General features: G+C 42.2%; 1 protein-coding gene and 1 pseudogene across 1 annotated transcript; both read right to left on the bottom strand.

Moving 5' to 3' along the window:
• Nucleotides 1-4,126: 4,126 nt before the first annotated feature.
• Nucleotides 4,127-4,244, bottom strand: LOC126177537 (5S ribosomal RNA; annotated as a pseudogene).
• Nucleotides 4,245-48,743: 44,499 nt separating this feature from the next.
• Nucleotides 48,744-122,204, bottom strand: LOC126175492 (phosphoserine aminotransferase-like). The gene is given in 3 exon segments (XM_049922314.1): nt 48,744-49,425; nt 49,428-49,973; nt 122,117-122,204. Coding segments are annotated over 3 exon segments (1,014 nt in total). The 3' UTR covers nt 48,744-49,045.
• Nucleotides 122,205-144,179: the final 21,975 nt, after the last annotated feature.

The following is a 144,179-nucleotide window of genomic DNA, read 5'->3' as shown; positions in this document are numbered from 1 at the left end:
CGTACGAGCGTAGCCCTGCATATTTTTTCTTAGGTCTTCTTTCTCAGCCTACCTTAGCGAGCAGACGCACATTAAGTCCAATCGACGTTTTCTGGTGTTATTCTTGGAATTAAATATGAATCAGACGTAAGGCGTCTTTTGCTGTTATTCTTATTATAATTTCTTTCAGTGTGGATATTTACATGTTTTCGTACAAAGTAACTCTGTTCCAGATCGTTTTTGGCTGAAATACCAGAGCCTGGAGATCATTGTGAAGAGTGGCTGAAAGCCATTAGTTAGTGCTCCTACCAAATCGCGCTCGTGAGATTAGATACCGATCATTTTAGTGTGTCTTGCGCTTATTACGTGGAAGAAATTATTGTGAAAGATTCGGTCATTCGTCTGTGATCAGTGATTCCGTAGGGCTTCGATCACGGCAGATAGATGGTGACTGACAGAAGTTGGCTCAGGTATTTGTTACTGACACATCTACAACCTTTACTGAGCATACTACGAAGTCATACCACACACTGTAGCGGTGCGTTAATAAGATCACATTCCCACCATAAATGATCCGCTGCTCTCCGTCATTCTGGTAATAGTTGCATGATTGTTGAAGAATTTATTTTTTCTTAGCTATTATTCATTTTAACTGATCGCCACATTTACGAACTTTGCGTTCAATCCAAGCTATAATTAATTTCCGTAGAGGGCAAAGCGTCAGTGGAATTTGTCCCACTTGTTAAATTTTAGGGAGATGTTCTTATTGTCTTAATTCTTAATGTCTTAACAGCGTCATTAACTCATCCACGTTCTTTTGTAAGTGGTCAGCCAGTCACATTTTCTTCTGCCTTTATTTTAGTTCCTCTATCGTTTTACTGCTGTTTTAATCCGTGGTATGGCAGCTTTCATCCTTACTATGTCGTCTTGAGGAGTGTGAGAGAGTGTGTTTGTGTTTGTCAGCGTGAGTGAGGTGGTAGTGGGTGCATGTGTGGCGTTTTATATGTTTCTTCCTCAATATGTGACAACAATTTTAGTAATTTTATCCACATTCGTTTCTTTTAATGTGTGAAACAACGCTGGTAACCTCGCCGTTGAGCGTCCGTAAGCTCCAAACATCCAGAGAGCAACGTGTCAAGCGGTCGCGATTGGTTTACTTATGAAAAGTTGGCCGATACGAACCGAAGGTATGGGTTCACTGAATGCAATGGAAGAGTGACGCAACGAGGCTGTGTTGAACTGCGCTAAAAGTGTACATGTTTCGTCTTAGGTTTGTTGAATTACTTTGTGTTGTGTGTTGTATATCGTACGTTTTGGTTATTGCATGTTACAGGCTTGTTCACTGTTCTGGAAGTTGTGGAGAAGGCAAAACAAAGACTGCGCTTTGTTGGTAGAACACTTAGATGATGCGACAAACCCACTAAAGAGACAGCTTACATTACACTTGTTCGTCCTCTGATGGCCTATTGCTGCGCAGTATGGGATCCTTACCAGGTAGATTGACGAAGGACATCGAAAAGTTTCAAAGAAGGGCAGCTCGTTTCGTGTTATCGTGCAACAGGGGTGAGAGTGTCACTGATACGATACGCGAGTTGGGGTGCCAGTCACTGAAACAAAGGCGGTTTTCTTTGCGGCGAGATCTAATTACGAAATTTCAATCACCAACTTTCTCTTCCGAATGGGAAAATATTTTGTTGACACCCACCTACCTAGGGAGAAATGATCTACATAATAAAATAAGAGAAATCAGAGCTCGAACGGAAAGATTTAGGTGTTCCTTTTTCCTACGCGCCATTCGAGAGTGGAATGGTAGAGAAGTACAGGGTGATTCAAAAAGAATACCACAACTTTAAAAAGGTGTATTTAATGAAAGAAACATAATATAACCTTCTGTTATACATCATGACAAATAGTATTTAAAAAGGTTATTTTTCACTCAAAAACAAGTTCAGAGATGTTCAATATGGCCCCCTCCAGACACTCGAGCAATATCAACCCGATACTCCAACTCGTTCCACACTCTCTGTAGCGTATCAGGCGTAACAGTTTGGATAGCTGCTGTTATTTCTCGTTTCAAATCATCAATGGTGGCTGGGAGAGGTGGCCGAAACACCATATCCTTAACATACCCCCATAAGAAAAAATCGCAGGGGGTAAGATCAGGGCTTCTTGGAGGCCAGTTATGAAGTGCTCTGTCACGGGCTGCCTGGCGGCCGATCCATCGCCTCGGGTAGTTGACGTTCAGGTTTCATAACTAACCTTTTTCGTAGGACTCTCCATACAGTTGATTGTGGAATTTGCAGCTCTCTGCTAGCTCTGCGAGTCGATTTTCCTGGGCTGCGAACAAATGCTTGCTGGATGCGTGCTACATTTTCATCACTCGTTCTCGGCCGTCCAGAACTTTTCCCTTTGCACAAACACCCATTCTCTGTAAACTGTTTATACCAACGTTTAATACACCACCTATCAGGAGGTTTAACACCATACTTCGTTCGAAATGCACGCTGAACAACTGTCGTCGATCCACTTCTGCCGTACTCAATAACACAAAAAGCTTTCTGTTGAGCGGTCGCCATCTTAGCATCAACTGACGCTGACGCCTAGTCAACAGCGCCTCAAGCGAACAAATGTACAACTAAATGAAACTTTATAGCTCCCTTAATTCGACGACAGATAGTGCTTAGCTCTGCCTTTTGTCGTTGCAGAGTTTTAAATTCCTAAAGTTGTGGTATTCTTTTTGAATCACCCTGTAGTATGAAAATGGTTCGATGAATCCTCTGCCAGGCACTTAAGTGTAAATTGCAGAGTAACCATGTAGATGTAGATTTTCACAGAAAAAAGGGTGATTTCGGTAACAAACCAAATAAATCATAAGTACATTGTTAAAGATTCGCCGTAGACCGTGGGTGTCGTATACCACAGTAGTCAGAAGGGATCCTTAAAGAACCTCTTAAAGTTTGTCGATGGAGTTCTGGTTCAGCCTGTACATGTGTTAGCGTTAAGCGAAGTGCTCGGAGGCCGCCTGTCTGTATAGTACAGTCATGAGTTATAATAGGCGGACAAAATAGAGTACCTTGACAGTGTGTATTGTGCAAATATTGCGGTTGCTGGTGACAGTTGATGTGCGCGGCTGCTGGGAGCAGTGCGAGTACTTACAAAACCTCCTTTGTCACCTGCATCTCTCATGAATGTCGCTCTCCGGCAATGGGTTGTGCTCATGACGCGGAGAATTTATATCACTATCCATCACTGTTTTGTGTAGTGTACATCGGACGAATCCCCCTGCCCCCCCCCCCCCCTCTCTCTCTCTCTCTCTCTCTCTCTCACACACACACACACACACACACACACACACACACGAACACAGACGTGTTCACGTGTTTCTCAGCCTCTAAGCGCACCAGCACTTTCGGCTGCCGGAAGGCCCACAGTTTCCCCGTCGCCCCGGCAGAACTTTTTAATTAAATATAAAGGCGGAGACGCAACAGGGAGGGCACCAGAACTAGAAAAACCCGGCCAGAAGACTTCCTTGTCTGCTTCTCAGCAGTCTAAGCTTAGCTCTCGGCTAAGGCAAGAGTAGATCCTCTAGCAGAATCGTTACGTCGGAAGCGCGGGAAACTAAGGGAACTGTTTTGTGAGGTGCCCACTAGTGACGCAGATCCATTAATCCTCGATTACGTGGCGCCACTGGAAATTCACTTTGCTGCAGAAACGTTGGGTCCGTGGCCAGTATCCGAGGGCCGGAGATTGATCCGGCTCGGTCCTAGCATCTATCATCGCTTTCACCTCTGGCAACGACACGTAATACACGTTCAACTATAGGCCACCGAGTTACTGGCCGCAGAAGTGATTCTGAACGATAGATGAAGACAAGGGCGTACCGCCTCCAAGAAGATTATGCCTAATAAATTACTTTTGTGTTCGAACTTAACTGAACTAAACTCCTCCCGAATAGGCATGAAGGCCCAGCGGTACCGACCGGCCGCCATGCCACCCTCGGCCCACAGGCGTCACTTGATGCGGTTATGGAGGGGCATGTGGTCAGCACACCGCTCTTCCGGCCTATGTCAGTTTCCGAGACCGGAGCCGCTACTTCTCAATCAAGTAGCTCCTCAGTTTGCCTCACAAGGGCTGAGTGCACCCCGCTTGCCAACAGCGCTCGGCAGACCTGGTGGTCACCCATCCAAGTGCTAGCCCAGCCCGACAGCGCTTAACTTCGGTGATCTGACGGGAACCGGTATTACTACTGCGGCAAGGCCGTTGCCTTTGTTCGAATCTACCTCCGAAGTCAGTTGAGACGGAGCCAACTATCAGATAGAACAGAGAGGGAAAAGGAAATCATTTGTATTTATTTTACAGGAAACATCTCGGCATTCGACTTTATTGGTTAAGGGAGCCCACAGAAGAACTATATCAGGCCAATGGGATGTGAAACCTGAACCCCATCGCATTTCAAATGCGAGTCCATCGTTCTAACTATTACGTCGCCTAGATCCGTTATACAAATTTCTGCCTTCGTTGGCTGCATGGACGACGTACGGCCGAGTAGTTGTTCTACAAGAAAACTGCCAAAGGCGATAAATACCTAGGCTTGCGTAAATTAAGAAAGTGTAAAAAAATAGAAGAACCACCAAAAGTTGTTTCAAGAACGTGATGAAATGTAGGTGAAGCATAGATCAGAAGATATGGAATAAATGAAATGCAATGTCTGAACAGTTTCATTTTGGTGTAGAACAAGAAAAATCAATACACATTGTTATGAAATGAAGCAGAAACACAGAAAACGCACCCACGTGTGGTGGTGTCAATTTTGTAATCCATCAGACCGGCTGACAAATGTCAGTGAACGTCACGTAAACAGAATTGTACGCCATAAAACAGTTTTTAAATCTAGGCTGTTAGTCTTTCCATAAGTGTCACTTCCTTCCCTTCTTATTGATAAATAATACCGCATCTTCAGAGAATTTCTTCTGTCCTCATGGCAGCGTCAGTCTTTCTGTCTTAAAATTGGTTCAAATGGCTCTGAGCACTATGGGACTTAACTTCTGAGGTCATTGGTCCCCTAGAATTTAGAACTACTTAAACCTAACTAACCTAAGGACATCACACACATCTATGCCCGAGGCAGGATTCGAACCTGCGACCGTAGCGCTCGCGCAGTTCCACACTGTAGCGCCTAGAACCGCTCGGCCACCCCGGCCGGCTTTCTGTCTTATTGCAGGTGTTTCTGCGTATACGTGCAGTATGAGTATACTTCGACAGGCGAGACGTTTACACTCACGAAACAGTTCCTAGGCTTTTAGCTTGATTCACTGAATTATGATGTCTGTAGCAAGCCTTTACAGTTTTCGAGACAAATCCACAATTTAGGATTATCGGTGGAAACAGACCTGTCACAAAGGACACATTTTTTGAACAGAAAAAGTATGGAAAAGGTAGAAAACTTCGCTTAGTCCAGCCGAAATGGAACGACTAGATGGCAGCAGACCAATAACTGACGTACTTGCGCCAGAAACAAAGACAATCGTTCAAATTCCGAACGAACTAGTAAGTAGAGTGTGCTGTGTTATTAACTAGACAGAAGAGCTCTAGGGATTCGTTGGAATTAGCGACATAGACCATAGCGCTTTACCTGGGTAATGCCCTCCGTGGCTCTGTTGTCAACCTGCCTTGGTAACTGCACACATCTACTGCTGTTCCATCTTTATGATGGGGGAGACGATATTTTTAGCTCCACGGTTGCCCTATGATCGTGGCACCAACGCGAAGACACGGAGATTATGTCTCATTCCACGACCGCATTGGCCTAAAAAAAAAAAATTGAATGTGGGTGGCTTTTCCTTATCGCCACCGCCATACAGGGATATTTTTATCGAAAGTGATGTTATGGTAATCGCATAAAGGTTCTGACATCACTGTTTGATAGTATCAGAACTTCGTGCATAATTGATTTTGTTCAAATGGTTCAAATGGCTCTGAGCACTATGGGACTTAACATCTCAGGTCATCAGTCCCCTATAACTTAGAGCTACTTAAACCTAACTAACATAAGGACAACACACACATCCATACCCGTGGCAGGATTCGAACCTGCGACCGTAGCGGTCACGCGGTTCCAGACTGAAGCTTCTAGAACCGCTCGGCCACAGCGGCCTGCAATTGATTTTGTATGAGAGATTGCATATTACGTTTATGTCCTTGACTTAGATACCTCATTAATCGACCGTGATCTGTAATTTCATTAGCTGTCAGACTCTGCAATCTGAACCTAATTGTATGAATTTATGCAAGGATCTTTCTTTGTGTGGGCTGGGTGTAATGGTTATCGTGAATTTGACAATATCAGCGTGAATCGCCCTGGGAAGGTCTATTATCTGCAAATGCTACATGGATAGAATATCGTCTGTATTAGCAAACAAAGTTATGAAAGAGTACACTAGAGCGACATAGAATCGGACTGTTCTCGGAAAGGTTTACAGTATCAAAATAAGTGATCTGACAGAGAAGTTTATTCCATTAAAACTATCGCTTTTGATACAGCTAAATGGAATCGGTTCAGAAGGCTGTAGATAGTTAAACATCCCCTTAGAAAAATTTATGAATTACTGTGCTGGTAAACCTCTTACGTTATCTGATTTTCAAACAGCTGAGCAAAACTGAACGTACTCAGACATTTCTCTCTTTACTTATTCTGATCAACAGTAAACTGAGACAATATTTTTAGCGCAACGCAATCTGACTTTTCAATAATCCCTACAAAAGAATGGCCCTGACTAACAATAACCTATACCTTTCACAAATCACTTACCTCACAAAAATCTTTGTTACTCGAACTACTGCAACACAGTGAGCGCCAATACTGCCAGCTAAATAAAGTATTCTAACTACTGAAGGCACTAACTACTGATAGGAATAGTTAGTAAATGGACGATTTATAACAGAGAACAAACAATGTATTTACCTTAATAATGTTCAAAAGTCATCATATATATATATATATATATATATATATATATATATATATATATATATATATATATACTCCTGGAAATTGAAATAAGGACACCGTGAATTCATTGTCCCAGGAAGGGGAAACTTTATTGACACATTCCTGGGGCCAGATACATCACATCACATGATCACACTAACAGAACCACAGGCACATAGACACAGGCAACAGAGCATGCACAATGTCGGCACTAGTACAGTGTATATCCACCTTTCGCAGCAATGCAGGCTGCTATTCTCCCATGGAGACGATCGTAGAGATGCTGGATGTAGTCCTGTGGAACGGCTTGCCATGCCATTTCCACCTGGCGCCTCAGTTGGACCAGCGTTCGTGCTGGACGTGCAGACTGCGTGAGACGACGCTTCATCCAGTCCCAAACATGCTCAATGGGAGACAGATCCGGAGATCTTGCTGGCCAGGGTAGTTGACTTACACCTTCTAGAGCACGTTGGGTGGCACGGGATACATGCGGACGTGCATTGTCCTGTTGGAACAGCAAGTTCCCTTGCCGGTCTAGGAATGGTAGAACGATGGGTTCGATGACGGTTTGGATGTACCGTGCACTATTCAGTGTCCCCTCGACGATCACCAGTGGTGTACGGCCAGTGTAGGAGATCGCTCCCCACACCATGATGCCGGGTGTTGGCCCTGTGTGCCTCGGTCGTATGCAGTCCTGATTGTGGCGCTCACCTGCACGGCGCCAAACACGCATACGACCATCATTGGCACCAAGGCAGAAGCGACTCTCATCGCTGAAGACGACACGTCTCCATTCGTCCCTCCATTCACGCCTGTCGCGACACCACTGGAGGCGGGCTGCACGATGTTGGGGCGTGAGCGGAAGACGGCCTAACGGTGTGCGGGACCGTAGCCCAGCTTCATGGAGACGGTTGCGAATGGTCCTCGCCGATACCCCAGGAGCAACAGTGTCCCTAATTTGCTGGGAAGTGGCGGTGCGGTCCCCTACGGCACTGCGTAGGATCCTACGGTCTTGGCGTGCATCCGTGCGTCGCTGCGGTCCGGTCCCAGGTCGACGGGCACGTGCACCTTCCGCCGACCACTGGCGACAACATCGATGCACTGTGGAGACCTCACGCCCCACGTGTTGCGCAATTCGGCGGTACGTCCACTCGGCCTCCCGCATGCCCACTATACGCCCTCGCTCAAAGTCCGTCAACTGCACATACGGTTCACGTTCTTCGCTGTCGCGGCATGCTACCAGTGTTAAAAACTGCGATGGAGCTCCGTATGCCACGGCAAACTGGCTGACACTGACGGCGGCGGTGCACAAATGCTGCGCAGCTAGCGCCATTCGACGGCCAACACCGCGGTTCCTGGTGTGTCCGCTGTGCCGTGCGTGTGATCATTGCTTGTACAGCCCTCTCGCAGTGTCCGGAGCAAGTATGGTGGGTCTGACACACCGGTGTCAATGTGTTCTTTTTTCCATTTCCAGGAGTGTATATATCAGTTCATGATATCCAGTATTACAAATTTACTCTTTCTGATGGACACACGTCCAGATCGTCCGCTCTCAAAATTCTGCCATCTCTCTCCCGACATCCACCACTGCTGGCGGCTCACCTCCAACTGCACAACGGTACTCGCTGTTCACATTCAACTGATCAACACTACAATGGCGAATATTGCAACAATGCCAACCAGCCACAAACTGCACACAGCACAGTCAGTAATTTTCATACAGAGTGCTACGTGTCGTTACCAACATAAAAACCTAAACAGCCTACTTACAATAACTGAGCTCAGGTTGATGATATTTTTCTTGTCTTACAGAAAGACTTCGACCCAGTTCCGCTTACCGACTACCCAAACAGACATGGGATTGCATTGAAGACATCCTACCAAACTCCATATGGCTTTCTAAATGGAGAGGAAACGTCAGAAGTGAAGGCGGCGTTTGTCGAACATTAAAATAGTGCGACAGGGGAGCTACCGTTCACAATATATGTATATGAGTTGGGGAAGGCTTTTTGTCGGCGAAGCTCCTGTGTAAGGGGTCAATCCTAGTGTGCGATTCCAACTCTCGGCTTTGAGCCACGATTCCATTTCTGACGTCCTGAGCGTACAGCGTGAAGGATGTCACGTGCTGTTACTAAATGTTATCTTTTGTTGTCTTAGTAACTAGAGTAAACTATGCTTTTTTCTGTATACGTCGCGAAAAGGGTGTAGTTACCCAGAAACCAAAGAGCGTAGCTTAAATTGCCTGAGTAAAGCGAGTAGTGATCGTATTTGTAATCTTGGCTTTCACAAATATTTGGCTTTTTTTGTGTCGAATGTGACACGATTTCCGCGTGTAGTGTTAGGGAGGAACCTAAGAGCACAACTTACGTGACTGCGAGTGATACGAACAGCAATATTTATAATCATGGTTGTTACAGATATATTTGGATGTTTTTCCGAATATTGCACGATTTTTTCTAGATTGTTTGGTGTCGTTCTGTCTGCTTGAGCTTTAGAGCTGTATAGATCAATTATAGTCAATTACAAGCTCATTTATTTTTCATGATTTTCTCTCAGGTGCGATTCCCTACAAGACATAATTTTTTTGTAACGCTCTGTGAACTTGAGCTATGTAGCTCAGCGCTTATTAGGCGTCTAGTGCAACTACTTTGACGATTTAATATTTTTCGTTGTCACTTCCTGCAATTAACCTGCATAGCTCAATTATAGTTGTCGATTCCTCGTTTAGTCATTTTTCATGTTTTTTCTTTAGGTGTGTAGTAAGATTTCCTTTAGGTTTTATTTACTTATTTTTTTTCTTTTTTGGCTCCGCTCTGCGTATTTAAGCTGCTGTTGTGGTCTTCAGTCCGAAGACTGGTTTGCTGGAGCTGTCCATGATACTTTTTTTTTTGGTCAACAGTCTACTGACTGGTTTGATGCGGCCCGCCACGAATTTCTTTCCTGTGCTAATCTCTTCATCTCAGAGTAGCACTTGCAACCTACGTCCTCAATTATTTGCTTGACATATTCCAATCTCTGTCTTCCTCTACAGTTTTTGCCCTCTACAGCTCCCTCTAGTACCATGGAAATCATTCCCTCATGTCTTAGCAGATGTCCTATCATCCTGTCCCTTCTCCTTATCAGTGTTTTCCACATATTCCTTTCCTCTCCGATTCTGCGTAGAACCTCTTCATTCCTTAGCTTATCAGTCTACCTAATTTTCAACATTCGTCCATAGCAAAACATCTCAAATGCTTCGATTCTTTTCTGTTCCGGTTTTCCCACAGTCCATGTTTCACTACCATACAAGGCTGTACTCCAGACGTACATCCTCAGAAATTTCTTCCTCAAATTAAGGCCGGTATTTGATATTAGTAGACTTCTATTGGCCAGAAATGCCTTTTTTGCCATAGCGGTCTGCTTTTGATGTCCTCCTTGCTCCGTCCGTCATTGGTTATTTTACTGCCTAGGTAGCAGAATTCCTTAACTTCATTCACTTCGTGACCATCAATCCCGATGTTAAGTTTCTCGCTGTTCTCATTTCTACTACTTCTCATTACCTTCGTATTTCTCCGATTTACTCTCAAACCATACTGTGTACTCATTAGACTGTTCATTCCATTCAGCAGATCATTTAATTCTTCTTCACTTTCACTCAGGATAGCAATGTCATCAGCGAATCGTATCATTGATATCCTTTCACCTTGTATTTTAATTCCACTCCTGAACCTTTCTTTTATTTCCATCATTGCTTCCTCGATGTACAGATTGAAGAGTAGGGGCGAAAGGCTACAGCCTTGTCTTACACCCTTCGTAATACGAGCATTTCGTTCTTGATGGTCCACTCTTATTATTCCCTCTTGGTTGTTGTACATATTGTATATGACCCGTCTCTCCCTATAGCTTACCCCTACTTTTCAGAATCTCGAACAGCTTGCACCATTTTATATTGTCGAACGCTTTTTCCAGGTCGACAAATCCTATGAAAGTGTCTTGATTTTTCTTTAGCCTTGCTTCCATTATTAGCCGTAACGTCAGAATTGCCTGTCTCGTCCTTTTACTTTTCCTAAAGCCAAACTGATCGTCACCTAGCGCATTCTAAACTTTCTTTTCCATCCTTCTGTATATTATTCTTGTAAGCAGTTTCGATGCATGAGCTGTTAAGCTGATTGTGCGATAATTCTCGCACTTGTCAGCTCTTGCCGTCTTCGGAATTGTGTGAATGATGCTTTTCCGAAAGTCAGATGGTATATCGCCAGACTCATATATTCTACACACCAACGTGAATAGACGTTTTGTTGCCACTTCCCCCAATGATTTTAGAAATTCTGATGGAATGTTATCTATCCCTTCTGCCTTATTTGACCTTAAGTCCTCCAAAGCTCTTTTAAATTCCGATTCTAATACTGGATCCCCTATCTCTTCTAAATCGACTCCCGTTTCTTCTTCTATCACATCAGACAAATCTTCACCCTCATAGAGGCTTTCAATGTATTCTTTCCACCTATCTGCTCTCTCCTCTGCATTTAACAGTGGAATTCCCGTTGCACTCTCAATGTTACCACCGTTGCTTTTAATGTCACCAAAGGTTGTTTTGACTTTCCTGTATGCTGAGTCTGTCCTTCCGACACTCATATCTTTTTCGATGTCTTCACATTTTTCCTGCAGCCATTTCGTCTTAGCTTCCCTGCACTTCCAATTTATTTCATTCCTCAGCGACTTGTATTTCTGTATTCCTGATTTTCCCGGAACGTGTTTGTACTTCCTCCTTTCATAAATCAACTGAAGTATTTCTTCTGTTACCCATGGTTTCTTCGCAGCTACCTTCTTTGTACCTATGTTTTCCTTCCCAATTTCTGTGATGGCCCTTTTCAGAGATGTCCATTCCTCTTCAACTGTACTGCCTACTGCGCTATTCCTTATCGCTGTATCTATAGCGTTAGAGAACTTCGAGCGTTTCTCATCATTCCTCAGTACTTTAGTGTTCCACTTCATTGCGTATTGATTCTTCCTGACTAATGTCTTGAACTTCAGCCTACTCTTCATCACTACTATATTGTGATCTGAGTCTATATCTGCTCCTGGGTACGCCTTACAATCCAGTATCTGATTGCGGAATATCTGTCTGACCATGACGTAATGTAATTGAAATCTTCCCGTATCTCCCGATCTTTTCCAAGTATACCTCCTCCTCTTGTGATTCTTGAACAGGGTATTCGCTATTACTAGCTGAAACTTGTTACAGAACTCAATTAGTCTTTCTCCTCTTTCATTCCTTGTCCCAAGCCCATCTTCTCCTGTAACCTTTTCTTCTATTCCTTCCCCTACAACTGCATTCCAGTCGCCCATGACTATTAGATTTTCGTCCCCCTTTACATACTGCATTACCCTTTCAATATCGTCATACACTTTCTCTATCTGTTCATCTTCAGCTTGCGGCGTCGGCATGTATACCTGAACTATCGTTGTCGGTGTTGGTCTGCTGTCGATTCTGATTAGAACAACCCAGTCACTGAACTGTTCACAGTAACACACCCTCTGCCCTACCTTCCTATTGATAACGAATCCTACACCTGTTATACCATTTTCTGCTGCTGTTGATATTACCCGATACTCACCTGACCAGAAATCCTTGTCTTCCTTCTACTTCACTTCACTGACCCCTACTATATCTAGATTGAGCCTTTGCATTTCCCTTTTCAGATTTTCTAGTTTCCCTACCACGTTCAAGCTTCTGACATTTCACGCCCCGACTCGTAGAACGTTATTCTTTCGTTGATTATTCAATCTTTTTCTCATGGTAACCTCCCCCTTGGCAGTCCCCTCCCGGAGATCCGAATGGGGGACTATTCCGGAATATTTTTCCAATGAAGAGATCATCAAGACACTTCTTCAATTACAGGCCACATGTCCTGTGGATACACCTTACGTGTCTTTAATGCAGTGGTTTCCATTGGCTTCTGCATCCTCATGTCGTTGATCATTGCTGATTATTCCGCCTTTAGGGGCAATTTCCCACCCCTAGGACAAGAGAGTGCCCTGAACCTCTATCCGCTCCTCCGCCCTCTTTGACAAGGCCGTTGGCAGAATGAGGCTGACTTCTTATGCCGGAAGTGTTCGGTCGCCAATGCCGATTATTTATCAAAATTTAGGCAGTGGCGGGGATCGAACCCGGGACCGGGTTCACATACTGTGAAAGTCTCTTCATTTCCCAATAACTATTGCAACCTACATCCTCCTGTGTCTGCTTACTGATTTCATCTCTTCGTCTATCTCTATGACTTTACCCCGCACATTCTCCTTCCACACTGAATTGGTGCTCTCATGATGTCTCATCTCTTCTTCTAGTCAGGTTGTACCACAAATTTCATTTCTCCCCAATTCTATTCAGTGCCGCCTAATTAGTTATGTGATCCACTCGTCAAATCTTCAACGTTCTTGTGTAGCACCACATTTCAAAAGCATCCATTGTCTTCGTGCCTAAATCGTTTGTCGTTCACATTCCGCTACCATACATGGCTACAGTCCATACAAATACTTTAGGAAAGTATTTCCTAACTTTAAGTGTATATTCGATGTTAATAAATTTCTCTTCTTCGGAAACACTTTTCTGGCCATTGCCATTTTACATCCTTCCTGCTTGGTCCATTATCAGTTATTATCCTGCCTAAATAGCAAAACTTATCAACAACTTTAAAAGTCTCCTTTCAAATTCTCATTCGCTCAGAATCACCTGACTCAGTTCGACTGCATTCTGTTTATCCGTAAATTGTTACAGAATTCAAATGTTTGCGGATAAACAACGCCTGTTGCAAATATTTGCAGCTGACTCTAAACAAAAATAAATGTGATTTAATAGACGAAAAGAGTCTACATCTAAAACGTTTTCACTTTTTTTGACACAATCACAACTATCTTACTTTAGATTGTCTGGAACCGTCATCTATAACGATAATTGTGATTGTGTCGGAAAATAAAAAGAAAAATTTTAATTTCGTTAGCGGACATCATTGTCTCCAAACCATATAAAAATGTTGTACGTTGTGGTCCTGTATCGCTTGGTTATGCGATCGACGATTAGTCGCTGGAATCGCACACAGACGACTAATTTTTTTTTTTTTTGTTCGGTATGGAACTCTTAACAAGATGGAATAACGGAAAATATAGAAAAGACTCAAAGAATACCTGCACGATTCGTCACTTATTTGCGTAGTTAGTGTGAATATGTAGCAGAGATGCTTATCGAACTACAGTGGGAGACATCAAAAGAAAGAGCGGAGGGCATTACAAGGTTCCAAGTATAGTGGACTGACAAGACAGCCAGTCCACAGTGACGGGTAACCGAAATGCACGCGTTTACACACGCCGGCTGGCGTTAGGTCTGAAACAGAATACGTAATGAATGGTATAAAGAAAAGTACGTAGCAGCTGGAATACTTTAATCCATCATTTGTATACAGCATTCTTGATGATACAAGTGAGACTCTCTCCAGAAATGTTTAATGGCGCCTTGTTAGGTCGTAGCCATGGACTTAGCTGAAGGCTATTCTAACTGTCTCTCGGCAAATGAGAGAAAGGCTTCGTCAGTGTAGTCGCTAGCAAAGTCGTCGTACAACTGGGGCGAGTGCTAGTACGTCTCTCTAGACCTGCCGTGTGGTGGCGCTCGGTCTGCGATCACTGACAGTGGCGACACGCGGGTCGGACATGTACTAATGGACCGCGGCCGATTTAAAGCTACCACCTAGCAAGTGTGGTGTCTGGCGGTGACACCACACCAAGAGTCTACGGTACAAAACGGGCCATCAAACACGTTACTTCCTCCAACACATATCTCGCATCATGAGCACGTGCCAAAGTTCAAATTGTTTCTTCCTGGCTACCTTCCGTGAACGGAAGGGGGAGGCCAGTCCCCGACCTCCACGTTGTGCGATGAGGCATGTACGCCCAGCACGCACCTTCCTTCAACCTCTAAAGTAGCCCGCCAACAACCAACCAGCTTCAAAGTTTCCGAGATGATCGTTCCTAGGCGCCGGGTCATAACAATCTGCCCTTCGTCAAAGTCGTTTACGTCAGCGCATTTCTCAAGCTATGTCAGGGTGGGTGCTCGTCAACAGTGGCAAGTGCCAAACTCATGGCTTCCAACAGTACTAATACAGGGTGTTTCGAAAACGACCGGTATATTTGAAACGGCAATAAAAACTAAACGAGCAGCGGTAGAAATACATCGTTTGTTGCAATATGCTTGGGACAACAGTACATTTTCAGGCGGACAAACTTTCGAAATTACAGTAGTTACAATTTTCAACAACAGATGGCGCTGCAAGTGATGTGAAAGATATAGAAGACAACGCAGTCTCTGGGTGCGCCATTCTGTACGTCGTCTTTCTGCTGTAAGCGTGTGCTGTTCACAACGTGCAAGTGTGCTGTAGACAATATGGTTTATTCCTTAGAACAGAGGATTTTTCTGGTGTTGGAATTCCACCGCCTAGAACACAGTGTTGTTGCAACAAGACGAAGTTTTCAACGGAGCTTTAATGTAACCAAAGGACCGAAAAGCGATACAATAAAGGATCTGTTTGAAAAATTTTAATGGACTGGGAACGTGACAGATGAACGTGCCGGATAGGTAGGGCGACCGCGTACGGCAACCACAGAGGGCAACGTGCAGCTAGTGCAGCAGGTGATCCGACAGCGGCCTCGGGTTTCCGTTCGTCGTGTTGCAGCTGCGGTCCAAATGACGCCAACGTCCACGTATCGTCTCATGCGCCAGAGTTTACACCTCTATCCATACAAAATTCAAACGCGGCAACCCCTCAGCGCCGCTACCATTGCTGCACGAGAGACATTCGCTAACGATATAGTGCACAGGATTGATGACGGCGATATGCATGTGGGCAGCATTTGGTTTACTGACGAAGCTTATTTTTACCTGGACGGCTTCGTCAATAAACAGAACTGGCGCATATGGGGAACCGAAAAGCCCCATGTTGCAGTCCCATCGTCCCTGCATCCTCAAAAAGTACTGGTCTGGGCCGCCATTTCTTCCAAAGGAATCATTGGCCCATTTTTCAGATCCGAAACGATTACTGCATCACGCTATGTGGACATTCTTCGTGAATTTGTGGCGGTACAAACTGCCTTAGACGACACGGCGAACACCTCGTGGTTTATGCAAGATGGTGTCCGGCCACATCGCACGGCCGACGTATTTAATTTCCTGAATGAATATTTCGATGATCGTGTGATTGCTTTGGGCTATCCGAAACATACAGGAGGCGGCGTGGATTGGCCTCCCTATCCGCCAGACATGAACCCCTGTGACTTCTTTCTGTGGGGACACTTGAAAGACCAGGTGTACCGCCAGAATTCTGAAACAATTGAAAAGCTGAAGCAGTACATCTCATCTGCATGTGAAGCCATTCCGCCAGACACGTTGTCAAAGGTTTCGGGTAATTTCATTCAGAGACTACGCCATATTATTGCAACGCATGGTGGATATGTGGAAAATATCGTACTATAGAGTTTCCCAGACCGCAGCGCCATCTGTTGTTGAAAATTGTAACTACTGTAATTTCGAAAGTTTGTCTGCCTGAAAATGTACTGTTGTCCCAAGCATATTGCAACAAACGGTGTATTTCTATCGCTTTTCGTTTAGTTTTTATTGCCGTTTCAAATATACCGGTCATTTTTGAAACACCCTGTATGTGCAGTGTTGGTGCCAGGAAAATGCTTTCCAGGGACGATTTGTGCAAATCTGAGGATGATATGAATAACGACGACTCAGATAAAGATCCTGAATACGGTCTTAACTTTCAAAACCTTTTGGTAATAAGGTAAATGTGAATAATTATTTAAACAAGTGATTAATGATAAGATGTTTCCGTGACCAACTTCGTGAATTTGCGTGACAATGTGATGGCAGAAATGTCAAGGGCTATCCGTAACATTATTTGCGTGCTGCAGTAAGGCGACAATAAAATTAATTTTATGTTGTGCTGAATCATAGATTAATTTATGAGTTTGCTATGCTTTATTATTACAGAAATTGCAAACGTAAACCTAAGTGTCATAAGTGAAACAATTTTAGCCTTTCATGTATATATTTTGTGAACTATTATGTAATACTTCGTTATTCCTCCGCGGAGGACGTAAACAGTGTTAAGTCAGTGCTGTCCCATATTAAGCGCACCAAGTTAGAAGGTAAACAATGTTAAGTACACCACTGACGTATTTTCAGAAAATTTATGATATTAAAAATGTATTTACTGTAAAAACACATGAAAACAATGGCTTATCTGAACTAAAAAAATCGTAGATGTTTTTGAAATACCTTGTTTATGAGACTTTATTAAAACTTTACAGCGCAATTTCTCAAAATAACAAGTTTGTTCCTTCCCACTGTTTACGGCTGACATCTTAATATGTCTCACCACCTGGAAAAGAACTGTGCTACTAGGACACCTTCAATGCTCCCAGGAGAGAATGAAGGTCATGCATAAGCATAACGCTCAAACTTCAGGAGGCTGGCTCTGAGCACTATGGGACTCAACTGCTGTGGTCATCAGTCCCCTAGACCTTAGAACTAGTTAAACCTAACTAACCTAAGGAGATCACACACACCCATGCCCGAGGCAGGATTCGAACCTGCGACCGTGGCAGCCGTTGCGGCTCTGGACCGGAGCTCCTAGAACCGCACGGCCACCGCGGCCGGCAAACTTCAGGAGGAATTTTCACCAAATGTAATGCGTATATGACTTTATGACGTTTTTCACACATTTGCCTACCACCTAGGAAAAACATATGTGTGAGTAAAACACCCATTGCACCTCTAGGAGTGGAAATCTAGTGGGAATGATTTTACATGTAAAGTATTTAATGTTGTTCTTACAATACAGACAGATTTCACTCTTATTCGTATCTCACTATGTACATTCAGATAAAAATATTTTCAGTACCCTGTATTAGCTCAGATAATGTGACTCAGCCATTAGCATTGCACCCCGTGGTACACCAAAAACAAAGATGTATACGAACGTTTACAAAGCGCTTGAATAGCTTATCTGACCTGCTGAAGGGTTCTAAGAATCTGCATATCTGAATATACACGAAACAAAAGAGGTTCTAAATATAACTGGCGATCAATGTGTATCCATCTCATACACTCGCTTATTCAAATGAGCAGTCAGCGATTCCCTTGTGTCAAGAAATTTCGTTGTTTTTATGTTTTACGCTTAATAGCTAGGGTCTGGTCGGGCTAGTACACAGAGCATCGTACTAGCTCCGCAGTTACGAAAGCTCCCCGCTGAATGTTTGTGTGCTGTGTAGTGTAGTGTCTTCTAGGTTTGGTAACCCTGCTGCACTTCCTGCTTCTAGCTAGTTGTTTGCATTAGAAAGTGCTTGGCATGGCCTGCAAAATACCCCATTTCATCGCTGTATGTTTGTTGTCGTAGCTATCGCCACTTAGGCGGTAATGCGTATGGTAACAACTAATATGTAACGCTTTCTGGTGCTGAAAGGCTCCTAACCTTTAACGACCTCTTTGGCAGCAGATGGAAATAAGCAATAAAATTCTTATAAATTTACCACACATCTCCAGATCAGCAGCAGTTGTCATGAGCAAACACAATGATGTTGTTGTTGTTGTTGTGGTCTTCAGTCCTGAGACTGGTTTGATGCAGCTCTCCATGCTAATCTATCCTGTGCAAGCTTCTTCATCTCCCAGTACCTACCGCAACCTACATCCTTCTGAATCTGCTTAGTGTATTCATCTCTTGGTCTCCCCCTACGATTTTTACCCTCCACGCTGCCCTCCAATACTAAATTGGTGATCCCTTGATGAATCAGAACATGTCCTACCAACCGATCCCTTCTTCTGGTCAAGTTGTGCCACAAACTTCTCTTCTCCCGAATCCTATTCAATACCACATCATTAGTTATGTGATCTACCCATCTAATCTTCAGCATTCTTCTGTAACACCACATTTCGAAAGCTTCTATTCTCTTCTTGTCCAAACTATTTACCGTCCATGTTTCACTTCCATACATGGCTACACTCCATACAAATACTTTCAGAAACGACTTCCTGACACTTAAATCTATACTAGATGTTAACAAATTTCTCTTCTTCAGAAACGCTATCCTTTCCATTGCCAGTCTACATTTTATATCCTCTCTACTTCGACCATCATCAGTTATTTTGCTCCCCAAATAGCAAAACTCCTTTACTACTTTAAGTGTCTCATTTCCTAATCTTATACCCTCAACATCATCCGACTTAATTTGACTACATTCCATTATCTTCGTTTTGCTTTTGTTGATGTTCATCTTATATCCTCCCTTCAAGACACCATCCATTCCGTTCAACTGCTCTTCCAAGTCCTTTGCTGTCTCTGACAGAATTGCGATGTCATCGGCAAACCTCAAAGTTTTTATTTCTTCTCCATGGATTTTAATACCCACTCCGAATTTTTCTTTTGTTTCCTTTACTGCTTGCTCAATATACAGATTGAATAACATCGGGGAGAGGCTGCAACCCTGTCTTACTCCATTCCCAACCACTGCTTCCCTTTCATGTCCCTCGACTCTTATAACTGCCATCTGGTTTCTGTACAAATTGTAAATAGCCTTTCGCTCCCTGTATTTTTCCCCTGCCACCTTTAGAATTTGAAAAAGAGTATTCCAGTCAACATTGTCAAAAGCTTTCTCTAAGTCTACAAATGCTAGAAACGTAGGTTTGCCTTTCCTTAATCTTTCTTCTAAGATAAGTCGTAAGATCAGTATTGCCTCACGTGTTCCAGTGTTTCTACGGAATCCAAACTGATCTTCCCCGAGGTCGGTTTCTACTAGTTTTTCCATTCGTCTGTAAAGAATTTGTGTTAGTATTTTGCAGCTGTGGCTTATTAAACTGATTGTTCGGTAATTTTCACATCTGTCAACACATGCTTTCTTTGGGATTGGAATTATTATATTCTTCTTGAAGTCTGAGGGTACTTCGCATGTCTCATACGTCTTGCTCACCAGACGGTAGACTTTTGTCAGGACTGCCTCTCCCAAGGCCGTCAGTAGTTCCAGTGGAATGTTGTCTACTTCGGGGGCCTTGTTTCGACTCAGGTCTTTCAGTGCTCTGTCAAACTCTTCACGCAGTATCGTATCTCCCATTTCATCTTCATCTACATCCTCTTCCATTTCCATAATATTGTCCTCAAGTACATCGCCCTTGTATAGACCCTCTATATACTCCTTCCACCTTTCTGCTTTCCCTTCTTTGCTTAGAACTGGGTTTCCATCTGAGCTCTTGATGTTCATACAAGTGTTTCTCTTATCTCCAAAGGTCTCTTTAATTTTCCTGTAGGCAGTATCTATCTTACCCCTAGTGAGATAAGCCTCTACATCCTTACATTTGTCCTCTAGCCATCCCTGCTTAGCCATATTGCACTTCCTGTCGATCTCATTTTTGAGACGTTTGTATTCCTTTTTGCCTGCTTCATTTACTGCATTTTTACATTTTCTCCTTTCATCAATTAAATTCAATATATCTTCTGTTACCCAAGGATTTCTACTAGCCCTCGTCTTTTTACCTACTTGATCCTCTGCTGCCTTCACTACTTCATCCCTCAAAGCTACCCATTCTTCTTCTACTGTATTTCTTTCCCCGATTCCTGCCAATTGTTCCCTTATCCTCTCTCTGAAACTCTGTACAACCTCTGGTTCTTTCAGTTTATCCAGGTCCCATCTTCTCAAATTCCCACCTTTTTGCAGTTTCTTCAGTTTTAATCTACAGGTCATAACCAATAGATTGTGGTCAGAGTCCACATCTGCCCCTGGAAATGTCTTACAATTTAAAACGTGGTTCCTAAATCTCTGTCTTACCATTATATAATCTATCTGATATCTTTTAGTATCTCCAGGGTTCTTCCATGTATACAACCTTCTATCATGATTATTAAACCAAGTGTTAGCTATGATTAAGTTGTGCTCTGTGCAAAATTCTACCAGGCAGCTTGCTCTTTCATTTCTTAGCCCCAATCCATATTCACCTACTACGTTTCCTTCTCTCCCTTTTCCTACACTCGAATTCCAGTCACCCATGACTATTAAATTTTCGTCTCCCTTCACTATCTGAATAATTTCTTTTATTTCAACAATCATTTCTTCAATTTCTTCATCATCTGCAGAGCTAGTTGGCATATAAACTTGTACTACTGTAGTAGGTGTGGGCTTCGTATCTATTTTGGCCACAATAATGCGTTCACTATGCTGTTTGTAGTAGCTTACCCGCATTCCTATTTTTTTCTTCATTATTAAACCTACTCCTGCATTACCCCTATTTGACTTTGTGTTTATAACCCTGTAGTCACCTGACCAGAAGTCTTGTTCCTCCTGCCACCGAACTTCACTAATTCCCACTATATCTAACTTTAACCTATCCATTTCCCTTTTTAAATTTTCTAACCTACCTGCCCGATTAAGGGATCTGACATTCCACGCTCCGATCCGTAGAACGCCAGTTTTCTTTCTGCTGATAACGACATCCTCTTGAGTAGTCCCCGCCCGGAGATCCGAATGGGGGACTATTTTACCTCCGGAATATTTTACCCAAGAGGACGCCATCATCATTTAACCATACAGTAAAGCTGCATGCCCTCGGGAAAAATTACGGCTGTAGTTTCCCCTTGCTTTCAGCCGTTCGCAGTACCAGCACAGCAAGGCCGTTTTGGTTAGTGTTACAAGGCCAGATCAGTCAATCATCCAGACTGTTTCCCCTGCAACTACTGAAAAGGCTGCTGCCCCTCTTCAGGAACCACACGTTTGTCTGGCCTCTCAACAGATACCCCTCCATTGTGGTTGTACCTACGGTACGGCAATCTGTATCACTGAGGCACGCAAGCCTCCCCACCAACGGCAAGGTCCATGGTTCATGGGGGGGAACACAATGATGTCAACAAATATGTGTAAACTTATCTTTAACAGCTATAGAGTTTTAAATTGGTTTCATCAGTTTTTGAATTGATGTTTATAATTCCGTCAAATATATCGTTCATACCTCGAAATTAATCGTATTTTTAAGCTCTTTAATTTCCGCATTGAAAGTTTTGTAAACACTGGATTAAATTTTGTTTCTAAATTTAGCGTGTTATTATTCAAATTTGTTTCAGTTCTGATGCCCTTTATATTCTTACCCTTTCCATGGCCGTTTCCTAACGAAAAACGAAGAAGTTTCGTTGTAGAACATTGAATACAATGCATAAATCCTTCATCAGCCATTGAATCGGCATATATAAGTTATGTCTACCGTTTTTCTTTATCCGCAGACAAGTACGAGGACAAACATTCTTTTCTTTTAACGTATGTACCTAATTATGAGAACGTAGGGCTGCACACTAATATGCCACTCAGTATTCTGTCTTCTGTGGATGGTCAGTTTCTTACTGTTCACTGCAAGATGTTGGTGAGGAACTCGTGTATTGAAAAGTATCACAAAGAAAAGAAAAATGGTGAATCCTATGACACTGCCGGCCACTACTAACTTAACAATACACCGATGATGTTACTCCTGTGAAATGATACTTATTGGACTGTGATCGTGCTTAAAGGAAAGCTTAAGACTGTTTCTGTTTCTCTAAAGATTTCTGTAGCAAGGAAGCAGTAGCAGAAAAGATGGGAATCGAAACCAAGGTTCTACTACAGCAAAATAAACGGTAATTACGTAGCAAGAAAATGTTGACAGCCTAATTGGGCAAAGCTATAGCAAGAACTAGCATGGTTCAATAAAGAAAGTTAACTATGGGAATGGCTTTACTTGATACTGAAATTCTGTTCTGCTGATAACAAGGCAGTTGCTCAGTTTAGCAAGTAATGTGCTGTGTTTTGACATGAACTACACAGGAGGAATATTAATATGTTTAGGCAGCAAAAGGCTTACAACAACATTTACTATCTATACGTTACATTATGAAGCTAATAATCATTATGGATAAATGATTACTAACGGCGGAGGACTACTAACTTGGCTCATGGACTCTTTTGTCAGTTTAATTGATGGAAACTACTAGTGTTGAAATAGTCATCATGTACTTGTATCTTTTGTGCTGATTATTATTTATGTTCTGAAGGAACATTCGCTTCCTTATATTATTTAACTCAGATGGGACATGTGATGCCTGAGAATAGTTGTAGCTATTTGCTTACCGTGTAAGAATGAAAGTTGAACTTCTTGAATGTTGTTAATGTAACATGAAATTTAATTCTGGCTCAGCTATTAGCATGGGTACCCAGTAATTACTCTATTATTATATTCCAATCTAGGCTGAATACTTTAGCCACAACAAAATATTAGAAACACTCAACTATAGAACACATGAAATAATGAACACTGTTATCTCAATAAGAAGAATCTTTAGACTGGATACTTTAAGTTTTCTCTTAGTAATTCTGCTTTGATTGAACTTTAATTATCATTTTAAGAAAATTATGAGGTGTATTTAAAAAGTTGTGTTCACTAAATAACTATGTACTTTACAACTCCACAAATTTTATTAACCTTTGTCATTGAAGATAATTACTTTTCAGTTTAGTAAAATAGGATACTCCAAAATGCCATAGCATTTGGGATAGGCATGTGCCCAGGTAAAGACAAGGAATAAGGGTACTCAACACAAAGTTTACTGAACACAAACTTTTTACTGAAAAAGAAATGACGTAACTGGCCCATGAAATTATACAGTACTCAAGTGATAATTTGAGATAAAGGTTGTAGCAGTGTCTATCTCATGTACTGTTCAAAAGAAGCCAGCAAAAGTGTCAATGGATCTTCCTGTATAACAAGCTTTGAAAATTCTCTTCTTAGTGTCGAATTTTCGTAACCGAATTACTTCCGCATCTGAGGCTGTATTATAAAATCTAGTCGTTCTTGTCACTTCTTTCAGTTCACAAGATGCGCACACTTTGTCTGCTGTCCATCGACTGCTTCATGTCACAAAGAATCTTTGCAGCTCGACTGTCAGATCCATTAATTTAATCCCGCCAAGCCAGTTTCGTTGCACCCTCAATGTTTTACATGATCACATACCTACATGCCCTACATGTAAACCAGTACTACAAATAAAATTTTTACTTTTCCATTCATTTACAGCACATTACTTTTGAAATTACATCCATAGACTAACTATAATTAAATAAAGTATCATAAATAATGTATAACATTATATGGATGTTACATTAAAGAGCCAGTCCTGACAAAACTCTACCATCTAGTGAGCAAGATGTATGAGACAGTCGAAGTACCCTCAATTTTAAGAAGAATATAATAATTCCAATCCCAAAGAAAGCAGGTGTTGACAGATGTGAAAATTACCGAACTATCAGTTTAATAAGTCACAGCTGCAAAATACTAACGAGAATTCTTTATAGACAAATGGAAAAACTGGTAGAAGCCGGCTTCGGGGAAGATCAGTTTGGATTCCGTAGAAATATTGGAACACGTGAGGCAATACTGACCTTACGACTTACCTTAGAAGAAAGATTAAGGAAAGGTAAACCTACATTTCTAGCATTTGTAGGCTTAGAGAAAGCTTTTGACAATGTTGACTAGAATACTCTTTTTCAAATTCTAAAGGTGGCAGGGGAAAAATACAGGGAGCGAAAGGCTATTTACAATTTGAAGAAAAATCAGATGGCAGTTATAAGAGTCGAGGGGCATGAAAGGGAAGCAGTGGTTGGGAAGGGAGTGAGACAGGGTTGTAGCCTCTCCCTAATGTTATTCAATCTGTATACTGAGCAAGCAGTAAAGGAAACAAAAGAAAAATTCGGAGTAGGTATTAAAATCCATGGAGAAGAAATAAAAACTTTGAGGTTCGCCGATGACATTGTAATTCTGTCAGAGACAGCAAAGGACTTGGAACAGCAGTTGAACGGAATGGACAGTGTCTTGAAAGGAGAATATAAGATGAACATCAACAAAAGCAAAACGAGGATAATGAAATGTAGTCGAATTAAGTCGGGTGATGCTGAGGGAATTAGATTAGGAAATGAGACACTTAAAGTAGTAAAGGAGTTTTGCTACTTGGGGAGCAAAATAACTGATGATGGTCGAAGTAGAGAAGATATAAAATGTAGACTGGCAATGGCAAGGAAAGCATTTCTGAAGAAGAGAAATTTGTTAACATCGAGTATAGATTTAAGTGCCAGGAAGTCGTTTTGAAAGTATTTTTATGGATTGTAGTCATGTATGGAAGTTAAACATGGACAATAAATAGTTTGGACAGGAAGAGAATAGAAGCTTTCGAAATGTGGTGCTACAGAAGAATGCTGAAGATTGGATGGGTAGATCACATTACTAATGAGGAGGTATTGAATAGAATTTGGGAGAAGAGGAGTTTGTGGCACAACTTGACAAGAAGAAGGGACCGGTTGGTAGGACATGTTCTGAGGCATCAAGGGATCACAAATTTAGCATTGAAGGGCAGCGTGGAGGGTAAAACTCGTAGAGGGAGACCAAGAGATGAATACACTAAGCAGATTCAGAAGGACGTAGGTTGCAGTAGCTACTGGGAGATGAAGAAGCTTGCACAGGATAGATTAGCATGGAGAGCTGCATCAAACCAGTCTCAGGACTGAAGACCACAACAACAACAACAACAACAACAACAATTAAAGAGCATGGTTATACAGAAGTCACATTAGTGAAAACAGACAAAGAAGTTAGATAATGCTATTATAGGTAATATCGATAACAATGTTTCAACCCGTTTACTGGGTATTATTTAAACAATGATATTAGCTGGATACACGACTTTTGTTAAAAATCACAGATTAGCATGTAACAGAATCTGAATGAGTATTTGGTACAAAGCGTAGCTTTCTGTGCGAAGTAACTGAATTTCATTCTACAGGATTAGAAAATATTTCTGGTAGGAGAACAACGTATCTGGAGCATTTTGTCCGCAGCTCGTGGTCATGTGGTAGCGTTCTCGCTTCCCGCGCCCTGGTTCCCGGGTTCGATTCCCGGCGGGGTCAGGGATTTTCTCTGCCTCGTGATGACTGGGTGTTGTGTGATGTCCTTAGGTTAGTTAGGTTTAAGCAGTTCTAAGTTCTAGGGGACTGATTACCATAGATGTTAAGTTCCATAGTGCTCAGAGCCATTTGAACCAATTGAATCTGGAGCATTTTATGGGATAAGAAAGCAATCGATTGTACATATCAAGAATACAATCGAAAGGAAAAAAGAATATAATCATTTATGCCTATACCAAGAGATATTAGAGCATCAAAGAACTATAAAGAAGAAAATTCTTTATGTGAATCTGTTGAATATTAGATGATCGTTTTAGATGAACCCATATTATCATGCCTGAAAAATCCCAAATTATGAATATCATACATATAACATTGGATGAATGTTCTCTATTTTACATTATGTGAAGACTATACCTAATGTTGAATATGCCCAAGGTTTTTCCTTAATTCACTCTTCAAAATCATGTAAAATTTTCGGCGGCAAACCTGATTGTGCAGACTGAAATTCCAGTTGGACAAAACAAGTTTACTGTTTCATAAGCTATGAATGACCTACCACACATCGTAAACAGTTACTGATAATACAGCTTTAACAAATTAATGTTGACAATGTATCAAACTGAAGTCGTGGAGGAATCGATGACATGAGGAAACAAATTTTTGTGCGAATATTGAGCTCATCAGAGATTACACATTTTGATATTCTTGATTGTAATATAAAACAATTACAGCTAGATGTAACCAGTTTCAGATAACCTGCAATAATCTTCATGTAGCGCTTATGTTATGATCAGTACCTAAGTACAGCATTAATTGCAGCATAGTTAGTCAGACTAACTTGTCAATGTTAAAAGTCTGGTCAAAGCATGATTGTTGAAATGTAAAACCAGTCTCCTGGTTAGTACAATTCAGAATAAATAATACCGATCGCTCTGTGTTGTTGTTCCTTACAAACTGTTCAAAGAAAAAAAAATGAATTTTAGTTTTGAATAGTATGACTGCAGATAATTCACGTCAGTTGATCATTTTATAAAGTGTCTACTGAACTGAGAATTCTTCTGACATTGTTTTTACAGACGCCATAAAACAAAAGGAAATTTTACGAACTTAGACTTAAAATGACATATTCAAGCGCGTGTAGAAGGGTTTAGTCAATGTAGAATAGCTAGATGTTGAGAGAGAAATATGAGAAATCACGAGAGTATAGCATGTAATTAACGAATCACTGAATAAAAAGCCTTTGTGAGTGAAATTTTAACTGTGAAGGAAAATGTATTTATCAGGTTACAGTGTTGTATATTTTTATATGATTCTGATTGATAGACATGTGCCATAGATATCTGTGTACACCGTGTATCGCAAAATATTTTTAAAATATGACAGTTTATGACAGCCTCATGCAACAGTGAAACGAATGTCCCTGCGATGTCAACGAGATTAGGCGTGTAGTGGCATAGTTAACGACTTGCACTCAATTGACATTAGCGAGGGCAATAAAACATGAGTTGAATGCGGGCCATCAAGAGTGTCAGCCACGGAGTGATGTATGTGTTGCCATTACATTTATGATCATATTGCTTACGCCAGTTTTTAACTTTCACGATTTGATTGTTCACGAAAGAGTATGGCTCTTTTATTACTGTTTTAGCTTTGTCAAGAGATAGTATACAATTTTTTGTAAATTCTGTGACCAAGGTGCACCATTCTAATATAACTGGAAAATCTTTTTAAAAGTTGTGCTACCTTATTCACACACATAATTTTTAGATGTGAACAATTTATTGATTATAAGAGAAAAACTGTAAAATGACCGTCAATAAAAGTAAAAGAAGGACAGTGAAACGTAGTCGAATTGCATGAGGCGATGACGATGGAATTACATTGGGAAATAAGACACTGGAAGTACTAGACGCGTTTTTGTACTTGGCCTCCACATTGCCTAATATAGCCGAAGCAGATAAAATGTAGACTGGAAACAGCAAGAAATTCATTTCTGAGAACGAGGAATTCGTTAACCTCTAATATGAATTTAAATATTAGGATTTAGTTTCTGAAAATATTTGCCAGGGCTGTGTGTCATTACAAACAGTAGATTTATTGAGACGGCAGAAGAAGGTAAGGAGAGTGTAAGTGTACTGAGTGCTTCTAGGTCTGTGTTACTCCATTTCACTACTCTGAAAGAGTAGGTCAATATTGGTATAGCATAAGTATTTATAGCTTTTGTTTTGTTTCTTGGTGTCAATTCTGTTTTCAGTATTTTTGTTAGACTTTGTCTATATTTTTCTTTTAGTTCTTCTTTAATATTTGTATTATCTATTCCTATTTTTTGACTGTATCCTAGATATTTATAGGCATCTGTTTTTTCCATAGCTTCTATGCAGTCGCTGTGGTTATCCAATATGTAATCTTCTTGTTTAGTGTGTTTTCCCTTGACTATGCTATTTTTCTTACTTTTGTCTGTTCCAAAAGCCATATTTATATCATTGCTGAATACTTCTGTTATCTTTAGTAATTGGTTGAGTTGTTGATTTGTTGCTGCCAGTAGTTTTAGATCATCCATGTATAACAAATGTGTGATTTTGTGTTGGTATGTTCCAGTAATATTGTATCCATAATTTGTATTATTTAGCAAGTTGGATAGTGGTTTCAGAGCAAGGCAGAACCAGAAAGGGCTTAATGAGTCTTCTTGGTATATTCCACACTTAATCTGTATTGGCTGTGATGTGATATTATTTGCATTTGTTTGTATATTAAGTGTGGTTTTCCAATTTTTCATTATTATGTTTAGGAACTGTATCAATTTAGGATCTACTTTGTATATTTCCAATATTTGTAGTAACCATGAGTGGGGTACACTATCAAAAGCTTTTTGGTAATCAATGTATGCGTAGTGTAACGACCTTTGTTTAGTTTTAGCTTGATATGTCAATTCTGCATCTATTATCAGTTGCTCTTTACATCCTCGTGCTCCTTTGCAACAGCCTTTTTGTTCTTCATTTATAATTTTGTTCTGTGTTATATGTGTTATTAATTTCTGTGTAATGACTGAAGTTAATATTTTGTATATTGTTGGTAAGCATGTTATGGGGCGATATTTAGCTGGGTTTGCTGTGTCTGCTTGATCTTTAGGTTTCAGATAGGTTATTCCATGTGTAGGTGTATCAGGGAATGTGTATGGGTGTGCAATGTAACTGTTAAATAATTTACTTAGATGTGAATGTGTTGAGGTGAACTTCTTTAGCCAGAAATTTGGTATTTTATCTTTTCCAGGGGCTTTCCAATTGTAAGTAGAATTAATTGCTTGGGTGACTTCATGTTGCAAAATTATCACTTCAGGCATCAGCGGTATCATCTTGTATGTGTCTGTTTCTGCTTGTATCCACCGTGCATGCCTGTTATGTTGTACCGGTTTTGACCATATGTTGCTTCAGAAGTGTTCCATGTCTGTTATGCTTGGTGGATTGTCTATTTTAATGTGTGTGTTGTCTATTGTCTGGTAAAATTTCTTTTGGTTTGTGTTGAATGTTTGGTTTTGTTTCCTTCTATTTTCACTTTTTTTGTATCTTCTAAGTCGTTTGTCCAATGCTTGTAATTTCTGCTTCTTTTCATCTAATTGCTCTATCGCTTCTTGTTGTGAGATTTTACCTAACCTTTTTCGTTTTTTTTCTGACATTTCATTTCTTATAAATTGTGTTAGCTGTCCGATGTCTTTTCTCAGTTTTTCTATTCTGATCTGTAGCCTGTGTTGCCATGCTGGTTTTGTGGGTTTCTTCTGTGTGTTGGTTGGTTCTGATCTCTGCCTAGTGTGTATATTTAGTGTAGTGAGTGCTCCTATATAAACCAGTAGTTGTAACTCTTCCATAGTTGTGTTTTCATTTACTTTGTTGTGTATGATTGTGTTGATAGTTTTTATTGTTGTTTCGACTTGTGGGTTATTTGGCGGTCTATGCAAGAATGGTCTAATGTCTGTATTTGTGTCTTTGTATTCTATATATGTCAGCTGAAATTTCTCTTCTATATCTAACATGTGTGTCACTTCATGTTCTATTTGTGTTTGTTCTGGTGGCTGTCTTAAGATTTCGTTTTCCTCTGATTGTTTAATTGATGCGTGTTTGTCTTTGTTTGTTTGTTCTGGGATGTTTGAGTCCATTACTGTATTTCCTTCTTCTTCTGATTGCACGTTATTTTGTTCCAGTATTTGTTGTACTTGTTGTTTGATGTTTTCTAATTCTGACTGGGGTATCCTGTTATTTTTGATTATTACACGGATCTGATCAGCCAGTCGTTGTTCTGTTAAAAATTTTAATTCTGGGTATCTGGTAATAAATGTTGTGTATACTTGTGATCTGTATCCAGTTGTGTTGGTTCCTAGGTTTGTTGCTTGGTAATAACAGAACATGAGGTGTCGATTAACTTCATCTGACCATCTCATCCTCTGTCTTTGTTTTCCTTCTAGGGTGGTTGCAGGAAGCATATCCTGCAAAACACCTCTATTTGGATTTAAATCATTTTCCAGTTGGCTAGTAGTGTCGTTACCATTGTGGGCGGGCATAGGGTTCAAGCGTCGTCCCCGACCATGACGGCGCTTGTCCGAGGCTTCTTTAGTTCTGTCCTGAACGAACTAATCACACTAAAAGGGGGGTTAGCCCTATTAGTGGTTTGTTCTTTTCGTCGCCTTTTACGACTGGCAGAACATACCAGAGGCCTATTCTTTTCCCGGGCCTCCACGGGATTTTTGTTTATTATTACTATTATTATTATTATTATTATTATTATTAATAATAATTATTATTATTACAGGATTAATCAATACAAAGATTAATTAATAAGAACATCTTGCTGTATTCCTGTTATCCTCCGCCAAGCCTCTTTATCCAGCGCATCTTCCTTGTCGATACTGCGATGTACCATTACTCCATTTATGTGGTCTATCCAAGAACGTCGTGGTCTTCCGCGCTTACGTCTGCCGGGTGGTTTCCATTCATAAACCTACTATGCCCACCAATGATCTGGCATTCTCATCATATGTCCGTACCATTTTCGTAATTTTCTTTAACTTCTATATATCACTGTATCATTTGCCTTCATTCTAGCTCTTACTTCATCATTAGTTTTCTCTTCGATTTTTGATATTCTGGCCCTCCTACGCAAATAATCCATCTACACAGCTATTAGTCTTCTTTTGAGATCCGCATTTAAGATCCATAATTCTGATCCATGGCATAGCACTGAGTCAACCATTATTGCCAAACGACCCAGCCCAATAAATGTGAATAGCGCTTGCTGTGAAAATGACTTGGATCCAGACTGATATCACTAATTTCAGTGTGCATTAGTTTTGTCATTTTAACAATATTTTACAAAATATATACGTCAAGCTGTGTTTAGCTTTGTTACTAATGTTACTGTAATACATTTTTATATTTAAGGTCGTTAATTCAGAAGTCAAAATTCTTCGCCAGTTCTGTAGCATTTGTGCGAGATATTGCAAAAATGATAACCCCCGTTACGTGGACTATGGCTAAAAGAAATCCTGAGTGCGATCAACATTCACGAACTGCTCCTGCTTATGTTACTGTCGACTGTACTTCTATAAATAATCAACGATTACTTGCGTAGTAGGTGATTAAGAGGCTTGCTAGTATCGATCTTATATTTCTCGTTCCAGTACACTTTCTGATTATAAACGTAAATACAGTGTTACGCAGATTCGCATGTGAATGACGCCTAACTAGTATAAAGATTCAGATATTGTTTGAAACTTGCTCAGGAAAATAGCGGGTAGGTCGGGGAAGAATGCCAGTGTGCACTCGGTGTGCTTGCCGGGGGGTCTCGTCCGTAATGTGGAGGAGGCCCTTCCGGCAGCTATTGAACGCACTGGGTGTGACCGGCTGCAGATAGTAGCACATGTCGGAACGAATGACGCCTGCCGTTTGGGTTCTGAGGCCATCCTTGGTTCCTTCCGGCGGCTGGCTGATTTGGTGAAGACAACCAGCACCGCACGCGGAGTGCAAGCTGAGCTTAATATCTGCAGCATAGTGCCCGGAGTCGATCGCGGTCCTCTGGTTTGGAGCCGTGTGGAGGGTCTAAACCAGAGGCTCAGACGACTCTGCGACTATAATGGTTGCAAATTCATCGACCTCCGTTATTGGGTGGAGAACTGTAGGGCCCCCCTAGACAGGTCAGGCGTGCACTACACACCGGAAGCAGCTACTAGGGTAGCAGAGTACGTGTGGCGTGCCCACGGGGGTTTTTTAGGTTAGAGGGACCCCCCCTTGGGCGAAACGATAAAATACCTGACGGCTTACCAGAGAGGACATTATCATCGTTGATAAAGAACGTCCGTCCTCAGAGATCAAAAACAGGAAAAGTTAACGTAATATTGGTAAACTGCAGGAGTATCCAGGGCAAGGTTCCCGAATTAGTATCTCTTATTGAAGGAAATAGTGCGCATATAGTATTAGGAACGGAAAGTTGGTTAAAACCGGAAGTGAACAGTAACGAAATCCTAGACACAGAATGGAATATATACCGCAAGGATAGGATAAACGCCAATGGTGGAGGAGTGTTTATAGCAGTAAAGAATTCAATAATATCCAGTGAAGTTATTAGCGAATGCGAATGTGAAATAATCTGGGTTAAGCTAAGTATCAAAGGTGGGTCAGATATGATAGTCGGATGCTTCTATAGACCACCTGCATCAGCAACCGTAGTAGTTGAGCGCCTCAGAGAGAACCTGCAGAACGTCGTGAAGAAGTTTCGTGATCATACTATTGTAATAGGGGGAGACTTCAATCTACCAGGTATAGAATGGGATAGTCACACAATCAGAACTGGAGCCAGGGACAGAGACTCTTGTGACATTATCCTGACTGCCTTGTCCGAGAATTACTTCGAGCAGATAGTTATAGAACCAACTCGTGAAGCTAACGTTTTAGACCTCATAGCAACAAATAGACCGGAACTTTTCGACTCCGTGAATGTAGAAGAGGGTATCAGTGATCATAAGTCAGTGGTTGCATCAATGACTACAAGTGTAATAAGAAATGGCAAGAAAGGAAGGAAAATATATTTGCTTAACAAGAGTGATAGGGCACAAATCGCAGAATATCTGAGTGACCACCATCAAACGTTCATTTCTGAGGAAGAGGATGTGGAACAAAAGTGGAAAAAATTCAGAAACTTCGTCCAGTACGCCTTAGATAAGTTCGTTCCGACTAAGGTCCAAAGCGAGGGGAAAGATCCACCGTGGTATAACAATCATGTACGAAAGGTACTACGGAAACAAAGAAAGCTTCATCATAGGTTTAAGAGTAGTCGAATCATAGCTGATAAGGAAAAGCTGAACGAAGCGAAAAAGAGCGTAAAGAGAGCAATGAGAGAAGCATTCAACGAATTCGAACATAAAACATTGGCAAACAATCTAAACAAGAACCCTAAAAAGTTTTGGTCATATGTAAAATCGGTAAGCGGATCTAAATCCCCTATTCAGTCACTCGTTGACCACGATGGCACCGAAACAGAGGACGACCGAAGAAAGGCAGAAATACTGAATTCAGTGTTCCGAAACTGTTTCACTGCGGAAAATCGTAACACGGTCCCTGACTTCAGCCGTCGCACGGACGCCAAAATGGAAAATATTGAAATAAACGATATCGGAATTGAAAAACAACTGCTATCACTTAGTAGCGGAAAAGCATCCGGACCAGACGAGATACCCTTAAGATTCTACAGTGATTATGCTAAAGAACTTGCCCCCTTTCTATCAGCAATTTATCGTAGATCGCTGGAAGAACGTAAAGTACCTAGCGACTGGAAGAAAGCGCAGGTCGTTCCCATTTTCAAGAAGGGTCATAAATCAGATGCGAATAATTATAGGCCTATTTCGCTTACGTCAATCTGTTGTAGAATAATGGAACATGTTTTGTGTTCTCGTATTATGACGTTCTTAGATAATACAAATCTCCTTCATCATAACCAACATGGATTCCGCAAACAGAGATCATGTGAAACTCAGCTCGCCCTATTTGCCCAAGAAATTCACAGTGCCGTAGACATTGGCGAGCAGATTGATGCCGTATTCCTGGACTTCAGGAAGGCATTTGATACGGTTCCGCACTTACGTTTAGTGAAAAAAAATACGAGCTTACGGAATATCGGACCAGGTTTGTGATTGGATTCAGGATTTCCTAGAAGAAAGAACACAACATGTCATTCTTAACGGTTCAAAATCTGCAGATGTAGAGGTAATTTCGGGAGTACCGCAAGGAAGCGTGATAGGACCTTTATTGTTTACAATATACATAAATGACTTAGTTGACAACATCGGTAGCTCCGTGAGGCTATTTGCAGATGACACGGTTGTCTACAAGAAAATAGCAACATCAGAAGACTCGTACGTACTCCAGGAAGACCTGCAGAGGATTAATGCATGGTGCGACAGCTGGCAGCTTTCCCTAAACGTAGATAAATGTAATATAATGCGCATACATAGGGGCAGAAATCCATTCCAGTACGATTATGCCATAGGTGGTAAATGATTGGAAGCGGTAACGACCGTAAAATACTTAGGAGTTACTATCCGGAGCGATCTGAAGTGGAATGATCACATAAAACAAATAGTGAGAAAAGCAGGCGCCAGGTTGAGATTCATAGGAAGAATTCTAAGAAAATGTGACTCATCGACGAAAGAAGTAGCTTACAAAACGCTTGTTCGTCCGATTCTTGGGTATTGCTCATCAGTATGGGACCCTTACCAGGTTGGATTAATAGAAGAGATAGACATGATCCAGCGAAAAGCAGCGCGATTCGTCATGGGGACATTTAGTCAGCGCGAGAGCGTTACGGAGATGCTGAACAAGCTCCAGTGGCGGACACTTCAAGAAAGGCGTTACGCAATACGGAGAGGTTTATTATCGAAATTACGAGAGAGCACATTCCGGGAAGAGATGGGCAACATATTACTACCGCCCACATATATCTCGCGTAATGATCACAACGAAAAGATCCGAGAAATTAGAGCAAATACGGAGACTTACAAGCAGTCGTTCTTCCCACGCACAATTCGTGAATGGAACAGGGAAGGGGGGATCAGATAGTGGTACAATAAGTACCCTCCGCCACACACCGTAAGGTGGCTCGCGGAGTATAGATGTAGATGTAGATGTAGATGTAACTCGAGTAAATAGCGAATTTCTTCCAATGCAGAGTGCAGTACGACAAAACAATACTTTTCCTTTACATTTACTGTCACAACTATAACATACCTACCTGTTTTTATTAAAATAAAATCATGCCAAGAACTTCAGGTCCAACCTAATTATTCGCAGTACTTTAGATACCTAAGTGTATTCTTTTGAGGTCTGTACTACGCGGAGTACAGACCAGTACCAGTTTCACAGTAACTCACTCATTGTCCTACCTTCTTGTTCATAACAAATCCTCCTCCCGTTATACCACTTTCTGCTGCTGTTGTTAGTACCATATGCTCGCCTGAGCAGAAATCTTTACTGCAACTATGCTGGTTAATTATTTTCAAGTTACCTCTTTTAATCATACAGAGTTTAACGGATTATACCCACATAGATAGACATAATACAAGTAAATTTCATCTATGAACTATTATCCTCAAAAATAACTAACGGAAATATTTTAACGTCTTTGCCTTCTCTTTCCAATGCGTAATTCAAAATTATGTTTTTTTTTTCTATTCTTTCCTTCACCGGGGCTCAAGATTAACAAGTAGCAGATTCTATTTTCTTCAAAATAAACAGTCTGGATCTCTGTTTGAAATTTTACCAGTCAAAGTCTTATTTGAGTTTTATATTCTTGTAACAGCTTATAGTCGTCAGTGGACGAGTGCCAGCAAACTTGACCCCAAGCAACAACGATAGTGATTGATAATAAAAAAGAAACAAAAAACCAACACTCCACCCTCAGTTTATGCTCTGATATTAAGAAATCACAGTAAAATTTTGCCTCTTCAATTGTGGGCAAACGGATCCCACTGAAGTTTCCTGAATTAATGGTGACTCATCAGAACAATTCTGCAAGTAATGACAATTCTGCGCAAAACTCGCCTTAATGGTTTCTACAGAGTGTAAATATTAAATAATCCCAGGAAAGTTTTTGTGTACTTTCGGGCAACACACGCTGCATGACCAAAGTGCAGTTCCGTTTTAAAATTGTTAATGCCTGCTAAAAAAGTATCTTGCCATTAAGTCAGTACCTAGCTCAATGAAAATCATCTAACCACTCTATTACTTACAGAGTACCAAATCCCAAGACAAATACTGCAACCATTCAGTTACATTAGAGAGCGCCAAACTCTAACACGAATACTGCATCCACTCAATTACGTTAGAGGGTATCCAACAGGAACACTATCCAGAAGATACGAAACAAACCAGATCACTGGCCGATCACAACGTATCTTCACACCAAAACTTGTTGTGTACGATTTCATACACAACGGTAAGGAGAGTTGAGGTACACAGTGGTGTGACAACTGTAGTCGTAGGAAAGTTGGACAGGAGCAGAAATGGTTACCGAACAAATTACCCCAGCAAACGCAAGATTTACTGAACTTGTATTTCTCCAGGCGTAAGATGACTCATTGCTTCAGTAATATGGTTGTTCTTATCAGTATAGACACCAATCCAACAACGACAAAAATAGTTCAGGTATACATGCCGACGTCGCTAGCAGAAGATGAAAAGATAGAGAATGTATGTCAGGATATTGTAAGGGTAATGGTAATTCAGTCCATAGATGGAGACGGAAAGTAATAGATATCGGGAACTGGTAATCGGTTGTAGGTGACGGAGCAGAAAGGGTTACGGGAGAATATGGGCTGTGTAGTAGGAATAAGAGAGGAAAAAGACTGAGTTCTGCAATAAATGTCAGCTAGTAATAGGGAATGCTCTGTTCAGGACTCACAACAGTAGGAGATGTACTTGGAAAAGTCCAGGAAATACACGAAGATACCAGTTACATTACATTTAGGGCAGAAATTACGAATATTATTTTTGTCTTCTGAGCATTCAACTTCCCGTGTCCGGGAAACAACGTGTAAAGTATCTTCTTGTGCAACTCTAGTAGCCATACCACTGCGTAAAAATAGATCTTTCGCTGAATACTCAGCTTTCCGTGTCCTGGAAAGAACAAATAAAGTCTCTTCGAAATATCTGCACCTATAATAGCGTTATCATTGCATAAAACTAGATCTTCCGCTGTGTAAGCGAGCTCCATTCTTTGGCACATGTGAAAACGTACAATTGTCTGCGTTCCTCCGCAGCCGCACAGGTGATCTTGAGAGAAACCGCACTTAACCAAATTCACTCTACACTTTGCGACTCCTATTCTTAATCTATTCAGTGCTCTTCCCGTACTATACGGGGGTTGCCAGTGGTTACAGTGTAGCCTCCCAGCTATCTATTCCGTAGAGATTGTGCACAAGAAACCAGAGAAATAACAGCTCGCACAGATGAGCACAGGCATTCGTTTTTCTCATGCTTCAACCATGAACGGGACGAGAGAAAATCCTAATATAGGGAACGTCAGAGAGATCCGTCTACCAAATACTTTACAATGATTCGCCAAGTATAGATTTACTGCAGAATGGGGCATTCAGGTAGAACACACGTGCCTTTGAGCGCTGCCACGGTAGGACACATAAGCTAGCTACAGGAAAATCATGAAATCTGCTGCTGAGAATACTTCCGGATTGTATGGCCATGGTCCATGGAACTCTTCAATCCCTGACGTTTCGTCCAAGACTGCGTTGTACATCTTCGGAGGTGCTCCTGGTTGTGCTAAGGTTGCAGTCGGCAAGACTCAGCACAGCCAGGAGCACCCCCGAAGATGTACAACGTAGTCTTGGACGAAACGCCAGGGATTGAAGAGGTCCATGGACCACGGCCATACAACACGGAAGAATTCTCAGCAGCTGAAACGTCCGGTCGTGAAAGCCTTTATTGTATCATCATGAAATCTATCTCTGCAGTTCCAACAAAAGAACCAGTTTCGCCATTAACAGCTAATAGTTGTGTCTGTGAGAAGCACCACTTGAATTTATATACATTAACCAGGGCATTGTCCAAATATTAAGCAATGTAGATTATGGAAGATAAAATTCTCTGACAAGATCGCTAACAGCATTGATTACCGAGAGCGCTTATCGAGAAAAGTTTACTATTAGCGATCTAGGCAAAGAAGTTTATCTTTTCTAGTGTGTTAAGACAGATCTCCCCTTACGGCTCAAAATGACTAAATTAAGTTAAGCAGTGTTTCTCAATCTTACACCAAATATTTCAATATTTCACTATTGTTTTACATGGTAACACTAGAACTGAAGTGCAATGATTTCCATTCGTGGCGAACTAAAAAAATATACAGTGGACTACTATGAAGTCTTTAATAACACAGAGAGCGGATATTGTTGTTTGCGTAAGTGAAGGGCTATATGCATACTGACTTTATGCAACTCTGGTACTGTACACGTTAATCACGCCACTGTCCCGCGGTAGATATCGAAAGTCTGCTGTTCCGTTATCGATGCATTGCAGAGCTTTAATATCGTTGCATTTTTATAACATATATCAGGAATGTTAATCGGGCGGGTCCTGCTGTTAAAGGAGATCAAAATGAAAAACTACGCAGATGAGTGTCACGAAACAACACTCAGTTATAGCAAAGATAATTTTACAGAAGTCCATAAGTGATGAGAACACGTCATTATAAACATCAAAGAGGATTTTTTGGCCATGGAATATTCAAATTTAAGGAGCCTGCTGCACAGCAAAAATGAGCTATATCGTTCAACCAGCATCGATTGTCAGGAAATCCTTGTCGCTGTTATTTGAAATTGTCCTCAGTGTTCTTTTAAAATTTATTTATGATCAAGCGGCCCTACAAAGGCTGTTGACACTATGGTTGGTGAGTAATAATGAATTTTAAGAGTTTGATATGCCTTAACTCACACGACAGCCACTCAGCATGGGACTGATTACTGAAAAAGCGAACATCAATTTAGATTCACTCTTTTCAATGAATTAGTTAACGTCATACATATTGGAGCATGATAACTGCAGATAAGACATGAAAGAGAAAAGCCATAGGGAAGGGATTCATAAAGATGAGGAAGGTATCAGAAAAACAAAAATACAAATCAGAAGAAGCGATGGAGGATCCTAAACCTGTTGGAACTGCAGAGATAGATTTCATGATGATACAATGAAGGCTTTCACGACCGGATGTTTCAGCTGCTGAGAATTCTTCCGTGTTGTATGGCCGTGGTCCATGGAACTCTTCAATCCCTGACGTTTCGTCCAAGACTTCGTTGTACATCTTCGGAGGTGCTCCTGGCTGTGCTGAGTCTTGCCGACTGCAACCTTAGCACAACCAGGAGCACCTCCGAAGATGTCTAACGTATTCTTGGACGAAACGTCAGGGATTGAAGAGTTCCATGGACCATGGCCATACAACACGGAAGAATTCTCAGCAGCAGATTTCATGACATTGAGGGAAACTGGAGCTAAGTATAAGGACAGGAGAGCGATATGGAACATATACAAAGAAGAGGTGGCAATAGTGAGTTGTGGGGAACATCAACAACAAGCAAAAATTAAACAGGGTGTGAGACAGGGATGTGCACTCTCCCCTGTCCTCTTTAATATGTGCAATGGACGAGGTCAGAGAAAAGTTAGAACAAGCTAATGGAATCAGGATCCAGGGAGAAATAGTTGATATGCTGCGTTTTGCGGATGACATTGCTGTCCTAGCGGAAAATGAGGAAGAATTACAAGTAGTGTTGGAGGAAATGGAAAACACTCTTGCTACACGGTACAACATGAAAATTAATAAGTCAAAAACAAAAATCTTAGTTGCAAGCAAACAAAATAATCAAACAATTACGAATATAAGGTTGAGACTTTGTCTACTTGGGAAGCAGAATAACATCAGATGGTCGTAGTAGAAAAGATGTAATAAGTAGAATAAATCAGGCAAAGATTGCATTCTATAAAAGGAAAGGACTCCTCACATCAAATATGATAAGTCTGTCGTTAAGGAAGCGGTTAATAAAGACCTTTGTTGGGAGTGTGCTTCTCTACGGCAGCGAAACCTGGACACTTGGAGAGGACGAAAGAAGAAGGATTGAAGGATTCGAAATGTGGTGTGTGCGAAGGATGTTAAAAATTCCATGAACGGCCAGGATGACAAATGAAGAAGTCCTGCAGAGAGCGGAGGAAGTTCCAGTTCTTTGGAAGACGGTCAAGAAGAGGAGAGAATTATGGATGGGACACATTCTGAGACATGAAAGTCTTCTCCACACTATAACGGAAGGCCTTGTGGAGGGCAAAAGGGCAAGAGGCAGACCTAGAAGAAAGTACATAAGCCAGATAATGCAGGACCTAGGATGCGGAAGTTTCACGGAATTGAAGAGGCTGGCCGACAATCGCACTGAATGGAGAGCTGCTGCAAATCAATCTTAGGATTGCCAACTTAAGAAGAAGAAACCTCCTTCCACATATCGTATGTAAAATGGTCCCGAAAGTTGTCCATTAAGTGAAATCTTTTTAAACATACTTTCCTGTTAAAAGTTTTTCTATATTATTCACAACATATAGATGTACTAAAACACACAAGATAATTCCTAGGTTTTTGTAGCCCATCACCGTTAAAAGAAAATAATTAATGATACATAGTGCTGCGCTGTAGATGTACGGAATTCATATGTTAGATATAACTGACAATGTGTGATATGTACATCAGCTGGTTCCACTAACATATTCGCAATGGAGAGGGCAGAGTTGGCCACTGGTGCGTGTTTTAGCCTTCTTATAAACTGAACTTTATTCGAAGCTGAACTTTTTGGCATTGATCGAAAGTTGTTGAAATCGTCTCCCCTGAGTGATGGACTCATTTTTCGACCAAAGTAACTGAAACTAATGAGTTAAATGGACTTTTGCGAGTTCTGTAATAGGATCTGTGAACTGAGTTCTGAGAGTGGAAGCGAGGTGTACAATCTGATTCGTACTAACGTCCAAAAAATCCCGAGGCGACGTAGATAACGCTGAGACAAGCAATTTAATATGTGACACAAAGGGGCGCAAATGTCAGGAAATACCCCCAAAGTGGATGAGCAATGTTGAACATGACATCTGACGTCACCAAATCTCGTACCTCGCCACATGTGCAGCCGTTGGACTTTTCGATCCTGTCCTCGCTAGTAGGGGACGGTGGTACAAATCGATACACTAGGGCATTCTGTTTTCGTTCTCGCATTACCCGATTTGATTCTTTGGTGCTCGCGGTGGTGGTAATACAAGACTTCGGCGAATCGGCTTCCATTTAACGAGCTTGCAGACAAGTATCTCTGCTATGGTGCTGCTAATTCACATGCGCTCGTAGCAAGACGTACACTTGTAACAACAAAAATGCTGTACTATTGTACATATAAATAATTTTTTTCTTCTGATATTTCGATAAATTAGTGTAATCGATGTTCTGATTTAATTTCCTTTTTGTTTCATGTCATTGTGTTAAAAAACTGTAAACAAATTTCAATGTGAATATTAATGTTTATGGCAAATGTCAAGCAATTTTGTAATAGGATTGAAAGGTAACAAATGTTGAAACTGTTGTAACATGTTTAAAATTGTAACTGTGCGTCTGGTCCATACGTAGGCAATGTATTAGGATATGTAGAATGCAAAACCTCGGGTGAATATCCTGTCTGTAAGGGAGCGGTAAAAGGTGGATGGCAGGCGAGCGCGGGAAAATACACACGGGCGCTGCACGGCATAACGGGCTCAGCAGTAGTAGTTGGAGTTTGGCATTGGTCTGAGCATCACGTTCTGGATCGAGGAGGCTCCCCTGGAAGACGTGGTTTCATTGAGCCTCGGATATGCCGTTCTAACGCCTATACAGCATGGCAAAATTCCATAGGCACTAAATGGAAAAGTATTGCGACGCTAAGAAGAAGTAAAGTGCCGATACATCAAGAGCCATTGCTATGATTGTATGTGTGGTCTGTGCCTTGCCATCTCGCCGCCTACCAACCGCCGCATCGATACAAGCAGGTTGAAACTTTTAGTACTGTATTCGTGTGGACCAGTGTTACTTTTGTTCCATACTGTTCAATAACAACTTAAATTTTACCAGAACTGTCCTATCATTTAATTATCGTCACAACTAATCTAGACAGGGTCCTTTCCAAATGTTGTGCAATCCGAGTGTCCCGAAGTGAAGAGTTAAAGTTTGTGTTAATAATAATTACCTGCAGACCTAGCTAGGTTAGAATGATGTTTAAAGAACTGTCTTGTTAATGAACTAGTTAATGAATAACGGAGGTCTGACAAAGTTGGAAGATAATTTTGATATTGATTTAGTAATGAAGTTTAATTATTTCAAGACAGATATAATGGTATTTAAATGAGTAGGAAATAAGATAAAAAGAGTAGTAACTCATATATTGGAAATCTTGAGCACATAATAATTTCAGTAATCAATTTTTTTAATATAGTGATCATAACAATTTCAGGATCCCCCCCCCCCCTTTTTTATTCATTTGAATTCTGAAGTGTTCTGAACTGATTTGACCAGCAAAGTTAAAGTCAATATAAAAGCCAAAATTTATCAGTGTTTTACCTTTATCAAAATTGACATTGTGTATGTGATTCGAAAGTGCTATTTCTAGGGTAACCTATGCCCGATTTTAATCAGATCGATAGACAGAACGAAGTTTTGTAGTAAACATTATAGTGTAGTGTTATGTATTTATGGTTTATCCATATCAGTACAGAAAGTGAAATTATCAGTTCAGTAGATTTTCTGGTTCTAAAATTTACCATATTATGCAGTTTTACTACGTGTTGTTTTGTATGAACGTACATCAACTTGTACAGGGAAGAAACTGAGTTAATGCCTAATTAGGCTGGTGACCGTATTATCAACAAATTGGTAGCATCTTCTGTGTCGTTTCTTGTCCATCCTGACGTGTAGTTGCATTTCGGACTTGCTTGACGTATCATTGTTATTACAGAGTGGGTGTATGATTTGCCTCCATTCAGGAACACGCGGTCAATTTCTATACAAAATTCCTTTCTCATAAGGTGAAGCCCGTCAACTTACCATAGTACAGGCTTTAATGAGTATCGTGTGCCCCACGCGCAGTGTTACACACTGACGGAAAAAAACGCAACACCAAGAAATAACTAATGTAGAGTAATGAAATTTTGAGGATACATTTGTCTAGGTTACATGTTTTATCAACATTTCCAGATCACAGGTTAATGAAGGACGAGATAAGCAATTGAAAATGTGAAATGCAGGTACATCAATAACCGGCGTAAGCGCCAGACTGTTGAATGCAAGTATGAAAACGTGCATTCATTGTGTTGTACAGGTGCCGGATGCCAGTTTATGGGTTGGAGTTAAATGCCTATTGCAATTGGTTGGTTAATGCTGTCTGTGGATGACGTTGGAGCTGTCGTCCAATGGTTTCCCACATGTGTTCTATTGGAGACATATCTGGCGATCGAGCAGGCCACGTCAACATGTCGAACTCTGTAGGCGTGTGGGGGTACAACAGCGGTACGTGGGAGAGCGTTATCGTATTGGAAAACACCTTTACCTTTCGCTGGCAAAGGTCCCGAATTCGAGTCTCATTCCGGCACACAGCTTTAATCTTCCAGAAAGTTTCATATCAGCGCACACTCCGCTACAGAGTGAAAATCTCATTCTGGATATAGATATAAATTCTGATTTATGGGATTCGCTGGAGGTAAAGGTTGATATCTGGGCAAACCACATTTCTTACAACAGGGACATTCAGTGTCATTTACACGTCTCTTTTACGAAGTTTGAGAAATACATCTGTTCGTCATGTCAAGGAATACGGATCTTCATAAAACAATCTTCGACAGAGCAAAGACATGAGGTAAATGACAGAAGCTACTACGTATTCACGAAGATATATTTCCAAAATTGAATGTAATTGGAACTTATACCCAGAATCTAAGAGAATACTGATACAATATTCATGTGTAAGAAAGAGTAGTTCAAGCTACAAATGGCGACGTTGCAAGCAGGGGATGAAGAGATACAGAAAGTAAACGAGAATACTGAACGGGTAATTCAGTATGTAAAGGGACCAGGAAATAGTCACGGGGGATTAGAATGCGGTTGTAGGGGAGAGAGTAGAAGAAAGGGTTATGGGAGAATATGGGCTTGTTGGTAGGAACAAGAGCAGGAAAAGAGTAATTCAGTTCTGCAATAAATATCGGTTAGTAACATAACAACGAATATTCTGTTCAAGAATCACAAGCGGAGGAGGTATGTTTGAGAGATAGATAGATAGATAGATAGAGAGAGAGAGAGAGAGAGAGAGAGAGAAGGGAGACACGGGAACATTTCAGTTAAATGGGGTTGTAAGGCGCACCCAAGAGCAGATATAGATTCGAATCACAATTTAGTAATGATGAAGAGTGAGCTGAAGCTTAAGAGACTAGAAAGGAAGAAACAATATGCAAAGAAGTGGTATATGGAAATACTAAAGAATGAAAAAAACACGCTTGAATTTCTGTGAGGCTATAGATGCTGCGATACCGAATGGCTCAGTAGCTTGTTCAGTTGAAGAGTAATGAACATCTGTAAAAGGGGCGATCACAGAAGATGGAAGGAAAACCGTAGGTACAAGGAAAGCGATTGTGAAGGATCCATGGTTACGAGATAAAATAAGGAACTACAAAAATTTTCAGGGACATTCAGGAATACAAGAATACAAGTCACTTAGGAACGAAATAAATAAGAAATGCGGAGAAGCTAAGGCAAAATGGCTGCATGAAAAATGTGAAGTAGTTGAAAAAGTAACGATCCTCGGAAGGGTGGACTCAGCATAAAGAAATGTCAAAACAACCTTCGGTAAAATTAAAAGCAAGTGTGGCAACATTAAGAGTGCAACGGGAATTCCACTGTTAAATGTAGAGGACATAATAGATAGGTGGAAAGAGTACATTGAAGGCCTCTATGTGTGGGAAAATTTGTCTTGTGTAATAAAGAAGAAACAGAAGATGGGAGATCCAGTATTAGAATCAGAATTCAATAGAGCTTTAGAGGACTTAAGATAAAATAAGGCAGAATTCTAGAATCATTGGGAAAATTGACAACAAAGTTACTACACACGTTGGTGTGTAGAGTGTATGAGACTGATGATACATCATCTGACTTCCGCTAAAACATCATCCACACAATTCGGAAGACAGCAAGTGCAGAGAATCGCGAGAATTATTGCAAGCAACCAGCTTAACACCTCATGTATCCAAGCTGCTGACAAGAATAAAAAGCAAAACAAAGGAAAAGAAAATTGATAATGAGTTAGATAACAATCAGTTTGTCTTTAGGAAAGGTAAAGACACCAGACTGGTAGTTTTGTCATTGCGGATGATAATGACGGCAAGACTGAAAAAAAAATCAAGATATATTCACAGGATTTTTTCTAATCGGATAAAGCTTTCGATAATGTAAAATGGCGCAATATGTTCGAAATTATGAGAAAAATATGGATACGTTGTAGGGAAAGATGGGTAATATACGATGTGTACAAGAACCAAGGGGAAACACTAAGACTGGAGGACCAAGAATGAAGTCCCCAGATTAAAGTACTGTTGGGCAGGAATGTAGCCTTCCACCCCTACTGTTCAGTCTGTGCATCGCAGAAGCAAAGAGAGAAATAAAAGAAATTTTCGAGACTGGGATTAATATTCAGGGTGAAAGGATAGTAACCGGAAATGGACACGACCAAAAGATGCTGGCCGACCGACCGAGGGCGTTAACGGCGAGTCGCCGAAAACCACAGAAACGAACATCGTCTTTCTGCTGTAAGCGTGTGCTGTTCACAACGTGCAAGTGTGCTGTGGACAACATGGTTTATTCCTTAGAACAGAGGATTTTTCTGGTGTTGGAATTCCACCGCCTAGACCACAGTGTTGTTGCAACAAGACGAAGTTTTCAACGGAGTTTTAATGTAACCAAAGGACCGAAAAGCGATACAATAAAGGATCTGTTTGAAAAATTTCAACGGACTGGGAACGTGACGGATGAACGTGCTGGAAAGGTAGGGCGACCGCGTACGGCAACCACAGAGGGGAACGCGCAGCTAGTGCAGCAGGTGATCCGACAGCGGCCTCGGGTTTCCGTTCGCCGTGTTGCAGCTGCGGTCCAAATGACGCCAACGTCCACGTATCGTCTCGTGCGCCAGAGCTTACACCTCTATCCGTACAAAATTCAAACGCAGCAACCCCTCAGCGCCGCTACCATTGCTGCACGAGAGACATTCGCTAACGATATAGTGCACAGGATTGATGACGGCGATATGCATGTGGGCAGCATTTGGTTTACTGACGAAGCTTATTTTTACCTGGACGGCTTCGTCAGTAAACAGAACTGGCGCATATGGGGAACTGAAAAGCCCCACGTTGCAGTCCCATCGTCCCTGCATCCTCAAAAAGTACTGGTCTGGGCCGCCATTTCTTCCAAAGGAATCATTGGCCCATTTTTCAGATCCGAAACGATTACTGCATCACGCTATCTGGACATTCTTCGTGAATTTGTGGCGGTACAAACTGCCTTAGACGACACTGCGAACACTTCGTGGTTTATGCAAGATGGTGCCCGGCCACATCGCACGGCCGACGTCTTTAATTTCCTGAATGAATATTTCGATGATCGTGTGACTGCTTTGGGCTATCCGAAACATACAGGAGGCGGCGTGGATTGGCCTCCCTATTCGCCAGACATGAACCCCTGTGACTTCTTTCTGGTGATTATGTTTGGTTTGTGGGGCGCTCAACTGCGTGGTTATCAGCGCCCGTGCAATTTCCCAACCTTTGCTCAGCCCAATTTCGCCACTTTCCTGGATGATGATGAAATGAGGAGGACAACACAAACACCCAGTCATTTGAGGCAGGCGAAAATCCATGACCCCGCCGGGAATCGAACCCGGGACCCCGTGCTCGGGAAGCGAGAACGCTACCGCGAGACCACGAGCGGCGGACTGTGACTTCTTTCTGTGGGGACACTTGAAAGACCAGGTGTACCGCCAGAATCCAGAAACAATTGAACAACTGAAGCAGTACATCTCATCTGCATGTGAAGCCATTCCGCCAGACACGTTGTCAAAGGTTTCGGGTAATTTCATTCAGAGACTACGCCATATTATTGCTACGCATGGTGGATATGTGGAAAATATCGTACTATAGAGTTTCCCAGACCGCAGCGCCATCTGTTGTTGACAATTGTAACTACTGTAATTTCGAAAGTTTGTCTGCCTGAAAGTGTACTGTTGTCCCAAGCATATTGCAACAAACGGTGTATTTCTATCGCTGCTTGTTTAGTCTTTATTACCGTTTCAAATATACCGGTCATTTTTGAAACACCCAGTAAATGGAAAGGTGAACCGTCATAATGTGGGATATGGGGTACGGAACAACGACATTAAGTTGCATTGCATGAGAGCGACTCTGCAAAATTTAATGTGTTTTGCGCAGTTTCACGGGAAAAAAGTGTATGGTCCATTTTTCTTTGCCGAGATCACTGTTACAGGAAGAACATATCTCCATATGCTTGAGAACTTTCTTTTGCCACCGTTGGAGACTGATTCGAATGACTCCATTTACCAACAGGATCGGTCACAGCCACGCTTGCAGCTGTAAATGCGGGAATTTTTAAATCAAAGGATTACTGAACGGTGAATCGATCGCGCTGGACTAAATGATTCAGCCTTGCATTACTGGCCTCCAAGGTCACCAGATCTTACTGCTTGTGATTATTTCTTGTGAGGGTTTATGAAAGGAAATTTGTGGTAAGGACTATGCGACCAAACTCCTGAGGTCATCGGTCCCTAAACTTACGCGCTACTTAGTCTAACTTGAACTAACTTACGCTAAGGACAACAGACACACACTCATGCCCGAGGGAGGACTCGAACCCCCGACGGGGGAAGCCGAACCGTGACAAAATGTGCTTCCATTACCAACTACAGTGAATGAACTGAGACATCGCATAACAGCAGCTGTGGAAGCTGTAACTCAAGGCATGTTCGCTGCAGTGTGTGAACAATTTGGATACCCATTGACATTGCCGTGCATCTCAAGGGGGCATATTGAACACCTATGAAAAGGTATGAAAAGAATCTTTTTGAGCTTCTCGCTTATTGAAAACCAAAATTCGTAGTATATGTATGTTAGTTTAAGAAATATTGATGTGCCGAATCGGCTGCTTCTTTTTGATACAACCTGTATTTAAAGGTGGTTAAAATACATAAAAGATGACAATAAGAGATGATTTTGTAAAAAAAAAATAGGTAGCAGTTATTGACAATTTTCACGCAAAAACAGGCGAAAATATATGAGGATTTTGTGTCTAGGGCCTCTGCCTGAATAAGTGTTTTACGCTCCGTGGATGACAGAGTCTTGCCACCGACCTACATCAGACACTTGTTTAGGGTAGCCAGCTTATAGAGCTAAACTCGGCAGTTGAAATATATATATCATGTTAAAAAAACAATGTCTTGTGACTAGGGCCTCCCGTCGGACAGACCGTTCGCCGGGTGCAATTCTTTCGATTTGACGCCACTTCGGCGACTTGCGCGTCGTTGGATATGAAATGATGATGATTACGACAACACAACACCCAATCCACGAGCTGAGAAAATCTCCGACCCAGCCAGGAATCGAACCCGGGACCTTAAGATTGACAGTCTGTCACGCTGACCACTTTTTTTTTTTAAGTGTAACATGTTCGCTTTATTGTCTTGCAGACTATGCAAATAAAAATACAAAAGTTTGATGCACTTGTCTTGTACAAAGTCAAAGGAATGAGCTGAAATTACCAGTTACTCGGTTCAAGGATAAGAGAGAGCGGGAAGTAATGGATCGTCACAAACACGTTTACTTCGTAAATGAGTCTTGTAGCTGCCCTTGTTACATCTGGATGCAACTTTCACCATCTCAAATATAAATATCGCAGCATGAAATCGGAAGGTATTGTGCACATATAGTATCAGTCAGCTGTCTTGAGTAGCTTTCACTTTTTTGCATGCTCCTTCTGGAAGTCAGTCATGTACTTTATTAAGGCTTCTACTTCATCCATGGTGATCGCGTTATACAGTGATGCCCGGATGCCACCCATAGACCTGTGGCCCTTCAGTTGTTGCATGCCTCTCTCCTCAGCACCTTCCAGGAATTTCTTCTCCAAAGCTGCATCTCCACCAGCTATTCTGAATGGCACATTCATGCGGCTTCTGCAGTGTTCAGCAACAGGCAGACTGTAGAAGCCAGCAGAGCTGTTGACGACCTCGTAGACGCGGCGACTCTTCTGCTGGGCTTGCTGACCCATTGCTGCTGCCCCTCCTTGCTTCTTAATCCATTGTAGGTAGAGTCCCATAATGTAAATTGGATACATTGCGGAATTTTGTGCACTGAATTGTCCTGTGCATTGATTTTGACGTCCAGGATTGTTGGCACTATTGGCTGTGCCTTTCCTATGAGATCTTCACGGATTATCACCACTGTTACTCCTGATGTTCCAACATTCTTCTGGGCACAAGCAAATACCACCCCAAACTTAGACACATCAAATTCTTCTGAAAGGAAGTTTGAAGACATATCACAGACAAGTGGGACACCTTTTGTGTCTGGAATGTACCTGAATTCGACACCATGTATTGTCTCATTGGCACAATAATAAACATATGATGCATCTGGACTGAGCTTCCATGTAGATTGGTTAGGGATGTCGTTGTACGCAATCATCTTTGGCAGTACCATATCCACCTTTCCATACTTGGCTGCCTCTTTAGCTGCTTTGCTTGACCAGCTTCCAGTCACAATGTAATCAGCACTTCCACCGGATGGCATGAGGTTCATTGGAACTGCTGAAAATATACCTGTTGCGCCACCTTGTAGGAAAAATGTTTTGTAATTATCTGGTACTTTTAAGAGGTCCCAGTCAGCTACCGGGGGCGGACATAAAAGCGGACACTCGTTTGATGATATTACATGGTCCGTGTGTAACGTCTACGCTCTCGCGTACGTTAACTCTTTAAAGCCTGTACTATGGTAAGTTGACGGGCTTCACCTTATCAGAAAGGATTTTCGTAAATATGTTGACCGCGTGTACCTGAATGGAGGCAAATCGGACTTACACCCACTCAGTAACAAGAATGATACGTCAAGCAAGTCTAAAGTGCAACTACACGTTTGGGCGGACAAGAAACATACACAGCAGATGCTACCAATTGTTAATAATACGGTCGCCAGCCTAATTAGGCATTAAGTGAGTTTTTTTCCTGTACAAGTGGATGTACGTACAAGCATAACAACACGTAGTAATACTGCATTATATGGTAAACTTTAGAACCAGAAAAATCTACTGAACTAATATTTTCACTTTCTGTACTAATTTGGACAAGCTATAAATACACAACATTATACTATAATGATTACTACAAACAGCGTTTTGTCTATTGATCCGACTGAAATTGGGCGTAGGTTACCCTAGAAACAGCACTTTTGAAACACACATACAATGTCAATTTTAAGAAGGGTAAAACACTGATAAATTTAGGTTTTATAACTTTACTGGTCAAAGCAGTTCAGTACACTTCAGGATTAAAATGAATAGAAAAGAAAGAAAGGAGAAGGGGGGGGGGGACCCTGAAACTGTTATGGTCACTCTAGTGAAAGTTTGATCATTGAGAGCCTTAAGCATTGTAGATTTCCAATATATGATTTACCACTCTTTTTGTCTTATTTCCTGCTCATTTAACTACCGTTATTTTCGTCTCAATTTAAATAAACTTCATTACTAAACCAATTTCAATATTATCTTCCAACTTGGTCAGACCTATATTATTCGTCCAGTATTTCATTAACAACAAAGTTCTTTAAACATCATTCTAACATAGATAGGTCTGCAGATAATTATTATTAACATAAACTTTAAATCTTCATCTTGGGATACTCGGATTGCACAACATTTGGAAAGGACCCTGTCTAGGTTAGTTGTGAGGATAATTAATTGATAGGACAGTTCTGGTAAAATTTAAGTTGTTATTGAACAGTATGTAGCAAAAATAACACTGGTCCACACGAATACAGTACTAAAAGTTTCAACCTGTTCGTATCGATGAGGCAGTCGGCAGGCGGCGAGATGGCGAGGCACAAAGCACACGTACAATTACAGCAATGGCTCATGAAATATCGTCACTTTACTTCTTCATAGCGTCGCAATTCTTTTCCATTTAGTGCCTATGGAATATTGCCATGCTGTATAGACGTCGGAAATAGCGCATCCGAGGCTCAACGAAACCACTTTTTCCAGGAGAGCCTCCGCGATCCAGCACGTGTTTCGCAGATCGATGCCCAACTCCGACTACTACTGCTGAGCCCGTTATGCCGTACCGCGCCCGTGTGCATTTTCCCGCGCTCGCCTGCCTCCACCATTTACCGCTCCCCTACAGACAGCGTATTCACCAAAGGTTTTACATTCTACTTATCCTAATGCATTGCCTACGTATGGACCAGTCATACAATTACAACTTTCACATCTTACTGTAGTTTCAACATTAGTTTCACTTCCCTCCGATTACAACTTTACTTGAAATTGAACATAAATATTAAAATTTACGTCGAAAATTGTTTATAGCTTCTTCAACATAATGTCATGAAACAAAAAAGAAATGAAATCGGAACCTCGATTATACTAATTTAATGAAATTCAGAAGAAAAAAATTTATTATATATACAATAGTATAACGTTAGTGTTGTTACACGTGCCCCTGCAGCGCTAGCTTTATAGCGCGGTCGCGCGCGCCGATACGCTGGCGCGTGGAGCGTGGTCCGTGCCGTGGGCTGAGGCGGCGACAGCAGCGCTGGCGAATACGGTATTAGGAGCGCCACCTAGCGGCTGTCGTCTGGGACCATGCATTATGGCGGGCTTTCGACCTCCTCGGGCTGCGATACCACAGAAGGGATGCCAGTGATAAGATTCACTGATGACATTGCAGTTCCGGCGAAAGTGAAGAAGAATTACAGGATCTGTTGTATGGCATGAGTACAGAGTACGAACTGGGAGCAAATCGACATCAGGTGGAAGGAACGAAAAGTAGCGGAAATGAGAAGAGCGGTGAACTTAAATCGGAATTGGGGATCAGGAAGATGACGAAGTTAGAGAATTCTGCTACGTGGCAGCTATGTTCCCCATGGAGGACGGAGCAAGGACGTAAAAAGCAGACTAGCACTGCAAAAACGGGCATTCCTGCCCAAGAGAAGTCTAGTAGTATCGAACTCAATTTGAGGAAGAAATTTCTGAGATTGTACGTTTGGAGCACAGCTCTGGCACTGAGACATGGACTGTGGGAAAACAGGAACAGAAAAGAATCGAAGCATTTGAGCTGTGGTGCTACAGAAGAATGTTGAAAATTAGCTGGACTGGTAAGGGAGGAAATGAGTAATTCTCCACAGAGTTTGCGAGGAAAGGAACATACGGAAAACAATGACAAGAAGAAGGGACAGGACAGTAGGACATCTGTTGAAACAGCAGCGAAAGCTTCCATGGTACCAGAGGGAATTGCAGAGGGTAAAAACTCAACAGGATGAAAGAGATGGGAATATGTCCAGCAAATAATAGAAGATGTGGGTTGCAATTGTTAATCTGAGATGAAAGTGATGGCACAAGAAAAGAATTCGTGGCCGCATTAAACCAGTCAGATGACTAATGGCTAAAAAAAAAGTCAGATAAGTAACTGAGAGCCTTAATAAAATAATGCACCTTGCTATTACATGAGAGCACTGTAGAAATTACTTTTGGGTGACAAAAAATGTGTATCCAAAAGCTAAATGCAGTAAAATGTTGTAAAATGAGCATATACTTTTATGTAGTACTAATGACAGGATGTAATGACATTAATAACCGAAGGAAATTCTATTAGAAAAAAGTCTGAACCCAGGGGGACGAAACCTCAAAAATGTTTCAAATGGCTCTAAGCGCTGTGGGACTTTTAAGGTCATCAGTCCCCTAGACTTAGAACTACTTAAACCTAACTAATCTAAGGACATCGTACACATCCATGCCAGAGGCAGGATTCGAACCTGCGACCGCAGCAGCAGCGCGGTTCCGGACTGAAGCGGCCGGCGACGAAACCTCGCATCAGGCTTCACTGACGAATGTTAGTAATAACGTTTCTGTTTACACACTTTTTATATATCTTGATTGCTGTAATTTATAGTTTTCTTATATAACAGGTCGGTGCCAACGGCCTTGTCGCAGGGAATACACCGGTTCCCGTGAGATCACCGAAGTCAAGCGCAGTTGAGCGTGGCCGGTACTTGGATGGGTGACCATCCAGACGCCATGGGCTGTTACCATTTTTCCGGGTGCACTCAGCCCCGTGATGCCAATTGAGGAGCTACTCGACCGAATAGTAGCGGCTTCGGTCAAGAATACCATCATAACGACTGGGAAAGCGGTGTGCTCACCCCACGCCCCTCCTATCCGCATCCTGAACTGAGGATGACACGGCGGTCGGAAGGTCCCGAAGGGCCACTTGTGGCCTGAAGACGGAATGCTTTATTACAGTTCACGACAACCGAGTATAATGGGTAGTCATAAAATTTGAATACAACCACGTATAAGTAAAGTTTTTTCTTTATTAGCAGGTACATGTCTGCAGTCTTGGTATACACTGAAGTCCCTGTACCGTAGTACCGTAATAGGAAGCTACAGGAAAAGAAAAAAAATGGTGCATTCCATCTCCGCTTTACGAACTTGCTGCGCAATTTTGTTTAGGTTCGGCCAGAGGCAAGCTACAATACTGTGGCGAGGGGATTTTAATATGTACTCGGACAACTGATATGGTGTAACGGTAAACAACCAAAACGAAAATTAATTAATTAATTACATGACTTTATTCTTGTCACGGTGTGACTTATCCTCATAGTTAACGCTCCTACAACTCAGTAAAGATCCAGACTCTAAGAAAATTACGTGATAATCGCTTTCACTCGTATGGAGCAACGTCTAGACATCCACTGCACGGTAAACAGTCCCCTGGTACCTTGCGTAACCTTGTTACTTTTGTCTTGATCCACTACCTAATAAAGTGTGCTGAACTCCTCTGCTACGACGTGCTATTAGCATTAATTCGCATTATTCTTCTTTACATCACTTTAGTTTCTAAAGGCAAATAATTTTCGAGATTTTTAAAGCTATTCGCATTCCTAATGTTATTATATAAGTAATTTAAGAGTGTAATGCTTGTATTTATTTTGATCGCAACTTTATGCATTTCTTAATGTTGCATATTAAACAACTCCTTCTTGCAGATGAATGTTGGCGGTCAACAGATAAAATATTCCGGCAATACACTTTTTTTTGTAATGTGTAGACGATGTTTCATCCACTCTGACTGCTCGTTGTTACTTCGTGGTAAGGGATAGTTTACTTAGTCATCATCATATGGAACATGCATAATTCTAATATAAAGCTTGTTGAAGATTGTCATCAACTATCAACATGAGCGTCAAACGCGTTGCAGCGGCACAACGAAGAGAAGCCGAATTGCTACTACCAGACGCGCTGTATACAGTTAACATTCCGAAGCCTCGATAGTGGAATTTTTACGCATACCGGCATCACGCCCCAATATGTGAGAGAATTAACGAGCACCCCCAACGATTATACAAGGGTTGGAACTTAAATAGTGGCAACTATTTATTCACAACCGATACAAAAGAGTTACATGTTTGCACCTGTTTACTGTCTTTCAAAGTAGTCACCAGCGTTGTGTAGATGTGTGAGACCTTCGAAATAACCACAGACTTCAAGAAGACTATCTGCACGCTCTCTGCCACCACCATCCGGCACATAAACGTGGCTTTCTGAATCGTGTTTAAAGTCATCTCAGACGCTGAAAGTCTGCTGCTAGAACTGAGACACCTCCGAAAAGTCTTCCGCGAAAACGGGTAGAGCCACCGACAGGTGTCACAGGATATATCTGGCGTGACACGCAAGAAACACACTAACAGAGATGAGAACACCACCGAAGAAGAAAGCAAGAAACTTGCGTTTTGGCCTTTCTGTGGTACAGTGTCGCGAAAGATTAGCCGGCTCCTGAAGAGATATAACATTTCATCGGTGTTCAAGCCCCCAACAAAAATTCTAGAGCTCATGAGGCCTGTGAAGGACGATTAGGGCTTAGATGGCCTGGAGTGTACAAGATACCAAGTCAGTGTGGCTGTTACTACGTCGGTCAAACAGTACGCACTGTGGAGCAACGCCGGATGGAACTCGAGAGGTGCTTACGCCTATGCTATCCAGAACACGATTTAGAAAATGGACACCGAATTCTATTCGACGAAACGTCTGTCGTTATGAGGACGAAGGCATTTTGGGATAGCGTCATAAAAGAAGCTGTTGGAAAAAAAAGACCCTCTGAAAACACCATCAACAAGCACGGCGGTTTGCAGCTCAGCACAGCCTGGGACCCGACCATCGCGAGGTTAAAACGGGCGCGCCGGACGCGGGATGAAAACATTACCAAATATGGCGAGGAACAGAGCACTAAAGTGCGCATCATTTATGTTGGCGGCCGAGTTTAGGTTCGTTCTGCGCATCTGACGTCACAAAACACAGTCATCCAATGAACAGAGAACGACGTTGCCACATCTCAACTGCAGTGCAGAGCATGGACGAGTGTCTCCAGTTTTAGAAACGTTCAGTCATAAATAAAGTAGTACAACAAAAGCAATGTCTTGATAGCAGACTTTCTTTTATAGAAAGTTTGGAAAAAGCATTCTTTATACCAATTGCTTCATATTCTATTAATTAATTAAACCAAACAAGCAATGAGACTCCTAATTCAGGCGATAGCAAGGAAAGATGTTTGTATCAATCTCACGAACCGCTTTTTCGCAATAAAGAACAGCGGTAATTGTTTATTTCCTATTGTACTTCGACGAAGCGTGAGTAATTCGTAGTCATACCAACAGTGTTTGTCAGTATTTTGCGTGACATTTTATAGTCCTCATGGCATTTTGTTGTCGGACGCGGTGCGTTAGCGTAATGGTTAAGGTGTTTGGCTGCTGCGTGAAAGGTGATGAGTTCAAACCTTGAGCGATGCTTAATATTTTCATTGTTTAAAAGCAACATCGAAGTGCCTTACTTCACGAATTATATTCGTTTGAATGCAATTTTTTGAAATTTCTAGTGCTTTGTCTCTTCATTAACCCTTTCGCTGCTGCAGACACGTGCTCCCCGCATTCCGCGCTGTGCGCGATTTTGTCACTGCACTGCTCGCCCTAGCAGATACATCGTGTTCCGACTGCTTTGACACCCTTATCAATCGATTCCACAAAAACTATTTGGCCCAAAAAATAGATTTTTACACATCTTCTTGACTGATATCTTCCCCCCATAAATGACTTAATTTTGTTTCGATGTTCAACGCAGTTATTATGCAGTATTAAATACAGTAAACCATTGGATGAAATTTTGAAGAGTTTGCAGAGGTAAAAGTCCATAGAGTATACTTTCCGTATGGTCGATTTTAGTTGCCACAATGTTGAGAATGAAATGTGGACAAGATACCTAAATTTCATATAAAATTTACTGTATAACCATATCTCATTTAATTTAAGTACAACATAGGTGTCGTATGTAATATTGAGAAATATTCCGTCTTTCGCGACTGTAATAAAAGTATTATTTACACCAGACGCGTTTGACTTTATTTTAAAGCACTTCAATCAAGGAAAGGTATGGCACATACACAATGGTACTCATGTTCTCTTTCTTGTTTTTGTTCCACAGTCACAGTTTTACCAATGGTACTGAAATTTATTCCTCTTCTGCAACTGTAATAAGGGACTTATTTAGACCAGACGCGTTTCTCTCTTTTGAAGCATCTTCAGTGGACAGTATTTTGTCTCCTCCATTGCCAAGTCACCTTTCATAGTTTTGTGCTGCGGTAACACAACATTCAACGTTTGTGTTGGCAGATCAGTGTTTTAGCAAATAAATGACGTTTGTGTGTGCCACACACAAAAATTATATTTGACATAGCTCAGAGCACTTCACTGATAGACGGTATATTCAAGTCCCAACGTTTTTGTAAGTCCACAGTTTTGTTTAATGTATTTTGTCTACTTCCTTTTGATTGATTGAAGTGCTTTAAAATAAAGCCAAACGTGCTCAGTGTAAATAAAACTTTTGTTACAGTCGCGAAAGACGGAATATTTCTCAATATTACATACGACACCTATGTGGTATTTAAATGAGCTATTGTTATACAGTAAATTTTATATGAAATTTAGGTATCTTGTCCACATTTCATTCTCAGCATTGTGGCAACTAAAATCGACCATACGGAAAGTATACTCTATGGACTTTTACCTCTGCAAACTCTTCAAAATTTCGTGCAATGGTTTACTGTATTTAATTCTGCATAATAACTGCGTTGAACATCGAAACAAAATTAAGTCATTTATGGGGGGAAGGTATCAGTCAAGAAGATGTGTAAAAATCTAATTTTTGGGCCAAATAGTTTTTGTGGAATCGATTGATAAGAGTGTCAAAGCAGTCGGAACACGATGTGTCTGCACAGGCGAGCAGTGCAGTGACAAAATCGCGCACAGCGCGGAATGCAGGGAGCACGTCTTTGTAGCAGCGAAAGGGTTAATGCGGCCGTGGTGGCTTTACTTCATGAACTGCACGCTCCCCCCTACACGTAAGCTTGCGAACTATGCTATACTATGGCGCTGCTTCTATTGGCGCGTGCGTCGTGCGCAACTGGCAACGCAGCTATCTCCCGCGTCTGGGCGGGCATGCGCGAGCCGCCAAGATAAAAGAATTGAGCTATAGTGACGTCACAACCAGGAATGCGACTATATAACGACGCGGCCACGGCAACACAGCAGTCAGTCTTACCACTTGACAATGACTGAGGAGAGAACGGTCGAAAGCTCGTGGGATTTGAACCACCTGACGCCGCTGGAAGCCCGAGATAATTTTATTAATTCTCAACCACTGCTTCCCTATCGTGCTCCACGACTCTTTATAACTGCCATCTGGTTTCAGTACAAATTATAAATAGCCTTTTCTCCCTGTATTTGACCACTGCCACCTTCAGAATTTGAAAGAGAGTATTGCAGTCAACACTGTCAAAAGCTTTGTTTAAGTCTACAAATGATAAAACCTAGGTTTGCCTTTCCTTAATCTATCTTCTAAGATAAGTCATAGGGTCAGTACTGACTCACGTGTTCCAAACTGATCTTCCCCGAGATCGGCTTCTACCAGTTTTTCCATTCATCTGTAAGGAATCCATGTTAATATTTTGCAGCCGTGACTTATTAAACTAATAGTTTGGTGATTTTCACACCTGCCAACACTTGCTTTCTTTGGGATTTGAATTCATATATTCTTCTTGAAGTCTGGGGGTGTTTCGCCTGCCTCATACATCTTGCTCACCAGATGGTAGAGTTTTGTCAGGGCTGGTTCTCCCAAGACTTTCAGTAGTTCTAATAGAATGTTGTCTACTCCCGGGGCATTGTTCAGTGCTCTAAAATTCTTCACAAAGTATCGTATCTCCCATTTCATCTTCATCTACGTTTTCATCCGTTTTAATAATATTGCCCTCAAGTACATCGCCCTGGTATAGACCCTCTATACACTCCTTCCACTTTTCTGCATCCATTCTTTACTTAGAACTGGTTTTCCATCTCAGCTCTTGATATCCATACAACTGATTCTGTTTCCTCCAAAGGCCTCTTCAATTTTTCCGTGGGCAGTATCTATCTTACCCTAGTGATATATGCTTCTACATCCTTACATTTGTCCTCTAATCTTCCCTGCTTCATTTTTGGGACGTTTGTATTTCTTTTTGCCTACTTCATTTACTGCATTTTATATTTTCTCCTTTCATCAGTTAAATTCAATATCTCTTCCGTTACGCAAGGATTTCTACTAGCCCTCGTCTCTTTACCTACTTGATCCTCTGCTGCCTTCACTATTTCATCTCTCAAAGCTACCCATTCTTCTTCTAACATATTTCTTTTCCCCGCTCTTGTGAATCGTTCACTAATGCCCTCCTTGAAACTCTACAACCTCTGGTTCTTTTAGTTTATCCAGGTTCCATCTCTTTAAATTCCCACCTTTTTGCAGTTTCTTCAGTTTTAATCTACAGTTCATAACAATAAATTGTGGTCAGAGTCCACATCTGCCCCTGGAAATGTCTAACAATTTAAAATCAGGCACAGTGTTTGTCTCTAATGCAGTGATTTCCACTGCCTTTTGCACCCTCATGCCGTTGATCATTGCTGAATTTTCCACCTTTAGGGGAGTTTCCTACCCCAAGGGCAAGGGAGTGCTCCGAACCTCCGTCCTCTTTGACAGGGCCGATGGCTGAATGATGGGTGACTTCTTATGCCTTGAGGCTTCGGCCGCCATTGCTGACGATATTTATTCAAGTGATGGTGTTTTTCGAAACCAGGATCGAAAACGTTCTGATTATAAATCAAAGACGCTATCCCTAGATCACGGGTTCTTATCAGGCTAATAAGATATTTGAGGTTCAAATGTTCTTGTGGACTAAGTTATTTTGATGTTATGTTACGTGATGAAATTACGCACAGTGAGTCCGAAGCATGCATATGCGCTCCTATCCTAAAATTGTTAGATCCGGATCTGGATTCAGTTTCGTCTACTGTGGAGCTCAAAGTACTGTGGACACAACGGAAGTTGATTTTGAGGCTCCGTCTGTTTGTCTTGGTCATAGTACACAAGGCACTCCTTCTAAGATTAATGTCAAAGCGAAGAAAAGCAGGACTGAGATTAACTGCAAATGTAAAGGAAAAACATTTCAGTCACTTGGCGCACGAGATGTACTACCGAATAAGAGGAGGGAGTCTTCTCCTCAGTATTTGTCAAATAATGATGTAAAAACTTTCCCTTGTCACAATGCAAAGTATTGCAAGTGTGGTAAACAAGGTCACATCGAAACCGTCCGTTTACAAAGCAGCCTGGATGGGCACTGGGGTACCGCAAGACTAGATTATGGCTTTCGACAAGTGAATGCTACGTTAGCACTGCCATTACGGCCAGCACCAACGAAGGCTCGTTTTCCTGCTTCGCAGAAACATTATGCTGTAGTCCACGGACAGAAGAACAAACTTAAAGTCCAATTAAGAGCGCTCTCAAAAGATAATTAAATTTCAGTTCGACAAAACCCTAATCAATAAAGACACCTCTGAACCGGTCGACAGACCATGGCTACAGATGCGTACTTCTGTTTTATCTATTTATAAGGGAAACGAAATTTCAGAACTTGGCGTGTTCATTTAGCCAGTTACCTTTTATGGCTTTACAACGAGTGTTTTCTTTTATGAACTATGTTCTAGAAGCCATGCAGAGATTTTTAGTTTAGACTTGTTTGATTTTTTCAACCTGTGCATACAAGACAACGTGTTACAAATCAGTGCCTCGTACTATCGCTTCTGACTTGTGTAATGGGTACATTTAACATTTTTAACCACGATTAGGATGAGATAAAAAATTTGAGTCGCACATTACTGTTAAAGGCAATGTGCAACCATGGTTTTATTATACCAGGCCTGTCCCCCACGCTATACGTTAGCTGATTGCTCAGGAACTACGACGATGGAGAGAAAATGGGGTAATATAACCGATTTCTTCAAGTTAGTAGGCATCCCCGTTGGCTGTACTCAAAAATCCATCAGAAGGTTTACATCTGTGTGCTGATTTCAAAGCCTTCGTAAGCTCACAAACTGTCTTGGATTCATTTCCTCTCGCAAGACCAGAGGAATTAATGGACAGTTTAAGAAAGGGCAGATTCTTTCCCAACACTATTTTATGCGAGGCCTACATGCAGTTACCACTGGGCGAGCATTACAAACAATATTTTGTGATCAACACTCGCCTGCAGTTGTTACAGTTTCGAAGACTACTGTTCTGAAGTGTTTCAACTTCTGATGTTTTTTAATGTTTCCTGGAACAATCAACAGCAACAGTACCTTCATTTTTAATGTTTCCTGGAACAATCAACAGCAACAGTACCTTCATTTATACACTATCTGGAAGACACTGTTGTCATGGGTCGTATGCCTGCAGAGCCTTTGGCCAATTTAGAATGTTTGTTTAACATGTTCCATTAAGTTTCGGGTGTGCAGCCGCAAGAAATCTCCTTCTTCTACACGAGTATAAAGGGACGAAGCGAGCACTGGAGCGGCAGTCTTGCGGCTCACTCTGAAGGTGGCTGAACGTTATACAGCCGAAATATTAGAAGAAGAAGGAGATTTCTTGCGGCTGCACACCCGAAACTTGATGGAACAGTCTTTGCGCCGCCAAAACCTGAAGAAGCACGTTTGTTCAACATGTTTGTTGCAGCTGGCTGAAAGTGTGACAAGGGAAAGTACTCCATTTGCTTTACGTACTACACGAATATATAATAAAAATGGGGGGTCCTATTTTAAAAAAACGCAGTTGAAATCCGTTTGACCTATGTCAGCGTCACCTAGAGGGCCAACAATAGTGCCATCTGGTTTCCCCCTTCAAAGCTAGAAAAGTTTCGTTCTTTGTAGTTTTTCCGTTTGATGCTTATATGGTGAGATATTTGGCCTGGTCACGATCAATGAACCACCCTGTAGAATCGGATCACAATGCAGTTGCGATGAAGAGCTGGCTGAAGTTTAAGACATTAGCCAGGAAGAATCAGTTCGCAAAGAAGTGGGGTACGGAAGTGCAGAGGAATCACGAGTTACGCTTGAAGTTCTATAAGGATATAGATATAGCAGTAAGGAATAACTCAGTAGGCAACACAGTTGAAGAGGAATGGAAATCTGTAAAAAAGAGGGTCACAGAAGTTAGAAGGATAAACATTGGTACAAAGAACGTAACTGCGAAGAAACCATGGGTACCAGTAGAAATGCTTCCGCTGACCGAAAAAAATTGGAAGCAGAAAAATGTTCAGGGAAGTTCAGGAATACAGCACTACAAGGCGCTGAGGCATGAAATAAATAAGAAGTTCTGGGAAGACAAGATGAAATGGTTGCATGAAGTATGTGAAGGAATCTAAAAAGAAATGATTGTCGGAAGGACTGATTCAGCATACAGGAAAGTCAATACAACCTTCAGTGAAATTAAAAGCAAGGGTAGGAGCATTAAGAGTGCAACGGGAATTTCACTGTTAATTGCACAGGTGAGAGCGGTTACATACAAAGAGTAAACTGAAGGGAGAAGATTTGTCTGATGTGATAGAACAAGAAACAGAACAGATTCGGGATCCAGTATAGAATCAGAATTTAAGAGAGCTTTTGGGAACTTAAGATCAAATAAGGCAGAAGGGTTTGATAACATTCCATTAGAATGTCTAAAATCATTGTGGGAAGTAGCAACAAAACGTGGTATGTAGAATGTATGAGTCTGGCGATATACCATCTGCCTTTAGGAAAAATATCATCCACACAATTCCGAAGACTGCACTAGCTGACAGGTGAGAAAATTATCGCACAATCAGCTTAACAGCACATGCATAATTATGCACAGAAGAATGGAAAAGAAAATTGAGGATGTGTTGTATGACGTTCAGTTTGGCCTTAGGAAATGTAAAGGCTCCATAAAGGCAATTTGGACGTTGCGATTGATAATGGAAGCAAGACCAAAGAAAAATCAAAACACATTCGTAGGATCTGTCGACTTGGACAAAGCGTTCGACAATATAAAATGGAGGTGTTCGAAATTCTGAAGAAAACATGGGTAAACTATATGGAGGGAATGGTAATATACAATATGTACAAGAGTCAAAAGGGAATAATAAGCGTGGACGACCAAGAACGAAGTGATTGAAATAAAAAGGGTGTAAGACAGGGATGCAGTCTTTCGCCCCTACTGTTCAGTCTGTACATCGAAAAAGCAATGACGAAAATAAGAGAAAGGTTCAGTAATGGAATTAAAATTCAAGGAGAAGGGGTTATGAATTCGCTGATGACATTGCTATCCTGAGTGAATTTGAAGAAGAATTACAAGATACGTTGAATGGAATGAGCAGTCTATTGAGTACAGAATATGAATTGTGAGTAAATCGAAGAAAGACGAAAGTAATGATAAGTAACAGAAATGAGAACAGCGAGAAACTTAACATCAGAACTGATGGTCACGAAGTAGACGAAGTTAAGGAATTCTTCTTCCTAGGCAGCAAAATAAACTATGACGGACGGAGCAAGTAGCAAATCAAAAGCAGACTAGCACTGACAAAAAGAGCATTCCTGGCCAGGGGAAGTCTACTGGTATCAAACATAGACCGGAATTCGAGGAAGAAAGTTCTGAGAGTGTACGTTTGGAGCATAGAATTGTATGGTAGTGAAACATGGAGTGTGGGAAAACCGGAACAGAAGAGAATCGTAGCATTTGAGATATGGTGCTATAGACAAATATTGAAAATTAGGTGGGCTGATAAGGTAAAGAATGAGGACGTTCTGAGCAGAATCTGAGAGGAAAGGAATATGTGAAAAACACTGACGACTAGAAGGGGCAGGATTATAGGACATCTGTTGAGACAACGGGGAATGACTTCCATGGTGGTAGGTGGAGCTGTAGAGGGCAAAAACTGTAGAGCAAGACAGAGATTGGAATACATCCACCAAATAATTGAGGACGTAAGTGGGGAGTGCTGCTCTGAGATGAAGAGGTAAGCACAGGAGAGGAATTCGTGGCGTACCGCATCAAACCAGTCAGAAGACTGATGACTCAAAAAACAAGAAATAGCTAACGGCCGTCATGGGAAACTTAACCTACTTCTGTAAGTTTATTTCAACCGCTGCACGAGCGCCTACTCCGCTGAAGCGGCTGGGCTGGAAAAGTGTTCCCTTAGCTTAGTTCCAAGAATGTCAGGACGCGCCGCGGCAGTTGAAGGACAAATTGTTAAGTCGTTGTTGTCAGATACATTTTGATCCAGCTAAGCCAGTTGTCTTTGCTGTGACTGCATCTTCCTGCAGGATTCTGGCTGTGCTCTCCCATAACTGACTCATCTGATAGGCCCATTTGTTTTGCCTGAAAATCTCTCAACAAAGGCCGGTGAAATTACAGTCAACTTAAAGAAGACACACTCTCTATTACCTATCGTGGTCCCAAGTTCAACCAATAACTGTACAGTCGAAAGTATTTCCTTGAGTACAGATCAAACTTTACAGCTTTGTTCAGTCCATCGAATTCTGTCCCAACACGGACGGTTCAAAAATTGTCCTGTTGGACTCTGTCATTGCCTAATTATTAACAGGAGTTGTTGTACAGGCCCACTACACAACATTCGAACACTGACTTCTTATCTTAGTTGTAGGTCGGTACCGACACAGCATTTGGTTTGTATGAGCAATCATGTTATCAGCTCGATACTCAATATTTTGAAATTCTTCCTCATTTTCCTCTTGACTTTTGGCATATTGCTGGAACAGCTGCTTCTGACTCAGCACTTCAGGTAGTTTTGCAATACAAGTCGAATAGGTGAGCAGGTATTTCGAAAGAAATGCCTCACACAGTGGCTCATCGCTACGTTTCGCATCGTCACGCTCTATGCACATGCTCTGGTGTTCTGCTGATCTGTACAGGAAATGACGATGCACAGGTTATGATTCATCATTACCTTTTGTCTTTGTGGCAATAAGGTCATTAGGACCTTGGGGCGTTGGGCCCGAATCCAGCAAATTATCCCTCATTGCAACGTTTGTGCAGAGCACCAGTTTGCTATTCTGCAGCACTTTTGCAGTTGGCACATTCATCCAGACTGTGGCAACGCATTCACATTTGTTTCACGCATCAGTTCTGGAACACGGAATGGTTGTTGGTGGTAGACGCATGCCGTAAATTTCCTATCATAGTCACCACGGCATCCACCACTACTCTATCAGCTTTAGATTATATGTTTTGTTTCTTAGGTCTTCCCAATGTTCTTGTCTCGGACAATGGACCACAGTTTATATCACCTAATAGTCAACAGTTTTGTGTCGAAAATGCTGTACACCGCGTAACTATTGCTCCTTTCCATCACCAGTCTAACGGTGAAGCTGAATGGTTCACTCGAACGTTCCAAACGTTCACACATGGGAACAAACCTCACAAATTCTTTCCTCCTATGAGTCCTTGCCACCTGATGGGAAAGTCACCAGCAGAATTATTACACAGTCGTAGTCGTCATACTCTGTTACATCTTCCGCGGCCAAAAGTAGAAACAGTTCATTCTGCACTGTCAGCCAAAGCTTCAGCAGCACTATGAACTTTTGTTGGGAGGAAACAGCTTTTCGATCACCAGGTCTGGGTCGTTCGTCTTACGTCGTTCAGGGATCCTCCGGACAGCATCGGCATCGTCAGAATCAACTGTGGTGCTCTGTTCTTGTCTCGGACAATGGACCACAGTTTATATCACCTAATAGTCAACAGTTTTGTGTCGAAAATGCTCTACACCGCGTAACTATTGCTCCTTTCCATCACCAGTCTAACGGTGAAGCTGAATGGTTCACTCGAACGTTCCAAACGTTCACACATGGGAACAAGCCTCACAAATTCTTTCCTCCTATGAGTCCTTGCCACCTGATGGGAAAGTCACCAGCTGAATTATTACACAGTCGTAGTCATCATACTCTGTTACATCTTCCACGGCCAAAAGTAGAAACAATTCATTCTGCACTGTCAGCCAAAGCTTCAGCCGCACTATGAACTTTTGTTGGGAGGAAACAGCTTTTCGATCACCAGGTCTGGGTCGTTCGTCTTATGTCGTTCAGGGTTCCTCCGGACAGCATCGGCATCATTAGAATCAACTGTGGTGCTCTGGTTTTGGTGCACAGTTTTTGCCTATAGACGCAGCACGCCGCTGGAGTCTGCAACAACAGTCACCTCCGCATCTCCGCTCGTCGTTGTCGACGCCATCCAGATTGGTGCCGACGGATATCGACTCTGCTCCGCGCCGCCGTTGAAGTTTCTGGAGCCGTCACCGGTCCTGCAGTCTGAGCAAAAGATGTTTCCTCGAGGCACTGCCCCTGGAGATCCATCATGACGCCCCTAGAGTCCTGTGTCCTGTAAGCCGGCCAGCAGCGTCTGTTCCCCTGTAAGTGGGCGTGTACCTTGTGGCCGATTTATCGGCTGGTATACCTGGTCATTCTCGAGGTGGATACCGTGGTGCAGGCAGGATGCTGCTATCAGCCATCAATCCCTGTCTCCTCATCTGCGACCACACTCAAGCGTCCCCTCCTGCCATTTTTACGTGACCCAACACTATACAACGAAAATGGAGAGTTCTGAGAGGGAAATAATGTGGTGTCATAGGTGTCAGACGCAGCAACGGATGAGAGCGTTCCGCTTAGACACTATCCCGAAGTCTTTTCGTACGCTGTCACTATCGGAAGGTTGTCAACGCCAGAGCATAACGCGCTCAGCCTCCTCTGTAATCATCGCCTATGACGTCAGCATAGTCTTAGCTCTAATGTGGCTGTGACCTAACGGAACTATTAGTCAGAACTATTTAACAAACTTGGTAATCAAATGTAAACTGTGATGGGACTACCTTTCTGTATTGCATCTATTGATAACAGTTATAGTGTTCAGCGGCAGTAACGAATACATAGTGACATTCTTGTGGATAGGAATTGTTTTCAAGTTAAGTATTTTGGAATGTTCAAATTTTAATAAAATGATGTAATATTTTGTGTGTATTTTTGTACATGATCGACCTCCTCCCGATATAAATCTAGGTTAGCTGCGACACATCACTCTTCCCGTAGCGAGGTCAAGATTCAGAAGTTCCTTTGGGGAGTTTCTCATCACTAAACCTACGGTCACGCCTTCGTATCTTCTTCCACTAGAAACAGTGGCTTGATGGGTACCGGTTTGAAAGTGGTGAAGAACGCAATGCAACTATCGATAGCTGGTTCAATTCCTACACTACTGGCCATTAAAATTGCTACTCCACAAAGATGACGTGCTAGCAGACGCGAAATTTAACCGACAGGAAGAAGATGCTGTGATATGCAAATGATTAGCTTCTCAGAGCATTCACACAAGGTTGGCGCCGGTGGTGACACCTACGACGTGCTGACATGAGGGAAGTTTGCAACCGATTTCTCATACACAAATAGCAGTTGACAGGCGTTGCCTGGTGAAACGTTGTTGTGATGCCTTGTGTAAGGAGGAGAAATGCGAACCATCACGTTTCCGACTTTGATTTAGGTCGGATTGTAGCCTATCGTGATTGCGGTTTATCGTATCGCGACATTCCTGCTCGCGTTGGTCAAGATCCAATGACTGTTAGCAGAATATGGAATCGGTGGGTTCAAGAGGGTAATACGGAACGCCGTGCTGGATCCCAACGGCCTCGTATCACTAGCAGTCGAGATGACAGGCATCTTAACCGCATGGCTGTAACGGATCGTGCAGCCACGTCTCGATGTCTGAGTCAACAGATGGGGACGTTTGCAAGATAACAACCATTTACACGAACAGTTCGACGACATTTGCAGCAGCATGGACTGTCAGCTCGGAGACCATGGCTGCGGTTACTCTTGACGCTGCATCACAGACAGGAGCACCTGCGATGGTGTACTCAACGACGAACCTGGGTGCACGAATGGCAAAAGGTCATTTTTTCGGATAAATCCAGGTTCTGTCATGATGGTCGCATCCTTGTTTGGCGACATCGTGGTGAACGCACATTGGGAGCGTGTATTCGTCATCCCCATACTGGCGTATCACCCAGCGTGATGGTACGGGGTGCCTTTGGTTACACGTCTCAGTCACCTCTTGTTCGCATTGAAGGCACTTTGACATTGGACGTTACATTTCAGATGTGTTACGACCCGTGGCTCTACCCTTCATTCGATCCCTGCGAAACCCTACATTTCAGCAGGATAATGCACGACCGCATGTCGCAGGTCCTGTACGGGCCTTTCTGGATACAGAAAATGTTCGACTGCTGCCCTGGCCAGCATATTCTGAAGATTTCTCACCAATTGAAAACGTCTGGTCAATGGTGGCCGAGCAACTGGTTCGTCACAATACGCCAGTCACTACTGTTGATGAACTATGGTATCGTGTTGAAGCTGTATGTGCAGATGTACCTGTACATGTCATCCAAGCTCTGTTTGACTCAATGCCCAGGCATATCAAGGCCGTTATTACGGCCACAGGTGGTTGTTCTGGGTACTGATTTCTCAGGATCTACGCACCAAAATTGCGTGAAAATTACATGTGACTTCTAGTATAATATATTTGTCCAACGAATACCCGTTTATCATCTGCATTTCTTCTTGCTGTAGCAATTTTAATGGCCTGTAGTGTAGGATGATAACATCCATGGAAAGTGATTGATGAAGACGTACAACGTTATAAAAAGTGCCTAGTTATTAATATCATGGTTGACGTTCACTTTTTGTCCGTTTTCCTTCCTAATACCTAATTATGTAATAACTCTTCTTCCTTAAGCAAATGCAAATTCTTCTTGTTTGACACACAAGCATCTTTCGTGTGAAGTTTCACAGTCGTCAGTGGGATAATTTATTTCTTACCACGAAACTTCCAAAAGAATTTTTCGTAATAATACATATTATTGTTACCAGATTAGTTAGTTAGTTGGTTTCTTGTTCAATAGATTAAAATTATGGTAACCGTTGTTTGGTGGAATGTGTCAACATAACGAACATATCTAAAGCTTATAAAAACCTTATGAGAAACAATATTAAAAGTAATATTGATATCGCAACTTCTGACCATTTACAGTTTGTTTAATGACTCGTTATCTCTATTCAAGATTCTTCCATGCTACACAATGCCTTTTTAAGGAGAATCATAATTAATCTACATTTGAGAACACTTCTCCTGTCTATCTGACACTTCATTTCCACAGGTAGGTTGTGAAAGCATTTTATAGCTTTATTTTTAACCCCTCTCTGTAATAAAGCTAGAACCATTAAAAGGTAATGCAGATCATTTTTCATTCTATTGTTGAACTCTTAAAATCTGCTTTACACTCAAACTATGGTGGACTGTGACATCAAATTTCTTAGGTCAATCAATTTTCTGTGAGAGTGTGGTTAACACTCCCAGCTGCTTGTCGTCTATGTTTGAACGCCACACATAATTCTAATTACTTTCTTTTGTGCAATAAACACTTTTTGCTTAAGCGAGGATTTACCTCATAATATTGTCCCATAAGCTATCAGTGAATGACAACATGGAAAATACGTAAACTTCCTGATTTTTATACCCCAAAAGTTGGCAATACTCTTATGCCAAAAATAGGCACACCTTTGAGCAGGCCTTCTAAATGATTTTCTTCAGTTTAAGTTTTCACCAAAATGCACACCTGACTACTTACATTTTGTGCCTTGTTGATTGTTGTTGGTATAATTGGTTAATATGAGGTGTGATATTTTTAACAGTTCATAACTGAATCTGTGTTTTTCCAAAGTCCAAAGCTAGCTCATTTCTGCAAAACCTTTAGGTACGTTTCACAAAAGCATCATTTGTGTGTAAAACCTTTAGATACATTACGAGAAAACTTCAATTTCTGCTTTCTATGCTCGGCTTCAAAACAACGCTTGAATCATCTGAAAACAGGACTAATTCTGCCCCCTGATTCAAATAAAGTTGCAGATCATTAACCATAAAGGAAGAATTTCTGTAGGCCAATATAGGACTCTCAGGGACTCTCACAGCAATTTTTCTCCATGCAAATCATATGGTGATCCTCTTTGTAAAACTTGAACAGTCTAAGACAGAATTGGCGAACCAACGACACGTGCACGCGAGCCGTTAATGGAACGCTAACAAATGACTTGGACTCGGCCTTAGATGATTAATTTAGGTAGGCCAACCAAATCAAAATAATTCATTTGTTCGTCTGCATTTGGAGTCAGAGTACCGAAGTCCATCGTAAACTGGCTATCGTACCGAGGCATCATAGAAGTTGTCGATGACAGATCTTCGCCCACGCTCACTCACTGTGAGTCAGTTTCAAATGGTTCAAATGGCTCTGAGCACTATGGGACTTAACTTGAGAGGTCATCAGTCCCCTAGAACTTAGAACTACTTAAACCTAACTAACCTAAGGACATCACACAACACCCAGTCATCACGAGGCAGAGAAAATCCCTGACCCCGCCGGGAATCGAACCCGGGAAAGTCGCAGTTTACTCAGATGCATTGTCAATAACACTCCTTCCTCCACTGATAGTTCGCATAGGTTGATTGTGTCCCAACAACGACGACTACCGATGTGTACCGAAAAGTACCGTACTGATAAACTGCCGTGGCGAAACAATATTTACCTCTTTCTCTCTTTTTTGGTGTTGCGTGCTTACGTCATGTGTAACAATTACCTATAGTTAGTGACATTTTTAAACTTGTGGGCATTATTCAACATAGCTTGTTTGGCAAAGAACCAAAAAATGAATGATAAAGGTAACAGAGAATATCAAACTGGGTGGACTGAAAAATATGGCAAGATCAACAAAAGCAGTAGAGCGGTGTGTGATTTATTTTCCGGGACGGTGGTATGTAGAACATCGTCTGTGAAAATGCGGTATGAAAGAATACAGAAATATCTTTGTCGAAAAAGCGAACTGGACCATAAAGGATTCATTGAGTGTACCATTAAAGACACGAATAGACAGTCGACATGTATGATTATGTATGTTAGGAGAATTGTTGTAAGAGTGCTACAAGTTTCTCGGCTGCGGATGTCATTATCCGGCACCGTGAACTTTTGTGACGGTGAATTCTTGAAGGATACCTACTCTGATCGTGCCCAATCACTTTTGGAAGATTTTGAAAATAAAGGTAAGATAATTGAGCGCGTAAAATATAATAATATATCTAGGTACACAATAAAAGCCAGGCTCCTAAAACTGGCGGAAAGTGTAAGGAAAAAACAAAAAAATGTCATAAAATCTTCCCTTACACAGGGTGGACGTTAGTAAAATCGACAGATTGTAGGGACGGAATCCTGACTGCAAATGAAGGAAAAAGTGTCCTACTGTCTTACAAACATGTGTCCCGAATTGGACTCTGTGCGTGCAACAACGAATCGTCGCGGAGCACAGTACTAAGCTGCATGGCACCACGTCACAACAAATGTTCAAAATGGTTTCTATGGGAGGTAATGCACGTGTTCCGCACGTGTTCCACACGTGTTCCACACTTTTCCAATGTGCAGGACTCTTTCCGCAGAGCGTCACTAGCGCCGTGAACACGTGATTCAAGGGTGTGCACATCAGTAATTGGTTCAGCATTGACAAGACTTTTCAAATTGACTCAGAGGTACAAATTCAGGGGGTTTAAGGGGCTAAGGAACGCCCTATACTTGCAATGTTAAAATAACGCTTATAAATTACATCTTTCCTCACAAAGTATTTGAGGTAGGAAGTTGAACTTTTTACAGATTATTTATTGGAATATGGGCTACAACTTAACACAGGGATTTTACAAAATTTTAGTTCAGTTATTAAAGATGTTTTTTTTTCAATTGTAATGAAAATTCACAACATTTTTTTGCAATTTTTTATTTATATATTCAAAAATATAGTTTTTTGGAAAAAGGCTGTGTTAAATTATGCAGAAGGTACTGTGTAACATTTACTGAAAGTTTGAAACAAATATGTTTCGAAGATCCTTAGAAAACGTGTAATTAATATGAGAAAATAAAAGTTTTGGGAATCGAGCGACAAAGATTGGATTAACTTTTTAGTGCATTCCAGGTCCATAGGATGGATTATCTTCATCCTCTGCAAACTCCTCCTCCAGCTTCCTCTTGTTCCTCCTCCTGTTTACTCTTGCTTGTATTTCTAGACTCTTTACAGCCCTGTCTGCAGCCCGAAGGCGTTCCTTGTCTAAAGCAAGCATCGCTCGTACCATGTTAGAATCTATCTTCATTCCCATATTTCTAAATACCTTGCACCTTACAATGTTGCCATCATTGAAAGTCGCAACAACACCATACACACCAAAGTGAAGTGTTTCTATTCCAACAAATACAGTCTTGGGGATTCTCGACCATATAACACTATTTACACTTTCATTGGGATTTTGAGTTTTCCGTGAATACACTTTTTCAACAGTTCAGGTGCTGCTAAGTCTCTGAAAATAGGTTTTATCACCTCCATTATTGCATGAGGCACACTATGCTTATGAGTGTACACTTCACCAGTTAGCAATCCTTTGTTATATTTACACCAACTGTCTTCTTCTTTGGGACACAAGCTATGTTGGGGATTTTCATCCGTTGAAGAAGTATAAAATACAGTTACAGTAATAACACATACCTTTGGCTTTCCAACATTTCTCCTTTTCTTAAAAGCCTTCAGAGGATTTCTAATAACTTTACTTTTAGTCATTATTATACTTCAACAAAACAGAGACTCAAGAAACAGAATTAATTACGAATATTTTCGAGATAACGACAGAGTAAATAAACATGAAACAATCGACAATCACACCAGTGATATATATTGAACCATCACAGGTTAGCCACAACACATACTTTATCTCACATCACTAAAATGTACCTGATGAAGTCGGACGTTAAGTATAACACCATTTGACAGCAGTTTAACAGCGCCACAGTGGGTCACGCCCATGTAGAACACATTTCAAAAAAAATTTAAAAATAGTTGTAGTATTCGGAATTGAATAAATTGTATATGTATTAAAAGGTAATAGTCTGCAGATTCAGAAAACGCAAAAAAGTAAAAATTGAACTTTTCATGATTTTGAGCCTTTCCGGAGCACCTTAACTGCTGAAGTCATCAGTCCTCTAGAACTTAGAACTACTTAAACCTAACTAACCTAAGGACATCACACACATCCATGCCCGAGGCATGCGACCGTAGCAGCAGCACGGTTCCGGACTGAAGCGCCTAGAACCGTTCGGGCACAACGGCTGCCATGAAGAAACCACATAACCTGTCGTGCTGCCGAAGGCACATTCTCAAGTAGACCGCGCAGAGTATTACACAGGAAGTCCACGTACGTTTCTCCATCGAGACGTTGTGGAATAATAACCAGTCCAAATATGTGGTCGCCTTGAATCCCTGCCCACACACTGATGCTGAACCGATGCTGATGAGACGCCGCATCCATTCGCCGAGGCGTCAGTTCCGGTAAAAGTTGCTTTGTCGGTAAAGACGACTGGTGGCAGACGTCCCATAATTATGATGGTATGGTGAAAAAAAACCATTGCTAAAATCCTTCCCATAGAGGGAAATCCGCCTCTGATAAACCTTGCACTCGTGTAGACAGTGGCGGTTGTCATGCAGGATATGTACAATCGTGCTTTGGCTTACACCCTGTTGGTGGTCCACTTGCCTGGATCTTGTACTAGGGTTCGTCTCAATATCCTGTAGAAACCGGTCCTCCAAATCTGGTGTACACATTAACCGCCGCCTCTCTGCTCGTTCGTCTGTAGGGAAGCACCGATGACCACACAAACGCCCAAAAAGGGCTTGAAAGGTTGTGTGAAGTGGTTGGTGCCTGTGAGGGTATTTGTTTTGGAATGGCCATACCGTCTCTCGACCGTCTCTATCAGCTTGATCATACACAGCACCATCTCAGTTTGTTCCCACTGGAATACCAGACCACTCTGCTGCTTACAGCACGCTGCGTCAATCACACAGCCTGCAACACACAAGTAACACACGACACGTGGTCAGAGCAACTTTCATTCGTCAGCGCCATCTACCGTGGCAACGATGCATTTCCGGACACACGTTCGTAGACCATTTTTCCTCAGTTTCCAGTCAGTATTCCATCCCTACAGTTTGTCGGTTTTATTAATGTTTACCCAGTATTTTGCTGTGTCTTGACGAAAGTACAGATGTAACAAAATCTGAGCGTTTGGCTGTGTTTGTTCGATATTGTCTTGTAAATGATATCAATGAAGAACTGACTGCCATAATTGGTTTATTCCAAGAGCGCATAGGACATGTTATTCTTGATTTCGCTGCATTTTACATCAACAAGCCTTGTTTGGAAAGGGTGGTTTCGCTTTCCTTGATAATTTAATGGACGTAGTCACAGAAAGTGAACCTGATATCGTCACAAGCTTCTAATAAGTGTAAGTACGAAGCGCTGTTAGATGAAGTCAACTCGGCTTACTAATGTATAACGATGTTCGTTGATTGAGCTGCGGCAACGTACATCGAAGATTTGTGGATTGTTTGGAAGAAAGCAGACTGTTTTTACAAAATGAGGGAAAACTTGTGCAGTATTCCCCGTTAATGGATGTTATGCGGCTTACAAAATTGAAGTTTTTTGGGGCATGTGGCAGCTTCTCAATGACCTGAACATAAAGCTTGAAGGCTCAAACGAAACAGTTATCGTTATGCTAGATCTTATTAGTGCTTTTTAGCCTAAACTGAAGTTTTTAATAGCGATATTGTCTCCAAAAACTGCAAGTATTACCTAAATTGAAAAACGATTCGTAGGAAACACTAAAATTTATTATGTATTCAGATCTGATATCACTGTATATTCTAAACTTGTCTAATTTCCATTGTTTGGGAATTGAAGAAATTTAAATGCTGCTGAGTGATTTGCAGTCGTTCAATATGAACTCCAAAATTTATCGAAGAAGGGAAAGAATTGAAAGTAAACGAATTAGGAAGGCTATCAGGCAATACAAGCTTTTGACAATGTTGACTGGAATACTCTCTTTCAAATTCTAAAGGTGGCAGGGGTAAAATACCGGGAGCGAAAGGCTATTTACAATTTGTACAGAAAGCAGATGGCAGTTATAAGAATCGAGGGACATGAAAGGGAAGCAGTGGTTGGGAAGGGAATGAGACAGGGTTGTAGCCTCTCCTCGATGTTATTTAATCTGTATATTGAACAAGCAGTAAAGGAAACAAAAGAAAAATTCGGTGTAGGTATTAAAGTCCATGGAAAAGAAATAAAAACGTTGAGGACCGCCGATGACATTGTAATTCTGTCAGAGACAGCAAAGAACATGGAAGAGCAGTTGAACGGAATCGACAGTGTCTTGAAAGGAGGATATAAGATGAACGTCAACAAAAGCAAAACAAGGATAATGGAATGTAGTCGAATTAAGTTGGGTGATGTTGAGGGTATTAGATTAGGAAATGAGACACTTAAAGTAGTAAAGGAGTTTTGCTATTTGGGGAGCAAAATAACTGATGATGGTCGAAGTAGAGAGGATATAAAATGTAGACTGGCAATGGCAAGGAAAGCATTTCTGAAGAAGAGAAATTTGTTAACATCGAGTATAGATGTAAGTCTCAGGAATTCATCACTTATTTTGTTCCCCAAATAGCAAAACTCATTTACTATTTTAAGCGTCTTATTTCCTAATCTAATTCCCTCAGCATCACCCGACTTAATTCGACTACATTCCATTATCCTCATTTTGCTTTTGTTGATGTTCATCTTATATCCTCCTTTCAAGACACTGTCCATTCCGTTCAGCTGCTCTTCCAGGTCCTTTGCTGTATCTCACAGAATTACAATGTCATCAGCGAACCTCAACGTTTTTATTTCTTCTCCATGGACTTTAATACCTACTCCGAATATTTCTTTTGTTTCCTTTACTGCTTGCTCAATATACAGATTGAATAACATCGGGGATAGTCTACAATCCTGTCTCACCCCCTCTCTAGGCTTAAGAATGTTTTAAACTAGGGTTTAACGATATGACGACGAATGGGTCGTTAGACGTAGAGGGAAGGAAATCGGCTGGCGCCTTACGAAACAACCATCCCAACATTCACCTTGATCTGGATGGCCACACTGGGATTTGAATCCCGTCCTCCAGAAAACGAGGCCTGTGTGTGACCAATGCGCCACCCTACTCGGTGAGAAGTCGACTAGGTGCAGAGCTGATCATCTGCAGAAAAATCAGGAAGGTGTAACCTCCCCCCTCACTTATCGACCTTAATGACAGTGAAAATTTAAACCGCGTGTACTTAATGGAAATTTGGGAAAAGCAATCGTCACCGAGGTTAATTTGTCGGTAAAGAGGGAGGAAAGGGTTACATCTTAATGAAAGGAAAAATGCTAATGAAACTGGTGGAAATTAATTTGGAAATAGGGGTAAAGTTAATAAAGAAAGTAAATGTGTGGCCGTTACGTTAACAATCAACTAGCGGTAATTAGATATTTGAGATTGGGGGGAAATTACGGTCGCCAGTCCTAAGGACAATTACTATAGTAACTCAAAAAGAAAGATTATTACACATATAATTAGCACTAGAAGCGTGGCAACTGAAGGTTGGCAATTGTAGTGTGAAAACTGAAAGTTTTTCAGAAGTAACAAATTTCGCTACACTCTGCCTTAATTTAACAAAAGAATTAATAAAACCGGAAAATCGAAAGTTAATTTAGTGACTGAAGTTAATAGTGAGCTTTCTTTCTGAAGCACATCGAAATTCAGTAAAATACGGTTAGTCTTGGACTACCTCAACAATCATTTCAAAAGCTACTTGAATCTACGCAATTTAGAAATAAGAGATTTAACTTTGAACTTGAATTAAATGATTCTGAACAATTAACAATAGTAAAATTTAGTACGTACCAACCTGAGCTGCAGTCACAGGTAAGCTAAAATACGGTAACAAAACTCGCACTCTTAATTCGTGCTTTTGTAATCTAAATACTGTAGCCAGCTATGAATACTCTAACTGAACATTGAAATTAAAGCAGTGAAATGCTATAATATTACTTTAATGCTGGCGTTTGAATTTCAACGACACTCGGGTTCATTCCGGAAAAGGAAGGGACCCTGCTTGGTAATGCAATTGGGACGATGAGCAACAAAGGTTCATGCTAAGTAGCTGTAATTTTGTGATGCAACAATTTTAAAAGTTTGAAAAACTGAGGTATGCCATACAGTTCTAAAACTTTACGTGCTTCCAGTCTTCCTTGTTGGTTGATTGAAGGTTTGAAGCCGTCGATCGAGGAGGTGGCGACAGTCACTCATTGTCGGCCGTCGCTGTTGCAGAAGCTGGATGTTGGCGCGCCTTCTCCTCGACACGGTCACCAGACGAAACGGGCTCTTGATGTGCGCCAGCTAATGCTTCCCGTCCGCGACACCATGTCAGAAACTATTATCGCAAGTCGAGCGCAATTACATGCTGCCAAACCCCGAAAGCGCGGCAAGTGGCCGGAGCGTGACACAACACACCTGCTCCACTCGCTACTCCAGCCAGACTCCCCCTCTGCCCGCGCTCCACGCGACAGAGTTAACACTACCAAAGATCCTAAACACTCTGGTTCTCCACACGATCGTTCGATAGCATGGTTTTCCCTAGGCAAGACCCAGCTTAAAAATACATATAATATTCACAAAACAACCAATTATACATCGACATAAATGCATAAATATATATATACACAAATAGTAAAACAATTACAATATATAAAGACACAGAAATGTCATATCTTGAGGTAACAAAACAAGGAAAAAGAATTATAGTAAAATAGATGGAAATAGGAGGATATGCATTTCCGGCGTTGCAAAGGATATGTGCAAATAAACTTTTCCGGAAATTTCGTGAATAGAGGCCAGTAGGTAGTACAGCATCAGCGACTGTGGGTGAACTCTCGCGGTGGTGGGCATTTTAACGCCCACAGCAAGGCACGCCGCTATTCTAGCCAGAGCAGCTTTCCTGTAGCAGATGGGAAGGCGACCCCCAATTGCACAAGTGGCCACTCGACGCCTGCGGGCTACTGCGCAAGGCGCCCTGAATAGCCCGGCCGCGTTTAGCCGTACTCCACCTGCGGCCGTGCTACATTGTGTGTCGCAACAAACGGCAGTTCCAGCACTGCCCAGAACATGGCGAGTAGTAGTCAGCCGCTGTGAACAGCAATTGTGGCCGTACGTGACCCGTCTTGCACGAGTAACTTTCTCATTAATCTGACTGCTTGCAGCGAGTGCGACCGTCTCGCCTGCGCGGAAATCAGCCGCCAACCATTTCGCGAGTGTGTTTGGGTCGTCGATGATCTGTAGATATTTCCTTTTGTGGCGTTCTTAAACGCCAGAGAGTGGTGCACACTCATCATCATCATCATCATCATCATCATTTAAGACTGATTATGCCTTTCAGCGTTCAGTCTGGAGCATAGCCCCCCTTATACAGTTCCTCCATGATCCCCTATTCAGTGCTAACATTTGCGCCTCTTCTGATGTTAAACCTATTACTTCAAAATCATTCTTAACCGAATCCAGGTACCTTCTCCTCGGTCTGCCGCGACTCCTCCTACCCTCTACTGCTGAATCCATGAGTCTCTTGGGTAACCTTGCTTCTCCCATGCGTGTAACATGACCCCACCATCTAAGCCTGTTCGCCCTGACTGCTACATCTATAGAGTTCATTCCCAGCTTTTCTTTGATTTCCTCATTGTGGACACCCTCCTGCCATTGTTCCCATCTACTAGTACCTGCAATCAACCTAGCTACTTTCATATCCGTAACCTCAACCTTGTTGATAAGGTAACCTGAATCCACCCAGCTTTCGCTCCCATACAACAAAGTTGGTCGAAAGACTGAACGGTGCACAGATAACTTAGTCTTGGTACTGACTTCCTTCTTGCAGAAGAGAGTAGATCGCAGCTGAGCGCTCACTGCATTAGCTTAGCTACACCTCGCTTCCAGTTCTTTCACTATGTTGCCATCCTGTGAGAATGTGCATCCTAAGTACTTGAAACCGTCCACCTGTTCTAACTTTGTTCCTCCTATTTGGCACTCAATCCGTTTATATTTATTTCCCACTGACATTACTTTCGTTTTGGAGTGCTAATCTTCATACCATAGTCCTTACATTTTTGATGCACACATTTTTTTACATTTTCTGGTGCACACTGCGAATGCTAAAAAAAGGAGACTGGCTGCCTCTTCCAGCATCGAGAGTGAAGCTACTCAGGCCGAATTTAATCTGAGGCGTAGCGCCGTATACCGATCCTGCCTTGGAGGCGGTTAAGTGGGAGATGTATCTCAGAGCTGGATAGTGACAGATGGTGACGCTAGACTGGACGCGCACGTAGTTTATGTATCAGCCGATAGAGGACAATGTTGGATAGGGGACTGATTTAGTTTCGATTGTGCCCACTAGAGTGCACTAATGTAATACAATGTTTTTCATAAACTGTTCTAGTATTTTCATGAAGTGTTATGTCTTTTTATGTCGGTAAAATGTTATGGCTCTGAGCACTATGGGACTCAACTGCTGAGGTCATCAGTCCCCTAGAACTCAGAACTACTTAAACCTAACTAACCTAAGGACATCACACACATCCATGCCCGAGGCAGGATTCGAACCTGCGACCGTAGCGGTCGTGCGGTTCCAGACTGTAGCGCCTTTAACCACTCGGCCACTCCGGCCGGCGTAAAATGTTAGAAATGTGTTTTAGCAGTAGGAATGATGCGTGAGAGTGGTTAATAAGAAGAGAATTGTTTAGCGCGTTATGTAGTGGAATTTAGTGTGGGAACTTTTCGAAGAAGTATGGATGTGGACAAAGGGGATTTTTGTAGAACAGATTTGTAAAGTAAGTTTACGGTAAAGGGAAAGTTAATTCAGGTATAAATAACAATAGTAAATAACTTTATGCTTGAACAAAACTTCAACATATTAGATAATTACGTCGGTAAAAAAGTGCAGTTGTTAGGTTTACTATTTTGCGATTGGTTATTGATGAAAAGCGCGGACTGACGCGGGAGAGTGTTGTTTTGCTATTGGCTGTTGAGTAAACTGACCAGTGGTAAAGCAATATTCTTCGCGCACCTTCCTCGGCTGGTAGAGAAGACTTAGAGTATTCTAGAGAGGAGTCGGAGCCTAGCTATGTAATAGTTCGGACGTGTGCAGTAGTAGTTCCGATGGAAATGATAAGTTGCCGGATATAGCAGTGTTTCATACATCAAAAGTATGGTAAAGTGACGGCATACTTATTCCAATGGGAGTGTAGCAATTTCGGAATTTGTAAGTGAATTTTGTGACGAGAAAAGACATACTGTATATTCCGCGTGGCGTATTGAGCAGGTCGGTGGCTAAGAAGTGTGACTGTATTAGGTACCGACAGACTTAATATTTGGCGAGCGTTCTCAATAAAGAAAAAAAAATCAGTATTTTTGTAGCTGTTACGTTTTCAGGAAATGCAACGCCATAAACGTGCTAACGTGAGTGAAAGGGATTGTGAGTGACTGTGTTAAGACTAGCACGGGCTTCGCAGTGATACATGTTCACCTAAGTTTCAGAATATATTAATTAAGGACAAAATTTCCAACCTTTGATTTCGTGTGAAAACTTTCTCCCGAAACGTAGATTAGTATCTTCAATTGCAGCCTGGTTCACGTCGAAGTACAGAAGGTTTCGCTCGGCTTCCCTACTGATGATATGGTGAGACAATGTTCACAGGTAGATACAGGTTCGTCGTAAAGGGACGGAAGGAACCGCGCCGCCGCAAATCCTATTATAGAAATGGATTTTTTGTTTTCATGTCTTCGTCATTTTTATCTTACTCAAATTTCCTGGCAAATTAGAACTGCCTGCCGGACTGAGACTCGATCGCGGGACCTCTGCCTTTTGCGGGCAAGTGCTCTACCGACTGAGCTACCCAAGGACGACTCAGGACCCGTCCCTCGCAGGTTTAATTTTGCCAGTACCTCGTCTCCTAGCTTCCGAACCTCACAGAAGCTCTACTGGTTCGGTACAGCACTTGCCCCTGAAAGGCAAAGGTCCCGAGCTCGAGCCTCGGTCCGGCACGAAGTTTTAATGTGCCAGGAAGTTTCACATCAGCGCAAACTACGCTGCAGAGTGAAAATTTCATTCTTTATTGTATTGTTTACTTTTGAAACGTCCCCTTTGAAAAAATTATATACGACTGTGCTTAAACTGACACACAATATTTTTAGCGCAACGCGATCTGACTTTCAAAAATCCCTAGAAAAGAATGGCCCTGACTAACATTAACCTATACCTTTCACAAATCACTTACCTCACAAAAATCTTCATTACTCCACATGAAACGTCCCCTTTGAAAAATTATATACGACTGTGCTTAAACTGACACACAATATTTTTAGCGCAACGCAATCTGACTTTCAAAAATCCCTACAAAAGAATGGCCCTGACTAACATTAACCTATACCTTTCACAAATCACTTACCTCAGAAAAATCTTCATTACTCGAACAACTGCAATACAGCGAGCACCACTACTGCCAGCTAAATAAAAGATTCAAACTACGGAAGGCACTAACTACTGATAGGGATAGTTAGCAAATGAAAGATTTAAATAGAGAACAAACAATGTATTTACCTTAATAGTCATAATATATATAGCACTTCATAACATCCATTCGTACAAATGTACTGTTTCTGATGGACACACCTCCAGATTATCCGCTCTCAAAAATCCGCCATCTCACTTCCCCACATCCACCACTGCTGGCGGCTCGCCTCCAACTGCGCAACGCTACGCGCTGTTCACATCCAGCTGCCCAACACTACAATGGCAGACAACAATGCAAACTAGCCACAGACTGCACACAGCACAGCCAGTGATTTTCGTACAGAGCGCTACGTAACGTTGCCAACAAGAAAACACAAACAGCCTACTTACACTTTGTATCGTTACATATCAAAAAGGCCTGATATTTTTCCTGCTAATGTTCTCCTGGCAGAGAGACGAAATATCTTAAAGCAAAATTGTATTAATTTTTTACAGAAAAAAAGCCTGTCGTATGTTTAAATAAGAACGTAAGTAGATTGACGTCATTGTAATACAAAATATTCCAACACTGAAAAAAATCAGAATTATTTAACGAGAGAAATAGTTTTTGACGAGTTTTCCAGTTCTACAATTCCTTCACTTCTCATGACTGTTACCACACGATCTTTGAGAAGAACTTCAATTTTGTTTGGTCATTAACAAACTCCATTCTTACTGCTTGTTCCGACATTTTGCTATATTTTAAATTTTTTTTGCGTAAAAAGTATAGTTTATCATAATCTCACTTTTCCTGTTCAGGTTGTAAACTGTACAGTAGACAGCCCACAAAAACACAATTTTGGCATTGGCGTGTGAACGCAAATTATCACTCGAGGCAGACGAGGCTCAGTACAAGGATAACACGCCCGGGGCACTGTAGTGGACTCACTATTCTCTTTTTTTACTTAAAATCCGTCTTGATTGCAAATTTTTTTTATTATTCACATGACCGGTTTCGGTTCATTCAGAACCATCTTCAGATCTGTAAAAATAATTATACTAATTTACTATTTACGGAAGCAAATCTTTTTCATCCTATCTAATCAACATCAAATGTACCAGAACGTACCTGATATTTCAGTTACAGGAGTAACCCGTCCAAATCCAGCAACTTTCACATGCTACGTCACATAAAATTGGTTGGCAGAGTGCACGTCATTTATATTAATTAAAACACTATTACCGACAGGTGGCGTCTGGTACATATGTTACATTCCATTTGCACATACTGTATAGGATGAAGGTGTATATAAGATGAAATGTAATGACTGCTGTAAACAATATATAGGGCAGACTGGTAGGAACTTTGAAACCAGATTCAGGGAGCACACCTACTCTCAAAACAAAACAGCTTTTGGGGCGCATATGGCTGCGACAAAGCACTCAGTCACGAATATTGAAAACAATTTAGACATCCTGCATGGAGCTCAAAAGGGACGATTTCTTAACATTTTGGAAGAGATCGAAATATACACCCACAAAAATAAAGATCCGGATTTAATCCTCAACGAGCAAAGCGAATTCAATCATAACGCCTATTTTAGCATTTATGACGACCTACTAAGATGACAACTGTTGCGTGTGGAGATCCAGGCCGAGGGATGAGAGATGGTACGCGGTGGAGAAGCCGGAAGACGCGTGCAGCGCCTGGCGTCGTTGACGGGGCCCTCCTGTGCGGCCCTCTTGCCCGCGGCGTCGGACATCAGACGACTGAGCAGACCGCGGCACAACACCAAACTGGCGGGAACCACGGAAGCAGACCGTAGAAGAAAACAAGTTCACACCAGCACCATAGATATATAAATCGCCCTATGCTTTTTAGATCGTATAAAAATGATAATTTTACTGTTTTTTAATCCTGACAAGTACAGATTTTAACTTTGACATCTACATATTTTAATTAAATATTTTAAATATAAAAAAGATCTGCTGAGTACAGTATGTGTAAATGGAATGTAACAAATGTACCAGACGCCACCTGTCGGTAATAGTGTTATAATTAATATAAATGACGTGAACTCTGCCAACCAATTTTATGTGACGTAGCATGTGAAAGTTGCTGGATTTGGACGGGTTACTCCTGTAACTGAAATATCAGGTACGTTCTGGTACATTTGATGTTGATTAGATAGGATGAAAAAGATTTGCTTCCGTGAAATAGTAAATTAGTATAATTATTTTTACAGATCTGAAGATGGTTCTGAATGAACATGAAGACATGAATAATAATAAAAAAATTTGCAATCAAGACGGATTTTAAGTAAAATTATAAAATCACTGATTGCTGTTATCCCATAAGACATTATGTCTGTTTTTGCAAAATCACTAGTCTCTGATACAAGGAAGTCAAAGTGTGAAAGGGCCTCAAGGCTTACAAACTGCTAATTTGCGTCAAACTGCTTCCAAGTTGCAGAATTCCGTGACAGGATACGCGGATCCTATCCAGTAGTGTATAGCAAACTATGATATAAACTCGAGGCAAAGGTATCACTCCTCGTGGTCACTGCACTCGTTTTAATGAAGGAGTTTCGCTAGTAGAGAGTAGCTGTATATAGGAACCCCAGAGGTTTCAGTACCACGGTTTATACTCATTTCGAAAGCCCTTTACCTTTGGGAGTTGTAGGATAGATTACGATAATACAGGGAGTTTCACATATGACACAACTGGTGCCTGTTGCGTTGCACGGACATCCAATACCCGTAGCCAATAGAAATCATAAAACGATGCAGTGAGAGCGTAATTTTGAGGGTTTCATGCACTGGAAATCAAGGCACAGCTTTTACGTAAGCGCATTACAGGCTTCTTTCCTCCCCTCTACGATTACGTCAATATGTGAAGTCTGAGAACGGCTGCTCTCTAGTTGATTCCTACTCATCAACGCGTTCTCTCTTGGTGAAGCCCTCAGGAGTCTAGTCGTGACTTAGTACGGAAGCAGTGAGCACGATCTTGCTGTTGTAAAGTACTACTGACAGGACGGACACGACCGATTGTCGGGCTCAGATGGGCTCAAATGGACTCAGATGGGCTCGAATAATTGCTAATATAACCCACAAAAGGGAGAGTGATGTCTAGAGAAAGCTCGAAGCCATAGTCCACATTTGACACAAACACATTCAAAGTTCGTGCAGTGCGAACAAAATGGTTGCATTTTTGTGTAATCCACCTCCACCATGAGGAAAAGTATGTGCTCCATCAAACGATAATAGTGGAAAGGGCAACGGAACTGTTATGTCCTTGCTGTCAAAGCACGCTGATTGTGTTGTCTTCTAGTCACACATGTAATAACAAACATTTTCAAAAGACAAGGCATAAATATACCATTCAAAACAGACAGTTCAGTCCAAAAGTACATGTCTAAAATGACAAAAGACACAGACATCTACCAGAAAGCAGGAATATACCAACTACAATGACACACATGCGATGGAAGATATGTGGGACAAACCAGCAAATCTTCGACACATACCAGAGCATGCAATCGTGGGACAAACCACTCAGCTTTTGCAGAATATGTAAGAGAGAATAATCACCAACCTGCTACAAGAGAGAAAGATATAGAATAAATAATGAAAGAAAGTTTCTAACCTTACAAGAAAATTACCACTTATACAAAACAAACGCTGGAAAGAAGCTACTAATAAATGACCAATTGAATATGACTAACCACTCACTGTTCACTCCGATTGCTTATACTCGTACAATTGACAGGAATACCAACATATGATCACAAATCCCATTTCTGTCCCAAGTCTATGAATGAAAAATAAAACAGAAAAAGTGAATAATAAAATACGAAAGTACACACACACACACACACACACACACATACACACACACACACACACACACACACACACACACACACAGAACTCACATCCTATACAGTGTCACAGAAAAAAACAATTGACAGCAAAACCCGTGAGAGCTTGCAACACTTACATAAACGAACGACACACTAGACACAGAAAATGGCAGTTACACTGCTATATTTCTGAAAAAGTGACCACAACGAGGACTGCGGACTGTTAACCAGTTTGCCAAGAGATCTGCTTTAAAAATAATGAATTAGTTGCTGATCTGTAAGTACTTTTACATTTTGTTATAAAAACTTCAAAGAACTATTTTAAAGCTATAAGCTTATGTCACAACGATAACCAAAATGTGCAAATGAGAAATCGTGTAATATTTTAAGGATTCTCACTGCAATAACTGAGGCGAAACGCGTGTGGGTGCATAAGATAATGAAAAGAAACTTAATGTGCCGCATTTAGTTTTGACTACTGCAACTTGTATACAGCTGGTGGGAACATGGCTTCCCAAGAAACTTGTTATTTATTTTAACAATCAACCACCATGTAGAGAACACACTTCATCGTCACGTACCGTTTTCTTGCAGTATCGTCACACACTCGGTGACGTGTCGAAAATTTGTTTACATCTGAAGAGACATCATGTATTAAAACAAATTTTAAGTAGATTGTATGGGCTGCAGAGATCTGTTTCGATTTTATTTAATCGTCGTTCATAAATTGCAACATCTAAGCTTTTCACGCTAATTAAGGCCATATAAGCTTGGTCTTTTCCGAAAGCTATTCTGGTAGCTGAAAGCCAAAGTTTTTCTTAATTATACCTTTTGCGTCCTCCTGGAAATATTTCCCCTAAATATACCTCCTGGAGATATATCCCCTAAAAAAATATTCTTTATATCTAAACGAGAAGGGATATACTAATTTTCATCAATTTAGCTTAAAATTTTTTTTAATGAAACGAAATATTTTCTTAAAACTTCTCATCACATATTGCACTCTCTTAGGGGTGGAATTTGCAGAAGCAGTGAAACATGAATTTTTTAAAATTTCTAATTGAGAAGTCAAATACCGATTGTCATAGACGTAGCCTTAAAAACCGTTTAGTAGTACTTTAGTAATCATTTATTTTCAAAATACTTTCGCCCACTATTTCACCCCCTTGAGGTTGAATGTACGAAAATGTTGAAACACGTATTTTTTATTTTGTTACTGAGAAAGCAAATACCAGTTTTCTTAGTTCTAGTCTCAAAATTCCCTTAACAGCGACATAGTTCCAAAAAGCCTTTGATCCTCTTTTTCACCCACTTAGGAGTGGAATTTTGGAAAATCCTTTCTTAAACGATGCCTACAGTATAAGATCTACACCCTCTCCAAACTCCAAGTTTCTACCTTTAGCTGTTTGGCCTGGGCAATGATGAGTCAGTCAATCGGTCTGACCTACACTATGTGATCAAAAGTATCCGGACACCCGCAAAAGCATACGTTTTTCGTATTAGGTGCATTGTGCTGCCACCTACTGCCAGGTACTCCATATCAGTGACCTTAGTAGTAATTAGACATCGTGAGAGAGGAGAATGGGGCGCTCCGCCTAACTCACGGAATCGAACGTGGTCAGGTGATTGGGTGTGACTTGTGTCATACGTCTGTACCCAAGATTTCCACCCTCCTAATCATCCCTAGGTCCACTGTTTCCGATGTGATAATGAAGTGGAAACGTGAAGGGACACGTACAGCACAAAAGCGTACAGCCCGACCTCGTCTGTTGAGTGGCAGAGACCGCCGACAGTTGAAGAGATACATATCCAGACCATCACACAGGAATTAAAAACTGCATCAGGATCCACAGCAAGTACTACGACAGTTAGGCGGGAGGTGAGAAAACTTGGATTTCACGGTCGAGCTGCTGCACATAAGCCACACATCACGCCGGTAAATGCCAAACGGCGCCTCGCTTGGTGTAAGGAGCGTAAACATTGAACGATTGAACAGTGGAAAAACATTGTGTGGAGAGAGGAATCACGGAAGACAATGTGGCGATCCGGTGGTGTGGGTATGGCGAATGCACGGTGCACGTCATCTGCCAGCGTGTGTAGTGCTAAAAGTAAAATTCAGCGGCGGTGGTGCTTTGGTGTGCTCGTGTTTTCCATGGAGTGGGTTTGCACCCCTTGTTTTGCGTGGCACTATCACAGCACAGGCCCACACTCATGTTCTAAGCACCTTCTTGCTTTCCACCGTTAAATGGCAATTCGGGGATGGCGATTGCATCTTTCAACACGATCGAGCACCTTTTCACAATGCACAGCCTATGGCGGAGTGGTTACACGACAATAACATGCCTGTAATGGACTGGTCTGCACAGAGTACTGACCTAAATCCTACATTCCCGAGTCCGGCCATCCTGATTTAGGTTTTCCGTGATTTGCTTAAATCGCTCCAAGCAAATGCTGGGATGGTTCCTTCGAAAGGGCACGGCAACCTTCCTTTCCTCGCTGTCTGGTCTCCTCCCCCAAAACAACCCAACCCTAAATCCTATTGAACACCTTTGGTATGTTTTGGAACGCCGACTTCGTGCCAGGCCTCACCGACCTACATCGATACCTCTCCTCAGTGCAGCACTCCTTGAGGTATGGGCTGCCATTCCCCAAGAAACCTTCCAGCAACTGATTGAACGTATGTCTGCGACAGTGGAAGCTGTCATCAAGGCTAAGGGTGTGCCAACACCATATTGAATTCCAGCGTTACCTATGGAGGGCACCACGACCTTGTAAGTCATATTCAGCCAAGTGTCCGGATACTATTGATCACATAGTGTATTTCACATTCCTCAGTGGTTGAACTTCCAGAAACAGTGAAACACGTTTTTTTTTTTCTCGTACTTGCACCCTACAACAGAGTTTCAGTTAAAAGGGCAGCGGTGGTGACTAGTGACTTCAATCTCGGAGCATAAGAAGAGTTGGGAGATGACGTTACAGGATCCACTAGAGAGATGAAAGTCAGTGTACAGAGCTCATTCCCGAGCTATAAATCTATATATATTCTATGAAAATCAGTGCACAGTGCATTGCGGAGGTTACATCCTATTCCATTCGTGTATTGAGCGACGAAAAAATTTCTGTCTAAACGCTGCTCTGAACTCCCCATATCTACACTCCTGGAAATGGAAAAAAGAACACATTGACACCGGTGTGTCAGACCCACCATACTTGCTCCGGACACTGCGAGAGGGCTGTACAAGCAATGATCACACGCACGGCACAGCGGACACACCAGGAACCGCGGTGTTGGCCGTCGAATGGCGCTAGCTGCGCAGCATTTGTGCACCGCCGCCGTCAGTGTCAGCCAGTTTGCCGTCGCATACGGAGCTCCATCGCAGTCTTTAACACTGGTAGCATGCCGCGACAGCGTGGACGTGAACCGTATGTGCAGTTGACGGACTTTGAGCGAGGGCGTATAGTGGGCATGCGGGAGGCCGGGTGGACGTACCACAGTACATCGATGTTGTCGCCAGTGGTCGGCGGAAGGTGCACGTGCCCGTCGACCTGGGACCGGACCGCAGCGACGCACGGATGCACGCCAAGACCGTAGGATCCTACGCAGTGCCGTAGGGGACCGCACCGCCACTTCCCAGCAAATTAGGGACACTGCTGCTCCTGGGGTATCGGCGAGGACCATTCGCAACCGTCTCCATGAAGCTGGGCTACGGTCCCGCACACCGTTAGGCCGTCTTCCGCTCACGCCCCAACATCGTGCAGCCCGCCTCCAGTGGTGTCGCGACAGGCGTGAATGGAGGGACGAATGGAGACGTGTCGTCTTCAGCGATGAGAGTCGCTTCTGCCTTGGTGCCAATGATGGTCGTATGCGTGTTTGGCGCCGTGCAGATGAGCGCCACAATCAGGACTGCATACGACCGAGGCACACAGGGCCAACACCCGGCATCATGGTGTGGGGAGCGATCTCCCACACTGGCCGTACACCACCGGTGATCGTCGAGGGGACACTGAATAGTGCACGGTACATCCAAACCGTCATCGAACCCATCGTTCTACCATTCCTAGACCGGCAAGGGAACTTGCTGTTCCAACAGGACAATGCACGTCCGCATGTATCCCGTGCCACCCAACGTGCTCTAGAAGGTGTAAGTCAACTACCCTGGCCAGCAAGATCTCCGGATCTGTCGCCCATCGAGCATGTTTGGGACTGGATGAAGCGTCGTCTCACGCGGTCTGCACGTCCAGCACGAACGCTGGTCCAACTGAGGCGCCAGGTGGAAATGGCATGGCAAGCCGTTCCACAGGACTACATCCAGCATCTCTACGATCGTCTCCATGGGAGAATAGCAGCCTGCATTGCTGCGAAAGGTGGATATACACTGTACTAGTGCCGACATTGTGCATGCTCTGTTGCCTGTGTCTATGTGCCTGTGGTTCTGTCAGTGTGATCATGTGATGTATCTGACCCCAGGAATGTATCAATAAAGTTTCCCCTTCCTGGGACAATGAATTCCCGGTGTTCTTATTTCAATTTCCAGGAGTGTATTTCTGGTGATTTCTACGTTGGATGTGTATTGGTTGCAGAATAGTAGTGCCTCAAGATTCGTCACGTAATGGGTCTCTAAATATACCCAACAGACTTTTGCAATAACTTCATTGTCTTTCGGTCAAGAATTCCAATTTGAGTTCCCCGAGTAGCTTGTACGGGCTACTAACCGACGTTTTACGATCCTGGTAGCTGGTATCCAGGTTCGTTCGAAGTCTATTGTCTTGTCTATTCGATAAAGACTGGAACAATATAATTAGCTGCGTCACTGTCTCGTATGAGATTTTCTTTTCCAGACACATGGCACTTTTCCAGGGCCTTTCTAAGAAATCTAAGTCGTCCATTCGCCTTTCGTAATACAGGTTTTAGGTGATCGACCCTTTCATATTGCTAATTAGTTGTTGCTGTTATGGTCTTCAGTCCTGAGACTGGTTTGGTGCTGCTCTTCATGCTACTCTATCCTGTGCAAGCTTCTTCAGCTCCAAGTACCTACTGCAGCCTACATCCTTCTGTTTTTGTTTAGCATATTCATCTCTAGGTCTCCCTCTACGATTTTTACCCTCCACGCTGCCCTCCAATGCTATATTGGTAATCCCTTGATGCCTCAGAAAATGTCCTACCAACAAATCCCTTCTTCTAGTCAAGTTGTGCCACAAACGTCTCTTCTCCACAATCCTATTCAATACCTCCTCATTAGTTATATGTTATATCCATCTAATCTTCAGCATTCTTCTGCAGCACCACATTTCGAAAGCCTCTATTCTCTTCTTGTCCAAACTTTTTATCGTCTATGTTTCACTTTCATACATGAACACACTCCATACGAATACCTTCAGAAACGACTTCCTGACACTTAAATCTATACTCGATGTTAACAAATTTCTCTTCCTCAGAAACGCTTTCCTTGCCATTGCCAGTCTACATTTGATATCCTCTCTACTTCGACCATCATCAGTTATTTTGCTCCCCAGATAGCAAAACTCCTTTACTACTTTAAGTCTCTCATTTCCTAATCTAATTCCCTCAGCATCACCCGACTTAATTCGACTACATTCCATTATCCTCGTTTTGCTTTTGTTGATGTTCATCTTATACCCTCCTTTCATGACACTGTCCATTCCGTTCAACTGCTCTTCCAAGTCCTTTGCTGTCTCTGACAGTATTACAATGTCATCGGCAAACCTCAAAGTTTTTATTTGTTCTACATGGATTTTAATACCTACTCCGAATTTTTCTTTTGTTTCCTTCACTGCTTGCTCAATATACAGATTGAATAACATCGGGGATAGGCTACAACCCTGTCTCACTCCCTTCCCAACCACTGCTTCTCTTTCATGCCCCTCGACTCTTATAACTGCCATCTGGTTTCTGTACAAATTGTAAATAGCCCTCCGCTCCCTGTATTTTACCCCTGCCAACTTCAGAATTTGAAACAGAGTATTCCAATCAACATTTTCAAAAGCTTTCTCTACGTCTACAAATGCTAGAAACGTAGGTTTGCCTTTCCTTAATCTAGCTTCTAAGATAAGTCGTAGGGTCAGTATTGCCTCACGTGTTTCAATATTACTACGGAATCCAAACTGATCTTCTCCGAGATCGGCTTCTACCAGTTTTAGTTTTTCCATTGCCAATTAGTAACAGCCCCAAATACTTCTAACATGTCCCGTGCTCTAATTGTTCATCAGTCATCCTGTAATCAGGTGCTATCGGGTTCTGTCTCTTTCATAGGCATTGTCTTATTTTCAGCCACTTTTAAAAACTTTTAAACTGCTATTATTTACACTAAGTGGAAACTTTGTGCAGTGCCTTAGAGCGTCCAGCGAATGAATGTGAGTGTCGTGTAACTAGGATCTCCCGTCGGGTAGACAGTTCGCCGGGTGCAAGTCTTTCGATTTGACGCCACTTAGGTGGCTTGCTAGTCGGTGGGGATGAAATGATGATGATAATTGGGACAACACAACACCCAGTCCCCGAGCGGCGAAAATCTCCGACCCAGCCGGGAATCGATCCAGGGCCCTTAGGATTGACATTTTGTCGCACTGACCACTCAGCTATCGAGGACGTGAAGGTACTTCCTTGTATACAACACCATAACACCATTGTGTCATATTTATCCCCCCCCCCGCCCCCACCCCGCTCAATGTCCCCGACCCAGAACGGTACAGGTGCTGGCTGGTGGTACTCTTCCTAGGGGCACACCTTATTTTACTTTCGTTGTTGTAGAAGATTCGCCATACAGATTGACTTATTGGGTTGAATTAGTCAAATATTTAATGAGCTAATTACATATTTGAAGAGATTGTATGCTCAAATCTTGGCTATAGTCGATTCTTCCGGTCTTTTATCCCCAGTGGATACTGCAGTGTGTAACGCCGGAAATGCATATCCTCCTATTTCCATCTATTGTACTATAATCTTTTTTCCTTGTTTTGTTACCTCAAGATATGACATTTCTGTCTCTTTATATATTGAAATTGTTTTACTGTCTGTATATATATATATATATATATATATATATATATATATATATATATATATATGCATTTATGTTGGTTTGTTTTGTGAATATTATTTGTATTTATACGCTGGGTCTGGCCTAGGGAAAACTATGCTATCGAACGCATACATCGATAGGTCGTGTGGAGAACCAAAGTGTTTAGGATCTTTGGTAGTGTTAACTCTATCACGTGGAGCGCGGGCAGAGAGGGGAGTCTGGCTGGGGTGGTGGAGTGGAGCAGGTGTGTTGTGTGAAGCTCCCGCGAGTTGCCGCGCTTTCGGGGTTTGGCAGCATGTATTTGCGCTCGACTTGCGATGATAGTTTCTGACATGGTGTCGCGGACGGGAAGCATTAGCTGGCGCACATCAAAAGCCCGTTTCGTCTGGTGACCGTGTCGAGAAGAAGGCGCGCCAACATCTAGCTTCTGCAACAGTGACGGCCGACAATGAGTGACTGTCGCCACGTCCTCGATCGACGGCTTCAAACCTTCAATCAACCAACAAGGAAGACTGGAAGCACGTAAAGTTTTAGAACTGTATGGCAGACCTCAGCTTTTCAAACTTTTAAAATTGTTGCATCACAAAATTACAGCAACTTAGCATGAACCTTTGTTGCTCATTGTCCCAATTGCATTGCCAAGCAGGGTCCCTTCCTTTTCTGAAACGAACCCGACTGTCGTTGAAATTCAAACGCCAGCATTAAAGTAATATAATTCGACTTCACTGCTTTAATTTCAAAGTTCAGTTAAGGTATTCATAGCTGGCTACAATATTTAGATCACACAAGCATAAATTAAGAGTGCGAGTTTTGTTACCGTATTTTAGCTTACCTGTGACCGCAGCTCAGCTTGGTACGTACTAAATTTTACTATTGTTAATTGTTCAGAATCATTTAATTCAGGTTCAAAGTTAAATCCCTTATTTCTAAATTGCGTAGATTCAAGTAGCTTTTGAAATGATTGTTGAGGTAGTCCAAGACTAACTGTATTTTACTGAATTTAGATGTGCTTCAGAAAGAAAGCTCACTATTAACTTCAGTCACTAAATTAACTTTCGATTTTCCGGTTTTATTCATTCTTTTGCTAAATTAAGTCAGAGTGTAGCGAAATTTATTACTTCTGACAAACTTTCAGTTTTCACACTACACTTGTCAACCTTCAGTTGTCACTCTTCTAGTGCTAATTATATGTGTAATAATCTTTCTTTTTCAGTTACTATAGTAATTGTCCTTAGGACTGGCGACCGTAATTTCCCCCAAATCTCAAATACCTAATTACCGCTAGTTGATTGTTAACGTAACGGCCGCACATTTACTTTCTTTATTAAGTTTACCCCTTTTCAAAATTGAATTCCACCAGTTTCATTAGCATTTTTCCTTTCATTTAGATGTAACCCTTTCCTGCCTCTTTACCGACAAATTACAAGTACCCTACACTCAGTTCCAGCCTCACAAAACTACTCGCTGTACAGGAGATTCTCGTCAACATGAGCTTGTTAAGGGGACAATTTCTCAGTGTGTTAAGTGTAAAATCTAACTGGAGTTAAGTTTCTAAGTTAATTCTTTCGTTATAAGTGAACTGGAAAAATGAGGTTCGTGTGGTGAAGCATGCTCCAACCTGAACCGACGATAAAGAAGTTGTTCGATAGCTAGTCCACGTTTGTACTTCGTTAGGATGCCAAGCGAAAGCGGAAACGTCCGCCAATTACGTCTCTGGCAGTTTCAGGACGCTTTAAGAAGAGCACCACGACTACCGCAGCCTTCTGCTGAGGGACCAGTCATTCATGCTAGGCGCACCCCACCGACAGGAAGCGTAAATTATCCACACAAGGCGTGCCACTCTTTTTTTAACTGAACGGTGAGCGTTTTTCTGTTCACAGCTGTTCTAACGAGGCTGGAGTATCACACGTTGCCGCGTTTGTCGTGATAACGAGCTCATCACAGAATAAATTGCTCGTTACCAGCAATCCACGCTCTAAAACGTCCCCGCGCAGTAGCCTCACTTTTTCCTGTGCTTGCTGCGATCCTTTGTAATCAAATGCCTCCTCAACTACACCGTCTGGTGTATGGCGGATGCTACATTGTACTACTATCAGTCCTTCCCCTTCGTGTTCCACCCCCAAACAGGGAAAAACCACTGTACTGTATGCCCCAGTAAGAGCCCTAATTTCTCATATCTTCATGGTCCTCCCGCGAAATGTACGTTGTCGGCAGAGGAACTGATCTGCAGTCAACTTCCAATGCCGATTCTCTAAATTTTCTGCAGCTCAGAGTGGCCGCTCGGTTTGAGGCGCCATGTCACGGATTGCGTGGCCCCTCCCGCCGGAGGTTCGAGTCCTCCCTCGTGCATGGGCGTGTGTGTTGTTCTTAGCATAAGTTAGTTTAAGAAGCGTGTAAGTCTAGGGACCGATGACCTCAGCAGTTCGGTCCCTTAGGAATTCACACACATTTGAACATTTCTAATTTTCTCAGTAGCGTTTCGCGAAAACAACATCGTCTTCCCTCTTGTCTCCAGCGGTTCCCACTTCATTTCCCTTGCGTGTTGATCGAACCTACCGGAACAAATCTAGCAGCTCGCCTTTGAAATGGTCGTTATTTTACTTTAATCTGACCTGGTGTGAGTCTCCGACACTCAGGACGTACTCAAAAACGGGTCGCGGTAGTGTTGTATAAGCGGTCTCATTTGTAGATGAATGCACTTTTCTTAAATTCTCACAATAAACCGAAGTCGGCTATTCCCTTTCTCTGCTACCATTCTTACGCACTCGTTTCAATTTCATATCGCTATGCAACGTTACGCCTGAATATTTAATCGACCTGACTGTGTCGAGGCAGCACACTGCCAACCCTGTATTCGAACATTACGGTATTGTTTTTCTTAATCATCTGCATTAACTTACTGAAACGCCTGCGCTAGCAGGACAGAGCGGATTAGGTTGTGGAAAGGGGCGAAAATATGTTGCTGTCAGTTTCACTCAACATACAAACTTCATTCATCAACACACAATATTACAACAAGGATGCAAAACACCCAAAACTTTAATCGACCTCCTTTAACTTCAGATCGGCTGAAGGCCACACACAAAACCCAAGACACAAGGCCTAAGCAAGAAATTGGTATACAAGATTCTTCTGGAGGTTTCCAAATCTTCAATCTAAACAGGCTGAAGGCCTTAGCAATTTAATTTTAACGAAACTTGGCTGGAGGCAGCATATTAGGCAATAAGAGAAGTTTCAATCAAAAGGCGGAAGGCCTTATCTTAAAACAAAAGCGTAACAGTCGTGTGAATTAAGGGCAAGAAAAGAACATTAATTTAAGAGAGAGTAAAACTCGGGTGAAGGCTACATATTAGGCAACAAGAAGAGTTTCAAAAAGGCAGAAGGCCTTATCTTAAAACCAAAGCATAACGGTCTTATGCCTTAAGGGCAAGACAAGGACATTAATTTAAGAGACATTAAAACTCAGCTGAAGGCCACACATCAACCGAATAACTAAAATCCAAACAGGGAATTTACTACCTAACACTCAAGGAACGACGTTCAGAAGTTTCCAAGGGTCGGCCTGGGATTGTAACACTAAGGCCCAGTTAGGTTAGACAGGCAGCCTGGCGAACGACATCTTAATCTAGAGGCAACCTAACCGACAGACAGCCAACTGACCAATCAACCAAATCAGCTCCGCTCCACGCTACCAGCAAAACGTCCACAGGATTTCAATACACGACACTCAGAATATTTGCGTCCACAACGTCCAACAACACCTCAGCTGTCGAGCTACACGCCGCGCTGGACAGCAGCAACACGACAAGGAAAATATGCTGCCTAAAATTACGTCAACGACCAGTGCAGGTAACCGGAACATCAAGTGCCACAAGGCAGAGGATACCGCTGGTGAACTTCCACAACAGGGTATGAATTAAGTTAAATTTAACAGGAAGACGGCTATAATCTTAGCCGACTTATATACACACACGTTACTGCTCCCGGGAATGTCCCAAGAGCGACAACCAGGATGAAACGAAGAAATGTAAATAGCTGAGGTTCGATAGTGAGGACTCGACTTCCATGTCCAAGATCTGTGGGTGACGAACTTCGTAGCACTCGCAAGCAACATCTCACACTCCAACCGCAGCAGTTCCAGCCTGACTCCGTGTGATGGGGGCTTGCTTTAGAGATGGGCAAAGCTGTTCTTTTCAGAGATCGGATCAGAACTGTTCACTCCCTGAAATGAACTAGCTCTTTTTCATGACTCACCACTCATTCACAATAGAAAATAAACGGAAGGCACATTGCCCTTTAAACTTGGTTTATTCCAGTACTATACGTGTATTTTTATCTTATTTGATCCTATTTTGAAGTAACACAGATAATGAGTAAGAATTTTGTATTGTTTATTGAAATTTCCACGATATAACAAAGTTTTCGATTATTGATTTATTATGTACTATCGTGGTTTTTTGGGTGATCGGAAAATGTTGTAACTTGAGATTTACATTAACAATATATTTGGCTACAATGTATTAAAATTTCATTAACCTCGTACAAATACATCGCAAGCCATATATTTTTAAAGTGAACGTTTCCTTCCGAAGACGCCTAAAATCGCAAAATCCGAACCAGAATAAGAAAAAAATATATATAAATTTGACTGGAAGACTAAAGTGCTGCATATAGCCTTACGCAGAATAAAACAAGGAAAATATTGGTGTATCACATTTTGCGATACGTTTATCAGTTCGCTCGTAATTAAAGCGTGAATTCGAGTGTCCATAATAAAAATTCTATAGTAAGAGGAGTCGTCAGAGACCTAATATGATCAGTTTAAACAAATAAAAATAAAATAAAACAAATGATGTATACATAACATAATAATGTAATATACATAGCGGTATTACTACAAAGAACAATATCCAGTAGAGACAAACTCCGATGCAGAGGCGCTGAGTCAAGCAGGTCGAGCTGCGACCTGTATTACTGCGTGAGCTAAGACCGCAGAGACCAGAGTGACACCTGAGTTGCTTTGCTCAACGCTCTGGCTAGAGTCGAGAACGGTGGGGTGAGCGTTGAGTGGGCGAGTTCCAAGGGTGGGGGGAGCGGTGAACGGCCACCAGTCACCCGCTCCGAGACAAATCGTCCGTTCTCTTGTGAGCAGGTTGTTGCAAGTAGTTCTTATGTTCTCCGCTAGGAGGCTCTCTGTCCTGTTGCTCGCATCAACTGCCCAGAGGGGAGGACGTGCGACTGAAACGATCGCCGACAGAGTGCGTTGCTAAGTTAAGCTGTGCCAGACACTGCACGCGGCAGAGGAACCACAGAGACGGCACGGCATATGTGAAACACAAAATCCAATGGGGCACTGCACAATGCAGGCAGCCAAGGTAGAAGCAGGGCAGAGGCCGGCGCTGGCTGTGTTGTGTGGCGTGCAGTGTGCTCTGACCCGCAGAGGCCCCGCTGATATGCTCCGTCTCTCTCTCTCTCTCTCTCTCTCTCTCTCTCTCTGCTGTCTCGAGCTATCGTTCTTTTTTTCTGAATCATTGATTGTTCACTCCTTTGAAAGATTCAACTCTATGAATCAGTTCAGGAGCGGATCCCCCATCTCTAGCTTGCTTGCTGCTCCACACCAACCAAGTGACTGGACTGCTGGTCCGTCTGTGACTTCTGCTCCATCGCGACTGAACTGCTGGTGCATCTCACACTCATTGACTACGCGACACACGTCGACCCGGAAATACTAACGGTCGCTCCAGAGATGGTACGACAGTGCACTTACCGATACGGGCTGCTGCTGCTGCCACTCCGGACAAGTAAGGCAGGAAGTTAGTGACGCCAGTAAATAGAATAAGAAAACGAGGCGGCACTACCGTAATAGAAGATGACAAACAATTAATGGGATGAACACGAGCCTGGCGCGGCTCACTAACATTTTTCTACTTTTCGAGCAGGCTGCCATTCATCATTACAAGTGAAATTTTGTTTATGTCATCTTGTATCCACCTAAACTCAACTGCGACACCTTCTCATACACCACAGCATCATCAGCAAAAGCAGCTGAAGGCTGCTCACCCCGTCCGTAAGATTGTTTATACGTACAGAGAATAAGTACGTTTCTGTCCCACTCCTTGGGGCATTTCCGATGATACCCTTTTCTCTCAGGAAAACTACAAGACATTCACATACGGGGGAACCTATACCGTGTGTTTGTACCTTCGTTAACAGTCTACGGTGGGGCAACGTGTCAAGCGCTTTTAGGAAATTTGGGACGCAGGCTGTCATCACTGTACGACGTCTTATCTCGTTGCTTGGAAAATATGGTCGTTTAGGTATCAGTTTTAACTACACTACTGGCCATTAAAATTGCTACACCAAGAAGAAATGCAGATGATAAACGGATATTCATTGGACAAATATATTATACTAGAACTGATATGTGATTACATTTTCATGCAAATTGGGTGCATAGATCATGAGAAATCAGTACCCAGAACAACCACCTCTGGCCGTAATAACGGCATTGATACGCCTGGGCATTGAGTCAAACAGAGCTTGGATGGCGTGTACAGGTAGAGCTGCCCATGCGGCTTCAACACGATACTACAGTTCATCAAGAGTAGTCGTAACTTCCCCACAAAAATTTGATTCTCATTTAGTATAACCTCAAAACAGAAATATTCCTAAACCTCTCAGCAGTAAAAATATAATTATGTCGTTCATTCACATTCAGCGTAACCTCCCTCACATAAATCCCGTAATCTTGCAATAATACAATGTGACTAATCTCTCAATAATAAATGTGACTCAGTTACAACTTTTCAATAATTGACTGTGAATTTAACCTGGTAGATTATGGACGTCAGCCGTGCTGCGTCATGGCCCTGAAAGATCATTCTGAATAAAAGAGAAAAAATTCTTACCTCAATGAAGGTCGCCGGATAACGCACATATATATCTGCTCTTACAATAATTTTTTCTGGCACAGCCCTGTGCAATGCTGGCCGATAGATTTGTCATTTATGAAAGGAAACAACTGATTTTTTTCTTTTGCAATAATCGGGAAGATCATGGATTGGAGAAATTAGTAAATTCTTTAAATTGTAATGAATGGTTGTTAAAAGTTACTTTTTATGAGAAAGACTATTATTAGGAGATTTTTAAAACATTTACATGGGACTTGAGATAACAATACTACATATGCGCGAGGCTGCTTTTTACCTTATACAATAACGCTCAGGCTCCGGCATCGCTGCACCGCGACCGGCCCAGCCAAGACGATACACCAGACCAGACTGCTCGCTAGCAACTACTTACTCCAACTGCTACACAGTTCCTACTGCAGTCAACACTGCTCTCTGGTCTGAGATTCTCTTTTACCCTACATATCGCAGGCAGCGCGCGAGCAATACATCGAAATTACATCTGCTCGGACCTCTTACATAGTGACTGGCGTATTGTGACGAGCCAGTTGCTCGGCCACCATTGACCAGACGTTTTTAATTGGTGAGAGATCTGGAGAATGTGCTGGCCAGGGCAGCAGTCGAACATTTGCTGTATCCAGAAAGGCCCGTACAGGACCTGCGACATGCGGTCGTGCATTATCCTGCTGAAATGTAGGGTTTCGCAGGGATCGAATGAGGGGTAGAGCCACGGGTCGTAACACATCTGAAATGTAACGTCCGCTGTTCAAAGTGCCGTCAATGCAGACATGATGTGACGGGGACGTGTAACCAATACCACCCCATACCATCACGCTGGATGATACGCCAGTATGGCGATGACGAATACACGCTCCCAATGTGCGTTCACCACGGTGTCGCCAAACATGGATGCGACCATCATGATGCTGTACACAGAACCTGGATTCATCCGAAAAACTGACGTTTTGCCATTCGTGCACCCAGGTTCGTCGTTGAGTACACCATCTCAGGCGCTCCTGTCTGTGATGCAGCGTCAAGGGTAACCGCAGCCATGGTCTCCGAGCTGATAGTCTATGCTGCTGCAAACGTCGTCGAACTGTTCGTGCAGATGGTTGTTGTCTAGCAAACGTCCCCATCTGTTGATTCAGTGATTGAGACGTGGCTGCCGTTACAGCCATGCGGTTAAGATGCTTGTCATCTCGACTGCTAGTGATACGAGGCCGTTGGGATCGAGCATGGAGTTGCGTATTACCCACCTGAATCCACCGATTCCACATTCTGCTAACAGTCATTGGATCTCGACTAACGCGAAGCAGCAGTATCGCGATACGATATAACGCAATCGCGATAGGCTACAATCGGAATTTTATCAAAGTCGGAAACATGATGGTACACATTTCTTCTCCTTACACGAGGCATCACAACAACGTTTCAGCAGGCAACGCCGGTCAACGGCTGTTTGTGTATGAGAAATCGGTTGGAAACTTTCCTCATGTCAGCACGTTGTAAGTGTCACCACCGGCACCAACCTTGTGTGAACGCTCTGAAAAACTAATCATTTGCATATCACAGCATCTTCTTCCTGTCGGTTAAATTTAGCGTCTGTAGCACGTCATCTTCGCGGTGTAGCAGTTTTAATGGCCAGTAGTGTATGAATAACCTTGAAGAGTTAGCAGTAGCCTTGGGGAGAAGTCAGAGGTAATTGTTGCATCATTTAGAACTTCACATTGGTTTGTCGGTAGCCTCTTCTCATAGAACTGTGCAGAAACTCAAACCTTACACCGAGAAACATGTGCGTTGACTGACAAATTTAGTCACAAATCCCGTCAGAAGGATGGACATACAGAATCTAGATGCTGTTGTCCGGTGCCGGTACTGTACGCGCAATCTAACGGGATCTGCGACTGGTCTCCATGACCGATTTCGCCCAAATTTTTGGCATATGAAGTTGCTTGACAAGACATGAAAGAAACGGAAGTTGGAGCTGCAGACGGCCAAGTATCAAAAAACTATAATTTTTCTCGCGGGTGGGGCACTCGTTAACCATTTACCTTAGAATGGTTTCCAGCCAGAGGGGTTGGAGCAGCGGAAAAAATGGTTCAAATGGCTCTGAGCACTATGGGACTTAACATCAGTGGTCATCAGTCCCGTAGAACTTAGAACTACTTAAACCTAACTAACCTAAGGACATCACACACATCCATGCCCGAGGCAGGATTCGAACCTGCGACCGGAGCAGTCGCGCGGTTCCGGACTGAGCGCCTAGAACCGCTAGACCACCGCGGCCGGCAGCAGCGGAAAGACTACAGAATAATACGAGGGTCGTCCGCTCGATACACTTTGTTGAAACATTTTTTTATTTTCAATTTTTGCGTTATTTATACTGGATATAAAACCGAAATAATGATCTGTATATTTTCACAAAAGACATGAAATGGAAAGGCAAAGGAAAGTCTACCATTCTAAATAAATTTCCAGGAACGGAGGATTGTACAAATTCAAATGGCTCCAAGCACAATGGGATTTACCATCTGAGGTCGTCAGTCCCCCGGACTTAGAACTACTTAAACCTAACTAACCAAAGGACATCACACACATCCATGCCCGAGGCAGGATTCGAACCTGCGACCGTAGCAGCAGCAAGGTTCGGGACTGAAGCGCCTAGAACCGCTCGGCCACAGTGGCCGGCGAGGATTGTACAGCGTACGCGAGATCTTTGTACATGAAATGATTTTATATTTGATGATTTACACGTGCTAGTGTGATATAAAAGGAGAAGTAGTAAATTTCTCGGCATTTTGCACACTTTGTAAATGCCGTTTTTTTAACAGTTAGTCTACATGGTTTCTTAAAAGTGTCTATAGAAGAACAAACGTGGTTTACTTTCATTAAACGTCCTCTCTCACTGGACAGTTACGGCACGAGCCACGCGTAATGAAGTTCTTTACGCTTGAGTTACTGTTCCATGTTGGCAATCCCAAATTTTCGTTTGGCTGTCCTTTTCTTACCTTTTACGTAAATATTAATAAAAATGTACTGCGCATTATATTGGTTTATATGCAGTATAAGTAACGTAAAAACTGAAAAAAATGAAAGAAGGAAAAAGGCCACAGAACAATAGCACGACGATTTGGTGGTGGTGGTGGTGGTGGTGGTGGTGGTGGTGGTGGGGGAGACAAACCGTCGTGCTGCTGTTCTGTGGTATTTCCGATGCGCCACCCGCTGCCTGGAACTACGATAAGTTTCTGATTTATATGAATGCATGGTGTCTGTCATTTCGGACATTAGAAGAACAGACTATTGTGTCTCACTGTTTAGAGGCACAAAACGCGTGGGTGTTTCCAGCTCATTACTAAATGCAAATAAGTAGGAGGCCGAGTTGATAGGAGCTGAAGGAGTCCAGGTTGCAATAATATGCGGTACGGCACACTGTTAGAGAGAAGGATTATTCAAGAAACACATAGTAAAACGAAATTACTTATCTTCAGTAGTTTGTAGGACTGTAGCTGCGGCTATGAACTGACAATCTCGTAACATGGAATACCATGAAGTAATGCAACGTATTCTCAGGGACTAAGCCTGATGGGCCCTCTTCAGAGAATCAATGCAAACATTACAGAACTGGCTGAGGGCCGATTATGAAAGTGCGTCTGCCTAGGTTGAAATCTAACTAAGAAGTGGACGAGGCACACTCCAGTTCCGTCGAGCTGCACAGCCCACTAGAGTGCGCTGTGCTCGGCAGACGACGGGATGCCAACCTTGTGTTGGCGCGGCGTTGTAGTAGTATCTGTGGCAATGATACTATGAGAGGTGGCATGAGCCCCCTCTCATATATCTATCTTACGATTTTCCTCTCTAATTGCATGCAGTGAAAAGTCGCTATTCCTTCACACGCGGACTTCCCACGCAGCGTCTCTCGTCACCCGGGTGGTCCGATGACAGGCGGGCTCTGCTGATCTGGAGAGGGTTAAGCCGACGGGTGTGAGGAAGTCGAGTGAATGCTTTGCAGACGCCGACATTGTCAAAAGACACGCCCGGAGGGGTCTGAAGTAGCAGCTGGGCTAGAGGTTCCGTTACTTCGCAGAAACTTAGCGAAAACACTTTCTGGTGGGCTACCAGCGAGGCGTGGGAATGATCTGTGTACCCAGGCAGTTGTGGCGGGAAAATTCCCGCGCTTTCTGCAAAATAGTAACTGTGATTGGCTTGCTCAGGGCATAGCTCCGTGACGTAGCAAAATCAGCGCAGAAATTGGCGCCAAGAATCTCCATTGGTGGAATGGTAGTGCTCCGGCAATAGAGTGGAATTTTCCGCCGGTTTTCGAGTTGCTGATTGGAACGCTTAACCACGGCCACTGTCGTGGGGGCGGGAATGTTGTGTGTTCGGCCTGTACGGGTGCTCTAGGTAGTCGGCTCTCGCCTTTCGGTCGAGGACGTCGAAGCAACCAGCCATCGCCTCCGGTACGCCAGATCGTGTTCTGGCAGTTAAGAAGACAGTTTGGTAATGTATGTCCGCAGCACCGGCAGATAGGGATTTTCCTGGGTGATAATCAGAGCTCAGCAGAGCGCGCCTGTTCGTCTTTTTCTAACTTTGTTCTGTCTTGAGTAGCAGCAATTAATGTTGGGTTAGCTGTGTATCTCTTTTAAGATTTGAGTGGCAAGGAATTGGCTCCACATACCACTTCGTCTTAAACCTCACAATCTAGTTTAGGGACAACTTCACCTTCATAGCGTTTGTTTGAGTATCCAATTTGAGCCAAATTGATGTATTATAAATGTTTCATGTGTTTTTGTTTATTATTTTGTGTTTAGTCTTAATAAGCCATATTGTTATTTTGGACAGAACTTTCATTCTGTTAATCGGTAGAGCAAGCCATCATTTCTCACTATGTTAACGAAACCTTCCTTTATTTAACTTATTTATCAAATTAAATTATTGCAGGTGCCAAACTCTTTTCTACTCCACTTGCAGGGTTGATTACAGTCAGTTCGCATATATTTTTTAATCCATGTGCAACAGCAAATGTCGGAGTTAGAATAGGGGGGGCTCAAATGGCTCTGAGCACTATGGGACTTAACATCTATCGTCATCAGCCCCCTAGAACTTAGAACTACTTAAACCTAACTAACCTAAGGACAGCACACAACACCCAGCCATCACGAGGCAGAGAAAATCCCTGACCCCGCCGGGAATCGAACCCGGGAACCCGGGCGTGGGAAGCGAGAAGGCTACTGCACGACCACGAGATGCGGGCAATACGGTGGGCTTAGAGCATCATTTACATATGGAGATTCTAGAAGAATTTAGTGTTAAATACACTGCTTGCCCCGGCACCTCGCAACTACACAGACAACACGCACTCATTTAATTGATTCACTTCGATGGGCAATTAATCCACAACCTTCAGTACGGATGTACAGTTATGCCCGATCTCCTGCGTGAATCTCAAAGTAGCGAGCATGGAGGATGTCGACGAGGATTGTGAATGGGTGACGCTAGGTGGCAACGTCGGTCAGCCGAGATGCGCCTCGAGATAGTTCGTGCAATGACCACATGTAGTATGTCCAGGTAGTGAAGTAGTTAACACAGCTGCTTAATAGGCCGGAGGTACCATGTTAGAATCCCGATCTGTCACGCATTTTCTATCGTCGTCGCGGATTCCGCAATGAAGTTCCGATGCAACTGAAACCAATAGTTCTTTTCCTTTCCCCACCTTTAGTTTACATAGCACGTGTCATATTTCGGGCAATAGACGCCAAAAACACAATTTTTCTTAACACTTGACCATCTGGCACTCATACAACTGCCACTTTTATTTCTGGTGAAGCCCTGCATACACCGTAAATTTGGACTAAACCACTGATGAGGAGTAGGCGCGGTCTCCTTGCAAGTTGACACTTGGCGCGCTAGCCGGTCGGAGCGACAGTAAATGGGAAATGCCTGAACAGTTATTCGCATCAGCCATCGCGAGAATGTCAACCGGTTTGCGTGGTCAGTACTGCTATCTGTGTATGACGCAGAAGATGTTTTTTGGAATGCTTTTTTCTCTCACGAAGCACGGCTGCAATTACCGGGGAAAGTGATGTTACAGAAAATCTACACTGGAGCTCTGAACACGGTCGTCAGTTGGATCAGAGCCTCTTTATTAACAGTGTAAACAGTAGTGTGGATTGCAACTGTGATAAATGAATTACTGAACAGATCTTTTTACATCAAACCAAAACTCCTGATCGATATGAGGATAATATACTACAACTTTGCTTTTCAAATAAGAAGGAGCTAACGGAAAGATTTACGGAGGACGTATCACACAATTACATTACAAGGTGTTTTTGACAGCATCCACCATATTCATTGCCTTAATTTTAAAAACAATTTATCTTTTATGAGCTCGTTGACTAAAGGTGACGAAGCTGCTACCTAGATTATACAGGGTGTTTCAAAAATGACCGGTATATTTGAAACGGCAATAAAAACTAAACGAGCAGCGATAGAAATACACCGTTTGTTGCAATATGCTTGGGACAACAGTACATTTTCAGGCAGACAAACTTTCGAAATTACAGTAGTTACAATTTTCAACAACAGATGGCGCTGCGGTCTGGGAAACTCTATAGTACGATATTTTCCACATATCCACCATGCGTAGCAATAATATGGCGTAGTCTCTGAATGAAATTACCCGAAACCTTTGACAACGTGTCTGGAGGAATGGCTTCACATGCAGATGAGATGTACTGCTTCAGCTGTTCAATTGTTTCTGGATTCTGGCGGTACACCTGGTCTTTCAAGTGTCCCCACAGAAAGAAGTCACAGGGTTTCATGTCTGGCGAATAGGGAGGCCAATCCACGCCGCCTCCTGTATGTTTCGGATAGCCCAAAGCAATCACACGATCATCGAAATATTCATTCAGGAAATTAAAGACGTCGGCCGTGCGATGTGGCCGGGCACCATGTTGCATAAACCACGAGGTGTTCGCAGTGTCGTCTAAGGCAGTTTGTACCGCCACAAATTCACGAAGAATGTCCAGATAGCGTGATGCAGTAATCGTTTCGGATCTGAAAAATGGGCCAATAATTCCTTTGGAAGAAATGGCGGCCCAGACCAGTACTTGTGGAGGATGCCGGGACGATGGGACTGCAACATGGGGCTTTTCGGTTCCCCATATGCGCCAGTTCTGTTTACTGACGAAGCCGTCCATGTAAAAATAAGCTTCGTCACTAAACCAAATGCTGCCCACATGCATATCGCCGTCATCAATCCTGTGCACTACATCGTTAGCGAATGTCTCTCGTGCAGCAATGGTAGCGGCGCTGAGGGGTTGCCGCGTTTGAATTTTGTATGGATAGAGGTGTAAACTCTGGCGCACGAGACGATACGTGGACGTTGGCGTCATTTGGACCGCAGCTGCAACACGGCGAACGGAAACCCGAGGCCGCTGTGGGATCACCTGCTGCACTAGCTGCGCGTTGCCCTCTGTGGTTGCCGTACGCGGTCGCCCTACCTTTCCAGCACGTTCATCCGTCACGTTCCCAGTCCGTTGAAATTTTTCAAACAGATCCTTTATTGTATCGCTTTTCGGTCCTTTGGTTACATTAAACCTCCGTTGAAAACTTCGTCTTGTTGCAACAACACTGTGTTCTAGGCAGTGGAATTCCAACACCAGAAAAATCCTCTGTTCTAAGGAATAAACCATGTTGAATACAGCAAATGTGCACGTTGTGAACAGCACACGCTTACAGCAGAAAGACGACGTACAGAATGGCGCACCCACAGACTGCGTTGTCTTCTATATCTTTCACATCACTTGCAGCGCCATCTGTTGTTGAAAATTGTAACTACTGTAATTTCGAAAGTTTGTCCGCCTGAAAATGTACTGTTGTCCCAAGCATATTGCAACAAACGGTGTATTTCTATCGCTGCTCGTTTAGTTTTTATTGCCGTTTCAAATATACCGGTCATTTTTGAAACACCCTGTATGAACTGTCCGACGGAGGGAGATTGGAGCGACACGACCGTTGGTTGGTCGTTCTGTTCGTCGTTTCCAGGCCTCAGCAGTCGGTCGTTTGGTGTGGAGCAGCGAGGAATTCTCCGCGGGACGTAGTTTGGCCGGGGCGCTGTACCCATTGCTACGACGTCCGTGGCTCACCGACCCTGGACACGAAAGCTGAGTTTGATTTAATCCACCAGCAAGTCGAGACTGTTCACATTGTGTCGTGTGGAGTTCGTCGTTCCTCGAAAATGCAATAATCATCAAGTAATTGAGCAACAACGTGGTTTTCAAGTTGGATAATTGTAGCCACCCTCCGGTGGTGTTTCACTGTAGTTGGTTATTTGAATTGAAGTGCACCAGCGGAATCTTCTGCCCTGGCCGTTAACGTAAACACTGGACTCGCATTCGGGAGGACGACGGTTCAATCCCGTCTCCAACCATCCTGATTTAGGTTTTCCGTGATTTCCCTAAATCGTTTCAAGCAAATGCCGGGATGGTTCCTTTGAAAGGGCACGGCCGATTTCCTTCCCTAACCCGAGCTTGGGCTCCGTCTCTAATGACCTCGTTGTCGACGGGACGTTAAACACTAACCACCGAACCACCTAACCACCGTTAACATAAATGTCAGTAAGTGTAGTTCCCCCATCGCCAACGGCCTTGCCGCAGTGGTAACAGCGGTTACCGTCAGATCACCGGAGTTAAGCGCTGTCGAGATGGGCTAGCACTTGTATGGGTGACCATCCTGTCTGCCGAGCGCTGTTGGCAAGCGGGGTGCACTCAGCCCTTGTGAGGCAAACTGAGGAGCTAATTGATTGAGAAGTAGCGGCTCCGGTCTCGTAAACTGACATACGGCCGGGAGAGTGGTGTGCTGACCACATGCTCCTCCATATCCGCATCCAGTGACGCCTGTGGGCTGAGGATGACACGGCGGCCGGTCGGTCCCGTTGGGCCCTCATGGCCTGTTCGGGAGGAGTTTAGTTTCCCCATCGTGTTGTTGCTGTACAGTACGGTGTGTAGTTTGACAGCTCCAGGTATGATTGGTTGTGGGTGCCAATATCTTCTACATGGTTCCGTTGAACCCCTTGTTTGCCCTGGTCGGGTGAAGTGGAAGTTAGGCTGTCGGTGCGTCCGTTTACTGTCGGTCGGTTGGGTTGTCGTCGGATCGTGAACGGTTGGCCCGACTGCCTATCTCACCTAAGCGAACGTTAGTGTTTGAATTACAGGCCGACCCCCGAACATCTGGGTGCCCGTGTGTGTACTGCCCTTTTTTTTATTTGTTCTTGTTGTGTGTACTTGTATGGTTCTAGCCGATTTTTTTGAAATGAAGGTTGTTTTCCCCTTAAGTCGTACTATTATTTAGGCCTTCAGCCTAAATTAAAGAACTGTTTCACGTAAGGCCTTTGGTTCTTTTTTAAATTAATGTTATGGAGTTTTAAGTGTTAGGTCTTCAGCCGATTGAAATTTAACTTGTTTGCTCTCGAAGTGTCTGATTCTTTGGGCCTTCAGCCTAACTAAAGAATTGTTCTAAGATAAGGCTTTGCCTTTTAAATTTCTGATTATGCTTGCGTTTTGAGTTATTGGCCTTCAGCCGTTTTTAAATGAAAGTGGCTTTCAGCCGGTAATCAAGTCTCAAAGATTAAAGCTGTGTGTTTAAAAAAATTTTTTTGGGGCTCTCGCAATGTTTGATCAAATAATAAAGTTGTATGTTCGAGTGTAACTGACAGCTCTTATTTTGGCCCCTTTACACAATTTAAACTGCCTGTCCTGTCCTGCGGGTTAAGCAGGGCGTCTCATACATAGTGTCGAAGCAAAATGAAAAACGAAATCTTCAGCACTCCGCACGTTATCCTCTTGACCTCAACCTGGAAACTGTCACGGATGTGCAAGGTAATACAAGAAAAACTTCGTAAAAGAGTACTGGACCAGAAGGATTAGATTTATGGCTTCTCAATAAATAAGGAAAAGGTGCCTACGAGATACTCACCATGAGGAGAATTCGCAACAGCACAATGTAAACGAGTGATACAGCTGAAACCACAGAAGAAGTCTGCATACTGGGTTCATCGACAGTCTTACTGAACATCACGTTAGTAAACTTCATGTAACAGATGTATGGCGCTATCTGGCGGCTCCTTTACCAGTCAGCGTTGCAGCACTTCACGTGATAACAGTGTCTCTGCCCATTCTGCTGGTGGAGGGACGCTACAGTGTCAGCAGAACAGCCGTAAACAGACCGCGAGTTGGGATCGATTGCGCCAAGTGGCGGGTGGCGACCACAAAGGCAACAGCTACCCGAGGCCGGAGCACGCCGGCAGCGTTCCAGGTGTGCCAACAGCGGCAGCTCGAAACAGCCTCACCTGCGCTGCCAATATTACGAATAATGAAAACTATGAGATATGGCACGGAGTTTTGTGCGGTAAAAACCTATAAAATTATTTACGTATTTATTGAAAATAATACTTACACATTATAAAAGATGTAACAAAATTGTGAAGAAAAAGTAGAAAAGTCACTCTTACTATGAAGAGATTTCATTCCATTAGTGATGAGCACTATCCTTAGGTTATCATCTGTAAAATAACAGTAGCCCCGAAACAAGGTTTATGACGTGGAAAACTGCTTCCGATCCTTGTTGACAGCCTGTATATCTCTAATGGTCGCTAAAAATTTCCGCACTTACGTCAGACATTTGGGGCACACACAATGAAACACGAGGTTAAGTGCCCTTTCGCCATTATCTCATTTCTTACAATCTCGTTTGGTCTGGTTTCCTGGTATAAACTGCAACTGTTTGACGTAAATACCAAAACAGTTATAGTCAGGACTAACCTTTTTTATAGAACAGCAATTACGAAATAATGACCTCTTTCACAGTTATTTTATTTTACGTCAAAACAATAAAAAACTATGTTTTGTATACTACAAGTTTCTATTACTTGATTCCAAAACTGTCTCCAGTTAGCAGAAACTCTCTAGTTCGAATGGTTCAAATGGCTCTGAGCACTATGGGACTTAACAGCTGAGGTCATCAGTCCCCTAGAACTTAGAACTACTTAAACCTAACTAACCTAAGGACATCACACACATGCATGCCCGAGGTAGGATTCGAACCTGCGACCATAGCGGCCGCGCGGTTCCAGACTGAAGCGCCTAGAACCCCTCGACTACTGTGGCCGGCAACTCTCTAGTAAAATAACACTAAATTAGTCTAAAAGGAAAAGCGAAGATGGGAATAACAGCAGCTAATAACAAACAACACACGTTATGTGGGTCATCGACCCGAATTCTTGCATCACAATACCAATGTCGGAATTTAAGCAAAGTACATTCATAAAAACAGCAGCGTTACAAGAAAAAATTTCATAATTCAAGAAACAATATGCACTGCCTAGAAATGCAAGAATCATATTTCGGTGCAGGAGCTAGGGATATTCTTCAACCCCACCGTCCCTATTTCCCAGAGAGCATGCAGATAACACTAAACAATTAACTAAGAGTTTTGACTAAGGCGTACAAGCTCGTCATGAATGTAACACCAACAAATTTTAATTTCTACACTAACGTACTTCACAGTGATTCGAAGAGTACAGATGTAGAAAGGGAGACTGGTATCGGAACTAATGAAATTACAGTTCTGTCCAAAGCGGATAGCTATCCGGAGAGATGAAATCGCGTTTCGTTATGCCTCTGGTTTGTGAACGGTGAACATTTAACGTCTGTCAGTTACCTGATCGGTACTTCTTCAGCGCCAATGAAATAAAGTTTTTAAATGTCGCGAAAGATTTTGTGTAGAATCTTCAGCAGAAAAGAAAGTTGGGATTTTAATACACTGAAAATCTGAGATTTTCCATTGATCGTAGTTGGTTGGTGAATATAAGATTTTCTTACATTTACATTATATTAAAAATAAGTAATTACCCGTACATAGAGAGTTCGAGGAGCTGTGTCGTCTGATCACCCAGACGTCAAAGTCTGCAGAATCCATCAGTCAGTCGCCCTGAAGAGGACCGCTGCAAGGAATGTCGAAACTTCCGTATTTTAGTTGTCTCAATGTTTCATGAACACTTGGTCTAATAACAAAATGATTATATTCAAATTTACACTGACCGTGGAACACTACGAACTTGTACAACGATGCCTGTTTCTAGTATGCTCACATCTTCGGTTGTTTATCTTAAATGCTATCGTAGATGAATTTCGAAAACTCGTTTATACGCTACTGCAGATTATTATTCCTGCTCTTACGAATCAGTGTATATTCTTTTGCTCTGGCCTACCCGTAGCGTATTTTGCCCTAGCCATTTTCCAACGAATACGAACTTCCGCTAGTCTCTTCAGCTCCGCGTAACTTCTGTAGTCGCTTTCTTTTGTTAGCTGGTGAAGATATTTCAACTGCAGCCGCCCTAAGGTATTCTTTTCTTCTGATGTCCCTAGCCATTCTAGCAAATTGAAATGGGTACTTTTCCATGACCAGTAAACTTGTGTGCTAAATTCTAAAGCCCTGGAGTGAAACATTCCATCACGTCGATCGATGAAGCGGAATAACGCTGAACGACAATTTCTGATAGTATATCTTTCACAGGTATATTTCCCTAACTACTTTATCTTCTGAACTTGTATCAATACCGCAAAGTTTAGCGGAACTTTTGGAGAGATGTGTACGCTACTTGCTCTTGATAACTATCGCTCATAGAGACTATGGCAGTGAATACCTCTTATTTTTACTTGTTTAGAGCCTCAGGTTAATAATGTAACCGTTTTAAGAAGTATCAGCTAAAGTTAATACACGACTTATCAATGTAGTTAGGAGGGCACTCAGTGAGCGAACGAAATGACTAACACAAATAAACCACAAGCGTGGAGCGAAGGAAATGGAAGAATTAAAATAAAATCGTAAGGCTAGGTGGAGGCGGAACGTAGTCCTCATACAAGTTTGTTTGGGTGGCCATCAACCACAACATGCACAGAAATATTCGTTTTGTAAATAAAAACACCCCTTTCTTGCTGCAATGTATTTTATTTCTTTCACTGCATCAAGAAAAGGCGGTTTTCATTTACAAATCGAGTACTCCTCGTATGTAACATATATATAAGCAATGAAAACTCTGACGATGGACATAACATTTACACCTTGAACAGTTCGTAAGACTAAAATAACGGGATGCTAAATACGGAGAAGAAATAGTAATGCATGACATAATAAAGCATGGAAGATTCAGACAGTGCATAATGCGTTTTTATGGAAACCTACATCTCGACCAGTTGACCGGTTGATGACGGTTGCTAGTAGTTAATCTAGTAAATACAGTATCTCTTTATGGTTGTGTTTTTACCAATCGTTTTTGATAACGATCTTATAGCTTTATACAGAGTTTGGTTGCGTAGAAAAATATTTGGAAAAAAAGTAACTCTTCGCTGTAAAATTGTCGTTCTCGAAAAGACAAAAGTTTAGCAAAATTATTTTTCTATATCAAGACGTTGAATAGTAAGTTGAAAACAGAGACAGAGGAATTGTGCATAGTCTTCTATTTAATACTGTTTATTGCAGACAAATGCTATACAAGGTGAGTCTCTAACTATTGCCACCTAGAATAATTCCGAAAATATGACAGTAGCTGAAAAGTTTGTCGGACGAATGTTGCATTGGACAACGGGGGCCATAATATGATGTTGGTTTTTTGTTGCTAGGTGGGGTCGCTTCAGAGATATGAAGGTCAACTTTGATTTCTTAAATGGGATGCTATAGTTTGGCACTTATTTTCTGATAAGGGCTATCGAGATGAATCCAACGATGTGTAACAGTATGGTCTTTGAAGGCCAACGAAGGTCAGAAAGGTGGTATTATCGTCCATTTACAGAAGGTGTTCGGAGTGATTACCATTGGAATCACTGCAGTGCTGCAATCTTCTTATCGTGGATTGAGTCGAATTCCTTATCACATCGGTACTTATCGAAGCACTTGCTCTGACTATCCTCTCTCGTATATCGTGCAAACAGTAATTATTCGCCTAATACAGCGTAACCATCTAACGTGCCGTTGACATGTAATCAGCATTCGACGGTTTCGCGATACGACACCATGGCAAGACTAGTATCGTCGAATCAAGCGAATGTGAATGTGTATTCCTTCGAAGAACAAGTGGATATGCTTCTCATTTACGGAGAATTCCAACGAAATTCCGTGACAATTAGAGAATTATACGCTGAAAGATATCCTCAACGTACTCACCCTACACGTCGTACATTTAAATATGTGTATGATAAATTGACAACAACTGGATCTTTAATGCATCGGAAAACATCTCCGGCAAAGGAAAGTTAGTAACGAGGAAAAAGAATTGGGTACTCTTGCCACTGCGGTTCGAGATCCTTGTGTTAGTTCGCGTCAAATCGCAAGGGAATTTGGCTTGAGCCAGAGGAGTGTTGTTCGTGTCCTGCATCGCCGTAAAGATCATCCTTAGCATATTAGTCTCCACCAAGAATTAACTGGTACGGATTGCATGCGTCGCATTGAATTCTGCCGATGGGCTCAACTTCAGATTCAGAGGGATGACACATTTATCAATTTGTTTTTATGTACTAACGAGGCTACATTCACGAACCATGTAAATGTTAATTTGCGTAACATGCATTATTGGGAAACTGAAAATCCATGTTAGTTGCGGCAAGCTGCACACCAGAAACCGTGGTCGGTGAATGTGTGGTGTGAGGTTCTTGAGGACAGCATTATAGGCCCCGATATCATCGAAGGAAATCTTAATGGTAGGAAGTACACCACATTCCTGCAAGACACGTTAGGTCTGTTATTGGAAGAATTACCTTTAGGAACGAGGAACAGAATGTGGTATCAACACGATGGGTGTCCGGTACGGTTTTCGCTGATGGCTAGAAATGAGTTGCAGAGACAATTCCCAAATCGTTGGATTGGACGCGGAGGAGATGTGTCGTGGACGGTTCGTTCGCCAGACTTGACGCCTCTAGATTTTTTCTTGTGGGATTCGTAAAAGACATTGTTTATAAAGACGTTCCAACGACACCTGAAGATATGCAAGAGAGAACTGTCAGAGCATGTGCTTCAATAAATGCCGATGTGATAAAGAATACCACTCAATCCATGATAAGAAGTTTGCAGCACTGCATTGATACCAATGGTCATCACTTCGAACACCTGTAAATGGACAGTCATACCACATTTCTTAACTTTCTTTGTACTTCAAAGACGTTACTGTTACACATAATTCGATTCGTCTCGATAGCCGCTATCAGAAAATAAGTACGAAACTATAGCACCCAATAAAAAAAAGTTGACCTTCATAGCTCTGAAGTGACCCCACCTATCAACAAAAAACCAACGTCATATTATGGGCCCCATTGTCCCATGCAACATTTGTCCCACAAACTTTTCAGCTACTATCATACTTTCGGAGCTGCTCTGAGTGGCATTAGTTAGTGACTCACCCTCTATATTAATTGATATATGTCATTATATATCAGTCTCGTAAATTCATATGTGGAAATTTATCAACTATTGATTTCGTTGTCTTTTTTCTCTTAGTCATTTCTTTTATGTAATGAAAAAATAATAGTAACAGATTCTTCGCTTATGAAGTGTGAAGCGACGTTTCTACCATTGCAAAGACTTATAAATGAGAGACATTGAAATCAGCTCGCCCAGTAGGAAAAAAATGAAGACTGAAGCGAACAAGCACCAGCCCTTTAAGGAATTACAGATTTTCCATTGAATACGTCGTGGAATTAGCTCCTTTCCTAGCAAATGCATCGACGGAGAAAAATTGCAACGCCAAGAAGGAGTTGCTGGACGTCAACTGAAGTTAGTAAGTGTGTTTCTACATCCGAAAGATGGTGCCTATTCTCATTTCGGGCCAGTCTCATGAGATTGGCACTAGGAGCACAACTATGACGATGCAAATCAGGTTTCCTTTAAATATACGCTGTAACTGCACTGATCATCAGTTACCTTTGAAATTGGACACGGTGGGTTGATGCTAGTCAAGAATGCCTTTAAGGCGACAAAGGCACTATTATCAGCATGTCAATGTGTTTGAACGAAGTCGTGTAATAGGGCTACCAGAAGTTCGGTGTTCCTTCTGCGATACTGTAAAGATACTTGGCAGCAATCTAGCAACTGTACTGGCAGCGGCGGTAATGAGAATGTACAATGGCAAGAAGACTGTGTTCTCGACTGCCATGTGGCACCACCAGGAAGGAAGACCATCGTGTTCCACGTATGGCCCTATCACATCTTCCGGAATCTGCAGATCTTCAGCACCAGTTGGAGAGCAATTCGCACCACAGGCACGCAATGAACTGTAACAAATCGGTTGCTTCAAGGGCAACTCGGAGCCAGACGCGCTGTAGCGTTCATTCCACGACCCCAAACCACCACCGTTTGCTACTTTAGTGATGTCAAACTGATTGGATTGCAGGGTGGAGGTCTTACGTTTCCTGATGTAAGCTGTGATCTTGCAATGTTAATCTCTTAAATATGTCATCTAGATAAATGTATTCCCGAAATTTAATTATCTAGATTAACTACTTTTTGGTGTTTTGATTTTTTCTGTCAGTCTATTTATCGAGAACCGGATGGCCGGAGTGGCCGTGCGGTTCTGGGCGCTATAGCCCAGGTTCGAATCCTGCCTCGGGCATTGATGTGTGTGATGTCCTTAGATTAGTTAGGTTTAATTAGTTCTAAGTTCTAGGCGACTGATGACCTCAGAAGTTAAGTCGCATAGTGCTCAGAGCCATTTTGAACCGGATGGGTAGAGAATAGTCCCCTGTGACTGGAGAAAAGTGTCATTGTCCCACGTTTCCAAAACGATAATGTATCAGGTGCACTGGATCACAGACCAATATCGCTAACGTCCGTCCGTTGCAGGATCCTAGAGCATATTCTAAACTCAAACATTACAGTGTTCCCGGACAGAAGCAAACTTTTTTTTAAGGATTGCATAGACTCGGATAAAAACCACACATGTGAAACACACTTTGTTTTCAGAATGAGATATTTCACTCTGCAGCCGAGTGTGCGCTCATATGAAACTTCCTGGCAGATTAAAACTGTGTGCCGGACCGAGACTCGAACTCGGGACTTTGCCTTTAGCGGGCAAGTGCTCTACCAACTGAGCTACCCACGCACGACTCACGCCCCGTTCTCACAGCCTTAATTCCGCCAGTACCTCGCCTCCTATCTTCCAAACTTCATAGAAGCTCTCCTGCGAACCTTGCAGAACTAGCACTCCTGGAAGAAAGGATATTGCGGAGACATAGCTTAGCTGTGAGAATGGGGCGTGAGTCGTGCTTGGGTAGCTCAGTTGGTAGAGCACTTGCCCGCGAAAGGCAAAGGTCCCGAGTTCGAGTCTCGGTCCAGCACACAGTTTTAATCTGGCAGGGAGTTTCACTCTTTGCTTTATTCACACACCTCATTTTGGAAACAATAGTTGCAGGCGAGGAAGTAAATTCAGCACTTATCAATTTCCGAAGGGCGTTGGATACTGTACTACATCGTAGACTACTAAGCAAGATACTGCAAGCTGGTATATCTTCTGTACGAGAATTTCACTAATAGAACGGACTTCGTTACAGTGGACGGCAAATATTCTACAGAGACGAAAGTAATTCTGATGCGCAATAGGATCTCTAACCCTAACTGGTGAGTATACTTCCTTTATACGCAGACCTTTAACGACCTCTGGTAGAAGTACTTACAACTTTTTGAATTCGCACCTCACTGCCTTCTAGACACGTAACAAGGAGTGAAAGTGGTAAGCATTCTTACCGTTGAGCGACCCTGGATGTAGTATTGTTTAGATAAGTAGAAAGTCAACAATAACTTGTTCTGCAAGTCTGAAACGATTGAAATCAGTGCATTCCAAAGTGAGGCAGTAACTCTATGCTCAGTTCTACGTTTATTTTGGTACGAATTATCCATTTTCAGTGCGTGCTGAAGTATTTAGACAATTAGCTTATGCATTGCACACCCCATAAAGAAGAGCGGTCAACTGTTCATTTTCGAACTAAGAGTTCTCTTTCTAATGAAATTGTCGATTGTAATTATGTTTTATTAATTCAATAAAGAGTGTTTTCTTAAGTGTTGGGTACAATTTCGTTCTCAAAATATCGGGTAAGATGCTACACTGCTATAATCATAGATGAGTCACCAAACGTTAGGTTACAAACGATTTCAGTGAAGAATGTGAACACCTGTTTTAAATTTACTACTTGAAAAACCATCGAAAATTTATTAGTTTAATGCCAGTGTTTATTGAAGGGATTATTTCTTTCTTAACGGTTCCATTTTGCTGTAGGAGTAATCATGGTTCTCAACAGATGTCTGACGGAGGAGGAAATCTTAGAGGAGCTAAAAGAAATTACAGACGAGATGGCTGATGATTCAAAAGAAGGCGAGGATGTAAATGACTGCCTTCCATTTCAGCTACGCCCATCCGCATCATCGTCCAGTGGAGTCCAATTGTCATCTGGCAGCAATTGAGCCATACTGAATTCTTCAGACGTCGAAGACTCAGACGTGAAACTGACGCTCTTGCAAGTGAAATATTCTCATGGTGCATAGTTTTAGACTATATTGAAGTACTGTCAGAAACTTTTATAACATTAGAGTTGCTCATGTGATACCTGTAAAACATTTCATTAAAATGTTGAGATATTTAGATCTAAATGATAATTGAGTAACGCCAAATAAGGTGATATTGGTTTCCACTGATTGTACAAGATTATACCTATGTTGGATCATGCCACCACTGTTCTCAAGAAAATGTTCCACTCTGCCTGGTATTCGCCGGCTGATGAATTTATGGTGGGATTCAATGGAAAAAGTTCTTTCAAACAGTATATGCCAACTAAACCAATTAAAAGACATTTTAAGATATAGGTGACTTCACGTACTGTCTAGGAATGTCAGTGTATGAGGGCAAAGACGAAGGAGGGAACAGTAATAGGTCCTTAGGTGAACGTCTCACAAAAATCTTCCAGTTTCTTATGAAGGACTAGGGTGCTGCTTGTTCTTCGATAATTTTTTTCGAATGTTGCAATGAGGAAACGTTTGCTATGAAAAAACTTGTTTGCTTGTGCCACAGTCAAACACGAAAGTTCTTTCCTGCAGATGAATTAACTGCTGACATAACTCTGAAAATGGGAGAATGTGATATAGTTATTGTTGGAGATATAGGAGTAGCGAAATGGGATGACAGGGAAAAGAAGCGTGTTACTGTAACGAGCACCATTCATAAAACTAAATCTAAATGCTTTGTTCTGAGAACAAATAACAGGGGTGTCAGGATAAGCCTTCCTTGCCCAGAATCGAAGAGGGATTACAACTTATATATGGAAGGGGTGGACCGTTTTTATGAGCTGCTGTCTACCTGCAACATTTCATGGAAACCCGATGATAGTGGCTAAAGTTATGTTATTCTTGCACTGAAGGAAACATACATATGTATACAGTCGGTATACCGAGCAAGGTGGCGCAGTGGTTAGACACTGGACTCGCATTCGGGAGGACGACGGTTCAATCCCGCGTCCGGCCATCCTGATTTAGGTTTTCCGTGATTTCCCTAAATCGCTCCAGGCAAATGCCGGGATGGTTCCTTTCAAAGGGCACGGCCGTCTTCCTTTCCCGTCCTTCCCTAATCCGATGAGACCGATGACCTCGCTGTCTGGTCTCCTTCCCCAAAAAAACAACAACATATACAGTCGGTAAATGTATGTCTGGCACAAAACCTCTGAGTTACTTGAAATACAGATCACAGTTAGCAACTGAAATTATTGGTTCCTTCTCTGCACGAATCAAAAAAGGCCCACTAATTCAGATTGGAAAAGGAAAGAACAGATACAGTCAGTCCTGACGGCCAAACAATTGTAACCAATCCAATTCGTCTAGCGAATATAGGGCATCATCAGCAGGCAAAGAGTGCTGTTTTTCGAACATGTGCCCATTGCAATACTTCCAAGAAACAAAAACGTTCCCCAACAGATTGCAGAAAACACTCTGTAGATCTGTGTTAGCACTGCTTCGTACCTTTGCACAGGCCAAATCATAATTATGAGTAAAATTCCGTTTCGTTGGTTACTTCTGTTTTTTTTTCTTACAGTAAGTTTATAACATTTAACAAACGGTTATTCTCACAGTACAATGACTGTTCTGATGTAGATTTCTGAGCTATTTATTTTGATTCCAATTTAGTTGTATTACTGTTTTGTATATGTATGTGAATAAAGTTTTGTAAGATTTATAGCTTTATTTATGAAATAAAATATAAGTAATATATTATTTCATAATATTCGTATAACATGTGATAAAAATACTTACATTAGAATATTATATGACATCCAGTATCACCAATGTTCTCTGTTAAGTATACTTACGACGCTAGAGGATGCCACACATTTAAAAAAAATCAAGAAAATGTAACCCTAACGTCTTGTCATGAATGTGAAATAACAGTATTTCAGGTTAATCATAACACAGTGGTAGCGAACATTTTCAGTACCTTACATCGTACAAATGCACTCTTAAGGGAAAAAAAGCATCGCCAAAGAATAATTATCTGAATGGGACGGAAATCGGTGAATGAGATGTACAAGTATAGAAAAATAGATGATAACAGTTTTAGGAAAAATGGATGATTTATGCACGAGTAAGAGCTTCACAGATTGAGCAATTTTATAGCGCGTTGATCCACCTTTGGCCCCTATGCAAACGGTTATTCACCTTAGGATTGATTGATAGAGTTGTTGTAAGTCCTCCTGAGGGCTATCGGGGCAAATTATGTCCAACTGGCGAGTTACAAACATTCTCAATTGGGAAGAGATCCGTGGACCTTTCTGGCCAAGGTAGTGTTTGGCAAGCACAAAAACAAGCAGTGGAAACTCTCTCTGTGTGAGGATAGTCAATATCTTTCTGAAATGTAAGCCCTGGACAGCATTCCAGGAAGGACAACAAACCGGGACGCAGAATGACGTTGAAGTATCGTTGTGCTGTAACGATGCTGTGCGGATGGCATGCAAAGGTGTTGTGCTTTGAAATGAAATGCCACCCCAGACCATCACTCGTGGTCGTTGCGCCATAAGCCCGGTGACAGTCAGGTTGGTAGCCCCCCCCCCCCCCTACTGGTCCTGGAGCCCCTCCGGCCACATCTTCGATGGTTGTAGGGGATCAGTTCGAAGCGGGACTCATCACTGTCATCAGTGAAGACAGTTCTGATCCAGTGAGTGAGTTTCCAAGCCGAATGTGCCCGACGCCACTGCAAACGGCGTTGTTTGTGTACAGAGGTCGAGGTGCGCCGTGAACTCAGCCCGTTTTTCTGTGAGCCGCCTATTAACCAATATCACCTTTTTTGGCGTTACTCAATTATCATTTAGATCTAAATATCTCAACATTTTTATGAAATGTTTTACAGGTATCACATGTGCAACTCTAATGTTATAAAAGTTTCTGTCATTACTTCAATATACACTGCTGGAAATTGAAATAAGAACACCGTGAATTCATTGTCCCAGGAAGGGGAAACTTTATTGACACATTCCTGGGGTCAGATACATCACATGATCACACTGACAGAACCACAGGCACATAGACACAGGCAACAGAGCATGCACAATGTCGGCACTAGTACAGTGTATATCCACCTTTCGCAGCAATGCAGGCTGCTATTCTCCCATGGAGACGATCGTAGAGATGCTGGATGTAGTCCTGTGGAACGGCTTGCCATGCCATTTCCACCTGGCGCCTCAGTTGGACCAGCGTTCATGCTGGACGTGCAGACCGCGTGAGACGACGCTTCATCCAGTCCCAAACATGCTCAATGGGGGACAGATCCGGAGATCTTGCTGGCCAGGGTAGTTGACTGACACCTTCTAGAGCACGTTGGGTGGCACGGGATACATGCGGACGTGCATTGTCCTGTTGGAACAGCAAGTTCCCTTGCCGGTCTAGGAATGTTAGAACGATGGGTTCGATGACGGCTTGGATGTACCGTGCACTATTCAGTGTCCCCTCGACGATCACCAGTGGTGTACGGCCAGTGTAGGAGATCGCTCCCCACACCATGAAGCCGGGTGTTGGCCCTGTGTGCCTCGGTCGTATGCAGTCCTGATTGTGGCGCTCACCTGCACGGCACCAAACACACATACGACCATCATTGGCACCAAGGCAGAAGCGGCTCTCATCGCTGAAGACGACACGTCTCCATTCGTCCCCCCATTCACGCCTGTCGCGACACCACTGGAGGCGGGCTGCACGATGTTGGGGCGTGAGCGGAAGACGGCCTAACGGTGTGCGGGACCGTAGCCCAGCTTCATGGAGACGGTTGCGAATGGTCCTCGCCGATACCCCAGGAGCAACAGTGTCCCTAATTTGCTGGGAAGTGGCGGTGCGGTCCCCTACGGCACTGCGTAGGATCCTACGGTCTTAGCGTGCATCCGTGCGTCGCTGCGGTCCGGTCCCAGGTCGACGGGCACGTGCACCTTCCGCCGACCACTGGCGACAACATCGATGTACTGTGGAGACCTCACGTCCCACGTGTTGAGTAATTCGGCGGTACGTCCACCCGACCTCCCGCATGCTCACTATACGCCCTCGCTCAAAGTCCGTCAACTGCACATACGGTTCACGTCCACGCTGTCGCGGCATGCTACCAGTGTTAAAGACTGCGATGGAGCTCCGTATGCCACGGCAAACTGGCTGACACTGACGGCGGCGGTGCACAAATGCTGCGCAGCTAGCGCCATTCGACGGCCAACACCGCGGTTCCTGGTGTGTCCGCTGTGCCGTGCGTGTGATCATTGCTTGTACAGCCCTCTCGCAGTGTCCGGAGCAAGTATGGTGGGTCTGACACACCGGTGTCAATGTGTTCTTTTTTCCATTTCCAGGAGTGTAGTCTAAAACTATGCACCATGAGAATATTTCACTTGCAAGAGCGTCAGTTTCACGTCTGAGTCTTCGACGTCTGAAGAGTTCAGTATGGCTCAATTGCTGCCAGATGGCAATTGGACTCCACTGGACGATGATGCGGATGGGCGTAGCTGAAATGGAAGGCAGTCATTTGCATCCTCACCTTCTTCTGAATCATCAGCCACCTTGTCTGTAATTTCTTTCAGTTCCTCTAAGATTTCCTCCTCCGTCAGACATCTGTTGAGAACCATGATTGCTCCTACAGCAAAATGGATCCGTTAAGAAAGAAATAATCCCTTCAATAAACACTGGCATTAAACTAATAAATTTTCGATGGTGTTTCAAGTAGTAAATTTAAGACAGATGTTCACATTCTTCACTGAAATCGTTTGTAACCTAACTTTTGGTGACTCATCTATGATTATAACAGTGTAACATCTTACCCGATATTTTGAGAACGAAATTGTACCGAACACTTAAGAAAACACTCTTTAGTGAATCAATAAAACATAATTACAATCGTCAATTTCATTAGAAAGAGAACTCTTAGTTCGAAAAGGAACAATTGTCCGCTCTTCTTTATGAGGTGTGCAAAGCATAAGCTAATTGTCTAAATACTTCAGCACGCACTGGAAATGAATAATTCATACCAAAATAAACGTAGAACTGAGCATAGAGTTACTGCCTCACTTTGGAATGCACTGATTTCAATCGTTTCAGACTTGCAGAACAAGTTATTGTTGACTTTCTACTTAACAATACTACATCCAGGGTCGCTCAGCGGTAAGAATGCTTACCACTTTCACTCCTTGTTACGTGTCTAGAAGGCAGTGAGGTGCGAATTCAAAAAGTTGTAAGTACTTGTACCAGAGGTCGTTAAAGGTCTATGTATAAAGGAAGTATACTCACCAGTTAGGGTTAGAGATCCTATTGCGCCTCAGAATTACTTTCGTCTCTGTAGAATATTTGCCGTCCACTGTAACGAAGTCCGTTCTATTAGTGAAATTCTCGTACAGAAGATATGTCGGTACTGAAACACCAGCTGCACGCCGCACAGATGATAATGATGACGCTGGCTCTCTGAGCGCCTGACGATTGTTCAGTTCTCACGTTCTCTCTCCTCTGTACGACACCGCTTCGTTCTTGACGCTGTGTTCTTCCATCGTACACTCATTCCTAACAGTATCTTAGAATTGTGGCATCGCTCCTCTTCAAATGTCGAACGTTTCGTCGATTACTCCAACCGATTTCTTTGAGCCCAGCTGCACTTCGTCTCTCAAATACGCACTTCTGCGTGTAGTGTTCCACGCCTGTCTGCGAGGCACTTTTACTGTTCAGCTGAGTACATCTACGTCTACGTGATTACTCTGCTATTCACAATAAAGTGCCTGGCAGAGGGTTCAGTGAACCACCTTCATGCTGTCTCTCTACCGTTCCACTCTCGAACGGCACAAGGGGAAAAAGAGCCCTTGAATTTTTCTGCGCGACCCTGATTTCTCTTATTTTATCGTGATGATCAGTTCTCCCTATGTAGGTGGGTGCCAACAGAATGCTTTCGCAATCGGAGGATGGTTATTGAAATTTCGTGAGAAGATCCCGTCGCAACGAAAAACGCCTTTGTTTTAACGATTGCCACTCCAATTCAAGTATCATGTCTGTGACACTATCTCTCCTATTTCGCGATAATACGAAACGAGTTGCCTTTCTTGGTACTCTTTCGATGTCAGCTGTCAGTCCCACCTGACGCGGATCCCACACCGCACAGCAGTACTCCAGAATAGGGCGGACAAGCGTGGTGTAAGCAGTCTCTTCAGTAGACCTGTTGCACCTTCTATGTGTTCTGCCAATGAATCGCAGTCTTTGGTTTGCTCTACCCACAATATTATCTATGTGATCGTTCCAATTTAGGTTATTTGTAATTGTAATCCCTAAGTATTTATCTGAATTTACAGCCTTCAGATTTTGTGACTTATCGCGTAATCGAAATTTAGCTGATTTCTTTTAGTACTCATGTGAATAACTTCACACTTTTCTTTATTCAGAGTAAATTTCCACTTTTCGCACCATACAGATATCTTATTTATCGTTTTCATCATCTGATGACTTTACAAGACGGTAAATGACAGCATTATCTGCAAATAATCTGAGACGGCTACTCAGTTTGTTTCCTATATCGTTAATATAGATCAGGAACAATAGAGGGCTTATGACACTTCCTTGGGGAACGCCGGATACTACTTCTGTTTTACTCGATAACTTTCCGTCTATTACTACGAACTGTGACCTTTCTGACAGGAAATCATGAATCCCGTCGCACAACTGAGGCGATATTCCATAGGCACGCAGTTTGGTTAGAAGAGCTTGTGAGGAACGGTGTCGAAAGCCTTCTAGAAATCTAGAAATATTGAATCAATTTGACATCCGCTGTCAATAACACTTGTTACTTCATGAGTGTAAAGAGATAGTTGTGTTTCACAAGAACGTTATTTTCTGAATCATGGAATGAAATTCGTAAAGATTTTATGCGCATGTCTCATGTTTAGTATACTCCCTAGCTGCGCGGTGAAACTGCGTTGAAACGTTACACATTGACCCATCGGGATTCAGAGTTTACAATTTTGCGTTTTCTGTCAGTTTGTGAACAATTTGGTTAACTCCTTCGCGGTACGTAGTTTTTTTTTTGTCTTAGGGTATATTTAGGAGTGATAATAAGCGATATGAAATAGACTACGGCCCTAAATCAGCATTTGGCAAGGTTAGTGGAGAACTCTGATTTGTTAGAAGGTTTCTGGGAAAATCAAATACTTTCGTAAAATAAATGGTATTCAAGACGCTAATGCGACCAATTCTACTGTTTCATAATCAAGTAGACGTGATGTCAGATATCAAAATAATTCAAAGACTCGCTACTAGGATCGTAAGAGGTTGGTATAGCCTAAGTGAAACCGTAATAGAGATGCTCGGGGCACAAATGAGTAATTTTGGGAGAAACGCGACCTACTTCCCGCGAAGCTCTGTTGGGTAAATTTAGGGAACCTGTATTCCAAAAGGCAGTGCGTGTTTCTCATAAGAGTGAAGTAGGCACAACGGTGCGTACGCATGCATACAGACAGTCATTTCTCCCGCCACCAGTACATAAATGCAGTACGAGAGCAAATTATATTATTGATGTGATGCACGCCCCCCCCCCCCCCCCAACGCCCTTTCGCCCTCTCCACCGTCCCAACTATGAACTATACAGAAGCTTGCGGACTATACAGGGTTAACCACAACACCATAGAAAAAATTCGGAACTGGCAGTACGGACCAAAACCTGACAAAAAAATATCTAGTACATATGGGCTGTAAAACGCATGTGTAGTGTCCCTTTTGCGATGTTTAAAAATAATGCGTATGAAGTGTGTATAAAAATATTGAATAAGACCAAACAGACCAGACTGAAAGTCAATTGTGAAAAAAAAAACTTATTTACAAAAAATATAACGTCGATACTATTGTAGGGAAAGACAATAACGATGATAAACAATATCGCAGTAAAGAATAGGGTGAAATACGTTTATATCTTTGTATGACTATAGAAGATTAGAAAGTTATTATTCGTTCTTCTGCTGTTCCTGATTCTCATGTAACTATTGTTAGATAGATATTGTGTGTAGCGTTGAACGCTAGCAGATGTTCTTTTTGTCCTTTCGACTAGACGATAATAAAGGTGCGTATCAAGTTATTGGTGGAGATATATGTTTAAAAGTGAGTTCATTGTATTATTTCAAGAACATGCCAGCCACTAATCGGAATGTTTTAATTGAAAAGAGAGAATAATTAGTATTTTTCAATTATCAAGAAGACGAAAGCAGTAATCGCTGACTGGCAACAATTGGCTGTCATTACGCAGCGGACTTAATATTAAATATTCTTACAGCTTTCCACAAGAGCAGAAGTGATAAAAATCATTTTAAAACATTATTTAATTTAAATCTGAGTAATTCCACGAGTTAATTTTGCGAGAGTTAAAATACTTTCATAGATACCATTCGTCGTAGAACTGTGAACTTTGGCCTCAACTCTATTTAGGTGAAATCCACTTATGAAAATCTTGTAGGGAGCCTGGCGCTCATTTAAATTGAAAACAAACATTTATTTTGGCCTCCTATGAGATACCCTGCTTCTAACGGTCTCCCCTATTTAAAGAAAATAATTAATGCTAATCTCTTATCTTACGTAGTTTCAAAATGCATAAAACTGTAAGTAGGCTGTTTATGTTTTCTTTATGTAAGTAGGCTGTTTATGTTTTCTTATTGGCAACGTTACGTAGCGCTCTATATGAAAATCACTGGCTGTGCTGTGTGCAGTCTGTGGCTAGTTTGCATTGTTGTCTGCCATTGTAGTGTTGGGCAGCGGCAGCTGGACGTGAACAGCGCGTAGCGTTGCGCAGTTGGAGGTGAGCCGCCAGCAGTGGTGGATGTGGGGAGAGAGATGGCGGAGTTTTGTAATTTGTCATGAACTGCTATATATATTATGACTATTAAGGTAAATACATTGTTTGTTCTCTATTAATATCTTTCATTTGCTAACTATCCCTATCAGTAGTTAGTGCCTTCTGTAGTTTGAATCTTTTATTTAGCTGGCAATAGTGGCACTCGCTGTATTGCAGTAGTTCGAGTAACGAAGATTTTTGTGAGGTAAGCGATTTGTGAAAGGTATAGGTTAAAGTTACTCAGGGCCATTCATTTGCAGGGATCTTTGATAGTCAGATTGCGTTGCGCTAAAAACATTGTGTGTCAGTTTAAGCACAGTCTTGTATAATTTGTTCTAAGGGGACGTTTCAAAACCAATACAGAATATTAAAAGAGAACCGTTAGAATAGCTTAAGATCTATGAGCACTCGCACATGTTCGATACTGTGAAATATATCTCTTCTACTACAACCTCATTACTTTCCATGTTTTGGGAGGAAGTAGTATGGATGAAAACAAGTAAGGAATGTGGAGAAAACATAGGTTCTACATTCCATACCTTAAGATCTATGAGTACCTTCTCATCTTCGCTAACGTGAAAAACATGTTTCCTAATGAACAAATGCCCATAGCTCTTAATTTATGCGTTTTAGAGCCCAAGTTTATGGAAATTTTTTTCTTCTTTGGGTCCATACTACTATCCTGAAACATTGAAAGCAAAGACAGTGGTGTAGAAGATATACATTTGCTCACAGCTCGAACGGTATGCATTTTAGAGACAATGTTTACTGAAGAGTTTTCTTCAAATTTCCGTCCATTCTACCATCTCTGGAAGTTTGTCGGGGGAGTTGTGGTCCACCCTGTATATGCAGTTGCGTGAAATGAATTTTTTTAAATCAGACCATACTGTGCAATGCTTCTACATTGAGGCGTCTGGTACCAGACGATCTCTACTCACGATAAAAAGTCGTCGGAGTTTGAAACACAAGAAGAATTTTGTTTGAACTTATATCAAAATGGCAGTAAAGATAATAGTTATCCACAAGTCTGAATCATTTACACATGTACTTTCATTACATTTTACTCTACATTTAGCTTAAGTTCGGTTTATTAGGAACAAAAGACTATGAGACGTACCACAACTAGAACTGTTGTGTAAGAGCAGCTATTGTCATAGGAGTAATAATTACGAGAGTGAGAGTGAACCTTTGGTACCAGACTGTTGTGCATATAGTAGCAGATATTAGCAGAAATTTATCATTAATTTCTACTGTCAATGGTCGCAGGAGGCAGGGATTTATGTCGATCGTCACATACAAGGCTCAATGAATGACGAAGATTTTGAGCGGACCAGATGTTTCCAATATATTCAATTTTTCTTTTAACGTTGTTTTGGTATCTGAACAGTAATGAAACACAAAATTTATTTTGTACACAAAAACCATGTCAGACAGAAGTACGTGCAATTTTTGATTATAGCATGAAATCATCATACATATAGTTCGTGAAGTCATCTCAAAACTAGGTGGTTCCTACCAAATTCATACGTTGTCTTCCATTACTCTGCAAACAGCGAATCATACTGAGAACTGAAGAAAAGATAACGCTGATAGTTTGTAAACGGTATATATAGAAATAGTTGCAAGTACAATATTTCATATTTTGTTTATTGTCCTTTAATCTGGTCGAACGTTAAACGACAACCAGTGCATTAATTTTGGATATTCCTCTGTAATTACGTTACCAGCAGGTTGCATACGTAATGCCATTAAGTAGGTTGCTCAGTTATTAAAAGCAGTGCTTGTTTTCAGTTAGGCATGAACAGCGACTGTGAGCTTTACGTTGTATAGCGCGTACTGACATGGACTCGATCATATTTCATCCATCACGTGACTTCGATACTGATTTGAAAGGGGAGCTTGGCGAGGTAGGGGCGTACTCGGTCTTTATGTATCTATGGTCTAACATTAAATCTGCTGCGTTGTTAAATGTATAATGATGGGAAAAGCAAGCAGGATATAACGCAGGGTGAATGCTTTTCAGAAAAAAGCGTAATGGAAAAACCTAATTTTGTCGTTAACATAGAAATACGCTATTAGTCTGTAACTGCAGCGTGTAAGTGCCGTGGAATATTCTCGCAGAAATGCGATCTCGATGAAGTTTTGACAAACGGAACTCAGTACGTTATTCTGAACGGGAAATTGTCAGCATAAATGAATCAAACATTGAGTATGCCCTAAGAACAACTGACAGTACTCTTGATGTTCTCGATATATGTAAACAGTTTTTGATATAGTCAGCAGCACTATTAGTGCATTCGATGACGATGTTGTTTTGTCTGCAGAAAAGTATCACTATCGTACGGAAATGTAGAAAGACTTAGACCAGGTTGCCACTGTACTGAAGTATGGTTAAATGCAAGATAATGTCGAACATAAGGAGAATGAGTCCTGTAGTATCTGATTACTGGTTTAGTGCTGAACATCTGGAGCACACCCCATTGTGCAAAGGCCGTTCAAAAAGTTTTAGACAGTCGTGTCTAATTTTTTTATGTTTTGCAGGAGGAGAATGAAATTTTTTGTGAAAGTTCTTGGAACATTTAGATATATATTGGTATATAAAAGTATTTTCTTTTATTTGCAGGTGAGCCATAATGGATCGTGAAGTAGACGTCAGGTTGCGACAACGCTCGGTGATTCAGTTCCTCTTCAAGACCGACGATGACTCTGCCACATCGATTCACATGAAGTTGCTCCCTGTTTCTGGGGAGGACACAGTGTCTCACAGCAGTATCCAGCGGTGGTTGCAGAGAATTAGAGAAGGTGATTCTCTCTACTGGACAGTCCACGATGCTGTAGACCATCGACGGCAGTGAGTAATGTGAATAAGGAGACCATTGATCAAATCATCCAAAATGACAGATGTGTGACGACACGACAGCTTGCTGAAATGACTCCTTTGTCACTGAGTAGTGTGGTATCACTGGTACAGTTACTAGGGTACAGAAAAATCTATGCACGTTGGGTGCCTAGACTATTGACAAGAGAAATGAAAACGATGACGAAGAATGTGTACGAGGGTCTCATGAAGACCTCTGCTGAAGAGTGCAAACATTGTTTCGTCATTACCCAGGATGAAACATTGTGTTGTTTTTGTCTGAACCTGAGAGCAAATCCCAATCCATGAAGTGACGTCATCCGGGCTCCCCTCGGAAGAAGAAACCAAGACTTTCACGAACAGCTGGCCGAAAGGTGATGGCCTCCTTCTACTGCGATCAGTGTGGTGTCATTTTCATTGGCTTTTTGGAATCTGGCTCCACAATTAACTGGGACCGTTACTGTTTATCACTGGACAAGCTGTGACGTGCCATCAAGACCCACAGACCACAGCTTCAGGGTTAGCTCATCAGACAATGACAATGCCAAAACACATACATCCCTTATGACGCAGGAGAAAATCAGTAAAATGGTTGGAAAATTGTTCCTTACCTCTTAGGTCGTCTGAAGGCCGACCTGCGCGGTAAAACATTTGATAATGAGAAAGACACTATTTCCTGTGACAAGCGATGTTGTAAAAGCCAATCCCCAGAATTTTACCAAAGTGCATTTACATCTTGCTAAGAACGTTGGGCCAGATGCTTCACAGTTGCTGGAGGCTACATTGAATAGGCTCAATGTATAGCTAAATGTTCCAAGTATGTTCACAAAAAATTTCATTCACCTTCAGCAAAAAATAAAAAAATTAGACACGACTGTGCAAAACTTTTTGGGGCTAATACGAAGAACATTTCACCTGGGACGAAAATGTTCCTGAAACTGGAAACCGGCGGCCGGCGTGGGCGAGCGATTCTAGGCGCTTCAGTCCGGAACCGCAAACCGCCACGGTCGCAGGTTCGAATCCTGCCTCGGGCGTGGATGTGCGTGATGTCCTTAGGTTAGTTAGGTTTAAGTAGTTCTAAGTTCTAGGGGTCCCATAGTGCTCAGAGCCATTTGAACCAAGCCGAACTGGAAACCATCGTTAATCTCCGAATAGCTATCGCATTATCACGATATCTGTAGAAAAGGCTTTTGATGGAATCGTCGATAGTCTTTTGAATCCCTTCCAGTGCGCTTTCAAAAGAATTTTCATTTAAGAATTACTGATGGAGAAAGCAACCAGCCACGAATACTTACGAAGAAAGCTTAAATTTATTTCTATTACTGGTCTCTGGCTGTCGACCTATTCATCATTATATCCGTCAGCGCCATTACACAAGAACATTTCCTTCGTTAGCGCCACTTTATAACCTGTGCTGATGATTTTAATAACGCCGAAAAATGTGCGAATGTGCAACAGCTACAACATATACAGTGAAGTGTTTTATATGGACTTAACATTTGTTTTAGTGAATGTTATCTCGTCTCTTTTCCCTCCTTTGCGTTTCTGGGAGGGTGCACACATATTTTACACAAATAACTATGACACGTTAACACTTCTCCATATCACTTGCTCCTGTAGATATTGTCTTTACGTGTAATGTTTTTGTTCACAATGCAAAGATAATTATCCAAGAAAAGCTGTCACTCATTTCTCAAAAAGCAATGATCTCAGCTAGCAAATGTAAGCAAAATGTGTATAGAATACTTAATCAATAAGGGTGAACATAGTATTTAAGACATACAAGGCAAGTTGTCTTACAGCTTTTGTTACTGGTGAGAGTTTCTGTGCTCTTTCCGACAGAAGAAAAGCACGTCTATGAGAACATGTTCGACTTACTCCTGCGGATGGTGGATTCCTCGAATGCCTTTAACACGGCTCCCAAAGAAGCGAAGAACGTCTTAGTTTCTATTCTGCAAGGAAGCCTCCCGTCCACAAGGTGAAGTTGAAGGAGAACTCTTCAGGATGAACCTCCAGAAATACGGCTCTGAGTGTGATTGCGCTGTTGAAAGACGCTGAACTTTCATTTGTGAGGGTAGCTGTTCAGTCTCCGTCCAGACATCCAGTTTCCTTAATCACAGAAGGCAAATGCTTCAGTGGTTCCATTGAAAAGAACGGCAACAATTTCTTACACTTACTTCTTCAATTCAATCTTGTACTGCCTTTCTGACGTATTTTTCATCGGCGGGTCACCGAACATTGATCTTGCTTCCTAGGAATGCTGGAAAACGTTGCGCAACCACTATCTAGTATCTTCCAGTATTTATCACTTTTCCGACTCTTTACCACCGCCATCGTTTCATCTCTTAGCATAAAAAGGCGCGAATATGTTCGCATGCCAAAATTTCTGGGAAAATTTTTAAGGTTTTTCAGAAAGGTAGAAAGAGGCAGATGGTAGTCTGCTTTTTAATCAGTCTTTTAAACGGTAGCATACTCACCTTTTTGTGTTCTGAGAGGAGCATTTTTCCGTTTCTTACATTCTTTTCCCTGCTACAGTAGGGCATGACTCTCTTATGACAAGAACTTTACGGTCAGCAAAATTTTGATAGTGTGCTTATGTGAAACTGAAATAACGTAAAACTAATTTTGCCCCCGAGACTGGATTTTACATGAACAAAAAGTTTGCATTTGTTGCAGTACTACAACATGGGGTTCCCAGAACTATTCTAATGCTAACGGAGATATTTTACAGCATATTTCTCTGTGTTACGTCACTTCATAAACAACGTTCAAATGGCTCTAAGCATTATAGGACATAACATCTGAGGTCATCAGTCCCCTAGAGTTAGAATTACTTAAACCTAACTAACCTAAGGACATCACACACATCCATGCCCGACGCAGGATTCGAACCTACGACCGTAGCAGCAGCGCGGTTCCGGACTGAAGCGCCTAGAACCGCTCGGCCACAGCGGCCGGCTAAGTAGGGCTACTTTGAACCTATGTGAAAACGGTTTTACTACTGGGAAGGTAAAGACTGACACAAGGAGTGTGGTGTTGAAGAGAAACCCAAATGTAAGAACAGCAACACCATTCACAGTTAAAAAATTTTAACACAAAATTTATTGAACAATTGGCAAGCTTAATTTGGTGTAGCATGTATTTACGATTATGAAATCTTAAGTGTTTTTTCGTCCCACTCAGCTTGGACAATCTCACGTGTATTTAAAAAAAAGGTATCTTAAAAAAGGATAAATATTTTCTTAATAATACTGTATCATAAATAACTTTAACAAATACCAAGAAAATGGTATTTTAAGTAAGACGTTTGCTTTACATACTTAGCCATTATTAAGGCAATCAGAGTCTTGAACTACAAGCGACTCCCTGAATTCGTGCAAAACTTGAGGATAACAAACATTGACGTTACGAAAATGACTGGTTAAATTTATATAATCAATAATGCTAACACAAATAAGACCGTTAAACATTTCATCATCATCATCATCATCACCATTTAAGACTGATTATGCCTTTCAGCGTTCAGTCTGGAGCATAGCCCCCCTTATACAGTTCCTCCATGATCCCCTATTCAGTGCTAACATTGGTGCCTCTTCTGATGTTAAACCTATTAATTCAAAATCATTCTTAACCGAATCCAGGTACCTTCTCCTCGGTCTGCCCCGACTCCTCCTACCCTATACTGCTGAATCCATGAGTCTCTTGGGTAACCTTGCTTCTCCCATGCGTGTAACATGACCCCAATATCTAAGCCTGTTCGCCCTGACTGCTACATCTATAGAGTTCATTCCCAGTTTTTCTTTGATTTCCTCATTGTGGACACCCTCCTGCCATTGTTCCCATCTACTAGTACCTGCAATCATCCTAGCTACTTTCATATCCGAAACCTCAACCTTGTTGATAAGGTAACCTGAATCCACCCAGCTTTCGCTCCCATACAACAAAGTTGGTCGAAAGATTGAACGGTGCACAGATAACTTTGTCTTGGTACTGACTTCCTTCTTGCAGAAGAGAGTAGATCGTAGCTGAGCGCTCACTGCATTAGCTTTGCTACACCTCGCTTCCAGTTCTTTCACTATGTTGCCATCCTGTGAGAATATGCATCCTAACTATTTGAAACCGTCCACCTGTTCTAACTTTGTTCCTCCTATTTGGCACTCAGTCCGTTTATATTTCTTTCCCACTGACATTACTTTCGTTTTGGAGATGCTGATCTTCATGCCATAGTCCTTACATTTCTGATCTAGCTCTGAAATAATACTTTGCAAACTTTCAATCAAATCTGCCATCACAACTAAGTCATCCGCATATGCAAGACTGCCTATTTTGTGTTCACATATCTTACTCTCACCCAGCCACTCTATTGTTTTCAACATATGATCCATGAATAATATGAACAACAGTGGAGACAGGTTGCAGCCTTGTCTTACCCCTGAAACTACTCTGAACCATGAACTCAATTTACCGTCAACTCTAACTGCTGCCTGACTATCCATGTAAAGACCTTTAATTGCTTGCAAAAGTTTGCCTCCTATTCCATAATCTTGTAGAACAGACAATAACTTCCTCCTAGGAACCCGGTCATATGCCTTTTCTAGATCTATAAAGCATAGATACAATTCCCTGTTCCACTCATAACACTTCTCCATTATTTGCCGTAAGCTAAAGATCTGGTCCTGACAACCTCTAAGAGGCCTGAACCCACACTGATTTTCATCCAATTGGTCCTCAACTAATACTCGCACTTTCCTTTCAACAATACCTGAGAAGATTTTACCCACAATGCTGATTAAAGAGATATCTCTGTAGTTGTTACAATCTTTTCTGTTTCCATGTTTAAAGATTGGTGTGATTACTGCTTTTGTCCGGTCTGATGGAACCTGTCCCGACTCCCAGGCCATTTCAATTATCCTGTGTAGCCATTTAAGACCTGACATTCCACTGTATTTGATGAGTTCCGACTTAATTTCATCCACCCCAGCCGCTTTATTGCACTGCAATCTATTGACCATTTTTTCCACTTCCTCAAATGTGATCCTATTTCCATCATCATTCCTATCCCATTCTACCTCGAAATCTGAAACATTACTGATCGCATTTTCACCTACATTGAGCAACTCTTCAAAATATTCCCTCCATCTGCCCAAGGCATCCACAGGATTCACCAGCAGTGTTCCTGACCTGTCCAAAATACTTGTCATTTCCTTGTTACCTCCCTTTCGAAGACTGATAATTACACTCCAGAATGGTTTTCCAGCAGCTTGACCCATAGTCTCCAACCTGTTTCCAAAGTCTTCCCACGATTTCTTCTTGGATGCTGCAATTATCTGTTTGGCTTTGTTTCTTTCTTCAACATAACTTTCTCTGTCTACCTGGGTTCTGGTATGTAGCCATTTTTGATACGCCTTCTTTTTCCTTTTACAGGCTGCCTTGACTGTATCATTCCACCAAGCTGTTTGCTTCATCCTACTTTTACACAATACTGTTCCAAGACATTCTTTAGCCACTTCTAGTACTGTGTCCCTGTACCTTGTCCATTCCTTTTCCAATGACTGTAATTGACTACATTCAACTAACTGGTACCTTTCTGAGATCGCTTTTATGTACTTGTGCCTGGTTTCCTTATCCTGAAGTTTCTCCACTCTTATCCTCCTACATATGGACCTGACCTCCTGCACTTTCGGCCTCACAATACCAATTTCACTGCAGATTAAATAATGATCAGTGTCATCAAAGAATCCCCTGAATACACGTGTGTCCCTCACAGCCTTCCTGAATTCCTGATCTGTTATTATATAGTCAATGACAGATCTGGTTCCCCTGCCTTCGCAAGTTACCGGTGAATATTCTTATGTTTAAAAAAGGAGTTTGTGATTACTAAACCCATACTAGCACAGAAATCCAAGAGTTGTTTCCCGTTCCTGTTGGCCTCCATATACTCTCGAAATTTACCCATAACCTTTTCATACAATTCTGTTCGATTTCCAATCCTGGCGTTAAAATCACCCATGAGCAGAACACTGTCCTTGTCCTTTACTCTAACAACTACATCACTGAGTGCCTCATAAAAACTATCCATCTTATCTTGATCTGTCCCTTCACAATGCGAATATACTGACACAATCCTAATTTTCTTGCTAGACACTGTCAAATTTATCCACATCAGTCGTTCATTTACATACCTTATTACAACTACGCTGGGTTCCATTTCTTTCCTGATGTAAAGCCCTACACCCCATTGTGCTATTCCTGCTTTGACTCCTGAGGGGTAGACCTTGTATTCTCCCACTTCCTCTTCTTTCTCACCCCTTACCCGAATGTCACTAACAGCTAAAACGTCCAGCCCCATCTTACTTGCAGCCTCTGCCAGCTCTACCTTCTTCCCAGAGTAGCCCCCATTGATATTAATAGCTCCCCATCTCATTACCATTTGTTTGCCAAGTCGTATCTTGGAGTCCCTGGTTTGCCAGTTAGAGGTGGTACTCCGTCACCTCCAAAGCTCCGAGGCATTTTGCTCTGATTGTTGCCAGCATCATATTTAAAGTACCAGGGAAGCAGGTTGCTAGCCTTACTTGCCCCGAGTCCCATTGGGTTTTACCCCTAACGGCTGAGGGACTAACCGGTGGATTTGGTAGTCTTTGCCGTTGAGCACAAAGGTGACCACGACTCAGAATATGTCCGAGATGCCCAGCCTTATTCCAAAGTAACTGGTATCCCGACTGTCGGGACCACTTACTTGGCCACTCATACGTTGCCCGTGGTTCATGAACTAGGAGATGACTACAGGAACCCACACCAAGAACCACTTAACATTTCATTTCAGAAATAATCATTTCTCAAGATATACAAGTGGCGAAAATCGTAAAACCCACATTAAGCAATTGGTTAGTAATAATTTACAGGGATTAAAAAGTGATTAAAAGAATTTATTGTACAAGCCCAGAATGTAAGAAAATACTGCTACGCAGACACTTAAAACACAGTTCAATTGTCAACTGGCAAGCAAATTAATCGAGGCATTTTAACAAACCTTTAAACATAGTAACTTTAACACAACTGTTACATACAAAATCCGTAAGAATCCGGGGCCAAGGCCCCGACCGTTCTCCTTTGTTACAGCGATATTACAAATACGGTTACTGCATTGTGCAGTTTCCTCCCTCCAACAACTTATCGGCCCAGACCATTTGGATAGTCTTAGGCAACTGGAATTGCTTGCCCAACAACATGGTGAGAAAGGCAACCATTTAAGGGACCTGGCGATTACTGCACTAAAACTAAGTTCATTACACTACTAACAAGGAAACCACCCCATCGCACCCCCCTCAGATTTAGTTATAAGTTGGTACAGTGGATAGGCCTTGAAATGCTCAACACAGATCAATCGAGAAAACAGGAAGAATTTGTGTGGAACTTTGAAAAAATAATCAAAACATACAAACCGTGTAGTCCATGTCGAACATAAGCAACATCAAGGTGATTATGAACCTAAGAGCGCCGTGGTCCCGTGGTTAGCGTTTGCAGCTGTGGAACGAGAGGTCCTTGGCTCAAGTCTTCCCTAGGGTAAAAGTTTGATTTTTGATTTTCAGACAATTATCAAAATTCAGGCACTCACACATAATCAACTTCGCTCTCCAAAATTCCAGGACATGTTCACATTTGCTTGGACATATGCAGGATTTGACGGTCTACACACGGAAAAATTTGAAAAAGTTAAAAACTTATGTTTTGACAGAGCACTGTGCGACTGTGAAACTGTTGCATTCATTTGTTGCAGTTTATGTGACAAATTCTTATGTTTTCATTACTTTTTGGGAGTGATTATCACATCCACAAGGAAACCTAAATCGGGCAAGGTAGAAGAATCTTTTTACCCATTCGCCAAGGGTACAGGTTAGGTGCGTCGACAACATATTCCTGTCATGTGACGCATATGCCGTCACCAGTGTCGTATAGAATATATCAGACGTGTTTTCCTGTGGAGCAATCGGTTGTCCTATGACCTTGCGATCAAATGTTTCGGTTCCCATTGGAGAGGCACGTCCTTTCGGCTACTAATTGCACGGCTTTGCGGTGCGATCGCAAAACACAGACACTAAACTTATTACAGTGAACAGAGACGTCAATGACCGAACGGACAGATTGTAGACTTGAGCCAAGGACCTCTCGATCCGCAGTTACTCACTTTAACCACGTGACCACAGCGCTCCACAGCACGCAAGCTCTTAGATTGTTGCCTATGTTGTGCATGGACTGCTCACTTTGTATATTTTGCTTATTTCTTTCATAGTTCTACACAACTTCTTCTTGTTTCCTCGATTGATCTGTGTTCAGTTTTTCAAGGCCTATCAACTGTGCCAACTTATAACTAAATCTGAGGGGGGCACGCGATGGGGAGGTTCCCTTGTAAGGAGTAATATCTGTCCATATCGAAAGCTTATATTGCTTAAAGTCGTACTTGACGTATGAGTATTGACATAAGGCTACACTCCGTTGTCTGACAGTAAGGAAACGTGAACGTACCAAGTTACCGTCAGTCGGCACTATTAAGATTAAATGTGCACGACACGGCAAGGGAGCGTTTACAGATGTGAATGCTAACAGACCAGATCATGTAATTGAGCGACCCGGAAATACCGCAAAGTCACATGCAAACGTATGCATGAGCCTACGACACTTGCGACACCTTTAATCAGCATACACAGTTCCAAATAATTAAGCCACATTACAAACAGTCGCTACTAACAGATCTATCCGATACTCAGCAAAGCTCGCCATTTTCAGTCGCCGGAATTGGTCCCATCGGTCTGCGTACACAGTGGTATCAATAGACACCAGGCCGCCACGTCACTGCTCCACGGACCACTTTAGCGAAGGACCAGGGCAGCAGGAGGCGACTGGCGACTGACTACGGACCGGTCTCGACACGCCATGCGGGCCCACAGCACTGCTCCGAACTCCCTCTCGCCGTCGCCCTCCGCACGTGTCTCCTCGTTGGAGCTGCAACCCCGACCTCATGCGACTAGTTTCTCTAGGCGACCTCTCGAAATTCTTGCAAAGATCTTCTTGCCGCATCAAGGCGACCCGTCGCCTTGAGAGTCATGGCTCACATTGTACCTCGGAAGTGGATAAAGATAAGAAAATTTTCAAGGTTTTTCGACATCAGTATCTTACAAGGGAACCTCCCCATCGCACCCCCCTCAAATTTATTCATAAGATGGCACAGTGGATAGTCCTTGAAAAACTGAACACAGATCAATCGAGAAAACAGGAAGAAGTTGTACGGAACTATGAAAATAATAAGCAAAATATACAAACTGAGTAGTCCATGTGTAAGATAGGCAACATCAAGGATAGTCTGATGTCAGGAGCGCTGTGGTCACGTGGTTAGCGTGAGCAGCTGCGGAACGAGAGGTACTTGGTTCAATCCTTCCCTCGAGCGGAAAGTTTACTTCCTTTATTTTCGCAAAGTTATGATCTGTCCGTTCGTTCATTGGCGTCTCTGTTCACTGTAATAAGTTTAGTGTCTGTGTTTTGCGACCGCACCGCAAAACCGTGTGATTAGTAGACGAAAGGACGTGCCTCTCCAATGGGAACTGAAAAAATTTGATAGCAAGGTCATAGGTCAACCGATTCCTCCACAGGAAAACACGTCTGATATATGCTATACGACACTGGTGACGGCATGTGCGTCACATGACAGGAATATGTTGTCGACCCACCTGACTTGTACACTTGGCGAATGGGTAAAAAGATTCTTCTACCTTGCCCGATTTAGGTTTTCTTGTGGATGTGATAATCACTCCCAAAAAAGTGATGAAAACGTAAGAGTGTGTCACGTAAACTGCAACAAATGAATGCAACAGTTCCACAGTGGCAGAGTTTTCCATGTTCTCTGTCAAAACATATGTTTTTAATGTTTTCAAATTTTTCCGTGTGTAGACCGTCAAATCCTGCATATGTCCAAGCAAATCTGAAAATGTCCTGGAATTTTTGAGAGCGAAGTTGATTATGTGTGTGTGCCTGAACTTTGATAATTGTCTGAAAATAAAAAAAAATAAACTTTGCACTCGAGGGAAGACTTAAAACAAGGACCTCTGAGTCCGCAGCTGCTCACGCTAACCACGTGACCACGGCGCTCCTGAGCTCAGACTCTCCTTGATGTTGCCTATCTTGCGCATGGACTACTCAGTTTGTATATTTTGCCTATTTTTTCATTGTTCCACACAACTTCTTCCTGTTTTCTCGATTGATCTGTGTTAAGTGTTTCAAGGCCTATCAACTGTGCCAACTTATAACTTAATCTGAAGGGGCTGCGATGGGGGGGGTTCCCTTGTTAGGAATATATCGTAAGAACTACAGCCATTTTCTGTGGATAGCTGTCTTGGAAATTACGGCTCGGTTTTGATACCCGAAACCCAGATATTTTCAGTGTTTCTCGATAACGGAGAAAGATTTTCGAAAATGGAAACATGGAAACCTCCAGACAATGCCTGTTGAAATTTGAGTAATATACAAAGGTTAGTTATTTAGACACCTGCTGGTGACGGCAAAAATGGTGAAAAACACTTTTTCGGGTTTTCCCAGGGACCGCCAATGAAGTAAATGGTGTCTTCATAACACCCTTAATACGGGACGTAGACTACATCTAAATGCAAAGAGAACCAAACGATTTCCTCCATTTGTTAAGCTGGAGGAAGTGTGTGATATTCAAAAACTGACCCTGTGCTGTATGATAGTAACAGTAAGATGATCCGTTTTTTCTTATATTCTGAAATGTTCCCTAGCCTAACTGCTATCCAGACCACATGACCTTCAGCTGTAGAACCCGCGTCAAGATTCCCAGAAGATGCCCGTTTCAATGCGCGGCGTTTTGGAACAAATTAGATAGCGCATGGCCCCGCAGTGTTGCAGCTGGCCCCGTTGCTCTGGAATTGTTAAAGGAGCAACGGGGCCAGCTGCAACACTACACAAACAGAAGAACCAGAGACATGGAGATGGAAAACGAGCCCTTGACGGACTGCCAGGCGCATCAGACCGAAGATGGAACACCCAGAAGTGGGACTGATGGGCGCGGACCGCAGAGGGAACACCTAGAACCGCAGCGGACGGAAAATGGAGCAGCAACGCTCCAGCAGGTCGCAGGGAATGGGCGCGGACCACAGAGGAAGCGCCTGCAGCCGTTGGTGGAGGGGGAAGGCCATAGGCATAAATACTGGACCAGGTCCACTCGAAGAACAGTCTCAGGTCGCACCTGATGAAGGTCACGAGCTACGTGACCGAAATATCGTGCAAGTACGAGGCTGATATCCGGCAGAACAGCCGACAACCCAAGATGTGCTTACAGCATGTTCAATAAGCAATTAAATCTCACAGTGCTTTGATTCTGTACTTGTTTAAAGGATTTTTCTGGATCTTAGTAATTATTTAGTAGATGTAAGCCCGTTGAGCCGTGCACGGCTCGTGTTTATGCCGTTTATTGTTTGTCATCTTGTCTTACGGTACCGCCGCCTCGATTCTTATTCCATTTACTGGCGTCTCTAACTTCTTGCCTTACTTGCCCGACAGTGGCAGCAGCAGCGTTTATCGATAAGTGCACTGTCGTACCATCTCTGGAGCGACCGCTAGTATTTCCGGGTTGTCGTGTGTCGAGAGTTCAGTCGGCGGGACGCAGCAGCAGTGAAGTTCAGCCGGGGACGGAGCGCCAGTCAGGCGCGGACAGTCCGTGGTCGCCGACAGCTGGCGACACACATGAACTGTCCGACGGAAGCGGATTGGAGAGTAGTTACCTCTGCACGGTTGGCTCCGAGCCAGTGTGCCCGGGTCGCCGTGTCTCCTAATTCCGAACGCACATCGAGTTGAGTCGGGTTCGAGCTGATGTCAGCTTCGGATAGCCAAGACTCGCCCGACCGTTACCGACACATGTAACTTCAGTGGGAACGACCTGTATTGGAATAGGCAGTGGTTCTTTTGCGACACAGGGAATTGATTAGGTTGTTGGTTGGTCCTTCAGTCGCCCCTAGCTCATGTTGCAACCTGATTGTTTAGTGTTACACTTTGTAACGCCGGAAATGCATATCCTCCTATTTCCATCTATTGTACTATAAATTTGTTTTCCTTATTTTTGTTACCTGGATATATGACATTTCTGTGTCTTTACATATTGTAATTGTTTTACTATTTGTATATATATATATATATATATATATATATATATATATATATATATATATATATATATATGCATTTATGTCGATGTATAATTGGTTTGTTTCGTAAATATTATTTGTATTTTAACGCTGGGTCTTGGCTAGGGAAAACTGCTATCGAACGATTCCATCGATAGGTCGTGTGAAGAAATCAAAGTGTGTAGGATCTTTGGTAGTGAACTCTGTCGCGTGGAGCGCGGGCAGAGGTGGAGTCTGGCTGGAGTAGCGAGTGGAGCAGGTGTGTTGTGTGAAGCTCCCGCGAGTTGCCGCGCTTTCGGGGTTTGCCAGCATGTAAATGCGCTCGACTTGCGATGATGGTTTCTGACATGGTGTCGCGGACGGGAAGCATTAGCTGGCGCACATCAAGAGCCCGTTTCGTCCGGTGACCGTGTCGAGAAGAAGGCGCGCCAACATCCAGCTTCTGCAACAGCGACGGCCGACAATGAGTGACTGTCGCCACCTCCTCGATCGACGGCTTCAAACCTTCAATCAACCAACAAGGAAGACTGGAAGCACGTAAAGTTTTAGAACTGTATGGCAGATCTCAGCTTTTTCAAATTTTAAAATTGTTCCATTTGCCTCGCAAAATTACAGCAACTTAGCATGAACCTTTGTTGCTCATTGTCCCAATTGCATTGCCAAGCAGAGTCCCTTCCTTTTCCGAAATGAACCCGAGTGTCGTTGAAATTCAAACGCCAGCATCATTAGATTTCTCTGCTTTAATTTCAATGTTCAGTTAAGGTATTCATAGTTGGCTACAATATTTAGATTACACAAGCACCAATTAAGAGTGCGAGTTTTGTTACCATATTTTAGCTTACCTGTGACTGCAGCTCAGCTTGGTACGTACAAAATTTTACTATTGTCAATTGTTCAGAATCATTTAATTCAAGTTCAAAGTTAAATCTCTTATTTCTAAATAGTATAGATTCAAGTAGCTCTTGAAATGATTGTTGAGGTAGTCCAAGACTAACCGTATTTTACTGAATTTCGATGTGCTTCAGAAAGAAAGCTCACTATTAACTTCAGTCACTAAATTAACTTTCGATTTTCCTGTTTTATTAATTCTTTTGCTCTATTAAGTCAGAGTGTAGCGAAATTTATTACTTCTGACAAACCTTCAGTTTTCACACTGCACGTGTCAACCTTCAGTTGCCACGCTTCTAGTGCTAATTATATGTGTAATAACCTTTCTTTTTCAGTTACTATAGTAATTGTCCTTAGGACTGGCGACCGTAATTTCCCCCAAATCTCAAATATCTGATTACCGCTAGTTAATTGTTAACGTAACGGCCGCACATTTACTTTCAAAATTAATTTCCGCCAGTTTCATTAGCATTTTTCCTTTCATTTAGATGTAACCCTTTCCTCCGTCTTTACCGACAAATTAACTTCGGTGACGATTGCTTTTCCCAAATTTCCATTAGGTACACGCGGTTTAATTTTTCACTATCATTAAGGTTGATAAGTGAGGGGGAGGTTACAACTTGGCTGCCTGTCTCACCCAAACTGTCGTTAGAGTTTCCTCCCCAGGCCGACCCTTGGAACACTTCTGAGCACCACTGTTAGTTGTTTGTGATTGTCATTTTATTTGGTCGCAGGTACTGTGCCAGGCCTTCAGCCGTGTATTAATACTGTCTGTTTTATGTCTAGTATATGGCCTTCAGCCGAACTTCATGCCAACTATTTTAAGATTATGCCTTTAGCTGTGTTTTATTTAAAAGTCTTGTTGCCTGTATTTAGTATTGGTTAAAAACAGTCTTGTTCTGTAAATATTTATCTTAAGGCTTTCATTATTCTTGAGTAATTGTTTGTGCCTTCAGCCGACAAGATACTTCAAGTTATCTTAAGATGTTTTTCTGTTGTACTATATAAAAAAATTATCCTTAAGGCCTCTCTTCTATTACGTTGAAAAAATTTTATTGGACTTTCAGCCCAAGAATTATTTTGAATTTTCCTTAAGACGGTCTTTAGCCGAGATTTGTAAATGCTTGGCTTTTAAAGCATTTGCTTAGCTGATCTGAAATATTCAAAAAATGGCTCTGAGCACTGTGGGACTTAACATCTGAAGTCATCAGTCCCCCAGAACTTAGAACTACTTAAACCTCACTAACTTAAGGACATCACACACGTCCATGCCCGAGGCAGGATTCGAATATGCGACCGTAGCAGTTGCGCGATTCCGGACTGAAGCACCTAGAACCGCTTGGCCACCGCGGCCGGCGACCTGAAATATTACTTCGGCCTTCAGCCGAGGAGATATTTCAATTTTACTTAGGTAAGATTTTGAAACGGGGCGGTAAATAAGGAAGACGTGCGGTTGCAGAGTTCCCACGAATGTTGGTTAAAAATGTTATGGTAAATTTTGGCTCTCACATAAGTCTCATGGGATGATTTCCACGCTTGGTGCTTTAGTACGCTTCCACACCCGCGCATTTTTTACAGTTTTTGAATTAATTATTCACTCAGACATAAGTACAGTACTGACTAGGGAACAAAAATTAGGCGATTATTATAGAGAAATCAGTTTTTCACGACACAGTTCGATCACTATTTATGGGCGTTGTCCTTTTCTTTCACACAGTGAAATTAGCAATGGTGAGACGGTTTACAGATTTACTTTAATAATTGTTTGACTCCGAGCCCGCAATAGCAGTAATGTAGGCTGCTATAATCCAAAGTTATT

This window comes from Schistocerca cancellata, chromosome 3, assembly GCF_023864275.1.
Source record: "Schistocerca cancellata isolate TAMUIC-IGC-003103 chromosome 3, iqSchCanc2.1, whole genome shotgun sequence".
NCBI lineage: Eukaryota > Metazoa > Arthropoda > Insecta > Orthoptera > Acrididae > Schistocerca > Schistocerca cancellata.
Note: the sequence above shows the minus strand (reverse complement) of the source record. Positions and strands in the feature narration are given on the sequence as shown.